Source organism: Nipponia nippon, unplaced genomic scaffold (assembly GCF_047370975.1).
Source record: "Nipponia nippon isolate SJK-2023a ecotype South Korea unplaced genomic scaffold, ASM4737097v1 scaffold_1, whole genome shotgun sequence".
Taxonomy (NCBI): Eukaryota; Metazoa; Chordata; class Aves; order Pelecaniformes; family Threskiornithidae; genus Nipponia; species Nipponia nippon.
The window spans coordinates 139729835-139851730 of record NW_028262290.1 but is presented as its reverse complement, the minus strand read 5'-3'; the positions used below and the strand labels follow the sequence as shown (position 1 = coordinate 139851730).

The 121896-nt window shown below is 39.6% G+C and overlaps 1 protein-coding gene across 4 annotated transcripts; it reads right to left on the bottom strand.

Annotated features, from left to right (window-relative positions):
• Nucleotides 1-1072: 1072 nt before the first annotated feature.
• SLC25A13 (solute carrier family 25 member 13) lies at nt 1073-103372 on the bottom strand. Of its 4 annotated transcripts, XM_087757987.1 has the most exons (20): nt 103334-103356; nt 100977-100991; nt 97165-97179; nt 79185-79238; nt 74997-75139; nt 68300-68415; nt 52680-52819; nt 45922-46068; nt 44215-44353; nt 43289-43382; nt 43028-43112; nt 40788-40872; nt 40170-40328; nt 33188-33240; nt 32074-32154; nt 19259-19399; nt 7260-7398; nt 3330-3488; nt 3159-3249; nt 1073-2290 (listed from the first exon to the last, which is right to left on the bottom strand). In XM_087757987.1, the coding sequence occupies exons 1-20, from the start codon at nt 103343-103345 to the stop codon at nt 2101-2103; spliced, it is 2058 nt and encodes a 685-aa protein (XP_087614113.1). In that variant the 5' UTR covers nt 103346-103356; the 3' UTR covers nt 1073-2100. The 4 variants fall into 4 exon arrangements, with proteins under 4 accessions (XP_087614113.1, XP_087614194.1, XP_087614259.1 ...); XM_087758068.1 differs by lacking the exon at nt 97165-97179 and having other exon boundaries at nt 103334-103372; XM_087758133.1 differs by lacking the exons at nt 97165-97179; nt 100977-100991 and having other exon boundaries at nt 103334-103369.
• Nucleotides 103373-121896: the final 18524 nt, after the last annotated feature.

Genomic DNA, 121896 nt, shown 5'->3' with positions numbered 1-121896 from the left:
GCAGCTGCTGGCCGAGCCCAGGCACGTGGCCAGGCGCCTCCTCTCCCGGACCAGGAGGAGACACCTTCCTCAGCTGCTCACTTTCCACAGAAACCCTTGACAAGGTACGCCAGGCAAAAGTGAGGGATGAAGTGTAAAATCGGCTGCTAAATAGCCTAAAATCTCAAGTGTCAAGCACAGGCAGCTCCCAGTGAGAAAGCTGAACTTTTATGACAAGCCTTAACCAAAAATCCTGACAGTTAATTTTCGAGTAGTACAACGGGCGGCTTTTTTTTCCCATTTCTGAAAGGAAAGAGCTGTCATTTGGGGAGACTCAGATACACAGGGTTGAGAGGTAGCAGCCGAAGGCTGTCAGAGCCCAGCACAGAGCCTCTGCACACTGGTTTAGCCAGACTCCAAGATGCAGCAGCAGGTAGGGGTCATCTTCTCCCCTCGCTTTCACGTGCATCAGTACTGCAGATGCTACTCCTGCCACGGCTCCATTCCACTGGTAACTTCAAAATGCAAATTAGTCCAAGAGAATAATTTTCATGATGACCCAAACACAAATACAATAATAGAGTGATTTCCATTTCAGTATTTCCACAAGTTATAGTACAATATGATACTGCATACCTAACTCATTCTTCTGTAAAGATATTGCGTCTATGCGTTCCCTCAGTTTACAGTCAACGTTGAAGGCACCCACCCCCCACCCCAAGAAGAGGAGCAAGACCAAATTCTTCCTGGTCTTAAGAGGTATCACTGAAGACACCCAACAGTACCTCCAGCTGACTAGGTAGTCAGACTGTCCATAACACATTAACCTCCCCCCAAAAGTAAAGGTCAAAATACCAAAGCTTACTCCAATCCTGCTTTTTGACTGAGGAAAAATTTCTTTTTTTTGGTGACACCTACACCAACAGATGTCTTTTCTATACAGGGGCATTCGGGTAATTTGTTCTCAAGCTGCAGGTGTTTTTATAGCCTACATGTCCAAATATTAACTTTATCTTAACCTAACTTTATAACTGAAGTTGAACAAGGCATTTGATGTACTACGCTATTTCCGTAACAGAATACCATGTGTGCATCTGTTTGAAAGGTTTATTTCTATCTTCATAAATACATAATTTTCTAAACACTGTGCAAGGCACCAAAAAATTAAGTAAAATCTTTTCTTTTAGAGTATTTTAATCTCTTTTGACTCAATGAAGTAAATAAGAATCTGAAACCACCTATTTGCCAATTACAAGCCAGCAGTTAAGGCAGGTACCATTGATACAGTGCATGAATTTTCTATTGCAGTTATTTAAACAAGCAACGTTTTACTATAGAAGTGCATATACAAACTGAATTCCAAACACCAGCAACCCAAGATAGGCACCTAGTTATGAAATTTCCTTGTATGTGTAGTAGAATGCCAAAAGTTCTGCCATAAAGTGCAAAGACTACGGACAATAACACTTTCTTTTGAGCATTTTGATACCAGTAACATAATACAACGGCTAAACATTTATAAATGTGGTTTCCATTACAAAAACATGTTCCACATAAAAGCTTCATAATACAATCCAGAAACAGAACTTGTGCGTGTACATATTTAAAAAGTTGAAGCTGTACTGGCATACTTAGGTACCGGGTATATATTTGCTGACCTCTACAGCCACGCACCGAGTTTATAACCAATTTACACGTACAGTCAAAATCATTCCGCTTTGAGCACCGTGATATCCACTGAGTTTTTCCATTTGAGTGACGATGTGCGACATCCGCCCTGGTAATCTGCAACCGAGCATTGCCTGTAAGATGATCTGGTTCACAGCTCTCACCCAGCCCTCCCCAATAAACAGAACCTAAAATTAGTGTCTTCCCAACACAAGCACGTGTCAGATGTGGACAAATACATTCATGGTCCCAAACTTAAAACAACTGGTAGGAATTTCACAGTGATCTGGTTAAGGAAGCACAAAGACAAATGATTACATTTAAGATGAAAATTGCCTTAAAACTCAAATGAAGCTAAACTGTTATATGATGAGAAGCTAAAGGAACAAAGTATTAACCAATTAGAAAAGTGGCTCTTTCCCAACTAATAACAAAAAACCTACAGCAATAAACTTAGGGTCCTACTGCTGCAGCAGCCTTTGAGGTAGGTGGCGATGGCTTAAACCGAGGTAGGTAAAGTCCAAACTTGTTTTCAATCCCTGCAAAAGTGGCAACTGCCAATTTATAACCACCAACATGGTCGGGGTTAGGAGCAGGGAGCGTGATCCTAGATTTAGGAACTGGCTCTGATCCAGCTGGTTTTCTGCGAAATAATAAAAACAATAAATTAATTTCCATAGAGCAAAACCAGCATTCACAAAAATCTCCTCCATAAAGTAAGCGGAATGAGACATCTGAGTGTACCTCCCAGTAACTCAATTAAATGCTACAATGTAATGAGAAATACCTTGCTTTAAAACCTTCCAGAACAGTTAGGAGCCTTCATGTTGATTGATTAGGGTCAAATCCAGATAAAACTTGCAGTGCATTAATCAGAACTGCAGTGTGGGGGAGCAGGGGTTTGTAAGTCTCTGCTACAGCGCACAACCAATCCAGGAACCTAGCAGAGTTTAAGTAATGTTTGTGGTGGCTTTCAAACCACTGTCCCCAAAGCTTCATAAATGGTCTGCAGCTGCTCCTGGGATCACATTAAACAGCAATATGCACATCCATCTGCATCGTCAACAAAGACAGGAGGCAGAGCTGAAGCTCCAACAAATAGGTTTTGGACTTGGTGACACCTATAGACTTTTTTGGATGTCAAATGCCCTGCCTAACCAGGGGCACAGCTCCTCCACCAAACTAATGAGGACTAATGCAGAGCGTATCCTGACCCGCAGGCGTCACGTTTTCCCTGCAGTTATATCCCCAGCCCATTACTGAGCCTCTCACTGTCTCTGTTTACACTAACACAGTTCCCCAGCCTGAAACGGTGCTATAAAATGTGGTAATGTCTTGCTGTGAAACAGGTACTGGAATATCATCCTAACCTCCACCAGTGTAGTGTGGCTTAAACAATATTTACAAAGCCTTTGCAACGTGTCCTCCTGGCACGTCGAGGAGAACCGAGACCCACACAGAACCAAGGGCAGCTTCAGGGTCCCAGGCAGATTCAGACACCACATACTTACACTCCCCCGAAGTCCACGTAAAACCATCTCTGCAGCAGCTCGTAAGTCACTAGAGTTACACCAAACTGAGGAGAAGATCGAAATACACGAGCTTGAAAGAAAAGAAAAGAGTTCCTAAGTGACAAAACCCACAACTGGCAATCACTTAGTAATCAAAGCTCTTTTACACACCTCCTGCTCCTTTCCACAGAGCCTTCGGACCTTCCTCTCGAAGGATCTTCACAAAGCAGTCTACAACGCCGCTGTAGGTGGTCTGTCCTGCCCGGGCTGCCACCTGTAGCCTTGTTTTGATCACATCCGCAGGGGTGACCAGAGAGGCCGCAGGCATACCTACACAACACAAAAATCATCAGGTGGGGACCACCGACTTGTCACATATGCTACACACTGCGTTTACCCAGGGGTAACCGTGCCTTTCGTCCTTACATCAGGAGAATTCAGCCACGTCTGATTTAAGCAGAAGCTGGGAAGGAGAACAAGCAACAAGAGGCAGCCGTTGTGGACGTGGCTTCACTCAGAGCAAGCTTCTCCTAGAGGAACAACCATATCACATGCTTCCTGCTGAGCCGGGAGGCACGGACTGGGTTTTGCAGTGCTAACCAGAAACTTGCATAGTTAATAAGCACAAAGTTTTTGGAGGTGAGGTCGATCTTTCCCTTTCCTTTTCACGCCTCTCTGTGGTTCCTGGCATTCTGGTTGCACACTGTGCTAGAATAGCCTGTACGCGCGCGCACACACCCGCCCTCAGGCAGCAATGTCACCGAGAACCAGATAATGCTGTGCACGCTCAGCAAGGCTTGAGAGCTAAGGTTTAAAAAAAGGGTCATTCTTCTCATTAGGAATGGCAGACTGCTCAGCTGCAAAGCCACAGCTGACATCCTCAGCAGAACACTTGGAGGAAGATTTAAATTTACCCTGGCAGATAATCAACTGAAAGCAAAAAATACCAAATTACCAACGGGTGGTATTTCTAAAATCATTCCTATCCAAACTGGGGCTGCCCATGTTTAGAATTGAGAAAAAAAAAAAAAAAAAAAAAGCCAAAAAAAAAAAAAGCACCGAGACTGTACCCAGAAGACACTGTCTCTTATGGTTTTATTACTTTTCCATTCTGCATCTGTTCCAAACCAACTCGGTCAGATGTAGATGCATAAATCTCCTTTGCTTTTTTTTTTTAGGCTTAATAATTCTGTAACAACTTTTGTCCAAACCAGCATGGTCTGGCTTCAAGCACCAGAGCACCCTTCCTGCAGACTGCTCGGAGAGATGTAAGCGTGTGCCTATCACCAAAATAAGAACCCCTCCTCCTCTCCTGGACCCCCCAAAATAACGCACAAGCTGAACTTGCACAGTGGTCAGTCTGGCAGGCAAGTGCTAAAACCCAGTGAAGGTTTCTCAACTCTAGAAATGTTGAAATTCCTCTTTGCTTAGCCTTACCCACACCAGGATATTGGTTGAGTCTTCAATTTAAAGCCGGACTTTTGTCCTTCAAAAGCCAACCAGTGTTTTCAAGGAAAACCAAAGGACATACTTAGAAACAATTCTGCTTACTACACGTTGACTTCCATCTCCTTATTCCTCATTCTTTATTCCTGAGGATATTTTGTAGTTAAAGACGTTTTTAATCTTCTTTTTAGGAGCTATGTGTACAGGACAAAAGACTTCACAGACAAATAAAAATTTACAGGTCGCTGCCGTGAGGAGCTTACAATTGAAATGAGACAAATAGCACAGCAGGAGATGACAATAAAAGAGAGGAGTGAGGGGAGGAGAAGGAAATTCATGGAGGCAATAAGCAGATGGAGCAAATTAAGGAGAGATCCTGTAGCTGACATTAGAATCATCTCAGAAAACGCCATGGCACAACAGGTTGAGACATCTGGTGAACAGTGAAAACCAGAAGCAGATCAAGCTAGATGACATGCATGTTGCATGTGACCCTAACAGCGATGAAAAGGAAGAAAATATACCCAGCACAAACAACACCCACTGGCAAAGGACACGGGTGCACATCTGAGCATGGCCAGCTTGAACGTCCCAGCAGCATGGGGCTGTGGAAATGTGGTGTTTCCCACAGTCGGACAGAGCTCAGGCACACCTCTGAACTCCGGTGACCAGGTGAGATCCCTGGCCAGAGCAGAGACATCGGCCCAGAGACCGAGCCAGCGTTTCAGAGGTGTGGGGGGGTTTGTTTTGTCTTTCCCTTGACTTTCTCATGGCAGAACAGGGAACACATACGGCCCCACCATGCTTTACTTGTACGCAATAAAAGAAATTCCTTAGTTTTGTAAACAGTACGATGACTGTTGTATGTTTAACGCTGTAATTTGCTCATGAGAGTTATCCTAGGATGGGATTCACAGGAAGCACTGGATAAAATTCACATCATAGCTAGTTTGGTAAGCCATATCAGCAACAATAAAGACTGCTTCTGTGCCTGAACTTCAAAGGGACGGTTATCTCAGTCTGCAATCACCTGACAATGGCTAGAAAGAGAAAAATAGGAAAATCTAAGAAATGACTTGGCTTAAAAATGTCAGCTTATGGTTCAAGCCTGTAAATATGATCTAAAGTTCAAAAATTGTTTTGTTTCATTAAAATGGGTGAGAAAAAAGCTGGCTGTACACTCCTGTTGGGGGACCTGGAGGCTGGCTCTGGTTTGGGGTGGGGGAGGGGAGAGGACAAGGGGTTTTTAAGCACCAGTCATTTGAACACAGCTGGTCTTCCTAGCGCCAGGTCGATTCCTCTGGGCTATGAGCTACTGAATACAGAGCAAACCCAAAGAACTCAAGCTATACGCTTCAACAAGACAGACTAACTGATCTGCACCATCAGGCTTTGGCTACATCCTAAGCCCAGATCCCTGGCTCTTCAAGAGACACAGCCCCGTATATAATCCTGACCAAGAACAGTTTCCCCAGGAAGAAGAGGGCTTAAAATCAAATGAGAAAACATAGCTAAGCCACCAACCACCTATCTGTACTGGATTCATCCCACTCCATCATTTTTTCTCACCTGGCAGGTTGCAGCAGCCTCTCAGGGGCCACGCTAGAGGAAGACCTTGGCTGCAGCTCAGGGAGACCAAGGAGCCCCCAATGAACATGATGGAAATACCTGTTGATGGGAGCCCTCCTGCTTGCTACACATTCCCCCACAGGTCTTGCTGCACAAATTTTCAAGCTCATTTGTTTCCTGAAGGGAAAACCATGGACATAGCAGGAGCAGGATTCTCCAGCTGCCCTCTCCAGGAGGCAGCTACCAAATGGTGGTCCCCTTTGGGTGTAGAAGTTGGGTGCCGTGCCAGGGACCAGCTACGCAGCAGAGACAAAGGCAAGCTGACGCTACAAAGCGTGTCTCTGTCTTTTCCCTTAGGCTCTGGCGCACTCAAGTTAAATGCATCTGTGACAAGTTAAGCATGATTTGACTCTCCTATCCAGTATATAGCAGACTAAAACAAGCAAGCACTCAAGATCACACTCAGCATCTCTGTCATATCTGGATACGCTAGGAATCAGCAACCTATGGAACAACAGAAACGTTTTCAAGGTTTTCTATTTTGTTTAATATAAAAAAAATAATGGTAATATCCTCACAAAGCCAAGTAACTGCATGGGATACTGTGGGTAGCCAGTAATTGTCATCATTTCGTCACAGGCTATGTCACTGTGTTTGGAGAGCTGTACTGCCAGCATGACTTTTGGACTCCACATACCAAAATTCAAGACTCCTTTGATCATAAAGAATTTCACAAATGCCATGATTTTATTTATAAACCATTTCAACAAAACTTTACTAGTTAGTCAGCCAGCCACGAACAGAAACGGCACAGTAACTTCACAAATAAAGACGATATACGATGACAAAACATCAGCACTTACATCTTTCCCTTTGTTTTTCCTCCTGAACATTGTGATTATACCAGGAACTTACAGTATCTTTATTTTTAACATCAACTCACTCTACAGCATGGTAGCTTTCTGTTATTTGGGCACAAGGTTGCAAAATGCATATAGCTCTTCCGAGCTTTTCAAAGTTCTCACTGCCATAGCTATTGCACTGCAGGTGCAATATAGTGGCATGCAAAGAAATCTCGGCACTTACCAGCTATTGATCCAGCCAAGAGCAGATTTCCAGGGCTAACCCTCCCATCTTCATTTGCAAATGAAGCTTTCAAATGAGCATAACAGGGGAAGTAAATGGCAGAGAAGGGGATGTCACGCAAAAAACACGCCTTAGCACCCTGTGTTGAAAAAGAGAACAAGTTTTGAGAATGAGCAAATTTAACATGATGAACTATGAACACCAGAGAAGAGAGCAACATCGGATTTTTTTGGTTTGTTGCAAAGGGCTTATAGAAAAAGCAATTCCTTCTCTCAAAATTTTGAGAGACCCATGTATTTCACACTGCCGAGGAGCGTCTGTGTGTTGTTTCTTGGTTCAGTAATTTCTGTCATTGTATTTATCTTGTCTACTTGTTCTCCCTCCCTCCCTAGTATTCTAGTTATTTGCTGGTAATAGAGAAAATGTCATGTGTTGGAGTAAACTCTGGTAACACCTTTGCAGAATTTTAAATAGTTGACATTGTAGCCATGCACCTGTAGTGGGAGTTTAGGATGTGTCTGAAGAAGATTGAGCCACAGGACAGGTTTGTCCCCTCTCATTCCCACTTACAATAAATACTCAGGGAAAACAGTGCCCAGTCCACGCATCTATGCAGACATTGCAATTGATAATGCAACATAAATCGAGGGAAAGAGGGGAAGAAAGAGAGTAGGGCCATAACACTAACTCTTTTGCAGAACAATAACAGGATGTATTACTTGTGATTTTTAAAGTACAGGTGATCTGGGACACAGTTTTTCAAGTAAGTTTCAGCTCTTACTGTTAAATTTGCCTTGCTATCAATTTTGTAAGTGGTACAAGCAGCCAATGAAGTTACCAGCAATATAGCTGGCTTCAAATCTATGAGGGTGGCAAACAGGCAAGGAAAGTTTTGGGGTAGCAGCAAGCAATCAACTGTTTTTCAAGCAGGGGGAAAAGCAAAACAACCACTAGAGGAGGCAACCAAAATCAAATACAAAGAACCATAGAATCACAGAATCATTTAGGTCCATGTTCCAACAGCAAAAGGGATTTGCAATCTGCCTTTCCTCAATACGGACATCCAGAGGACACCAGAGCCTGAACACACCAGGACTGAGACGGGCAGGAAGGCACAAACAGGAGGTGGCTTTAGAAAATGGGTAAAATCTTCCGAGCTTGAGAAAGAAATGGTTTGTGGATGAGCCTAAGCCTCTTCTCTTTGAAGCGAGGGTGGAGTTGTGCTGAAACTGCTTGAGGTTCATCCACGAGCCCTCCCGGGGTGCCCTTGTTACTGTACTTCTCTTGTGCGCAGGTCTACCAGGGCACGGCTCGGTGCCAGACATTTCACAGGGGACATGCTAATATCCACAGAATTTAATTAAATGTAATGATATGCCTGGACACATCTGTAATCTTAGCTTGTACTATAATAGCAGTTAAAATATAGTACTTATCCAAGTCGGATGCTGGTTATCAAGCAAAGACGCAAGAGCTGCAAGGTGTCAGAAAAACTGAAAGTTGCCTTTCAGCGAGGCAAGGCAGGGGCGGGCGAGCAGGATCTGTGATGGGAAAACTGGGTCCTGCGAGCCAGTTCACAGGAGATGCTAATAAGTGCAGTCAGCAGTCACAGAATGCCTCTGAGAAAATAAAGATTTATCTAAAAACAGCCATTAGATCTTCTAGTCAGACATTCTGTCTGTCACAGACAGAGTTAGTTGAGCAGGGTGAGCACAACACGCTCTGCTCCAACCCCAGGTGCTTTCCGCCACACCTCCTCAGCTCATTTCTTGATGTTTTCAGACAGAGAACCAACCGCTTCCCCTGACAGTCCATTCGGAGGTTAATGACTCCTGCTGTTAAGACCCTTTGCCTTGTTGCTCAGCTGGACTTGTCCGATTTATGGTGCCGGTCACTGGTTCTTGTTATGCCTTTCTAGATACACTATGGCATTTTCCAATGCCATAAAGGAACTCAAAGCGCTGCGGTTGCAGCCCCTCCGCTGTTCACCCGCGCTGAATGGGGTTATCAGCCACAGAACAAAGCGATGCTGGGCTGGATTCTCCTCTCAAAATTACCTGCAAAGCCCATACGCTTTACCTTGAGGGCACAGAGAAGGTGAAGCTTTTGTATTCACCAGAGAGACAAGAATTCTGGCCTCTCCTGCGCAACAGAAGCCCGTTTTACAGCGTACCTTTAATCTTCACATAAAAAGGAAAGACTAGGGTTTTACCAAGTTCTGTATGAAAAAACAACTTTTTAACGATCAAATGTCTGCACTGTATTTACCTCACAGAAAAATTATGAAACTCACTAATGAAACATTCACAGACCAACATGGTTTCTTCAAAGATTTATTTTTAGAGCATGCTTTTCCTCAGAGCAAATCTCCTCACTGCCTTTGCCCTCAGGGCACATTACTTTTATTTTCTTTGCAATGTTGTAATTAAACATTGCACACATTTTTTCCTCTGCATTTTTTTCATACTCTGAAATATCTCAACATAGTTAAAATAACTTACAGAAATCAATCATCTCCAAACGCGAGCAACTCTTAACCCAAGTTGCTAATATTCCTCCCCCTTCATTAAAAGGCTCTTTTTCATGAAGCAGAAACGGCATATTGTTAATATCACTAATAATGTTCTAATGTATCACTAATCCTTATGCTCAGGAACATAGAGAGGGAGGGATGTCCACCAACTTAGTTGGCTCAGTGTAAACAAAACCTGGATCAAAACTTGGATCCACTTTAATAATAACCCAGCTTGGCTCTGGTCCAGCATCGCAACAGTCTAAAGTTTCCCCCCATCGTTCCGTTTAAAGTCTGGGAAAGCATGTTTAAAAGCAGGCCTCATTTAACTTCAAGTTAATCATCCGCAACCAGTCTAGGCCAATTAGGAAGGCTTAGGGAGATTGGCCACAGTATCTTGAAAAGCAAAAGAAACATTTATTTTACTTCTCGCACCTTTTTGATGTGGACAACGTGCTGAAAGCCAAAAGGAGTTTTAATCAATCCCCAGAAAGCTGTAAGGATCATCCGCCCGAGTTTATTCTGGCAGCCAAGGTGCAGACCTGCCAGGCATGAAATTGTTGGGAGATCCTACACACCATGACATGCGCCTCCCTCACGCAACAGCCAGTTGGCTCCCATCTTCAATCTCTTTAATAACCTTAAAGCTCTTAATCTCGGATAGTATCTCACTGAATAAACCAAGAGAGGAAAAAAAACCCCAGATTGTCAAAGATTCTGATAAATAAGTCCAAGTCAGTGCTGGGGCAGGTTCTTTAGCATGCTAATTCCTGCTTATACCAGCTCTACCTGCAAATAAGGCTCTAAACAAACTATTTCTACTACAAGGGGAGGGTAATTATACTGACAAAGGCACCTCTGTGTCGGGTTGGGCAGAAGGAGCCGGCAGGTCTGGGAGACGCAGGCTTAACCTAGTCTCCTGCAGTGAATGCACATTGTCTAGTGCAGGGGGAAAAATGCCAGACTGGGGGGACCTAGCAGCATTCAAGACAACAGTGGTGCACCTTGTCTGAGAGGGTTATTTAATGCTTCTGGCACCTGTACTTACAGCCACCCCCTCTTTTTCTCCTTTACAGGTTTAGAATTTATTTGGCATGTATAATTGTTATTTTGATCCTATAGCTACAAACAATAGGCAGCATGTCATTTCTTGATCATTTTGCATTTTTCTTGGGTTTTACTACAGACTTAACCCTTTGGAATCGGAGCCCTAACAGCACCTAACAGGTTTGGTAACAGTCAGTCAAATGTTACTGGCATTTGCTTTCAAGGGCTGTAATTTTTTTCTACTGTAAAATGACATTGCCTTAAAACCTGCTATAGGTTTTTATTCACATATATTTATATAAACCAAAATATGAAACTGATTTAGCACATCAAGTTAGAGGAATAAAACACTGATTTCAAATGGAATTCAATTGTGCCAGCAATTCAAATTCAGTTTGCAGACAAAAATTATAGCACTTCTTAGTTGGAAGGGCTTTTTTGGGGCTTATTTTAAAAAAAATTCTCTGAAGAGCAGGTTCTCACATATGAGAACACAGTCACAAATAGGTATGGTGGGTGCAAATGAATGTAACTCAAAACTTTTACTACGGTTTTGTATGGTTATCATCCTGCTGTAAACCCACAACTTCAAGAGGTGAAATACCTCAGCTGTTATCAAAGTGACCAGGTGGGAGCTTGGTACACATCCTGTCACCTGAGACTACACTTTCCAGGTCAACACACCAGAAGCTCATTTATGAAGTCAAAAAAAAAACCAAAACACAAGAGGAGACTTTTGGAAGCCTTTCTGACTAGTTTTGGAAATGCAAACTGTGTTGGTGACATCAGCCAAAGCACAAATCTGAGCTAAATACCTTCTAGTAATTGCAATCATAATCATTACCACAACCAACGTATCCTTTCCTCAAAGAATCATTTATTACCTTATTATTTACCGTCATCTTGGGATCACAGAATAACTTTGTTGTGCAAAATTATGCAGTAGCACTGTCTGTTATGCTGTAAAGCACTATTCAGAATGATTATTTAAAAAAAGAATAATATTTTATTCAACATTTTATGGCAGATATTATATGGATACGAGTTTCTATGATGTACAAAATAAGTAGGTGTACTTACAATGTGTATTTACACGAGCACTTTAAAGATGTCTTTTGAAACCAACAGAATATAAATTCAACTGACTTTAACGGGACTTTATGCATATTACTGTGTAAGACAGGCAGAAGATAGAAAATATATTAGCTAATCATGTACGATTAAGTCAATATTCAACTGTGACCAGAAATTAAATAAAATCTATTAAAAATATTGAAAACCAGAAATGTATCCTTTCCCATTTCTGCCAACACAAATGACATTTTGCATTAGGTTTAATGATCTTTTCCCTGACTGGGATATGTTGTCTCTATATTTTTAAGAATAGCTGTCATCTACAGAACATCTGTAGCTAAAGAAGAATTTACTAGTCATAAGCTTCCATGCCCTGGTGCTTTCACAGCAACAATTACTGGCAGAAAGAAGACAAACAGAGGAAGCAAATTCCTTCTGCAAAAGTGCTGTTATGTGCCTCCCCAAAGGAGCAGCTGGGTTTTGAGAAGTACAATGTTTTAAAATACTTATTTATACAAGCAGTTCAGAATTTGAGACAAAGGCAGAAAAAAATATTTGCTTTCTAGCTTTAAAGAACTACGGGGGTTCAACCCAGCAGTTAGCCTAACGAGCTGTATGCATCAAATCTTTTTATTGCTGGAATTAACATGCATTTTATTTCTAAGCTGCATATCATTACAGAATTGCTAGTATCTGAACACCTGCTGAAGGTGCAGCGAGTCTGGGAGGAAGCTTTGACTTTAAATTCTTGTACTTATTACGAAGGACAATTAATTGAAGTGAAAAAACCCCTCTGTTTTTCCAGACCTATTTGTCTTTAGTTCTTTGGTGGGGAAAGAAGAGAAGGAGAGGAGATCGAAATTATCTGACCTGGACCTCTATGCACCGTGATAGCAATTTTCCCCCAGATAAAAACTTAGATTTACAAAGGTACACCAAGATAAAACTGATCTTCAAGGATACTTTCCTCAAAGCACTAGGATGGTCCATTCCACTGTGCAGAAGGTTGAGCAACCATGTCAGAAGGCCAGCATGAATGAACAGGGAACTCATGATTAAGCTCAAATGCAGAAAGTAAAAGGGAAGCAGAGGTGGGTACAGGCCACCCAGGAGAAATACAGTACCACTGGCTGGGCATGCAGCAATTGAGTCAGAAAAGCCAAGGGTCAGCTGGAGTTGGATCTAGTAAGGGGTGTGAAGGGGGAGTAAAAAGGGCTTCTGTAAGCACATCAGCAGCCCAAGGACAACTAAATAAACTGTGAGGCTGTTGCTCAATGGCAGCAGGTACCCAGTGACAAAATACATGGAAAAGGCAGAGAAATTACTTGTGCCTTGCTTTTTACTAGTAAAATCTACCCTCAGGTCCCTCAGCTCCACGAGCTTACCAGAAAAGCCTGCAGGCGCACAGCATTACCTACAGACAGAGCACTTAAGCCATCTGCACATACACAATCCGTGAGACCAGAAGAGATACCTCCGATGGTGCTGAGATTGCTGGCTGATGTCATTGTGAGGCTGTTATTACCTTCAAAAGGTCAAGTCAGTCAAGGGGATTCTGATGACTGGAAAAAGACAAACATCACACCCATCTTGAAGAAAAGCAAGAAGGAAGATCTGGGAAACTACAAGCTGTTTGGGTACACCTCTGTCCCTGGGAGGTTTATGGAGCAAATGCTCCTGGAAGCCATTTTCAAGCATATGAAGGGCAAGAGAGAGATTGGGAACAACCAATATGGATTAATCAAGTCATGGCTGACCAACCTGTTTGCCAGACCTGTGGGTGAGGGGACAGCAATGGATGTTGTACACCTTGACTATGAGCAAGGCTTTTGAGATGGTCTGCCATAGTATCTTCATAGCTAAACTGGTGGAACATGTGCTGTGCTTTCAGTAGATTAGTGGATGATACTGAATCAAGGGAGTAGCTAGTGTGCTATAGGGCAAGGCTGCTATTCAGAGAGACCTTCACAGGATGGAGAAATAGGCTGACAAGAACATCATGACGTTCAAATCAGCAAATGCAAAGTCCCGCATCTGGATTGGAATAGCCCTATGCAGCAATACAGGCGGAGGCTGAGTGGCCAGAAAGCAGCTTTGGAGAAAAAGTCTGGAGGGTACTGGTGGCCAAGCTGAGTATGGGTCAGCAATGCCTCTTTGCAGTGAAGACAGGCAGCACACCCTGGGCTGTAGTAGCAAGGGTGCAAGGGAAGTGATTATTCCCCTCCATTCAGCACTGGTGAGACCACATCTGGAGTCCTGTGTCCAGTTCTGGTCTCTCCAGTACAAGAAAGATGTTGCCACACTGGAGTGAGTCCAGTGCAGGGCCACCAAGTCAGTTGGGTAGCCCATGGTGTATAAGGAAAGGCCAAGGGTCCTCAATGTGCTCAACTCAGAGGAGCAGGCTAGGGGGAGACCTTATTGCTCTCTTCAGCTACTTAAAGGGAGGGTGCAGGGAAGACAACTCTTCTTGGAGGTGCACCGTGGAAGGATTAGAGGCAATGGACAGAAGCTGGAACATGGCCAATTCCAATTAGGCATTAGAAAAAGGGTGAGGGTTTTTTGGTTTTGTTTGTTTGTTTTAAACCATGAAGGTGGTCAAATACTGGGTCGGGTTGCCCAGATGACCTCCAGACTGGCTTTCACCACAAATTATTCTGATTCTAATAGCAAGTCTGCAAGTAGAGTGGAGCACAGGGCAGGGATCTCGGCAGAGTACTACTGTGAATTGTTTTGTGTCACTAGCACAGTAGAGCACCACGTTAACATGCCAATGAATGACCCAAAGGAATATTAATCTCACTAATACAGAGGGGCATCAAAACTATGCAACCCAGCTTCTCGGTGATCCTCAAATGGCTGTTCATTTGGACTAGAATGCTGGGATAATTATGATCATAATCAATACAAGATTCACTCAGCTGGATGCAAAAAGGGTTTACATAGCATTTCCTTTGTTAATTGGATGACACGAGACATAAGATTTATTTGTCTGTGCCTTGGTTTTCTCTGTTAATGCAAGACAGAAACACTGAAATTACCTATATCAGGGGTGTGTGGGCATTTTATCTTAAAATCCACAGAAAGTGCTTCATAGGTAGAAACTAATATAAAACACGAGAATTCAAACAACAAGCAGTAGATCTTGCTAAGGCATGCAGGAATTTGCCTCGTGAAGCTAAGACCAACATATGTAATTCTTCGCATCTTCTGGCTGCAGTTGTAATGAATGAAACTAACATTCTTCCTCGCTGACTACTATATGGGACTCTTACAGATTTTCACCTGAATTTCAGCATAAAAGATTCATAGGAACTAAGGAGAGCATGCCGGATTGATCTCTGATGGTAAGAACAGCTTTCAAGATGATTTATTTCTGAACTGGGAAAAGAGAATTTTCACTGCAGTCCTTGCAACGTGGTAAACGAAAGAGCACCGAAGCGGAGCGAGAGAAACTGAAAAGCCAGTGTGCAGCAGACTGGATGACCAGTCCCGATTTAAGAGGTTTGTAACTTATCAACACAGAAGTAAACTCACATTGACGAGCAATGGAAACACTTCAGCTCTACTATGAGCTTGCAGACTGACTGGTAATGTTCTCATTCATCACAGAAAAACAACCGCTTAAAAATATCTGTGCTCCTATTTTGAAAAAATGTCATTATGCTAATGTTCATTTCAAGTTAACATCACGTCTTCTGGGTTCCATCTTCCTGTTAAATACGTGATATCCCTCCATTTATTCTATCTCTCTAACAAACCTATTTTCTCCACTGCTGACAGTACAGACGAATTATTGATCTTTGGTCTCCGTGGATTTCACCAGCCAACTGTTAGGTTGAGGGAATCCCTTTTCTTCCCATCTCAAAGCAAGACCTTTAAGGAAATTCAGTAAGCAACAGAGGATCCTGTCCCTCTGTACAGCTTCTCGTACTATCCTGCCCTACTTGGCCTCATCTAGACAGTGGCCACCTTCACCTTTTCCAGGGACACAGCACTACAGGCACTTGATATCCATGAATCCAGACATCCGAAGTGATTATTTGGGCGGTCAACGGTGGAAACTGCTGTAGAAAACTGCAGTCAGCCCTTCTCAGAGCAGGTTTACAAGAATTTCTAACAAGTCAAGTAGAAAAGGAGAAACATTATGGTCTTTAACGGAGTAGCTAATTTTTGTTGGGTTTGCTTTCTTTTGGCCACAAAAGAAAAAGAAAAGAAACTAACAGAAAATAAATTCAGGCCATATCAAACAGAAAAAAAATGAAACCAAAAAGTGTTGTTGTCAACTATGAAATGAAATATTACATTTAAATTTTGGATTGTTAAACATTTTTTTTAAAGAGAACTTAGGAAAAAAACCAAAGACATCCATTTATTTCAAATGAAAATTCCTGGAATGAAAAGTCCAGAATTTTGCTTTTAATGCTTCCAAAAGAAAGTTAATCAGTTGGTCCTAAATCATGGCTAAGATAGACCAGTGTTTAAACAGCTGGAATACTTACATGAAGGCCTATTAAGCCTATAAACAAATTCCAAGATTCACATATAAAACTGTTGTCTAAAACAATTATCTATTTTTGTTCTTCTGCAGCAGGATGTACAGAGTCCTACTTAGATCTACTAAAATAAGTACATTCAGGGTTGGGATACTAGCCTTGTGTCTTGAGACACAAAAGACAAAGCTAAAACAAAGACTTAAGATGCAAATGAAAGAGTTGTTTATGTTAGAGTGAACAACATGAAAAGTACTGAGGTAGACACAAAATCCTCATTCCTCTTTTATAGTTTTAAAGCTAATTTGACTCGTTAGGAGTACAAGCATTCCAAATGTACCAAGATATTTCAGTTGTCATTAGCAGAACATTTATTATTTGATGTTCACTTGCTCATTATACTCACTAAATTAATTTATTAGAAGCACCACCAGAGAAGGTAGCACCTACCAACTCTAGTCTCGTCTGAAGTTCATTTTAGACCACTGATGTCCCTGGGTAGCATTTACTGGGGCTGGCGACCTTGATGCAATGAGTTATTAATCCCTGACTGGCCTCACCAGCACTGCCAGCTTCAGCACAAGCATTCAGGAGAGGGTTGCTTTTGCTTCTAACACTACTGTTCCACAAGCACCTCAAGACAGTATAAAACTCCTCTGATGCAGACTGATGGGTTCCCCATGCCGTGAAGCTGTTCCTCCCTTCACCTGGGTACAATCATCCTGAGGAGCTACGGAGTGAGCTGGTCTGGGTTCAAAATAAACTAAGCCAGAAGGAGGAGAAGGCTTTCCCGTTCCAGATCATTATGTGGCTGCACCAACACTCTTGCTGGCATACGGGAGAAGAGGCAGAGAGGGTTACCATTTTTTTTTTTTGGCCACAGTGCCAAAGTGTTTGGTGGACAACAGCACAAACCTGCCCAATGACAGAGCTAGCCGTGAATAAGGGTGCACTTGGACACAAGCCTTCTGACATGGCCTGTGCTCTGTTGGGTGGATGACTGTGATCACCAGGTTAAATTCTCTAGTTTTGTCAAATCGTTCAAGTTTTTGTAGGCAATGAATCCAAACTGGACATACAAAAGGATGTGAACACAAAGAGCGGAGTGGAGGGGTGGAGAGAGACAGAAACAGAGACAACAGAAGAGTAAAAACAAAACAAAACCCTTCTGTGGCTTTTTTGTGGAGGTAAATGGACTTAAGGAATGAACCAAGGAAACTGTGTGGCTTGTGATTAAATAACTGCCTGTTTCAATGCAACATAATGCTGTAACCAGCTCCTGTTCAGGTGTATTCCTTACAAATGTTCACCGATATCTACTCTAGAAAACAGAAATAATTCATAATATGATCCAAGACATTAATGCCATTTAAAAATGGAAAAATGTAGCAAATGCTGCTCAGCCACCAAGAGCAGGTATTCAGGAAAAAAAAAAATCTTAAAAATGCTAACTTTAGGAAACTAGTTCATCACTCTTTCTCGGCTTATGTTTTATTTTTACTAGTCCAAGTAAAAGTCAGTAGCTGCCCTCCATTCCCACACAGCCTCAGGGATGCAGACTGTTTACCATATCCATGTTTTCAGTTGTAAATGTTGACCTGATCAACACCATAATGCCATTTACTAGGAGTTTACACAATAGAATCAGCTTCAGTAAAACACCTAAAAAATTAGCAAGTCAATTTAAAGAGAAAAACAACTCCCCGTTAAATCCTATTCAGACCTGCAACTTCTCTCCAGGCCAAAACATACATACATCTACTCGCAGGCAGGCTTCCTCTTTGTAATGTTAACAGAACAATTTAAAAGGATTGGATGCTTAAAAATGGAGATGGAATTTAAATATTGTGGAGGAGGGGGATGGAGCTCACTTGGTGGTTTTTGAAGCATCTTCAATTTACAGTGGCACTCCTGTAAATAAGAAACAGCAGAATACTGCCTGCTGCACTGGAAATACTGGGACAAATGGGTAGTGTGAAAGCTTTTTCCCAAGAAGTAGGCTGCAGAATGTGAAGAAACACCACACCATGCTCTACAGTGTATGGCATTCATTACAGTTTTTGTTTCAATACTGTGCGTAATGGCTATCTCAAAGTACTCCAAGACCTTTCATACTCCCCCATATCTAGTCTCTTTCATCTAAAAGTAGAAGGCAGTATGTTAATCCTTTAAATTATTTGCAGCATACATCCTATTAGATTCAACAGAAGATGTTTCTAATCCTGCTGCAGTCTAACATCAAACCTAACTTTATTTCTACATATTTACGTATCTATGTGAGGACAGTAATGTAGAAAGCAGAACTGTAGAGTTTGTAGTATTCGCTCATAAAAGCAGCTTTTTCTGATATTATTTGTGGCAATGTTCTTCTAAACTAGCAAGGGGAAGCTTGCTTTAGTAGTTTATTTTTATGCTGGGCTCCCACCGTCTGTATTTCTTCACTATTATTATGCTGCAATTAATTCCCATCACCAGATTAACAATGACATCTGGGAAAGCTGCTGAATCAAACACAGAAGAGCAAAAGCACAGCTCTAAAACTGTAAGCTCTATATCATGAAGCAGATGAAAATACGTTTATTTTTACACCAGGCAGAATATCAGAAATCACAAACTAATCCTCAATGAACAATACTTACACTGGCTGAAGTGAGAAAAAAAAGTCCACAAGAACCACATGCTCAAAAACACGAGACAGTTTCTTCCCTTAGTTAGAAATGAAAAATGAAGATATAGTATTACATAATAAGGAAGAATCTTTTTTTAAAGTTCAATTACATCCACCTATGAAAGATTCTGAGAACAATGAAATGATGTTTCAATTTGAAATATTCGTAATTGGCTTTTAATGCATGTGTATCTAAAAAAAAGCATACCTTGTAGAGACCAAAGAAGCCTAAGTCCCGTAATACAGTGAGGGCACTAACTCGTGGACCAGTAGTAATTTCTCCAGCCACCTGTAATCGAATCTTGACAATTTCCAGTGGATTGGTAAAGATCACTTGAGAACCTCCAGCCTGAAATTAAAAGTGGAAGGCAGTACATTAACCCGTTACATTATTTGCAGTGTACGTCCTGTTACATTCAAGAGAAGACATTTTTAATCCTGCTGCAGTCGGTTAAGGTATTAGACAAGAATTTTAGTATTAGTTAACAAAGTGCAGCTCACACGGTAAGAAACCTACCCCGCCACGAGATGAGTGGTCAGGGAGAACAGAGAGGAAGCAGGTCAGCCGCCGCAGGACACTGCAGTACAGCAGACACGCTAGCTCAATTCTTGCTGCAAGGATACACTCACCAACACCATTTATGCAATACTGACAAGCCAAGAACATTATAAAGCAAGTAATGAAGTGAAAGGGAGAATTAGTAACTAAGTAAAGAAACTGCGATGTGCATGCCAGTACTTAGAAAGTGAAAACACACTGTTGAAGAGTAAAAGTCTGGCAGAAGCTTTTTCAATTTTGGCATGAGTTCATAAAACAAAGAACACATGGATTCCAAAGACCAGAACTGCGCATATCTTCTGCGTTTTTAAAACCCCACTGAACTACCAGTTTCAGTGCCATTAAATGCTGTTTGATTTGAGAGTCTGAGCTCCACATTGTTATTTGTGCACCAGATAATAAAGAAGGTCTACAGACCAAAGGATTCCATTAATCAAGAACTGCTAAATGTTTTTAACATGTCCGTCTCCATTTGTTGGGAAGGCATCACTCAACTGATTTCGAAAATTAGTTTTAAAACACATCAGTGGCAAGCACTTTAAATTCCCTGCTAGTTCTAGTGAAGTCCATCTCATTCACAATACGCACTGCAGGGCATAACCTTTCTGCTACACTGACGGATCCCCAGTTAAAAATTTGAAACAAGAAAAAAAATGTAACATGAAGGTTAACTAAGTGTATTCAGAAAATACTCATTCAGACTCCATCTGGCCCAAATTCAACAGAGTGTCAGTCTAAATTCTGTTAATTTCTTAATTATGTGGCCCAACAGCTATGCCCTTCTCTAGGTTCTGAAATCACACAACTATGGAAAGGGCAACCCTCACCCTCCCCACAACAAAACAAGAACTATTTTTTTTCTAGAAGGTAATGACTAAAATGAAATAAGCTGCATTTAAAAGCACTTGCATCTAGCCATGTCTAGTATGTAAACGCTATATGCACATCTTTTTTAAATCATCCAAATATTAAAAGAATTAATCATAACTGAGATTAACTATCATTCAAAATAAAAAATATGCACAGTAATATGGTTTAAATAATGTGCTGAAGAAATGGCAAATCGCACGAACAACTATTCTTGTCTACCACTTAGACTGAGCATACACAGTGTGGTTACAAATTAAAGTCTTTACATAACCCCCAAAATATCCCAAATGTTTCCTATTTTGACCAGAAAAAGCATGCTCTTGTGTAACTCAACTGGTTTTGACTTTCAAATTGGCATAATTTAATTTAACTGCTTTTACCAAACCAGAATCCTGGTACAGATAAAACTGCTATTCTTGTTGCCATCAGAAATTAGACTGATAAATTATTTGGCACATATGCTGACTTCAGTTTTGCACTTAAACTGAAACATATTAAGTAAGTAAGCATTCAAAACAAAAAATTGAGACAGTTTCTTTTACTTGTCTACTGATCTTGCAAAGTTTCAAATTAAAAAAAAAATCCTAGAAATGTCTTTACGGTGAATTACAAATTCCTATGTAATAAACATTTTGGTCTATGTATTACAAATATTAAGCATTCCCACATGCCATCAGACATATTTTTTTCTTAAAAGGATAAAATCCCAATTGCAGGTGATAATGTTCATTTGCAAGTTTGCTATACCACAGCCATCATCTAAAACACACTACTTAAAAACTCATACCAACTGATCTATGTTAGCATAAATAAACTACTTTCTCTCAGTATGATATTCTTGCAGTTCATTGTGCCAAGACTCCACGGGAAGTGTTCCTTTAACTTTCACTATGGGAAAATCATATTAAAATTTAAAGATGACAACAAAATTAGGTTTAATTTTTTTTATTATTATTATTATTATTATTATTATTATTATTATTATTATTAATGCACCAAAACACTGAGCAATTTAAAATTCTATAAAAATATTTATAAGTGAATGCCATATTTAAAGAAAGGAAAGAGAAACATATATCTGATTTTAAAGGAGAATAAAGGCAAATGATTTCTGAATTCAAATAAACGGGAAGTACTTCAGGTGCTAGCACATATAAATGTTTATGTTTGCATGTTCAGCCTGGCTGCATCAACACTTGCAGCGTTAGATGCTTGTGGCTCTGGGTAAATCACACAAGACTTCCTCTGCTTCAGCTTGCTGTTTGAAAAATGGGGATGCTATTATTTACCCGCCTCATACAATCAAGCTCACTGCATTCAAATTTTTAAAACACTGAGACCTGCATGCATCAGGCATTACTAAAAAGAGTATCGGTTTTGCTGCCCACAAAGGAGGTCTGAAGAAAGACATTGGAAATTTCCAGTGAAGTCTTTCCACAAAACTGTCTAGGTACTGGCCCAGAATTCCCTGAACAACCTTTGTCATCCTCTAAATTTGATCAAATATATACTCCAAAAATCAAATGGTGAATAACTGAAAGCGATGAGCCAGACAATACCAGCCAGAGGGTCTCGGTAGGAGGGTTTCTACCACCTGCCTGCTTTGCGATGCAGAGGAAGGCTGGTTTATCAACCAGTGCAGAGTCAGTTCTTGCAGTAACAAGTACAGTCGCCTGGCAGGGAGCTTTTATCACCCTGTTATTTAACCATCTACGCTGGTAACTGCAGCTCCTTACTTTCAAAATGAGGGGGAAACAAAGGCTACTATACTCTCTAATGAAATGATTTCTTGCTTGTCTACTACTGGTAACTTCTATTGTGTTATTCATCATCATAGTATGCAAGTGTCTCATAAATATTAATGGTATTTCCTCCCAGTGCTCCTGTGAGGAAAGTACAATGACTCTAGTTTTACAAGAAAGGGATTTGAGGTAAAGAGGTTAATTGCACGCCCAGTGTGTGCGTCCCCTGAGCTCAAACACATACAACTTCTAAGAGTCTCCAGATATCCTGATCTCCAAAACAGTAGCTTGAATCACAATATGTACCAGTACTTAAAGGGGAGCTACAAAGAAGATGGAGACTCCCTTTTTACAAGGAGTCACATGGTGAGGACAAGGGGTAACGGATACAAGTTACTCCCAGGGAGATTCCGATTGGACACGAGAGGTAAATTTTTCACAATGACAACACTCAACCATTGGAATAATCTCCCCAGGGAAGTGGTTGACTCCGCTACGCTGAACACGTTTAGGACTCAGCTGGACATGGTGCTGGGCCATCTCGTCTAGATTGTGCTAGAAAGGTTGGACCAGATGATCCTCGAGGTCCCTTCCAACCTGGTATTCTATGATTCTGTGAATAGCATGGCTTCTGTCTTCTTCCTAAGTTTTTGCATAGTGAATGCAATGAAAGAAATCTCATTAATCTATTTTTTTCCAGTCTCTTCAAGATGCTGGTATAAACTGTTATGGAAAAAACAGACAAACCATCATCAGTACATCGTATCACCCTGCTCATTCATTCTGTTTGGCCAAAAATTGACGAACATTGCCTTCTTGTTTGCTAACTTCTGCAGCATATCTCATTTTAAAATTTTAAAATATGCTTCCAAAGGTCAGAATTTGAAAACTATTTTTCAGCCAGAATAAACACAGTTTAAGCTCAGGTTGCTCAAGCTTAATGATTTCTCCAGTAAGTGTCACAAAAATCAACTTTTATCAACTGTTTAATATAGATAGTTCCCAGTAACACCAGTTTTTCTATACTGAAGTTACAAACTTGAACACACTCAACTCTGAACTCCTTATCACCTCTTCCAATCATTTTTAAAGAAAAAAAAATAGTCTGACTGTAAAAGCAAATCCATTACTTTTCAGTTATTATTATACAATTAAAATAAAATCTGCAATTTTGAGTTATTTATAGGAGTAGATACCTAGAGGTACTGCTTAGATAATTACCTGTAAGGGCCCACGAAGGGCCCATATTATTCTGAAAGAATTTAACACTTGACCTAATCACAAGCACTTACGGTCTTGTTTGATGCAAAGCAAGAAAATAAAAGGGAAATACCTCCATCATGCAAGAACTCCTCATATACACATAGCTAGAAATCTGCATGCCTATAAAATGTTCAGTGTGCTTTAACACACGAACAGCTAGCTATGCATCCACGCACATGTGAATTTTTAAAAACAAGCTGGTTTTTTTCATTTTTATAGTACTTCAACTCTGCACTTGGTATGATATCACCCAACAAACACCTCTCGATAGCAGTACAGTCTTGTACAGTAATACAGTACTGTCTATCACATGCCTCCTTCTACTTTCCTACTTTACTGAATGGAAGGGAGAAGTAGAAATAGTTGAGGTATTTTTTTTTTGTCCATGGGGAAATAAAACCTGCTCTGTAGCGAAAAAAATTAGTTTAATAACAACCGCTTAACAACACTTCAGTTTAAGAAGTCAGGACGTTTTCTACTTCTTCACGTGTTCAGATTAGCTTGCAATAAACTTTACTGGAAAATAAACAGATTTTCACCCCTGTCATTACACTAAGACAAGAAATTCCTGTTCTTTTTAATGTAACTGCATTTTGTGCCCTTATGAGATTAGATAAGAAGTAAGCATACCAGACCCAACTCTCCTAGAGCATTCACATCTCCATTTGAAAGCTTTGGTGTAGGTTCTGAAGAGAATACAGCTTGCAATTCAGGAAGAAAATTCTGTGTTTTCCATCCCAGAAGAAAGTACGAGATTCTTTTCCTTTCATTGCTACTGACCATTAACTGTTCTTCTGCCTCTAATTAACCTTATTACCTACTTCAAATCATAGCCTTTTCCCTGTTCTCAGCTATGAGCATTTAGAGTCAGCATAGATCATTCTTTTGCATCACACACAACTGGTCACATATCACCTTTTAAGGTTTCAAGGATGAAGAAGAGATTACTACTGCTATTAGAGTGTTAATATTTCCCAACAACATCACCAAGGGATAGCAATTATGGCAATTAATGGCAACCATTAAAATACATAAGCAGCATATTATATAATTAGCCAAAATCAACCTCTGCAAAAGAAATCTTCTACAATGTCTTGGTTACTCATTCAATTTACAAAAAGACAAGCAGGTGCAAGTTCCAAAATTTTTAGTCTATTTTAATTAAACTAATTTTTAGTTTATCACATTCAGTCATACTGAATATTGTACACTGTCCCAGGCCCTTACTCCTTGCCAATTTCAGATGCAGCTTGTTTTCCTGTGCATTTGCTAGCATCCATTAATCCTAATTACAGTCAAGGTTCCTAAAGTGCTGAGCATTGTAGAGACACAAAATAAAGATTGTGCCCCATCATAAAAAAAAATCTAAATTAAAAATGCACTCAAGGGATGCAAGAACGGAAGAATTACCATCCTCATTGTATAATAAAGGGCAACTAAGGCATAGAACTATTAAATGATTTACCACAAAATCACATACTAACTCTACGACAGAACAAGGCTTAGAAGCCAGATCTACGGAGTGCCACTGCAGCGCTTCAAACTACCTCTAAAAGTCTTGGTGTTTGTATGGCAAAAGATCCCAAGAGCATCAGATGAATTGTGTTGAGTTGCTGAAGAGGTGATTTCACTATGGACTTGCTTGTTACCAGAAGGGCTACCAAGCAACAGACATCTGTCCAAATTGACTGTTTTTCTTATAGATTTCAAAGGTGACAACCTTAATTATGTGGCGCTGCATGTCAAGGGCAAAGCATACTGGGTTCTCAAAAGCTTGGTTCTGTGTTACGTTTTTTCCCGATAAAGCCATGCTTCAAAAATCCAGACAAGCCATCTCATGCTATTTTGTGTCTTCTCGTCTGTGGTCCTATCTGCACAGGATCCTGATAACGCTCTTTAGCAACAGAAGTTCATATAGTAAATACCTTTTGTTCAGATCACAAGGAGATTTCCTGAGCCCTCAATCATCTGCTTTTCACTACCCCGACCAGGCTGGCACAGAAACAGCTTTCACGCTGCTCAGGCAGAACTGTGTTTTTCTCCAGCTAATCTTTCTTCTCTTACGAGGACAGACTTCTCTTGGTCTGGCTAAGGTTTTGCTTTGGGCAGCTCAAACAGCAAACACTGCTAGAATCACAGAGTCTTGTTAATGTCCAAATGTACATAAAATGTAAAGCAAGCTCCTTCAAACGCTCATGTAAAAGTGCTCATAAATAGAATTGCAATTAGTCTGAACAGAAGTACATTCCTACTACTGCTTCAGACAGATTTCCAAGAGTCGGATACAAGTTGTGACGATTTCCCTACAATAGCTTATTAATGACCTGGCTAAACAGAAACAAACAGAGGTATGGTTTGTTTATAAGCACTGACCAAGTCCGCAGTAGGAAAAAAAATAAAATTGTGGATTTGATATTTTCCACGTTATAGGTAATTCAGTTCTCAGAAGCCTAGCCAAAAAATCAAAGTGGAGCCTACTTGATTGGCATTATAAAAGCAATTAAGTTAGAGACCTGTCAAAGATGTTAACATTTGGCTCGGTCTGCTCTACTTGTCTATTTTGACTACTTGTTGAATCATTTAATGATTTACAGACCTTTCAAGTCTTAAGGCATGGTAGCTGTATTAAAACTGTGACCCATTATTTCTTGGTCACATCATAAATTACTGTGACATCATAAATATCTTCCTTTTTCTCACAGAAAGCTAGATTTTAATTCCTGATTTGAGTTTGAGGCTTTGGTTTTGGGTTGGGTTTTTTTTTTTTAACCTGCACTGGTAAACACTAAAATATTTTACTGCCTGTAAAAGAAGTAGTAATAGGAGAAAGGGATGTGTAATAAAATATAATTGTCAAAAAAATTACATGTTTTAAGCCGTAGTGTATGGTCATATAAAATTCTGCAGTCATTATTTCTAATACAATAGTAAAAAATTAATACATTTAAAATGGGAAGAATATTAAGTATGTTTGTGGGGAAAAAAACAGGCTTTTTAATAGTTCAGAATTGTTCTATTCTGCAATCAAAAAAACATATCAACCTAAACCTATCCATCCCTCCTTGTTTGACAGTTTGAAAAAAATTCCCCTCTCTTTTTTTTTTTGGGTGAGGGGAGAAGGGATGAAAAGGAAAAGGAGAGGGGAAGCAAGAGGGGAAAGCACTTCTAATTTGTTATCGGAAATATATTTGGAAAAATATTAAAATTAAATTAAATAATCCAAAAGGAAAATTCAAAATAGAGTGAAATCATGTTCTGCATAACTCCTCACTGCTTTCAGGAAAGGCCAGTTTAAACAGGTATGACTGCAAACTATTTTTTAAAACATCAAAACCTGCAAGGAAATGTGGGGTGAGGTCAAAGAAAAGCAGGAACTCTATACCAGGAACTTCCCCACCCTTTGGTACAACCTCTTGGAAGGGCTATCGTGTTACTGGATGTTGCCTTCCCAAACTACATGATAAGGCTTAAATCTAAGATAAGCTGAAAATTAATCAGAGACAATTAAAACAGAGCAGTGTTGAAACACAATGGATTTGCAAATGTGAAGTTAAATTTAAGTCCAGATCTAGCTGGCGTTTTTTGTATCAAAAGTTTACAATTAGTTTAAATTATTTTCTGTATGCTGAAAATAACTACAATTACAGTGGTTCAGAGGAGAAAACTACACTTTAAAAATACCTAATTAATTATAGTATATTCTGTTACATTATATTACTTATATTAAATAGACTTTAAATCTAATTAATTTATTTAACAACATAAATTTTATGTAAAAAGAAAATAACTTTAAATTTAACCAAGAAAAAAAAAATGTATTAGGAGCTTCTGAACCTTTCCTTAAACAAGAAATGTGAATGTTGGGCTTTTACACATGCAGGTAGAACTCCCCTTGAAAGTAATGGAAGTTACATGCCCTGACTACATGGAGAATGTACCTCTGAGAATAAATCTGTTAGGAGTTCGAGAGATCTATGCCATTTGCTTTCAAAGCTAATATGAGCAATCATCAAGATCATCATCATTACTTAACTATCTCAATAAACTATACCAAAACTTTTCTGTGTGATAGCAGTTGTTCTTTTTTTTTCAGATACACATGCAGAGATTTTTTTTTCCCCGGCACACAAAATGCTCAGTTTCATTTTACCCTTACTCATAGCTCAGCCTTCCTTGCCAAACAGGATAGAATTTTATCAGATTTAGGTTTCCGAATAATGAAAGCAAGAATGACACCTTCAGTCTCCTTTAGCCTATAACTTAGAAATGTCTGAATTTTTGCAAGCAAGATATCTAAGAAGTGTGGGAATTGCAGTCCATCCACCCTCTGCCTCTACTGCAATGCAACAGAGAAAATGCAGCTCAGATGTGGACTTATCTTTATTACTCTCTGAAACATAAAATACATGTTGTAAGTAGCTTAATAAAACTATTTTCATTGGATCGGTTATTTGGCACAATTAATCTGGAATTTCACATCAGATTCCTTTATAAAAATTAATTCTGGACAGGATTTTGAACTTTCTAGATGAACTCCATCTTAACCGTACCTAATTTTTATGTTCCAAGCAGAGTTGAGGTTGTCCAAGCAGGTCCAATATGTTTTAACTTTATTATGATTACTATAAAGTCTCTAGAAATATGCCTAAAATTGTCTTGACAACTTAAATAAAAGCAGATCTGTACGGGGTCTGTAATTGTACTGTGCTACATGATTTAAACCGGCTAATAGTGAGCACACACTGAGCAGCTGGGAAGGAAAAGACTGTGTGTGCTCGGAAAGAGGAGGGAGAGCAGAAGGAAAGGTTAATAAAGCAAAATGTTTTTCCCTTTTCTTGCTGAACATTAAGGCTCCGATTTACCTACATAATTGTATTACTATATGCAGACAAAGCAACATACATTATATAGCTATTTCTTTTTAGTCATGATACAATACTACTTCTGTTTTTCTCAATATTTTGTGTGTATTTTATGATCAGTCTTTATTTTGCATCTTTGCATCTCTTTCCTGGTTACTTCCAGACACACAATGTAAATTTTTCAATTAAACGTGGAACTGCTTTATTTAAGGAACTAAGCAAAACGACTGTCTCACCTACAAGCTTAGTGTTAAAGGCAACACCTCAAAACCCCAAAAATAATATTTCTGCCACTTTTACGAATAGAGTTTTCAATTGGTTAATATAACTCAAAAATAAGAATAATGACTACTGCTGTATCAAAAAAATCAGGTTACTTTTAACAGAAGCTTTTCAGTGAATTATTTAAAAGAAGTAAGCAGCTAAACTCGGTATGACTAGTGATGATTTTTTATTTAAAATATAAAATAAACTGAAAGACCATGAAAAAAAGCTTTCAGAAATGTCAAGACTATTACCAGTGTAAAAAAAAAAAAGATTTCAGGTTGTACTTACAGCTTACCCAAGACCATTCTTTTTTGAAAGAATCCCTGAAGGTAACTCACAGCATTAGAAGAAATCAAACCTAGCATATTTGTCCACTTTTTCATTCAAGGAGGTTAAGTCAGATTCGTGGTTTAGATGCTCAGCAGATCCTAGCTCTACTGTATCATTACACTATGTCTTGGAACTGAAGCTTTTTACTAGTCTAATAATGATAAGGGCTATATAGGATTTGCATGAGTGATGAGAGTGCTAAATGCACAGCAGAGACCAGAGTTCATGGGGGGTGTCAGGCATTGTGCAAATCTGGAAGTTACATATATTTTTATGGGTAACAAATACCGTAGTCACTAGGAAAACTTCTTACAAACAAAGGAGATGGAAATTTTGAGTAAGTAATTTACATAACAACCCTCTTCAAGATTATGTATAAAAATATAAAGGTTATACTTTTAATTATATTCTTGGGGGTCTCAAAAAAAAAAATCTCAACCAACCTATCACTTTCATCTTCACAGAATAAAAAGCTATGAAACAGGCTGTTAACTGAACTAAGTGCCCACGAGGTCATGAAGTAAGAGATCTTTCTATTTTCTTCTTTTCTTCTTTTTTTTTTTTTTTTTCAGGAGAGAAAACAGTTTACAAAACAGAAAAAGACTTGTTCAATGAAACAATCAGCTTTAGTTACAAGTGCAAAAGTCAGCCATGTGTACTAATTCTCAGTAATTATGATGCAAAGCAAACTCCTTGGGGACTTAAAAGTCAACGCCTGGCAATGGTTGGGCAAACAGCGGAGTGGAGCTACTCAGGTGATACTGACCCCTTCAAAGCCCTTTGTGTTACTGACCAACCCAAACCATCCAAGTATCTGCTCGGTCCTCCCTTTCTTAGGTATTACTGCTATATTGTACTCACCAGGCTGGTATTTATAACATTAAAATCTAGCATGCATCCCAGCACAAAGCCCTTGCATAAGCAATGAATATACTCCAAGGAAACAGAAGCACAGAAGGAAAATTTAACATCTGTGTTTGTAACACAATCACTGCTGAGAATTAGATGCAGAGAGCAGAAAGGTGATAGGGCAGGTGTCTTTTATAAAATTCATCTTAGTTGGCTGCCCCTTTTTAGACTCTAACACATCATGCACTCCTGTCTTCTTGCCTCCCACATAAGTGATTACTACGCTGTGAAATGAGGTAAAAATCCAAGACTGAAAATTTTGAAAAGCATTCAACACTGTCCTTACTGTTTCCACAGTGAAATCGCAGGTTTCGCATTGGCTTAAACAGGGACAAAAAGTTAGGCCAATACAACGCTGAAAGCTATAGGAAAAAGCCTGTCTTTGGCATCTCATATTTTATGTGTATATTTCCATGAGAGAAAAATTCACCCCGAAAAACTAGGCACCACTTGTAATGAGAGTCCCTGTTGCTGATCTGAATTGGGTTTAAAATTACAAAAAAAAAAAAAAAACCCAAAGACCACCTGCAGAAAAGACAAGTTCTAACCTATCTACCTGGCACTAGACTATGCCCTTAAGTGAGCACTCCAGTTAAAAGAAAACTCAGGGCATTCTGCCACCGCACGTCTACTGCTACAACTTTATGCAGCATCTCATTGTTAATATATATTTCAAATAGCAACTAGGACAAGCCAACATTTAAAGCGCATTTAAAATACGTCTCAAGCCACCTATCTCTTAAAGCAGATCCTTAGTTTACAATGAACTACTGGCAAAAAGCTTGCTGCAGCATTCTCATGAATGACAAGTCTCTGTAAAGAGTGCTTTTTGTACTGCATTAAAAAATTCACAGCAGTCTGTAAAAATAAAAACTCTAGATCAAATGACATTTTAAATGAAAATTTTGCTGAATTCTCTATGGCTGCTATGTTCATAAGACATTTTATTAGTGTAAGGGGCAAATACTTTTTACTCTGTAAGCACTTTATTGCATTTTTCCTTCATTTACAGCATGCTTTTTATTTAGGGCTTTAGAGACCCACATTCTTCTCTCCCCCCCTTCTTTTTTTCTCCCCTGAATGCTCCTAAAGTTACAGAACAAGGGGATCCTACCTGGCAGTCTACAACAGGTCAGTGATCAAACATAAGGAGCAGTGAGACAGCAGCCAAATCCTGCCCCATCTCCTGAGAATTACAGAAAGCCAGGGCTTCTCAGCCTGCAACGCAACCGAGCCACTGCACCCTGAGGCTCCGATAATCGTAGTACGCTCTCTGCAAGCACATACAGCACTAATCTCCGCACCTACTGAGGTTAAGACACAAGCATTTGTTTTTAAGTTGCTGCTCAACGTAGTTTTCGAGACAGGTAGAAGCTGCTTGAAAATGTGATCTCATCTGTCTTATGACAACAGAAACAAAGATAGATTGAAAATATACCAACATTGCTTTGCCCCAGTGATCAAAGCCAGTTTAAATAAAGAGTGTTCTTTATCTGTAAAGTGCACTGGCCTTTGAACAACTATTCATTTTACCTAAAGTATTTACATTTGCTTGAACAAAATCAATGCACCAGATAAAGCAAGCTGTAATACAAACAGACAGAACTAGACCAAACCGTGAAGTATTATCATTTATCCGGTAATATGCCAGTTGTTCATTAAGATACTACTTTGTGCAAGCAAAATACTCTTAAAAACTTAGTGGGTTTTAAATACAGCCTACATTCAGGAATGCATTATGTACTGAGTTAACGTTACACAGCCTACGTCTGCTATGAACTCAAAGAAGCATGAGTAGTTTTTGCCATTTCAAAAAGCCAGTATCACTGCAAAAAGTGAAAATTAGTGGGCGCAATAACACATCAGGAAAGAAGTGACGTGGCAGAGTGGGTGCCACAAAGTAGTAACTAATTATTAACTTCTGGAAAGGTTAGCATGAATCCTCTTTAGGCCATAAGCTACAGCCAACATGAATAAAGACACATTCTTTATTAAGGAAACAAACTCTAAGCTGTGAGAATTATACAGCGCAGTTAAAAGGCACGATGCACAGAAACATTTACCCTTTCATCAAGAACGGCTGGCCTATCTAGGAAAGAATTGAGATGCTCTAGTAGAGTCTGCTCTTGAGCTGGATCTGTGGTTAAACAGAAGCCTTAGTCCACATAGTTACACACTGCACTTTCATAAATCTCATATGAAGGAAATTAAAGATACTTACACAGCCACCAGCAAGAATTTCTGCAGCCAGTGGGACAGAGCCATCTTTAGTCATAAACTTATCTCTCACAAAATCATTAACCTTAAAAAACAAACAGTTATGAAAGCTGATAAATTAAAAGGTTGGAGAAAACACTCATCAGCTGTAAATTCTGTGCAACTGAAAATGCAAATACATCCATGCAGCTACCAAGCTAACAGATATCAAACAAATCTTAGATTTCATATGAAATATTGTAAAGCTGACTGTTTTTCTAACAAAGATTTACAGCATAATTCAATTATTTATTAAAAAAGATAACGATCACTAATTAAATAAAATAATTATCTGAAAATTAATGATAAAATCATTTAAGATTTTAGAAATGCTCGCTATGTTTACAAATTTAAATATAATTTCAAATTAATATCAGAATGTTCAATAGTAAGTTTTAAACACAATAGTAATTCAATTACAGGATTAAGTACCTTTCTTTTTTTAAAATGCGTATTACTAGCTTTGGCGAATACTAGCTTATTGGTGAATAACCAATACATTAAGATTGGGTTATAATAAGATATTCTTCAGTGCTTTAAACTCATTCAAGAAATAACAAAATTACAGAAGTAAAATATTTATGAAAAAAAATGCATGTAAACAAGTTCTTTTCTTACCAACACTTCACTACGTGCTCATATTATCTCCTGTTGCACTAGAGTTAAACATACAGGAACCATGTGGAGATACAAAAACAAAAGCCCTCCAAGTCCAATAAATAATTATTCGTTTTTGCTAAGAAGTGAAACCAAAGGCCTGCACTACTTACAAACAAGCAGATGAGCTGAACAAGTTGCACAAACTTGTTGTATTTTGGAGCGAGTCCAAAAATAAGTTTTCAGTAAGATTCTTAAAATGTTATCTACATGTGACTTGTACGCCACTCGTAATGTTCACAGGTCAGAAAGAAACAGTTGCTTTGTGCTTTTTGTAATTAAGTTCGTATCAAGCAAAGATGATGGAATACATGCTACCATGTTGCTCACACATTAAGGATAAAAATCCTTAACGCGCTAATTGTAATTGGATGGACTTTACAATGTGGAGAAATGTGAAAACAATCCATTTGCAAACTTACAGTAAGTTTTATGGCCTTCTCTGGTGCTACTCCTAATAGCTGCGGTAACAGACCTGTAACATGGAAATAGAGAATTCAGTGCATCGAGTAACTTGGTATTAACTAAACAAATCAACAAATATATGTAGAGATCACCACCTAGAAACGGGCAATTTTTACAGCAATTTTATGTTATTATACTTAATGAGAGTACTTAAACATTCCATTTTGAGAACAAACTTTGTGCTACCACTTCAAGTGCTACCACTGCCTATACGTATTTGTTTCTTTAGCTTTTTTAAATCCATGATATTACCTCACTTTACACTTAAACACTAATACAGAATTGCCAACTATGTTTCAGTACTCTGTCCTAAACTAACATTTATTTTCTGCATTTTCACACAAAAATTAAGACTTTCTAATTAATTTTGTGAGATACACGTTGCATCCACTTCAAAAATCACAAGCGCAGTACCTTGTTCTGGCAAAAACAATGGCATTAGATGGCAGGACCCAAGGGGATAGGAATCAAAATAATGCAAAACATTCAAACATGTATGACTGCATTCTTGAGCTCTTTGCCCAGCTAACTCACCAGTTCTTTAAACAAAGGAAGTTATGCTGCTTTTTTCCCAGGTATGGAATTTCCTATTTTATTTTGTTAGAAGTGATGCGCTACAGAACTGGAAGTGGGAATCTCTGACTGCTGGCTTCACTTGCTTGAAGTGAATCGTTGATATTTTGTAAACTTTTGGACGACACAACCTAAAAATACGCAAAGCTTACCAACTAAGCCTGGGGCTAGAGTGGTGCTGCAAGCATTCATCAGCATAACAAAATTAGGACACTATTCAGAAATGTAAGAAAATCACCCCAGCTAGAGTTCCTGGTGCAGACCCCCTTTGTTTTAGTAGCTCAAGAAGCACCTTTGGGTACTTTCTACAAAGCCTGACGTTTTCACCTCTCCATGGTTTTATTTTTGGGGAAAAAGATAACAATTAAGGTTTCACCTCTAAGAGCTAACATGCTGAAAAGCATTTTCCCAAAGAGCTAAACATCAGAATAACGAAGTGAAAAATGTACGTAATGTATTCTTTCGTCCTGCTACCATCCATCAGCTTTACTGGTTACTACTGATGCTCTTAATAAACAAATAATGTTGGAGAACAGCACCATTTGGCTTGTGGTAGCAGGAGGGCCAGCCATATTTATATACTAATGCCTTTAAAATTTTGCACTTTGCATTTTTGTTTTTCAAGTGTCAAAAAGAGTAATTAATTGTGTATACAGCTGAGGTACATATACACCTAGCATTTACCCAAGACAACTATGTTGAATTATGATCATATGGCTGAATATGCAAACAAAAGAATACAGTAGCACTAAGTTCATATACAGTTGCTCAAAAAAAAGACATTCTGCAGAGTAAGTTAAATTTCAAAATTTGAATTTCTTAAACATTTTTAGTTGCACAGGTGACTTGAATCCAGAATTCAATGAAAAAACACTACGACAGTCAGAATTGTGTAATTAAATATTACATTTTCTGCAGCACTATGAAGAAAACGCAAGGCTATACAATGAATAGGATTTTTTCAGTTTTAGCCTTATACAGACAAAATTGTCTTTGTAACTGCCATGATATTTACAATTTGCTATAGGACATGCGTGGCTTTGTACAGACATTATGGCTAATGAATTTGTATCTTCAAAGATTAAAAAAACATTCCATTTACTTTAGAAGCACACTATCTGATCCTAAGCCTAATCCAGTAGAATTAGAGCAGGTCTGTAAGTAGATATGCAATTCCAAAAGAACCTGGAGATCATTAATTTTAAAATCCCATATACATGTATTACTACACCTAAGCTATATATAACACGACTTTGAAGTTGTATCATATCAAATAAAATACAGAAAAAGTCATTCTAAAATATCAAGATATAAAATTATAAGAATAGTCCAGTTGGAGATCTGTATGAACCTCCAGCGTTGGAAGCAACATAAGCAGGACAAATCAAATTCATTTTCACTAGACTGATCTGAAGATGGCCTTTTAAACATTTTTCATTTTTCAGCTCCTAAGACTTTGCATTTGTAAAGGCACTTGTAAAATCACAGCAAAAACATGTTTATCTTGGCACAAGTTATTTTTTTCCCATCTGGTCCATTCCTTTCGCACTCAAATTTGAATGAGACTGTTACAACTCAAAACTTTCCGTAAAACGTCAATGTAGAAGAGAAAGATCAGGTAGAAGTTACAAAAAAAAACCCCAAAAACCAAAAAACCCAAAACCAAAAAACCCAGCTGAACAATCAAACCCCCAGAGTATTCTTCTCTTTTTCTCTACTTCACACACGATTTTATAGTATAAAAGTGTTTTGTAAGTTTAATTACAGATAATGCTGTGCATGTCTACTGCAAGATAGCATACAGTATTCTAAAAAAGGCAGCATTAATTTTAATACTACATTTTATAGCCTCGCCAGATACCACCTAGGCCTACTGTCTCCAGGAACTTAGGAAGGTAGGGGGACTCTTCGTTTGCTCTCATACCTATGTAAAAAAGCTATCTGTAAGTGGTACCCGTGCATTCTATACATTATGACTATCAAAACTAAATTATCTTTTCTTTATCCTTCTGATGGGAGCCCTGAAACATTGTTGAAAGATTTCTGAACGTGACAAATATGGTAAGTTTTGGAAGAAAGAAAGCACATCAAGGGACACATATGAAAACGTCATTTTTCTGTTGGGGTTATCCTGACATGCTGGGAATTTTTCAGTGTTACTATGCATTAGCAGATCAGCAACAGGACACATGCACAGATGTAGGACAGGCTTAGAAATGTCTGACTGTCTTAAAAACGTATGCCTCATAACATCAGAGAATAACATTTTGCACATAGGCAGCCTGCTAGTATAGTATACAGCAAATGCTATTCAATCCATTTTTATATATCCAAGGCTCTTTAGTAGCAATTACCACATACCACTTCATATTTCACACACTATCGTTGTAGGACTGTATGGGAAGGTGAAGGTATATGTGAGAGAGAGAGCACTGAGAGCTGCATTCAGAGTCTGCAACATCATACAAGTTACTTTCTGAAAGCAGTCTAAATACATTGTGAATATACATGCAATGGCTCATCCAGCCCAGCTGCGGTGATGGCATTGAGTAAAAAAATCTTATTTGGCCAAAGTATTTTTTCAGACCTCTAACAGTGAAACTTCAGTTTCACACTGTGTAACAGACGTGCTTTTCCCTTCATATTAGAAAAGCTCACTGATTGAAGGAGTTGTTGCTCAGTCTAGGTAAAATATTTGAAAGCATTTGGACATCTGATAGAAAGGCAGTAACGGAATCCTGCCAAATTTTTCTATTACTCGATTCACACAATAAATTGGACAATTAACCACCAGTTGCCATTCAAGCACAGCTCCCTCAGACTGTAAATGGGGTATTTCTGAAGATTTTGTGCTCTGATAGAACTCTGGGGTAGGAATAGGCTTGTACTTCCATTCTACAAAAATGGTACATTACTGCATACTTCTGGAGGAAAGTTTCTGTCATGGTCTTGTTGTACCATTAGCACGGGAGTCCACCAGTAATAATGAATTTGGATGATTAAAATCTAAGATTAGAAGGCATCTGGAGTCACTGCAGTGCTAGAAGCACCATCGGAAGAAATAAAACTAACAAGTTCCTTAACAATTCATGATCACAGATAACAGAGTCTTCCACAGCACTTCCTGTCTTTTTATCATCTAGGAGAAGTGGCATTAACAGCATGGCTACTGAATGTTTTCACGAGCTACATTTTATCTCTGGTACTTAAATTTCCCATAGAATTTCTATCAAGTATAGCTGAAATAATCTCTATTACATGTACTGTTTAAGACTGCGAAGCATTCCGTGACTCATTAGGTGGACTTCTGATTAAAATGATATTAAGAAATGTAGGTGACCTCATCAGCTGGAAGAGATGTTGACAAATCACAGCTTCCAAAATGTTCTTGTATTTGCATATATATATGCATATAAATACCTGTGAGTTTCTAAATATGTATTTCAGGTATAAATGTAGACACAACAGTAAATTATAGGCATATGAGATGAGTATTCTTTTCAGCTATGCTGAGAAAGAGACAGATGAAAAATTTATCTCAGATGTACAGTCTTAAAAGAGTTAATCTAACAATACGGCATTCAAATAATGGACATTATAAAGATTCTACAGCGGTTTATATAATGTTTGGGTTGTTTTATAAATCAAAGTATCTTCTCAGTGGAAACACTGATTATCCTTAGAACCAAATTCACGTTAAACAAAATTCAGTGCTCTCTTTATATCCACAAGATGGTGTAATTTATCCTTATATGAGGTGGTGGTTTAGAACATGGTGGTTTTGCCCTTTTCAAGTTTGGAATAAAATAATGATACAAAAAAGAAAAATCAGTTCACTTCACTGGATGGAAATATGTGCCTTGCATTAAAAATATCATCTGAAATGGCTGAGTTCAGAGTAGGGTTTGTAACTCCTGCTTACTTTCTTGCAGTGCGGCGTGACGAAGAGACCACTGCTCCAAATGTTTCTACTACAGTTTTTTTAAAAGGTTTTGCATCACCATCCAGCTAAGCAGAACTCTACCAATGACTACTCCCTCCTCCAGTGGGGAAAAAAAACCATGTTTACTCAACTCTGAACCCACCTCAGTGTAAGAAAGAATACTGGTTACCAATGAGCAGCAAAAAGTAATGTACTCTGTAGTCTGTTTTACCTAGTGTAGTATTTAAGACTAGAACGAGATGATTCTTGCTATAACTTTACTGCATTAAATTGGGTGAATATACTAATCTGTAAAATGTTCCTTTCAAATTTTCTTGTCCTCTCAAGCTTAACCGGAAAGCTTCATTCTACACTCAGTTGCTCGACTTTCTCCAACATGTTCTCCTTAGAAACCAAGCAACAGTCCAAATTTACAGAACTGCACAGAGGAAGCTCCACATTTTTAAGGAGTTTTCTCTATTTGACTCTTTAAAAAGATAAGTTAAATCAGGGTGCCCTTTAAGTAGAGAATCTGTAGAAACACAGGCCTCAATTTGCCTCTGAAATGATGGTGTTCTTTGCCATCACACAATGTCTACTGTATAATCCAGAAATGAGATTATTGCCCTGGGTTTAGAAGTCCAGCTCCACCAAACTGTCTGAGATTTCACTATTTAGTACTCCTTGGAAGACTGAAGAGTAGTAAAGGGGATGGGGAACAGAAAGACAAGTTATACTGATGAATGTTCCTAATGTTCCCCAAATTTGGCAATGAAAAAATCACTCCAAAAACACAACAAGCAAATGGAGAACACACATTCAGAATACACATTTATGACATTTCTGAGGTTTGTTTTTCCAGGTGAAAAAAATCACTGTGCTTCAGAGTTTCAATGAGACAGAAGCAGATAATAGTGAAATTCTGCACATTTATTCTTTCAGGATCCTGGAAGAAGCAGACATACATTTGCAGGCAATACATTTTGTTCTTTAGCCAATAACTGGGACTTTTTATGATTCTGATTGCTATAAATCCTCACAAAATAGAAGCCATGTCAATACTCTTTATTAAATTACTAGGCTTACTCAAAAAATTGCCTCAAACTCAGTCAATAATAACAGAGCCTTCCCATCTCCAATTGTGCTGAAATAATTACGAAGTCTGTATTTTGTGGAGGAGCTACTTAGCCAACCTCCAGTAACTCAGGTCATATGTTAAAGAGTGCACATGTATCACACCACTTACTTTTAATGTTGTTTCACGTGTTGTCTTATAAACTGGGTTTTTTTCAGGTGCATATAGCTTTGCCAGATCATAACAATATTTTACTGAAATCCTCCATTCTTCATTCCTGACTCAACTGCTTCGAGCAATTAATTTCTGTCATTACAACATTCTTATTTTCAAAAGTTAAAAAATGTTTCCCAGCAAGCTGGCTAAAAAGGAAGTAAGTAACACAAGTTTCAAATCCGTCCCAATGAAAATGGCAGAGGGGGAATAAGAGATGTCAATAATTGGGGTACCAGAAACATAATTTGCTTTATCTCTGTGACAGAGGAGAACCGCAGTCTCATGCAGTTCATGATTCTTTATGACTACTTCTGCATTACCTGAACTTATGACTACTTCTGCATTACCTGAATTTATACCATTGATGCTATAATTGGGACAAGGATAAAATAAAAAAAAAAGCCACCATCTAACTGCAGGCACTTACCTAAGATACCCAAAGTGATGACGATTTACATCCTGAACAGAGTAAATGAGGTTTTGGAGCTTTCTCCATTGACTATAAAGGGAGCTTGGAACAGCTAACTTGATAACGCGGGTGTATTGGTTATGTATATAAAGCTAAGTGGGTTGAAACCCAGCTAATCTCTCTGGCTGACTCAACAGTGACAAGCTAAGAAGAGGTATACATAAAACTTGATAAAGATGACTATTCCCAATGATTAGTGAAGCACATGCAACTGGTTCAGAGAAACCTTTTTTTCACAAAAGATATCACAAAAGGAGATCTGGTTAATAACAAGGTACCATATTTTCTCTATGTTTTTACGTTTTTAAATAGAAAGAAAACAGATAAGAAAGAACACTGAAACAAAACCCCAAAAACAGATGATCTAACTTCTACCAAACAGGACAAAATATTCTTGGTACTAAGGACTGCTAAGGAAATGAAAACTTGATTAACAGTATACTTTTGCTGTAGGAAACTGCTGTTGTTGCCCTACTGCAGATGAGGAAGGAAAGGACAGAAAAGTTCTACAAAAATACTCACATTACAATGAGGTTTTAATTATCAAGAAGTTTGCAAACTCTTCACCTATGCAGAATAGAAGCAAAAGCACAAGCGAGGCAAAACTGAAGTCTTAACAAAATAGGCTTAAAAATCCAGAGTTCCACTGAACTCTTATTAGTATATACCACCTTTTAAACTTACCTCTATAAAGCCCAAAGAAACCTTCGTAACGCAGCACTTTCTTGAAGCAATCAAAGCTATTTTTATACATAAGTTCTCCCACAAAAGAGCCTGTAGAGCGCTGGTTTTGCATTCGAGTTTTTACCAAATCAATTGGGTAGACTGCAGTGGCTCCAACAGCTGCAAATAAAAATCAAGCTATAAGAAAACATGATTTTGCATTTGCAGTGTTTGACTGCAACTGTCATCTTCCACATTTATATCTCAAATATCAGTTCTATCTTTTTCCTCCACAACATATTCTGGATACATTAAACTACTTCCCACAGTTTTAACCAAAAGCACTTCCTGGCCCTACCTCATTATTAATCTGATTCTTCTGAAACTGGTTTGGTGACAAATCAGATAGCAACACCACCTGCAAACTCCAATGGCTCGTAAATTCCAAACCTCTCATAGACCAGATAACCTCTTCCCCTTCCACCTTACAGTCATCCCATCCCTTAGACACGGCTTCAAGGGAAAGACTGAGAAGCCTTCCACACTTAAATGAACGGCAGAAGGGGAAGAAGGGCAGAAGAAAAGAAGAAAAAACCTAAACAGTGAAGATGAATATTCTTTTGCTCAGCCACGACTAACCTCCAGCAACTGAACCAAGGGCAAACCTGTACGCTGATTCTGCAATCTGGATGAGAACAGGTCGAGACACATCGCCTGGAGCTTTCTGTCAAGGCAGGATTTAAAACAAAAGACAAGAAAAATAATCAGAACATTGTAGTTCATGAGAGAACATCTCATGATCAGACAGATATAAGTATAAAGACACCTGGAGAAAATCCCACAATACACTGAGGATTTTCTAAGTGCCATATAATGTAGCCTCTTCAGATTGGAACAGCAAAGAAAAGAAAGACTGATTCTACAACAAAATTAGACAACTCCAAAATCAATGATCCAAATGTGCATATGAGGGCACACATATTGCACCTTAAGTAATGAATTTTCTACAGCTAAAAGCAACTCCAGTTTGGAATTTCTTTCTACTGTCGCCAAAACCAGGTATACCTATTACTTCTCGGGCTATCAAAACAAGTATGCAAGCACTGTTCATACATATTAGCTAAAGGAAAAGAAAGTTTCATAAAGCACCCCCGCAATTTCATTTTGCTCACAGTCTATGAGTGCTAAATTCCACCCAATGAAAAATAAATTTCAGAAGTGCTCCAGATTTAAAATTGCTATCTAATGAAAGAAAAGAATTAGGAAAACAGAAGTTCTGCAAGGGCGTTACGTCTTCCATACTTACTAACACTTTTTGTAATACTTTTTTTTAGGATACTACAGGTAAAAGGACAAAATAAAAATACGGATACATTTTTTTCCTGAAAATGTGTTTATGTTTTAGCTGATATTCCAATGTAGCTGGAGTTGGAGAGAAAATAAATTGAAGGTATCAATGCAGCTGAAAAATCTTTTCAGTCTCAGCATCAAGCAGCTGACATTAAAAAGGAATTGGATGGAAAAATGAAAAGGTAGAACACGTATGCAGAAGAAATGGTCAGATTTAAGCAGGTTCATATGTCCTAGCCTCTTAAAATGGCATAAATCATACAAGCAAAGATAGTGGCCCCAAAGCAAAAATTGAAGAAGCTGCTACTCTCGCCATCGCATTTTTGGCTACATTTTACTGCCACCTATTGTAACTTATGTTACTTGATATTCAGTCCAATGCAAATGCTTTTAACTCCTTTAGGAGTCTTCTAGGAATAGATGGTGAGCTTTTGGGAGCCAACTCATTTGAACTCATCCCAGCATAGTCAACATTTAGTCACTGCTCAAACAAACAGAAAACCGCCACCCTAGATACTGTCTGTACCCCCCAGTGGTGGGGGTGTCCACATGTAGGGGAAGGAGAAGAAGAAGAAAGAGAAGCAAAGGAGACGCATGTGTACACACACACACAGGCCTGGCTTATGGCCTGGTAGTCCTAAAAATGTAGCCTGCATCAACTCATTGTGGTCAAACTGGCGTCTCCGCACAGACCCAGAGCAGGAAAAAAAAAAAACCAACAAAAAACCCCGTAGTCTCACAAGACACAAAGTTAAGACTGCCTTAAAATAGAGACAGAGAAAGAGAGAAACAGAAACAGAGGGTTAGTTTTTAATCTATCTGTACAGAAACTTGTGTCAATAAAAATATAAGATATGCTAAAATAATATGAAAGCTAAAAAATCAACAGGTTTGACATTTAAAGAACACTCCTATTTCTTTTTGCCTCAAACACAACAAAAGTTCATTTTCTGTTATACCACTGAAAGTCAATATCCTTTAGTTTTTGGAAATGCAGAGAATATTAATGCTTTTACTGAAACTGTGATGGTAGACTAAACGTAATCTCTCCTATTTTGATATTCAGCAGAGCATAAGGCAAAGCAGAGAATACTCTGAAGCTGGTAACATGCATGTGTGTTCAGAACAAGGGCTGCCATTTAGTAGGCTAGATTTACCATCCATATTCGAAGCAGGAAGTCTTCTTTCCTCATTAAAAAGAACAGAGCGCAACAGAATCACAAAACATAAACACCTTAATTAGGTATACACCTAATATTTACTGAATGGTTGGATGACACTCATATACATTTTATCTTTCCAAAGTAAATTACATTTAACCTGTCAAAATGCAGCCCAAGAGAAAGGGGCACAGAGAAGAGATGGAGAGGACGTGACACAGGTTAAAAATTCTAACAAGAAGGTATTCCTCACAGATATGACAGAACATAAGAGAAAAGCAACTTAGCTAGCAACACAGAAGGAGGCTGGCTATCTGTTTACCTGGCACTGGAAACAGATAATAGTATCATGCTGGCTTCTGTTCTTACCTGCCTCTGAGCCTCAGCCAGGTTGTAGGGCAATGTCCCTTCCTCCAGAGGAGCAATTCTTTCAATATCAGCTAACGTCATGCGCCTGAGGAAATTAATTCAGCTCAGCGTTTGCTTAGAGATGGGTTTTCAGATCACAAGAAGTTACCTGCACGTGACCACTACACTCCACTCACCTGTTCCCCAACACCACCTCCCACTCCTTCCAAGAAGGAGAGAGGAGAAAAGGCAAGAGAGGAGGACAGGTAATTCTCCACTTACCCCCGTGGTTCATATAGATCTGCTAACTGAAACAAGATGTCAACTTCCATGGGTGTAACCTGACCAAATTTCTGAGCTGCCAGAACAAACTCCTCTGCAACAGAACAAAAGTACAGAAAAGAAGAACTGATCAAACCAGAACAAATACTCCAGAGCACCCCAGAGTTGCTTTATATTTTAGTATTAAGTAGAAGACTCTGGTGGGGGAGGGAGAAGGGGAATAAAAGTGACCCACCACAAAAGTGTTCCTGCCACTATATAAATGGATGTTTTAAATGGTCTATCGTTCATGCACATAAGTACAACTCTTGGGTCTTAAAGCTTAGTGCTATCAGCAGGATTTAGGATATTTGACATACGGTATCAATCAGTTGCGGGTCAGAGGGAAAAAAAGTGAAATAAAAAGCAAACAGAAAAAAAACCCAGGAGTCAAAAGATGTGGAACTTTTCATGCATAGTCCCAGTAGGCCACATTAATGAAACTCTGGCGTTGCACAGGGAATTCTCTATAAAAGTGGTTAGATACAGCAGATAACATCTTGTTCCAAGCTTGTAGATCAGCTTACTGTGCCGCCAATACAAGTTTATGGAATTCTTCAACTACCCTTGAAGGTCACTTTAATAGGCTGCCAATTTGGCAGGAGTCCTAGGAAGTTTTTTAAACTTTTAAATATCTTTACATACTTTCCTCACCCTGCCCCCACTGCCGGTTTACTAGGACCTTTTTCTGATTGAAACAAAATGAAAAACCTGGAGGGTGGACTCCAACAGGAGTGTACAAAACTGAGTGGCGTACCAAGGAATGCTAACGAGGCAGGCTTTTTCCCCCTCCCATTGATTTAAAAGCATACAGATGAGGTCTTTCCTTCCACCCGTCCCAACCAAATGCCCAAGGAAACTTCCAGACTGCAAACATTTCTACCAACCCTTAGTGACTTCCACATCTTTTCTATTTCCAGCCAGAGTACTGTAGATCTTTCTAATGAGCTCCATGTTGTTAAGGAGAGAATTAAATCCATTAAAATAGGAAAAGCTGACCTGATGGGAAGTGGTACCTCCAGCAGCCTAGAGTAGAGACGTAAAAGAAGAACAGAGAAAAGAGACTGTTACAAGGCTAAGAAAAATCTTGAAATAAAGGTTTTCAAACAATGTTATTTTACAAGAGAAACAGTAGCACAGGGTTGCTTTTCTAAAAAAACTGCAAAATAAAGAAACCTATGAAAGATTCTTATGTTACTGAAACTAATCATGACCAGAATGTAAAACTCTCCCCACCCTACAAACCTAAACAAATACATATGCAGGATTATAACAACATAACCAGTAGTAATTTACAAAGTTCAAGTTTCAGTACTGCTTCAGTTGGAAATGTTTCATAAGTTGGCTTATTTCTAGTAACGAGGAAATCTACTTCTACATGTAAAGTATATTACTACACAGAAAATTTCAAGAAAATCAAAACATATTCTGAAAAAGGTCAACTGAAACATTTAAATTCACAGGCATTTCAAGTCATGGAAAACCAGCAGTAAGCTCTCAGGCTTATATCAGGCAGTCAAACAAAATGGGAACAGTAAGGTTCAAACAGTTATTCATTCTCAAATGAGAACTGAGCCTAAATCTTTATTTCAAAGTGGTGTTGGGGTCTGCACACAGAAAAATTATTGGATCAATTCTCTATTTAAAGTATAACATTGGTGATCAAGTAAATTTCTGAAAACAATGCATAAGCTTGCCAAAATTTAACTGACCTTGAAGGAGAATCAAAAATCTTATCTATGTTTTATGAGATAATATATGACCCAGGAAAGCTGATAACAAGGCTGGGGAGAGAACTGAGGAAGAAAGTATCAGATCTCATTGTCAGGCCCTAAGTCTTCTGGCTATGCTTTTTGCTGTATGCTTCTTCCAATATTCTGTCCAGAGTTTGCAGTTCTCATCACTTCACACATCTCCCTGGAATTCTCCCTTGAAAGTCAAAGCAGAACAGATTTCTTTAAACCTCGATATGGCCAGACTTCAGATTACTTGGAAAGTGCTACTGCAAATTCCCAAGATTAGAAACTGTGGTCAAAACCAAACGTACACTTTTTTTTTCTTCAGTGAAATTGCAGAATTGTAATATTTAATTTGGTTTATGCATGTCAAGCTGAAAAAAGTGTATACTCAAGTGTAACGATTATCAGTTAATAGACAGTGAATGTTCTCGGGTGATGTTCCAGTTCATACACTGTTCCAGGCACTGGGAAATTACACTCAGGAGCTTAGAATTGACACTACAAAGCAAGTCCTTTGAAGATGACTTCCTAAGTGGGATGCAATGGCATTTTGACATATTTGACACAGGCTGCTAAGATGGAATGACTGGAAATAGTCAGGGAAACTCTACATTTGTAGGCCATTACTAAGGTCCATCTACCTGCTTTGTCTTTTGTCTCAGGAGATCAGGAACATTGAGGATACATATTCTGCAATAAGGGTTGACTTTCATATGTGTACATAGTAACTGCTGAACTTAAAAGCACGCATCCATAAGCTGAACTACATGCCACTTATAGTGGCAAGGTACATAAAAAAGGAATCCCACATCTATGTTCCACATCTTTCCCAGTTGGGATACAAGAACTACTCACAGCTACTAGACATTCTTCTACAAATGGTGTCAGCATGTGTGGCCGGATAGTGACCATAATGTCCCTGAAGTCCATAGCTGTGACTCTTCCGGCCTGAGCATTGTCTCTCTGCACAAAAGCTTGTTTTGCATGTTCTAACTGTATCTCCTGAAAACATATGGAAAAAAAAAAAAGTTAGATTCAAAATCATTACCTTAATAGTTAGATTTTATATAATGCAGCCCTACAGGATATCTCATACTTAACAAAACACCATTACATGTAATCTAATTTTAATTGGATATTGTATGTGTAACTTTCAGCCTTTTCTATTGGTGGCATATATGGTCTCATCATTGAGCTCAATACCTAGGACAATCATCATGATTTCTCTGCTGTCTGGACATTAGGTCATGAAATTCATTTAACTGAGAAACAGAGAGCACGTATCAACATACCAGTGCAGGTAATCTCCCACTCATGAACCTTAAAGTGTTCCATGATGTGTATTGTCCACTTTATTGCATGTGTCACAGCAGGTCAAAATACTTTCTGTAGAAGCATTTGGTACTCCTTGAACGGGACAATGCAATCATCAGATTTCCACGTAGACACCCACTAATCTTGAAAGTATTCCCTCAAAAAGCATCCTCATTTAAAACAAAGTTATTTGTCTACAAAAGACACCAGCAGTTTAATTTAGAACTCTTTGTATCGTGACTGACTAAAAATCAGTTCTCAATATTTCAGCAGTAGTAACAGGCAGAGATCAATCACAAGCATTATCTGATGCAACCGCCTGATAACCTCATTATGTGATTCAAATGTACCCGTGAGAGAAGAGGGGAGAAAAAAAGGCATTTAATCTCTCAAAATCATATCTTTTCCTACTGTGACCTTCACCCTTTCTTCATAAATTAGTTAGACTACTTTCATATTTTTTTATTTTCCATTCAAAAGGAACAATCCTGCACAGATAGTAACTTGATAATACATATGAACTTTTTGTTCAGTTGTACAGGTTTGTCAAAACCAGAAATAGGTTTGATTTTGGTGATGTAGACAGACTTCCCAATCTATATTTCTTTGCTGAATGGAGGAAAACAAATCATTGCCATGTCCTCCCTTTAAATTTCAAAGCTTAGAAAACCTTCTTCACTGGAAATACAGCGCTTAGTCTGAATACATATTCATAATCAGTTATTCAGAAAATGGAATCAGAGCAAAAGTATGTCAGCAATACTAAGCAAGTAGTCTTGCAGTGAACCATGACTATTCTATGCTTTCCATTATATTTGCAAATATATGCCTTAAAAGTCATACTACGACAAGACTCAGGCTAGTCAAGAATCACCAGCATGATGAACATGGTCTCCTGTAAGCTGATATTTATCTCACAGCAGCATTCAAGGGAATAGAGAGTGAAGGGCAAAAGGCAAGTTCAGCCAGCATAAGACCAGACCTGCCAGAGGCCTGCAGCTGCCATCCTCCTTCTGCTCATGCCACGGCCACCGACGCACGCTGCCACTCAAACCATGCTTGTCTTTTCATTTCAGCCTCCTGACCTACCCAATTTTAGTCCTAATTTCTAATTAAAACACTGTACCCTGACCTGAAAGGTATGATGAAAACCTCCTAATATATCAGGCAGGAAGAGGAAAGGGGGGCGGGGAAGGACTGATGAGTGTTTCAACATTGCATTTCACTCATGGAATTATTCAGAAATTTCTTCTTTTCATGAGAAACGCTTGTGGGGGTTATAATTTGCAGTGTTACAATTTCAGTTCTGTCACGTTTCCTTTACATTACAGCCCCCTATGTGGAGGTGTTACAATTCAGCAATAACATTCACTCTGGCTGGATGCAGCCATGTAAGCTCTTGCTTCACTCCAATTGTGACTTTAATTTCAACAGAAATTTGGAAGCAAACAATTTTGGGAGGTTTACGGTGGGAGGAGCACAAGAACACAAAAAACCTTCGTCAGCTTGAGGCAGGCAGCTACTCGGGAGGCAGAGCGCTCTGAAGAGGAGTTAGGTATAATAACTCTTGTATCCCTAAATACTCACCACCTGGCAGGTGGAAACGTATGAACAAATGAGCAAAAATGTTTTTCATTAAGTGGCAGCATCACCAAAGAAAAAATAAATTGAATTTAGCAGAAGGATTACATGGGCAACTGTGAATGTTGCTTTCTTCTCTTCTCTCAATTTGTTCTAACCACTGAAACTGCTGGCAGTGTTGTGCTAGCAGAATCCAGCACTAAAATGCAGTAAAAAACCTGGACACCACTTGCAGAAGTCCAGTCTGCTACCATCTGCGTACACCCACCAGTGAGTTTGGAGGTATGCATACCATTGGTGGGACCTTGGCTGACAGCGATGTCTCAGCCGCAGAAGCAAAGCGGGGCTCACGTTCCAGAGAGATACGTTAAGTGCATGTTTCTTGTCATCACCCAGCTAATTGCAAAAAGGCTGTACAGCTGAAGTACAAGCCAAAACACCCCATCCTCTCCTTGCTAACATGATTCCTTTCAATCTTCTTGGTACGTGTGGAAGCCACTAGAGAAAAAATTATCCCACTTGGTTAAACACATGGTCAAGGACCATGCTGCCATTTGCCCGTACTCTCATCAGCTAGGAAAGAGCCGCTTAGCTGTAGACAGGCAGCAAGACAAAACTCTGAATAGGATGATGTCAGTCTTCTGGAGCTCCCTATGCGCACCTCCTCCTTAGCTTAGAAACGAAATGGTTTAAGCATACTGCAAATAGATACAGAAGACTCATCCCACCTTCTCAGAAAGGTAGGGTCTTTTTAGGCTACAGTTATTTTGAGATGTGCTATGCATTTTCCAGTTGCACCGAGCAGAAAAAAGCACAGGGACCTTCAGCCATGTGGCATTCCCAAACCAGGACCATGGCAGCGACACAGCATACAAGAACATGCAGACCATTACATGGTAACACACTTAATCTTAAAACTAAATTTCACCTATAAAGTCTGTCACAAAAAAACCCCAGACAGATGTCACTTCTCTAATCACTGTACATTGCATAACAATGTAATAAACTCCTTAAAGTGTTTAACTCAAAAGAAAGGCTATCTATTCCCTCAGTCTCCAAGCCTGAAAGTTGAGACATCTCACAGCATGACTAACTGCATTTCAAAATGAGGCTCAGTAGCTACCAGCAATTTATCAGGGAAATTGTTATGAGATGTTCGTAACATTGCCTAGGCTGTGTATACGCAGCCAATATAAAAAATACTCCCTTAAAAATAAACTGAAAAACAATAGACCAAAGTTGTAGTGTACAGAGATGCTATCTGACTTGCAATAATTTTTATTGTTTCACCTATTTCAGGCCAACATTATTTACCTAGGCAGGTTAAGGTTTAAAGAAATACAATCCCCACTGCTTTGCAATACAAATTACACATCCTAAAGAACCTTCTCTGACTAGACTTCCTGTAAACTTAGATATACTTAGAAAACAAGCTTCTCCCTTGGTGCTGGAAGTCCAGAATACTCCCAGGTAGCATAAGACTTTGTGAAAAATTAATTTGCACATCATGGCAGGCATGCTGACACCAGAATTTTCATGAAATTATTTCCTATCTAGAGATTTTACCTCAGCTTTCACTTACAGCTCATTAAAAGGTTCTTTACTTTCCACTTAGATAGAAATTTATGTTTGGGTTCCATCCCAATGGATTCATCAGATACAGGACAAGCCTTTCCACTGGTGTAGATCCCAGGGTTCAATTATAAAGAGTACTACTTCATCAACTAATATGCTGGGCACAAATAAATTCCCAGACAACGTGGAAATGGATTTACCAGGCCCACATACAAGCATATGTTAAAATTCATCCTGCGGAATAGATTTTACACGCTGACAAAGGGGCCAATGTTGCTCTTTTTGAAGGAGACTTGCCACTTAAGTGATGATGGAACTTGGCCATAACCAAACAGATACAGATGTGACGGATATATAGTGGAGATATATGAGCTAATTTTAAGCTATCAAAATGAGAAGCAGGGTAGTACAACACACCTTGAGCTCTGGGTTGATGCAAATAGATTGTTAACTGTATGAGAGCCAAGCAGTTTGGATGCTATACTTTTGGGCATCTCTGTTACTGTAGACAAAAAAAAGTACTGGCAGGATATAAATATTCAGAATCCCATATAAACTCTTCTTATTTAAAGCCAGAAGAGATTCATCTTGTGCATGGATAACATATACTAACATTATTTTCCATGTACCTTCAGCTTTGCCAGATGAGATGATTAGCCCAAATGCTGCAACAGATAATGAATATGTAACAACTTTATGTGGCATAATAGGACCCAACGTGAATGAATTTGAATCTAGCTGAATTATTTCATTAAAAGTTGCAAATTGCATTGTACTTACAAAGCAGTACCTGAAACGCCTTACAGAACCATCTGGTCCATGTTAAGTGCAATGTAAAGAGCACTGACACATCAGGAATGCAGAAAGGTAATTTGGTATCCACTGTGGTCTCCTGCTGTCTAAGGTCCAAGGTCTAGACATCAAACCAAGGAGACTGACTCATGCACAGGCACGAATGTCAGAAGGAAAGACTGAGTACCAAAGGTTACAGAGCTTAAAGAAAGATTTCTATGCCTGTGAACATTAACTCTCCAATTTGTGTTGAGAGTCATTTCTGTGCTCAAACTTCAGTATCTATAATACAATGCTGCAAGGCAAGAATCAGCAAGGAAACCTCTGGGTTTCAAAGACTTACGGTTCTAGAAAGTGGGTAAATAGATGTACTGAATTACTGTGGCTGACTGAGCATCCTAACAGACTGTACTGATAGCGGACAACTTCAGCAGAGTCTTAGGACAATTAATTTATTTGAAAGTCCTTGCCAACGCTGAGAGCATCTTTATTGGCAGCCTTAGAACTTTTCCTGAATGCATCTCTCCTCTCTAGAGGACACCCAGCATCATCATCCTTATTCTCCATGTTTGTGTTCTTCCTCCCTCTTTCTGTCCTGTATGGATGATCACCAAAAGAGATGCCTGGCTAATAAGGACCACAGACATGTTCCAACACAACCTTTTACTCTGCACTGCACCTAGCTAAGATTCACTTTTGCAGTAGAGACAGTTAAAAAAAAAACACAAGCAAACAAGGCAGGGCAAGACACACCAAAACCAAATACACTTCTCCCCAGAATATGATCACATCCAAGAAAAGTCCTTTTAGACAAGGAAAGACGAACACCCCTCCACAGGATGAGAAAGCCTAGTAGTTAGGACTCATCTCCAAAGTTAGAAAACTCCTGCCTCAGCTCTTGCTTTTCCTAATTCAAAGAAAAAACATGAAAGAACCCAAAGACACAAAGAAAGAACTCAAATCTTCCAAATACCCAGCGATGAGGTTATGGGCTCTTTTAGGCCTGTGGCTCTAACCTCCCTCACCACTCCCTGCCTCCCTCCTCTTTTTGGCAAAAAAGTGTCCCTTTTTTCATTCTGGGTTTTTCTTCAGGTTTTCCTCAGATCTCTAAACAAACAGATGCATGAGGCAAACAGGACTGGTACTCTGTTAAGACTGTGATTTTAATCCACCAAAATCAGGATACATGAACACCAGAACACGTGGCCAGAGACATTTTTTTCCTAATCAAGTAACACATTTGCATTTTTATCTCAAAGAAGTTCTAGTTCACTGTTCTGTCACAAAACTGGTCTATGTTTTAGCTACTTAGGAGTTACAATAGTCAATAGAAAACCTAAGGGAATACGATTTAATCATGTGATACCTGACGTCCTCTTCATACGAAGTTAATTACGCTCTGTTCTACAAAGTCAATTTGAAACATTTGTCTCAATAGCATTATCTTAATTATTCCTCATCAAAATGATACCACCTCCTACTGTGAACTAACATACTTGTGTAAACAAGAAAAAAGAAACCTTGCAGTCTTGAAGCAGGTTCCCATTTTGAAACTCTCTAGTGTAAATACTAATACAGGCATTAAGTATTCAGAAGGAATACAAATAAGAAACTCACGTGTTTTACCACTTCAAGGATCACTTTTCCTACTGAAGACTATTTTTAACAGTACTGCTGAAATACAGATAATCTGTTTATTTTTTTATTAGCACAATATTTTGTTTTCTGTAACAAAGTACCCTAACGTGTAAATAGCCAAGAATTCCTTGCAAAAGAAAGATTGTATTTTATTCTCTATATACCACGTCTCCCTGAGATACTCTAAATTCAAAAACGGTCAAAAGTAAAGAACTGTGTGGAAAGGGCTTGCAGCAAAACATCATCTTTATTGGATGCCAGCACTGAATTAAACACAAATTTGGTAAACATGCTGTTTACAGACAGTACTTTTTCTTAATACTACTCTGGTGACTGGGTCCAAAATGTTCAGTACTGTTATTTAGCATTCTTTGACTCATGTGATTTAAATATACAGGAGATTTTCAGACTTTGAGGTCTAGGTTTTTGATTTCATGTCTCCGTCTACACAATAGTGTAGAAAAGATCACCTTCTGCACACAGGTGCCAAAAACAAAACAAAAGAAAAAAAATAGCTAGCCTGAATCAGGAATTTTACCACAAGCATATCCTCTTTGTCAACACACTATTAAAGTCCAGCACTCTGACTGTAAAAGCCTACAGTCGCTCCATCTTGCAACTTCCTACCAGCATGGTATTTGGCAGGTTTGCAAATACTTTGATTCTTGCATTCTTCTTATTACTTTTGACAAACCGTATTGTATTAGACCCACCAGTAAAAACTGGGTGAACTCCGCATATGTTAGGTGTCTTTTTCTATCCTTTCCAAAATGCAGCTGTACGAACTCTGAATTCCAGTTAAACGGAATGTGCTGATGAATTGTGGTCTGGCCAAAAACTTGCTTAGCATCCTCTGGGAAGAAAAGAAAAATGTTAATTTAATAATAAAATAAAATAACAATAGATACAAGCATATATTTATACAAGTAAAACAAATATGATATTTTCTAACAGGAAAGCAATACTGTTCATATAAATTAAAAACATATTGTAAAGCAAACCTGATCTTTTTCTTGCCCAAAATCATAACAAATGAAAAGTTTTGAACATCCTCACAAATACAATCTCTGAATAATCTCTTTATTTGTGAAGTTTTATACTCACAGCATTTGATTAGAAGAGACTCAACTAGATATTTCAAGTTTCAAAGTCAAGCAAGAAAAGCTTAAAATTAAAAGAAAATTTATAAAAAGATGACTAAACCTGACCAATTTTCAGCATAATCTTTTCAAACTGCTAACAACGAAAGTTTTGTGCCACTATAATTCAGGCTTTTGTATTATTCCCAGAGTTCTCCACATTCAAACAAATCAACTACAAAAATATCAGTATTTCAAGACCCACTTTTCTGCAGTTACCTTACAGGAGCAGTGACATGCAGGGCAGGGGATGGGGGGGACATGGCAGGCAGGAATAAAAACTTATCACCACCTCCAGCACTAAGCAAACTTTAACCCTAGACCTCTGCCACAAGGAGGGGGACAGTGCGACAAGTTTGTTTAATCACACCTAAATGCAAGCTTCATAGTTTAATTCAGTTCAGTACTTGTAACTGGGCAATGGTTTATTACAGGTTTAGCAGACTTTTTGGTAATACATGGCATTTTTGGTGAAGAAACAACTATTTGAAATACAGCAAGTTGTACAATCAGTAATAAGGACCATACATTGCTGCAACTGGACTGTACAAATTTTAACTAATGGAAACAGCAACAAGATCTGAGGAAGTACTTGTCTCACGTGACAGTGCCCACTTCAGCGTGATAGTCTGTCTCAGCCAAAAATATAGGGCAAAGATATCTTCTGAAGACAAGCTCAAGGCCAGAGGTTCCCAGCTGCTATATACCTTCCTAATTGCCATATGACTCCTCCAGCAACTCCAGCCAAGAGCCAGTTCTTGTCTCCTGCTAGTTCCTGCAGGCATGGAGAGCTGGTTCCCAGGAGCCACTCCCTACCCACCAGGCAGGGCCAGGAGCTGGTCTCCTGCTCCCTTCACGCTTTGTGGAAGAAAGACCAGGAGCCCAAACCCAGAGCTCCTGTCTGTCTCTACAAGCAGCAGAGCTGGAAGCCAGTTCCCAAGCATGGCTGGTGCCTGGGGGCGAGGAAATCAGCACAGCTTTGTGCCTGCCTGTGTGCAGAACAAGCTGGGAGCCACCTCGCTGGAGCCAGCCTCTGCCTACCAGGCAGGCCTGGGAGCCGCCTTCCAGCTCACTCCAGTGCCACAAGCAAAGGTGGGAGCCGACTCCTTGGAGCCATGAGGTCCCGTCTCTTGCACAGGTTGAGTTCTGGTTTCTGGTTCAGCCCATGCCAGGAAAATCCCAGGAAGTCAGTGGTGAAAGAACAAGTTGGATTTAACCTACAAACAGAAAGACTGCCCCCAGTTAACCTCAAATTCTTAAAATTCAGAACTTCAAGCCCTAATGTCCTATGAGAATTTTATCCAAGCAACATCAGACAGTGCCCCCAGGACAGCATTGTTCATTCACGTCTTCAAGCTCCATCACAGCCAGCTTGGATCTTGTCTGCCAGCATTCTCCAGGAGCAAAATTCTGCTCTCAGGGCAACAGGAGGGAAAGCCAATCAGTTCAGGGTGAGTCCTGTCCCTCTACTGAATGTCTTTTATTTAGGATGCTTCCTACTGACACAGCTCGAGGCACCTTGCCACATGTCATTGGAGATCACCTCTGTAAAGTTCCTGCTTTCTGCCAGACTTCCTTCCCCACCCGTCAAAGAAGGGAACCAGCATGAAGAAGACAGACTGTGTTGTCCGCAAACAAGAGGAAATGAAGGCTGTCTCCGCCTGGTAGCGACCACTCTGCTCTTCCAGAGGAATGAAGGTATTCCCAGAACAGCTCCAGTACCTGCCTCTTGCACAGAAATCAGATGCTCATCTGCTTCCTCTTTCTGTCCTATTCCATCTCCTGAATTTCCCCAGAGCAAGACACTGCTACTGTTTGGATGAGATTAGGAACAAGTCACTGTTTACCAAAAGCTATGTTTGGCTGGATTCCAGATTTGCCTTTGTCAGAGAAAAAAGGTGCTTTCTTACCTTGCATCAAGTAAGAGATAGGAAAATCTTAGCTAGTATAAAAGCAGTCTCAAATTCCTTTTAATGGGGCCAGGTTCCTCAACAATCTTTACTTCAACTTGTTAACATATGAAAGTTACAGAGTGTCCTCTGATTATGCCACTGTAATTTTAGTTTAATTAGTTATCATACATTAGCTATCTTGAAGGAATAATGCATTTTGCTGCCCCAACTCTGTGCCATGTAAACCCTCCTTAGTTGTGGCCCAAAAGAAAAATTCCAGCTCAAGAAAATCAAACATCACGAAGTGAAAAGAATGGTAATTTCAGACTAAATACAGTGTTTAATTATTGGCATTACAAATGGGAAAGGAACTCAGAGCAATGGAACTTAAAACATCATCAAGCCAGCTAGGAATACAGTAAGGTATATATCCAGGGCATTTGCATTCCCTTGTCTATTTTAGAGATTAAAGGCTACATGCATGCCTCAGAAGTTCATATAAGCACAAATATCCTTCCGAACAGTCCAAGCAGGAGATGTATACTTAAATTTTGCTATGACTTGGAAAACTACCACATTAGTGTAGGTATTTAGTACAATAGCAAGAGAACTCCCTACACTACTTGATCTTTTCAAAATCATACTGTATATTGATGTCAATACATCTCAGCAACTAATATCAGGTGCTTTTCTGACAGGGTGCACGTTGGATTATACTGCACAGGGAGCTGACTGGAAGATTGCCTACTGTGCTTCTACTGATTCCTTGATGGCATGAGACATGGTATCCTGTTTGCTACTGCCTTTCTACACGTACCTTGCACTTCCTTTTTGCAACTGCTTATGGTTCGCAAACTCCTATATACACTCAGCGGACAGCGTTTTCCTCGCTAGTCTCATCACCCATTCTACAACAATGTCACAGACTCAAGTCTTGTCTGTGGTCAGATTGCCCGATTCAGATGTTAAAGACCGTTTGTGCTCCTTAAGTGTTTTAGCCTGTGATTTAACCATAAAAATGTATCCAACTACATAATAGAACTCACTCCAAGTTATTGTTCAGTTCTAACAGTATCATCTCCTAATCATCTAGAGTCCAGTATTAAAATAAAAAATGGACAATTTTAAAATGTAGTTTCGCCTTAAACCTGCAGCTGAAGTTCCATGGCTATCCACAAGTTGCTGAACTAAACACAGTAAAGAGCAGCAATGTCCTTCAGTAGCCAGGAGTTATTTTGTTTGTATAGACTTTTTTTTAAAGGAACCTGTTTCAGAGAGTCACAGAATAATTTGTGATGGAAAGGACATCTGGATGTCATCTGGTACAACCCCCTGTCAAAACAGGTCCAACCAGTTCAGGTTGCTCAGGTCCATGTCCAGTTGAGGTTTCAGTATCTCTAATAATGGAGATTCCACAACCTCTCTGGGCAACTGTGGTTTGATCGTAAAACAATATTTAATCAAAATATTTGGTAAACTGAAGCTTTTAAATGCACATTAAAACAGTTTGTTCTAGTTTTGAAAAGACAAAATGTCAATGCTCCACTGTCTGGAGCTGTAAGAGCACAAAATCTAAAGCTAGCAGAAACCATTTCTGTGTTTGCATTGTTTGAACCAGAGCTGTTGGAAAGCAAAACAAACCACAGGTTGAAGGAGAAGATTTTAAATATTCATTTTTAGAAATCCATGCTGTCAATTTGTTTCAATCTTTAAAAAAAACTAAACTTTGAAATTCAATTTTAAAATAAATTGCAAAGTTCTATAATAAATAATTGTTTTTCCCCGTGCTGCCTCTAAGTAAAGAATAGATACCTTGTCATTAGTTTCTGGTCACTATACAAAAAAGATGTTCTATTTTCTCTCCAAGTGAACTGCCTGCTGGTTTACAGTGGGGGTTTTTTGTCCTTTGGATCCTAGGGACTTTCTTCTCTCCAGTGTACTGGTGTCTATGCTTAAATGCTTACTGTACAGACAAGTATACTGCATTCACATTTCCATGCTGTGATTAAGAATTATAACCAGAAATAAAGAATGCTTTGGAATAACCACAGACCCTCATGACACAACGAAGGCCACTGGATTCCCCAAGTGAAAATTATCTATTTCATAATTTGAAATTTTAAATGGAGCAAACTGAAAGTCATTCCCCCACTATATTTTGCATTTAAGAAAAGAACTCAGAAATTCTCAGCTCCTTCTACGCATTAATCAAGTTTATTGGGAAAATTAGTTGCCCATGCCACCTAGTCACCTGACAGAACAAGCTACTAAAATCTTTACAGGCTACAGCACATAAATAGCTGATGTATTAAATCCGAAATTCTTTCAAACTTATTTGCACAAGTACCTAAGTGTTTCATGCAGTGTCATCGTTCAGTCCAATGCAGTTAATGCTATCTCAATGCATAGCTAGAAAAAATGCCATGATCATCTAAAAAAACCCACTCCCCTTACAAAATAGCTGCAACATTTCTGCAGAAAAGCTGTCACAATTGGCTTTATTTTATATGTTATATGCTATATATATTTTATATATGATGAATGTTATACCTTTACGCACTTAAGCAAATTTGTGCATGGCCTAGAAAATCTGCACCAAAACCTTGGGTCTTGATAAAAAATGAGATTTAGCCTGACAATAATGGTAATAGCAACTTTTGTAAAGAACACAGGCTACCTTCTGCAAATAGGAAAACAAAAGACAAATTTGAAAAGACATGAATTATCATAAGTTAACAAGAGTTCCACATGCACCAATAACCTTTTCAAACCCTTCTGCCAGTAACTGCTTCTATATTCATCATACTTAAGGCCTTGAAGAAGAACATAAAAGCATTATAGCTACAACTTGGATTAAACGAAGCAAAATTAATGCAGAGTGTGGAATAGATATTTTAATATAAAGAGATAAGCTTTTTTAAACCTGAATATGCAAATCCCTGTCATTCTGCTCAGACAAAAGGTGATACCTTTACAAAATCATGTTTTGTTAATGGTTAAGCACTTCCGTTCATGCATTTGCAAACAGTTTCCTTTAAATGGCTGTAATAAAAAAGTGCATTTTTTTCAAAGTCATGTAAAATAAATCCTACACAGAAGAAAAGGAAAAGAAGGAAGTCCAGCTGGTCAAATTAAACTATTAATAAGAGTAGCTGTTTCAGGATTGTGACTAGGAAACCCCAGCACCTTGCCGACTGCCAAGCAAGACCTGACTTAAAGCTCAGTGGAGATGAAAAAAGAATGGTTTCCACAAGCTTTGCAATGGGTCCTCACTGACCATTTGAAACAACTCTACATTTTTCCATAATCTTCATGACCCTGAGTGCAGCACCAGGTTCTGCAACCTCTTCCCCATGCCCCACCCATGAACCTGTGGATCAGGGTCTGTGCAAAGTCCGGAAAAAACAGCTGGGAGAAACATCATCTCAGGTCCTTGGTCCTCCTTGCCTGAGCCACCCCGCAGGGATGCCTGTGCCTGCCCATGCACTTTGGTGACCCCGACCTCCTGACTTGGCTTTGCAGCCTGACCTCGGACCTGCCTCGTCCCTGCGGGCTTGTCTGGCCTTTGCTGGACTCTCAGCTGAGCCTGGTTGCTATCACCAGACCTGCTCTGCTGTCCTTGCTCAGGCTGCGTGGAACTGCAGCCCTTGCTGGGTGGTCACTGCCCATGCCCTGGCCTCTTGGCACCCTCGTTCAGCTGCAGGCTCACCTGCCCGGCAAAGCCACCGGCCCTTGATGCTCCTGGCCACAGAAGAAGTACAATAAACTTGTGCAAAAGTACATGTATACAGAGGCATGCATATATGTATGTCAAAAATACTGAAGTAATAATATTTTGTATTATCTTGTTTTACTGGAATTGTTGGGGTTTATCTAAGGTCTGGGCTGGCTTTTTTTTGTCTGTGTTTTTGTTTTGTTGTTTTTTTATTTACTTTTGTGAACTTCAAATACACAGCTAGTTAATTTCCATCCTTCTATGGTCTGGCACTAGGACTGTTCTACAATGATGACTTTTTATTGTGGAAAACATATGTCCACATCACAACTGCTCAGCTAAGGTGTGGAACGATGGGTAGTCCAAATACTTGGCTGGGTTGCCCATTTATCCCCATTCACCCAGAAGAGGTACAACACTTTGGAAGTACAAGTGCTACAATCACCTTCGTGATCTCCCAGCTGCTTTGTCGAGGAAATGGATTGAAATAGTTTTATAGGGGCTGTGCTGTAAATTAAATAATACATTGGAATAGTTTGATTACTAAGGATTGCAAAGGAAAGGTACTTATCCCTTCAACTTCCCTCAACAAAGCAATAAGAACAGGAAGGACTGTCACAGCCAACTTCCTCCACAGGTTAGAAGCCCTGAAATAATACCTTAATGCTGTATTTTCACTGCCTCTTAATTCCTTGCAAAACATGGACAACCTATTCTGCAATTCTGAATTAAAAAAAAAAAAAAAAAATTAGGTTCTTTCCTTCTTAAAATATTACTAGGAAGGTATCTGGTAGAACACACAAACTGAAGATGGCACAGTAGAAATGGAGCACATAATTTGAACATAATGGGATTATTACACAACTCAGGAAGGGGGGGAGTTGATCTGAAAAAAGATAGCAGCTCAGGTCAGTGCAATTTATCTGCACTCTGTCATGCGGTAGTGCTACTGTTTTAAAACAGATTCATTCAAAAAACTGCAAACCCCTCCATTAGTGCACCCAATCCATTTAGACTAAGATCAGTTTCACATGCACCTGAAAAATATGGCTGCACATATACACTTGCATATAAACACCTAAAACAACCTGAATTGACTTATTTTGATAATTTTGTGTGTGTGCACACATGTGTAAGTGGTAGCTTATTTTTTTATAGGACTAGTTACTCCAAATTCAGAGAAAATCCCCAAAGACAAAATTAAACTCAAATAATAAAAATGGTAATTTTAACCAATTTAGCTATGTTGAGCTAGTCCAGCTGTGGACTAGTGCTGAATTGTAACGGACAAGTAGGGGTTTCTGCTGCTTAACATAAGCCAGTGTTGCTTGTGTGTAACCAAAGCTGTCCTATCAAATTCAAGGCCCCCGTTTCCATGCGGGTAACTGAAATCATCATCTGGACTCATTTCTGTTATCCCTGTCATGGAGATGTTAAAAACGCAGGACTTTCAGAATGCAGGCTGACTCAACACCTTTCTTTATACTGGCAGGGGCTGACTTTGCTGTAGTTGTCCAGGAATACATATTTACTTCAGAATTCACATGATTGTTGCCTACAGCAGTTTAATATACCAACCCAAGTGATAAAAGAAAACTCCTGGCTCCAAGACATTAACCTAAACTTTACACGTTACTCTCCAATACAGACTTGAGAGCTCTATTTCTTTAACAGCTATTTTGCTTAGATAGATGGTATAAAAAAAAAAATCACTTTCTTGCAAAGCATTAACATACATTTTCCCCCACTTAAATACTTCACTTTCAAATGCACCACAAAATGTACTCCCACAACAGTACCGTATTAGTATAAAACTATTTTAGTTCAATTAAAATGTCTAACTATCTACCCCCAAACCTACCTAAACTGTAATTTTCACTTTGAGCACTTCCAACATGTTCTCAGTTTTGTTTTCTTTTATCAGCTTATCAAATCAGGTCCTGCATTCCAAATGTTGGAAAAAAATAGTCATTAACTGCTAGGTAACAGCAGATTTTCCAATTTAGAAAACTAAATGACACACACTGCAAAAGTATGTGTATTTTGCTATCTGAAATTTCATATTAAAATTTGTAATAACAAAACACTTTCCTAGCTCTTAGGGCCTGCTGAAGTTTTCACCTTCTAATCTGTAATTCCAGGACAATTTGAAAAGGGGATGGGAAAAAAATGAAAATAAAAATCAAGCTTAAAGTGGTATACTGCTGCTGCCACAGTTTTAAATATATTCTGGTGTGGAAGCTTCTGGTTCATCCCCAAATGCTGCCTAGTAATCATGTTGGGCTTTTTTTTTTTTTTCCTAAGAGAATATGCAGCTGTATGAAAGATGGCTAACCCTCAGCTTACTGTTAACCAAAGAGTGATCTTGTATAGTTGAAATTTACTCTCAAATTGGCTTTTTCCCACCTTTTCTACCCCTATTTTTTTCTTTTTAAGTAGCATGAAGTAGCAGCAGAAAGCACAACATTTTAGCCATCTGAGCATGTAGTATTCTATTATCCTACCAACTGGAAGTGCTCTCTGTTACCTCTGTCTGTTAAAATTGGAGCCCTTATAGTCAATCGTGCAAATCTACAGTTAGCCTTTCATAAAAAGTGGATTTTTGACCCACTGAACTGGAACAGCTTCTGAGTAGTTCTTCTGATCTCTGACAAGATACCATACAACACATGCATGCCAATCTGATACTGGTGTGCATCTACATTCAGTTGTTCAGAAAACACTGCTCATAAGTCATTAAAAAAGTTTCAAAAATCAGAGCGTTTCTTTTTGTAGTACAAACCAATCATTTAAAGAAGTGCAATAAAGCTCCACATATATCAAAAATAGATGCCTTCACAATGGTTTTCCACCTCCAGGTAACATACTAACATCTGGAACACATCAATGGAAAGCAAAAGGTTATGATATTTGTTGGGATGCCCGCATAAGATGAATTGGTTGACTCGGCACATCTCCAGGCAGAAAAGAGACTGTACTGCGACAGCCCCAAGGGAGTGCCAGCACCCTTAGGGGCAGCCACAGCAGCGCAGAGAAGCAGGATGCTGGAGTCTCCCACTAAACATGACTCCTTCTGTCCAGATGTGAACCACATATGTGTTGTGGTTGGAAGAAGCAACAAAGTCTGTATAGCACCTGTTGGACACAGAGGTGAGATTAAGACCAGGATTGCTAACCAAATGTCTTTCAGATGTTGTAAGTAGACTTTAAAGACGACAAGAACCAAAAAATGCCCCAAAAGCCCCCAGCAAACCACAAAGTCCAGCATGAATCCTAACAAAAAGTTCAGCATGCATTCCCTTTCAAGACAGAGGCACTAGCTACTGAACAAAATCCATTTGGGGGGGATTTTGTTTTGTTTTGTTTTGTTTTTTTATTTCCAACTTCACTGCCCTATCTAAACTTTTCAACAAGGACAGAGCAGCCTTACAGGTTAATTTTACATTAATGAAAACATTACCATGAGAACATCCTTGTGCCTTCATGATTTTTCCCAATCAAAAGATCTATGATAAGCTTCAAGTTTCACCCCTCTGCTGAAAACGTTCTCACTTTTAAAACCTCTTACCTTCCCCCTGCTCCGATTGTTTGTGCTCTTGTCACTTCTAAAAACTATGACCTCACTTCCTCATGATATATCCATACACTGTCTAGTTCAGCTTGGCCCTTACTTTTGACTGAGATATCTGAGCACATCTGTTACCTCTGCTAAACATTGCAAATGTCCCAAAAAGCAGGCTCTTTCCAAGAGTACCATCACTTTCAGCAGTTAAGACTCTGGATCCAAGTTTGTCTGCTTCTTCTGTCCTACTTGGGGAAATAACATGAATTTATACACAGAAAAGGTTTTCAACCTTTTTCAAAGATTCAATCCCTTAAAAATATTTCTACTTAAGCTGCGCATATCCATAATTTCCGTTTACTGGCAACACCCTTACATTTCTTTATTACCTTTCCTGGCCTCCTTAGAAGTGAGGAACAAACTGCCAGAGCCCAAAGACCACAGGTTTGGAAAGCACTAGGCCCTGCAAGGGCATAAAAACTAAATTTACCCCTTTTGCCCTGAAGAAGAATAATAAAAAAATCAGATCACTTCCACCAAGGTAAACAGCATAACCTGGCTAACTAAAATAAAATACTACTTTTATTTTCTCCATATAAGATAGTCGAGGGTTGATGCACATGACATCCGTGGAGAGGCTGATGGTATGGGGTTTTCTCAGACTGGAGAAGGGTGGGCTAAATGAGGACCTCATTTAGGTCTACAGCTACCCAACTGGAGGGTGAAGGTAAGATGGAGATGCACAGTGGAAGGACAAGAGGCAATGGATACAAGCTGGAACATGGGCAATCCCAACTAGGCATCAGGAAATAATTTTTCACTATAACAGTGGTCAAACACTGGAAGATGCTTGCTCACAGAGGCTGCAGAGTCTCCAGTCTCAGAGATATTTAAAACCTTGATTGGATGATGCCCCCAGAGCAACGTGGTCCTGATGGCCCTGCAAGGGTTTAACCAGATGGCTGCCACAGTCCCTTCCAACCTAAACTGTTTGATGATTCTATGATCATTCCTTGGGTTTTGGTAATGAACAAGAGAGATGCTCAGCCTTCAGCATGATGTTTGTCAGTAGGCAACTTTGATTTAAAAAAAAAAAAAAAAAAAAAGACAAAACAAAAGACAAACCAAAACACCAAATTTCAGTTCTGGATGACTTGGAAAACTCACATTGTATTTTCTAGACCAAATGAAACACAACTGTGTAAAAGGATGGATCTTCTCCTAATATTTAAAATGACAGATTTACTTTGTGACTAAACAGTCTTTGTTTTACTTAAGATGCCTTCATGAAAGTCTGACTAGTTACATAACATTTTAGTTCAAAGAAAAAACAAAACAAGAAAAACTTGCCAAGTTGACATATGTCTAGAAATGAAATTCTCTGAAAATAGTATCAAGACGATTTCAAAAATTGTTTCAAAGAAAATAAATATACTAACAAGCCTACCTTACAACCTCTTTTAATTAAAACTGGCCATTACTTGTGCAAAATCCAGTAGAAACAACAAAAAATATCAGAGACTAAACAAATTTTGCATTTGTAATGTTGCCGTTGGGATCATCATATCTAGGCAACTGTCATTTATAAACCAACAAATGTTTCACTCTGTAGGTGTAAGCTAACACATCACTAGCTACAAATGGTTTCTAACCAATTTGAAGAAGCAATGGAAATTTCACTGAGAAATACTGAATATTGCAATTTATCAAGTGATCAAAGCTTACAGCCTCAGCAATTGATTTTGATAGTTCAGATTTAGCTTTTCCTTGCTTTACATGGTATCGAGTGTACCAGGCTGGGCATCACTAAGCTAGGTGTTGTGCAAGAAAAAAAAAAGAATTACAGATCCCATAAGAAGAGCCAAGTCATACCAAGCAATTACAGGGCAAAGCATAAAATAAATAATCCTCTGTAACAAAAGCAAGAGCTAGCTCACACAGTAGGTCTGAACCTACTCCTTTAGTCAGGAAAGCAATTGTGAGACTCCTGTAATAATTCTTTGCATATTGAAAAAGCATCAGAGCGTTATCACAAGAGGAAAAACTCTGAAGCTCATCACAATAGCTGTATAACTATTTAAACCTCTGTTAAGTGCTATGTGCTTTTAGAAAGTTTACAAACAAGCATTCAGGCAATTCAAGTATCAGATAAGCAAACAGAAGTGCTTAGTAAGATGTATCCTTAATTAATGTGCTTATCTAAGAACTGTACTGATATAATTAATAACAGAAGCAGAGACCCACAATAGCTGATGTCTGCATGTAAATAAAGTTTTGTTTTGAGACAAAAGCAGAATACATTGCTCGATTCTGCAGCTGTTATGCTAAACAAGCAACAATTTCGGGTTTGCTTTCCCCATTCCCTTCGCATTTTTTCTGGGCTTGGGGGGTTTTGTTTTGCTTTTTCATTTTTTTTTAAATTAAAGGACTGACTTGTTTTACAGCGTACTCATATTTCTCAAAGCAGCACAGCGTAGCATCCATTTTGAAACAGCTTCAGGTTGAATTACAGGACCTTTAAAAAAAATAAAAAACACAAACCCAGAAAAACACACACTATACCGCAGCTACATTTCATTAAGTACGAGAGCAAGAACTTCTGTCTGGTGGAAATTCTATTTTAAAACAGATCAGAATTAAAATCTTCAAAGCCAGGTTCAACGCCAGTTGGCAGCACAGACTCGGGCAATCACATCTCTTTTTGTGCCTTTCCTTTCCCTGTGATCAAAACCAACATGGACAACACTTATTTTGCCCTTCACTAGGGCTGCGAGAACCAGTAGAAGAAAAGGAAAGTTCCAGTCCCTGGATCTCACCGCTGCGTTATTCACAGCTCAGAACTGTTAGCTCCCATCATTTCATTTATCCATCCGAAATTAGAGATGGAGGTTAAGACGACTTAGTTTTTAAACACTGACATTTTTACCCAACCCTCTCGCCTTTTTTTAAATGCCATCTAGTAAAGAATTTCAAAGGGCTCTGCTTCTTTAATGAGGCATTAAAATACAGTCATACGACAAAAAAAAGCAACTCTACTAAGTCTCTTAAACCCCTGGACTTACATTATCAGCTTTTATGTGCCTGTCAACACTCAACAGTAAGAAGCAATGGTTTGCTCTTTGCCTCGAATTTAAAAGCCAGCTAAACTTCCTCCCACTTTCCTGCTGAGAGCTTTAACTCCTTGCAAACTGTCAAAGCTTTGACACTTCAGCAGCAGATAAATCTACCACATGATGCAACGGCCAGGTGTAGTCTCAGTCAGCCACTGGCCGCTAATTTACTAGTGGCCATTTCATTCACCTCAAAAAGCAATAAACTAGGAATACTTCCCCCCCTCCCAGACACACACTGCTTGCGGATCAGCCCTTTTAAATAGATGCTAGCTCTGTCAAAGAACCAGGTACAGTTAACTTGTAACTTGAAAGAAATGAAACATTTAAAATTGTAGAGATGTCAACATATGGCTAAAATGCAAAGGCATTTCCAACCCAGAAGTTAAAGTAAGAGTGCAGCATTTTTCAAGAAAAGTAAGTGTAAAGTATTAAATACTGGAACTTCTTTACCCAGAGCATTTCTCTAAATATCCACAGCCTGGATGTGGCACTCAGTGTAAAAGCTCATTGAAGCAAAGCCCATTATTAATTTGTTTTACAAAGGTGCCAAGCTAAGTGCACCTGTAGAAGAATAAGATTTGGATGATTTGCTTAGTAGAAAATGTGAAGTTCACAGCTGGGAAGCCCTATATTCTGTTCGGTATAAGCTAAAATATTTATACCATTACCTCAGTATACAGAAAAACGACTGCACAGATAAGCCATGCTGTTTCTTTACAACAATAAAATGAGATACAGACTTATAATGGGATCCTTGAGATACTATACTTAACAGCAGTATAGTGAAAAATGATCCTTTCCCTTTTCTTCTGCTCCTTTCACACTGTAATTCCACAGTATACAAAACCCCTATTTAAGTCTCCTAACCTTGATAAGGACTTGATCCCACTCTCATTCAAGTCAATGGAAAAAGATCTCATAATTAACCTCAAAGACGCATGACTGAGGCACTGAGTGGCAAAGTTACAGGACAGCATTGTAATAATTTATTCGTGAAAATACTAGGGTGGGTTTTTTTCATAATAGGAGAAAAAAAAGCTTTTTTCTTAGGACAGAAAATAGAAAGTAGCTTTGTCTAAAGGTCAACCGTCTCTGCTGAGAATGCACAACACTGAGACAGCGCTCACATCCTCCCCACTCCAGGCGTTTGCTGGGGTGGTAGCCACAAGGTACTATACAGAAGTTACAAATGCATTTATGCTTTCAAAGAGGGAGAGGAAGGAATTAAAAAAAGCTATCTGAGGTTCTGCCAATGTTGGCATGTCTCCTCTTTCAAATACCTTAAATACAGCCTGGCATAGAAGTTTCTCTCATCACTAGAAGGACTTCAATGGACTTCAAATGCCCAACAAATCCCTTGACTCACTGTGTCAAACCCCAAGGGAAGCATTTGCCAGCAGGACAAATACAAACAAGAATGGAAAGAGTTAAAAAGTTAAGTCGGACTGATTCAGCATTCAGATCAAACGACTACAGTTCTTCCTAGATTATTAACGAGCGCTCCAAGCAACCGGGGGCTCTGACGCAGACAAGAACCTGCACATCACAGGCATTCCAGCAACCCTGGTTTGTCTGTGCTGGAACAAAACCTCTGCAAAATATGCGTGCCCTCCTGATTTTAAAGCATGCTGTCTCTCGTTGCTTCTCTGTCCACACACATGCACAAGACTGTTAGGCACAAAATACTTCATTCATCAAGGTTATGATCTGCAGAACTTTTTCCTGAAATTGTTTCCAATCCTTTAGCATCTGTAGTAATTTTTAAAAAGCTGTTCTAACAAGTAATATTGCACACAAAAAGCACATCTTTCACAGCCTCAACAGACAAGCATAATAATGAAAAATGAAAACGGACACAAGAAGAGACAGCCAGTCTTCTCTCACCAGCCACAACTTCAAATACAGATTTTTGGAGGTGGTAGAAGGAATACAATGATGCTTCAAGCAATGGTAACAGGATCTTGTCAGTTCAAATGGAAAGGGAAGGGCTGTTTTAACTGAGTATAAAACATGTGTGGGGAATACCAGCAAAAGACATGTGAACCATACATTTCGGAAAGAGTCAATGTCACCCAACTTTCCTTTTACTTAAAACTCTTTAACAACCACTTAATAAAACTTGAAACATAAAGATAACCGCGTCCAAATGTAGCAGATTAGAAATAGCAATTTTAAACCAGTATAGGTACTTAGGGAAAAAAAATCTCCCATACTTTTTGAAGTGCAAGCTCAATGTCTGAAGTTATTCAAAACTAATTTCTGAATCCCTCTTCCAGACAGAATGGCCCTTATCATTAGGCAGGTGGCAGACAGTCCTGCAGATATCAAAAGCTCTCTCTACGGTATCTAGAAATAAACAGTCCCCATAATCCAGTTTTAAACTGGCCCAAATATTTCTCATGTTGTCAGTGCAAACCAATGCACCTCCAATGCACAGCTGAATTTTCGGGGGGGGCAGGCAGTAATAATGGATTTATTACTGTAAAACCTCACAGACGAAAGTTTTAAGCCTTAAAAGGAAGGCAGCTTGAAATATAGCCAATTTAAACAAAAAACAATTCAGGGTAATTTCAGACTCAGCATTCACCCAAGTCTTCTGGCAACTTTCTTGCGGTTTTACAATCATTTCCTATAGTCACCTTTCACTGCTGTTCTGAAGACCTGCACAAGCATGTTGGGGAAGAGAAAAAGAGAAGTGACCAGTTCTCCAGAGAAAACCATGAAGATGACCATGACGTTGACTTCATATTGTGCACATGTAAATGATTAAAAAAACTCAGCCAGAAAGTTGCTTGGCACTAGAGTAGTTCCACTACCAATCACTGTGTTTCCTATGGTAACAGAAAGTGAAATAGAGTTTAGTGTAAGTAAGGATTTTTAAATTAAGAGTGTACGTTTAAGCACAGTCTTACCAAAAGTAACTTCTCCTTTGCCAGTCTTGTCAAACAGCTGAAAGGCTACTATGAACAATGCATCCGGAGCACACAGGACTGATTCAAACGCCACAAACTCTTGAAAGGATATCAGCCTAAGGGATGAAGGAAAAAGAAGAGCTATGAAACCACTTGCTTGCAGAAAAATGAAATACAATATAACGTAGATTACACAAAAGAAATAAGATCACAACCAAAATGTGTACAAGATTTTATCAATAGGGATTAAAGTTTATCCTAAAATGCCCTATCACCAATGCTGTCAGGAGGCCTTTACATTGTTAGATGGAAATGACTTTGTTGAGCAAGGAACTATTCCTCTCAGCAAGTCACAACAAAACATAAAATAAGCAAAGTGCTCAGCATGGCTACTCACCTCAGCTTTAATATCTAACTTAACTGCCCTCTGGGGGAGCCTACCTCCCTCTGCTGGCAAGACAGAGAGCCAATAAAGATAACCTCCCTCAAGACTCAGTACTTAAGGCTTCTGTAAAGCAAATCCATTCAAGACCTACATGCTGCCACTCACTTCAGAAGGAACCGATCAGAATGTGTTATCTGTTTGCTAGCAACTTATTAGTCATCCATCACAGCCCTCCAGTCCTGCGTGTTGAGTCACAAATCTCAAGCAGTAGTCTGCACGTTCTTCCTCAGCCCAAGAGCAGTTTATTCAAATTCTTTATTACAGCCAGGTTCCCAATGCACTAGCACATTAGCAGAGCAAAGATAAAAGCAGAGGTGCCCTTCCCTAAGTTAGTTAATGAGCAGAAATACATAATTAGACAACTTGGCATTGTTTCCAGCGGTAGATTTGATACAGTAAAGACCTTGAGCAGTTCTAATTTCTCTGGGTCACACCCAAGAGTTCAAATGGAGATCAAACTCCTATTCTTAAAGAAGCAAAGGCCAACCATTCTTCTGTTTTGCTACTTCTTTAATGCCTAGGTTGTACAGTTTAAAATCATCTTCAAATGTGTGGCTGCAGGGCCTGCTGGCAGTCTGGGAGGTTTAAGATTGCCCTCTCTCGAGGCTGCTTTATGGCAGCATCGCAAGCGTGTAGCTTTAATGGGTTCACATGGCAGTAGCTGGGGAACAAAGATTTATTTCTGAGAAGCACAAAATTCAGCGTAACAAATGTCAAGAAACACACACAAAACCAAATTATTTCTTTTTTTCTCTTAGAAACTAACTGTATCCTTAGGACTTCTACTCAAAATGACACTGCAGCCAGTTCAATGAAAACTTCCACTCAGTATGCAGTAACAGTGAAGAGCAAAGTGTTTGAACAGGTTGGAAAAGACATTAATTCCATCAAGTTACAATGACCCATGACTATACAGCAGTTTCCAGTCACCCTGTCTTAAAGGAATTAATTTCAAGTCAGACAGAAGTGTGCTTGCTGCATGTCAGCAGCCAAACATCCACAGGGTAACAGAAGCTGATTTCCGTGAAGAACGTGAAAATACAAGATGAACAAAAGAGGACATTAAAAAAAAGCATGGCACAGAAAAGGCCAATAAGCTGTTCTGCTTTACCTCCCTCAATATATATATGCACTAAATAAAAGAAAGCATATGTAGAGTCAGAAATAGTCTAACAAATAATTAGCTCTGGGAACTTGCCACCATAGGTTATTATGTAGTGTGAGAAATAAATAAAAAGAAACCTCCTCAGGTATTCTTAATATTAAAATCACAACTGACGATGCCAGTAAACATATAAGCATGCCTTAAGCTTTACTGGCAAAGAAGCCAAAGACTTACTACATATGCACATGTTAGCACATGGGCAGGCCATTGAGTCATTTATTTTAAGCTCCTTGGGAGCTCTCAGTACTCCCCACTGTTAGATACTTCCATCTCTCCTAAGCCAAAAGAAATTTTTAAAAATGCAACATTTCTTTCAATTTTAAACCAGTATTTCACAACCAACTTAGTTTTGCATTTATGCATATTTATTGTTACTATGTGACTTACAGGTTATAAAAGCTCATTATTATCCCTTATTATTGGTTACATACCTGACAACTTCTACAACAGCAACCAGATACAAAGGACTGAATTTTTCTGTCCCAAAGATTATAAAGCCCCCACAAAGAAAGAACAAAATAGACAGCAGGAGACAAGACTCTAGAATAGGATTGTTTAGAATTAAAAATGTAAAATATCTACCAACACCATTTTGATAAAGCCGCTTTTTGTGGGAAACAACATCCAGCATATGTCCTTACCAACAGATCCCAGCACAGCGATGAGAGCACAGAAAAGAAATACAGCACCTATCCCAGCAGAATCCTAGCACCACGCTAATAACATTCTATAATAACATATTCTATGTTATTAGGTCTGGATTTGATTAAAACTTCACATATTAACACTGCTACAAGATTTTATACTGGTAGAAGCATTCTTTGTCAGTACTTGCAAGTAATAAATCCCCCTAATAAGTCAGAGATAGATGTTTAAAATAACCCCATATCCATTTTTAAAAACAATTATTCATAGTACTAGGAAGATTAAAAGTGTACAAATTGTGTGGTTCTAGCCAGACTATTAAAGAAGAGGCATTAATATCTGCTGTGCCAGCTGAATTCAAATTAACCCAATTTTTACATGTTAATTAAACCAGCTATTTTCTTCTTATTGTATTTTTGCTCCCTAAGTAGACTAGCCTGCTAGTGATTCCCAACAGATCTATTCTAACAACAATGACGTATTCATTTACTTCTATTATGACCATACAATACAGTAACTGAGCAGTAATTTTTCACAGTCAATTACACGTGTGATTCTTAATGCTTAAAGATGCTGAAATAATGTGTACTACATAGCCATATGCTCACTTCTCTATACTGCACAAGGGTAGTTGCCTGGGTAACACATTTTCCCTCTGGTTTAGCATCACCCTTTTGGGTTTAGCATAACCCTTCACTGAATATCATTAGGTGTCATTAAACAGTACATATTAACATGGACTTCAATATACTACTTAAGAGTTATTTTATCTAACTAAACAAGTGCTCATTTATGTTACAAAAGCAGAGAAAAACCTAATGATTTTAACAGTGCTAAGAGAGGAAGCTGAAATGTTTACAAAATTTTACTTCAGTCTTGAAGATATCCTACCCAACTGGTCAAAGTCTTCCTTCACCTTCACATCCTCGTTAACAGTGCCAACACTGCACAATTTATTCAGGAAGACTGAAAACCTGATATTCAAAAACATCCACACACAAGAGCTACAGTCCAAACACAACAACTGGGTATGGTGCAGCGAGACCACTATTTACTACTCTCTCCCTTCTTCCACACTTCTTCTTTTGGTGCTCACACCCATGGTATCTGGGCACCACATAGACATGATGCATTCCCACCAGAGAAAGTCCGCATGTAGCCATGCAAAGAAAAAAAGCTATTACCCACTGTAATAATACATACAAATGCAATGATGAAGAGGTTTCTTCAGAAATCAATGCATATGTTTTTACTGTATCAGCAATTTAAACTTGATAACATAATGGGACACAAATTGAAGCCACATCTATTATTTTACGCTGCAACCTAGTTAAACTAAGTATAGTGTAAATTGGTGCATTAGAGGATAAATTTATATCAAATAATAATGGAAAATGCTGGCATTTCCAAGTGTTATTTTTGAACAGTTTGTCCTTTCTAAAAATAAAGCATACACTATTTTTCAGTAAAGTGTTAGTTACTACAGTCCAAACAGAGATGTGCAGTAAATACTTATTTTGCTAGACAGATGTTTAAAAGTACAACAAAAGACTGAAAAACAATATGTACCAGTAGGCAGGATGGAAAATGCTTGGCCTGTTGCTGATAGGCCTTGAGAAAGCCACTGTATTTTGGCGGAGTTTCTGATCCAGCTGAAGCCAAAGGAAGCATTTTTTTCCAACTAAAATTAGGAATGACAAGCTTAAGGCTAGGAACCAGTCAAGTCTCTTTAGACCGTTTCATAAAAACTACAGCCATGCGACATAACACTTTTAAAAAATCTGTGCTATTACTGATCGACTGCTTTGAAAGGCCCTCTGGCCATCAGCAAGAAAAGCATTTCATTTTCGTAAAGGAAACCTTAAAAAGATGCCTCCATAAGAGGACGGAAGGAAAGCCTACCTCCAAATAACCCTATGCCCTGACTTAAGACAGAGGCAAAACTTGCTCCCATGGCAACAGATTCACTGAACACCAGAGGCGTCTGCCTTAAGAGGTCTCGTACCTTTGTCACACCACCAGCAACTCCTGTAGGTACCCTCAAATCCTTAATCTCTGGCAATGCAGAAATTGTGCTAGAGTTACACGAGAGATTTTGTCCACAGCAGCCAGAGTGAGATTGTACGTAAGAGCTACTGTTCTTTACACTTCATACTCAGGACTTCTTCAGTTCTGGTGTAAGCAACTCTTTGCCCATCTATTTGTTCTGCTCATGAATGAGAAGCTCTTGTGCTGTCTGCTTTTCACCCGTGTGACTTACCCATTCTAATATTTCTCATTGATTACACTTAGTACCTATACCTAGCTTCTCACCAAAATCAGGAGGAGTTTAAAAACATTTTTAAAAGTGCTAGGAACAACCCTGGTGATTCCGGGCTCCAACCCTCTTGGTGAAGAGTGGTCACACCAGTCGCGAAGAACAAATGCTTCTTCAGAGCAAAACTGAGATCCGAGATAGTGGATAAATGCTTCTAGAAATATCCTAGCAGTATTTTCAGAACCACACTACTTTAAACCACTAACACTACAACAAAATTAACTTGTCATTGCTCTTGCAAGCTACCTTCTATTTTATACTAGAAATAAAGCTGAATTATTGAACAGACTCTCGTGACCTTAACAAGTGTAAGTCTCTAAACACTGACCAGCCTATTAAAAATGAACACTAACAAAAGTGGTTTCGTACTTCATTTTAAAACCAGGAGCTCTGAACTGCCAAGTTGGAAAGAATTCAATAGGAGAAGACCAGTAGGTCTTATTGCCATGCCTTGGAGATTTCATTCCAGGAACCAAAAAGCAAGTGACCCTTGCTTCAGATGATCACTCTGCTAATTACTTTATACACCACTAGAACAAGGTACAAATGCCTGGCCACATGGCAAAAAATGCTACAATGCCAGGTTAGAGAGAGGAATGCTACTCACTTTCTGAACTTTCCCCATTCTTTCACATATTAGTATAGCAGCTAAACAAGACAGCCTAAATACCAGAAGAGACTCCCCAAAGACATTAGGAACATGCAGTCCCCTGTCATTGCACAGTCTGGACTGCAGTAACAGTCCTTACCCATGGCAGAAAGCAGCAATTAGAAACCTCAATACTACACCGCAAAACTCCTGCAAGATCATGCCAAGTAATGAAATCCCAACTTGTCAACAAGTTCACATAGGCTACAGTTTTACATTTTGCTCTTCCTGACACCGGCTTCTGCTTGTCAGGGAGATCCAAATCACAAGGTACGGATTATACTCTCAATCTTCTTATTACAAAATGGATTTGAAGCCGTGCAATTTGGAAAATGCCAGTTTTGCAGGCATCGAACCAAGGGAAGAAATCTGAGAAATGTTTAATGTTTTCAGTCAAACGCTATCTGAAGCCACCGCTTTTTTGCTGCCATCATGCCAATGTTACCAATACAACCTTTTACAGAATTCTTTTATCAGGGTAACAATCATCACATTAACTTGTCTGCAAGGTTTAAGGTGTCCAGCTGCCAGATACATGAGGCTGGCTGAGCAGAAAAGAGAGCACAGGAACTATTGCAAATGTTCTCAGTTATGCATGCATCTGTTCCCTAGGAAGCCTGCATTCTCTAGTCATGCTTTATTTATCTCACATTTTACTCTCTGCAACCACTGATATGAGTCATGCCTGAAGTTTTCTGGTTTCTAAAAATGCCACAACTACAGACTTTAAGTCCACAGCTAATTATTCTAAAGTTTCTCTAAAGATACTTTAAAGGCAGGGTTCAAAAAATGCATTCATATGGGTGAAGAGACAGCTTGCCTGGGCAAGTACCAAAAGCAAAAGCTAGGATTTCATTAAAGAAGGGGGGAGGAAGATGGAGGGGTAGCTAATCTTGCCTATTGGCAAAGTCAGCCTTTCAAATGCAAACCATGTGCAACCAACTTCACTGCTGTCTTCCCAAGATTGCAAAGTGGCTCCCTAAATACCTTAGTTGCTACTCCTCCCTCTCATGTGAAAAAAAACAGTGGCAAAAACCTTTAACAGCACTAGAGCAAAACAAAGCAGGGGCACTTTTTTCTACGATCTCTTCCTACACCATCTAAAGTTATTTTGGATTGCTATTTGAATGTGTTTGTGACAAATACATAAAGTAAACAGAGACAGAAAGACTCATGGAAGGAAAGGAAAGAGGGAGTTAGGGGAGCCAGCCAAAAAACATAAAAGGTTCAATGAATTAAAAATACGTAGTACACAGAAGGCGGTTTGCTCAGCTAAATGGTACATGCAGCCCAAAACATTGTTTCTACAGTATCCACTTAAAAGATACTGTATTCCTTTATGTATCTGCAGGCAAAAAAAAAGGCAAAACCCAAAAACAAACCCCACTGCCCTTCGGGGATCAGATTGTTTTGGAAGAATGGTTTTGTATTTTTTAAATGAAAAACATAAAAAGAAAAACACAAAAAACCACTTACCCATCTTTCGTCTGATCCACCACACCTGCAAGGAGCTGTACAGTGCTTGCATTAGGCAAACCATCTCCAATTATCTTCAGGTACCGTGTGACAAAGTCATTTGGAGACATGAAGAATTCGCCATTCTTCTCCACACTTGCATACTGTTAAATGAATACAATATTTAGTGCCTCAAATACATCCTTCTCCAGGTATTTATTACCACCACCCGTAGTTTCCAATCAGGAGCAGGCTTACGTTACAGCAGATGAGACAGTTCTGCTCTGGAGAACCTACAGCCGACACCCAAACAGGAGAGAGTAAGTGGCGAGTTATTCAAGCAGCTGAAGGCTTGGCTCCCCAGGCAGAAGAGTGGCAGATATACAGTTATTTGGTTATCATGTCAACAATTTCTCCATGGTGGTCTAGAAAGAGTTAATACTCCAGTACCGAATGTTTTTTTGAAGCTGAACAAGCAGCACACATGCAAACATGCATGTGGCACCTCCGGCCCACTGAAACTATAACAGCAACGGGATACTCCAGCATATTTTGTTTATCTGAAATGACTCCTTTGGGATGAGAAGGTAGGTTTACACCTGTGAAACGACTTTACAGTGCTAGTGGAGTAGATGATCCCACAGGAGTGTCCACCTGGGGGTGCTGTTCTGGAGGAACTCCACTGCATCACCTTCAGCCACGGCTGGTCTATAAGTAAAGGAGAACCTACAGGTACTCCTCCTTGGTTGAACTGCTGAAAGGAGGCCAAAGAATAAGCATTTGCAGAAAAATATAAGAGAAAGCAAGAATTCGGACGCTTCAGCATACTGCAGAAACAAGAAAATGGGTCCGAGACCTTACCAAACACCACTGGCGTACATTACTCCAGCTCTATACCGTAGTTACTGGCTTACTACTCCAGAAACAGCACTTGACAGACCCAAGCATATTTGCTCCCAAGGGAAGCCTCCAGTAACATGTTACATGTCAAGGAAAAGGAATATTAAAATATTTTGAAGGTAATACATAAATAAAATTGCCTTTGTTACCACCCTTACCCCGATTCCTCAGTCATCCCTCAAAGTTTAAAGCCCTCAATTTCTGTAGAAGGATAAACTTGAAATCAACCCTAAAAATGTTTTCAAAGAAAGAAAAAGGATAAGGACAATAATTAAGAGGAAAAGAAATCCCAGGCAACATTTGCAGAACCATGTGTTCACTTTAAGGGAAACAGGTCTGTCTCAGGATAACAAATGTGCACTGAGAACAGGAAAGCAACTGTTAATTTCTTATTCTTTTTTAAGGTAAGGTAGGATGATAAGCCATTGTTGCAGCTCCCCACAGAGCATTATCCACACTAAAGTAATAAATAAATTAGATGCCTGTTGCTATTTTGTAGCGTATTTCAAAGACACATGTTTTGTTTTACATTGCTATGGCTCTGCTAAGGGAAGGAAACTGCCAGTTTTCATTTCACAGAGCCACACTGGTGCCTGCAGAGTACCGTTATACCTGCTGAAGGCATATAACTCTCAGAGGGATGCCAAAGTGTAACAGTAAGTAGATTATTTTATTCTAGTGCTACATAAATACAGTCTTCAGGTACAGCAATATCTTCAAGAAGCAAGGCTTCAGAGAAGCAAGCCCAAACAAAACATAACTTGCTTTGGCATCTATATATTGGTTAGCATTTAAGGATTCATGTTTCAATAGACACTGTTCGTAATGCAAGCTTTCCAGTTGATACACTGCAAGGAATTTTCAATTGTATACTTTTATAAGAACTAGCAGATCAATTGATTTCAATGTAATCATTTGCAGGGAGACAGAATCTTTCAGAATCCCAGCCTCAAAAACTTTTAACACAGCTGCTATTGAGAAACAAATCAAATAAGTCAGACAGCCTATGCTTCTATATTTCATTTTTTTCTTCCATGCTAACCCCCTGCTAGGGCACTCAATAACAGAAAACAGCACAAGGTTTCAGTGTCCCCCTGTTTCTTGTCACTGTGATTTACTCAACTGTATTTGAAATCCAATCACGTACTCTATACTACATATAGAAAATGACCTTGGAAAATGTCAGCTTGATCACTTTGACTAAAATCTAATCTCTTAGGGGTTATGGTAGAAGACTCAGAAAAAGTAGAGTTACTCTTGGAAATTATCATAACAAAAAGAGAAAAACATCAATTCTATTGGTTTTGGAGGAGAGACATTAAAAAACGGTTCTTTACAATTGTATTTTTCCTCACTTTGGCAATTATACCCACAGAGAATTTGATATTATACAATAGTACTTAATAGCTTTTTGGTAACTTATTTCCATACATTTTAGATAGTCAAGTATTAACCAGTTCAACCCCATTTTAAATAAGATTTGCAAATATTTTACTGGGGGGTTGATGTATTAAAAATGCTAAAAGTTGACTGTAATCAACTGTATTTAAACTGATAGCTTCATATTTATTTCTACACAGTGGCCACCATTCCTACCTGGGAATCATATTTTTTAATTCTTAATTGAAATAGAAAGAATGGCTGTCAAGTTATTTTATAAGTGAAGATCCCACAATCTGCAGAAGCAACTGTATTGGCCTCACCACATAAAATCGTCTGAAGCAGCTTAATTAACACTCTGGTCATCGCTTATCTGTAGAGCACAAAACAACATACCACATTCACTCATCCTTTTTTCTTCTCAGTAGAAAGTGGCATGACAATCTCTGTACTACACTGAACAAAATGTTCAGCTCATATTTCATTACTCTGCTTATTGAGACCCCTTCTTTAAGTGGAAGGGGAAGCAGGAAAGGATGAAAAAAGAGCTGGAGGTGGTATTTAGTGTGCTCAACTATGACTCATGCAATCCACCAAAACTGAAAGCTGAGGGAGCTACAATCTTCAGAAACGCAAGACAGGTGAATACCCACAGGCAGGTAGGAAAAAACTTTCACACCATTCTCGGCAAACCAGCCAACCCCCTCACCACAAGTGAGTGCTGCCTCACATTGCGGAAGAGGCCAGGCTTCTCTCTACCATGTTTATTCCCTTCCTCAATGTTACCATCTTCTTGGGTCAACAGTCTGCTATTCCCTGTATGCCTTTTCTGCTGCCTTGCTCCTGCTCTTCAAGCATTTGCCTCTGAAAATCCCATTATCCCATTCTTTTTCAAGAGTCCTTTTGCTCTCCTGACAAGACAGAAGTTCCAGGACTTAATAAGTTAAATCCTGGCTTTCTCAACTGAAAATCTGATTTCAGAGCTATAAATACTGACAGTATATGATAAAACTATAAATACTGGCAATATACATAGTGACACCTACACACATTGTTAATAATAGCTCACAAGGGACAATGGAAAACATGCTAAGAAGTGCATGGAGAGTGGGGCATGATGCTGGAGAGAGGGAAGGTGGAGGGAGGAACTTGGAAAGGTACGAGCTCTCTTAGGCACTCAACTCCTTCATAAAAATAATGCAGATAGAACAGCTCCTTGCAGCACTGCAGCACCTACCGCACATATATTCTCCAGACCCACCAATTTCTGTACTCGTTTTTCATACCAGACTGCCAAACTAATACAGACACTGTACTAATAAATATTAGGAAGGTTAGGAATAATTATTTAAATTTAGGAAATGGGTCAAAGAAAGCCATATTCCAGCAAAACACTAAAGCACACTTCTCTCAAGTATACAAGCACACAAGTCATTTTGTTGCTTGCATACTTCTACATCAGGCAAACACAGAAGGAATTTTAGTGAAAAAATAAATACGGCCACCACTTCACAAAGTGAGCTTCCTGACACTTCTACAAATTAGAGAAGAAGAGATAACCCTGAAGGAAGGAAGGAAGCAAGGATGGGAGAAGAAAGTTTACCAAATGGTCTAACAGCAAGGTGTCTACACGAACATTTTACCATGTGTAGGAACAATATTGAAACTCCCACCCCATTCTTCGAACAATGCATTTTTTTTCTAAGATAGTAATACTTCTTCTGAGTCAATACAATAATCACTCAGGAATGTATCTGACTTCTCGGTGAGCATTGTTCAATTCTGATAATGGTATTTAAGTCTAACATGGTAATAATACAGTGAATGATTAATGGTTGGAAAAACTATCAAGAGTTGTATGCTGCAATAAAGGAGCAAAAGATATGAAAAATTTAAGCAGAAAGAGTAAAATATTTACTTTGTACATACCTTCAAAAATATTGTTTTCAACTCAGCTGGATCAGCTCTCTTGGTTAGAGCCACCTACAAGTAAATACAATTACATTAATATGCATAATTTACACAAAAGATGTCAAGGTGTCATTTAAAAGGAAGAATTCAAACAACAGAACAAGTGATGAAAATAAATGTTCACCTCAGATAAATTAGGTACTGCTTTAGCTGGCCATGCTTATTTTACTCATTTCACATTTACACTAAGTTGTTCATCATTTTTGTTGTAACTGCTTCCCTTATGTAACCCTGCAATTCTTAAACAAGCACACATTAACTAGTCATAAAGATATTCAAGTATCAAATCTTTTCAACATACCTCTCTGCTGGGATCCAGCATTATACCATCTTTACCATATAGATTTTTATACTTCCAGCATCTTTCATCTAAGGATTTCTGAGTACCATATGCAGCCCCCAACTGATAGATGGCAAGAATAAAATACTCAGACTTACAAACTTGTCCAAGAAAGCAAGTCCCTAAAAGACTGAATTCCAATGTAATTATTTGATTTACTGGTACTTCTACCTCCTACTTCCAAATTTTAAACTATTTAAACTTACAGAGTAGACCTTTTTTTTGATGAGGTAAATTCAGAAAGCACACTATCCAGATTTTTCTGCAGATCAGACAACTAGCCAGTCCCAACTAAAATCTAAATTACATTTATCACCACAAACTCAAAGTAATTAGATTTTTTTTTTCCCAGGACACTGAATTAAAAAATATTCTGTATCCACTACGGAGTAAGCCCAACAGTATTTTCCTTGTCAACATACCATGCCATCCATTTGCTGCTTTTGGCAGTAAGAGGATTCATCCCCTCAGTCTGTGCCTGCTATAGAGTTTCCCTTTCTTTCTTCAGGATGCTTTGATAAAATCTTGTTTGCCAACATAATAACCATCATCCGATAAGTCAATTCAGCACATCCATCTACTTCTAATAAAAAAAATTACTTTGCAAGCAAACATGAATTTTAAAAAAACTTGTGAAAAATCTCTGTAATGGGGAATAAACATCCAAAGGGCAATACGTAAAATCTTATCCTCACCTAAGAATTAAATATCAAAAACGCTATCAATAAAACATGACAAACCTACTTTCTTGACTGTCCAGAGCAATGGTAGACTGTAAAGGCGAATGTGACTGCAAGCGCATTTCTAGTAGCACACTAGACTACTGCAAAACATGGTAGTAGTTTGTGTAAGTCTGTACAACAGCTTTGTTTCCTCACATGTACATTTAATTAAGAATCTTTAGTTTTTCCTCACCCTAAATGGGTCATTTCAAAACTTTAAAAAAAAAAAAAAAAAGACAAAAAAAAACCACACAAAAAAACCCCAGAGTATTTTAAGGAAAGTGTATGAATAAGGTTTCTTATAAAATTTTAGAAGTTGTTTTAAAAGGGAAAAAACACACCTGAAGTTATGCTAGGACTCTACGGACAGAGTCCACAGCTGGAGTCCCAATTCTGTGTTTGTACAGAAATCTGTGTGGAGGCAGTTGCAAAAAATCAAAGTGTAATTGTGAAGCTGGGAATCTAAAAATGTGTATTTTCTAAAGTACAAGCTGTCCTAAATGTAATCACTGTGTAGTAAGCAGAGATTTACTTTAACCCAATTTGTAAAAATCTGGTACTCTAGAGCAATTGGGAACTTTGTGGAAAGAAAAAAACCCCAACATTTCTACACTGCTGCAATGCAGAATCTTGCCACAATACATGCAAACGAAAGAGACGTCAAACATCTGTATCCATTAAAAACATAATCGGTATCACACTTAATCTGCCTTAAAGTTTAAATTTTATACTCTCCCAGAAATCTAAGCGTAAAAAAAAACAGGGATGAAAAGAACAAAGGAAAAGGGTACACGCCGATGGCTTAACTTCCACCCATTTTCCTTTGGTTTCATTGACGTTAAACATGTTGGGAAACTTTGGAGACAAAATGTCCTCACAACCCAGCTGCTATTTTTCAGCCCCCTTTTGATGATGGGGGGATTTGGTTGGTTTTTTTTACAACAAGTTTCTTTCAAACCATATACTTAAAGACAGTCTGAAGCTGGCCAGGTCACTGACTGCACAGCAGCACTGCAGACCGGCAGCCCAAGCAGAAGCTGCAGACCAGGGCTTCCCTCTATTTCCCGCAGTCTACTTCCACACTCTTCCATTTCCCAGGAAACAGGAGAGGAAAGGGATGGTTAGCACCGTGTAATAGGTTTGTTCATGTGTCACCCACCAATCTCCATTTTGAAAGGTCTATTTGATCCCAAGCAAGGAAAAGAGCCTCTACTACATTACGTTACAGCTTCAGGAGGCCCAGTGCTAATGCAGCCATACCAGTGCTAAGAGGAGAAGTATTTAACTCAGCCTTTCATCCATCCCCAGCTGTGGGCAAAGCTGAAGCTGCACACACAGACACAAGAACTGATCCTGATGACAGGCGTTACTAGCAGATTCCCCTTCTGAAAAAGGTCAAAATATCACTTTCAATACCATTCTGAAAATTGTTCCCAGTTATGTTAGCAGTTGAAGGTGGGCTAAGTAACCTGATGCCATGCAAGCCAACAGGTAGCATGCCTGATGAAAAGCATGCCACAGACACAAGCTGCTTCTCCTTGTCAACTCAGGTGATATTTACTGACTTTCATATAACTGGGCTTAGGTGATGTGTGACTGGAAAGACTTCTCCATTTCACTTTCATAAAGACAAAAGCAGCCTGAGAGAAAACCATGCACGAGCTGGTAGGCATGACATCTCTCTAATTGTGTTAGGAGGCATTTGATAAAGCAGATGTGAGGGAAATGTTTGTTACTGCTCTTTACAAAGAGATGCTTTGTAACAGATACTAACACTTTAAAAAAAACAGTAACTTTTATTAAGTAAGGTTCAGTGAAGAAAGCTCTCCAACAAACAACAGTTATTTTTAAAAAAACAGGAGACAACAGAGTCTCCAGAAACTGAAGTGCAGGATTATAACAAAGTCCAGACATGCTACAGAAAAGACTGGGATAACATACAGAAAATGTCAGCCGGGATTCTCATTCCTAAAGTAGATACTTGAAAGTTTTAGCCAACATAACTATGTGTATATGTGCATTAGACTGTATATGAAGAACCAACGAGCACCATACATCTAAGGCAATATAAGGATTGAATTTAAAAACGCCTAATCCCTCCCATTAGCAATGACATTCAGCAAAGGGAGATAGAGGGTTCACAGAGAAAGGGAAAGCTCTCTAAGTGAGGGACAGTAACACACGGGTTGATTTGCACACTGGAGCTGTTTGTATCCTTAGACTCCCTTGCACCTTGATCTTAATTTCAGCCCATTTTCTCCAGCGGAGCTCTTTTCTCCTTGTTGACTTATGCTCGATTTACACTGACATGCATTTTCAGTCTCACTTCCACCCAGATTCTTCCCAGAAAAATGTAACTGTACAACAACGCAAGAAAACAGAATCCACTGGGAATCAAAGATAACTATATTGCATTACTAATCAACTATTAATATATTTGTCATACACAAGGCAGAAGGAACAAGCTGTCAGATGGTATGTGACATCAAAAGATATGAAAGGACTAATAAAAGTAGTGAGCATGCTCCACCCAGTAAAGAGCAACAACAACATGGGTGGGCAAGAGGGAAAAAGGGCAGTACAAAAATAAGAATTAATGCCAATAAAGCATTAACCTAATGGCAAATACGAAATGTCTGACCTGCTCACCTTTATGGTAAAGATCACTTTAGTAGCCACTGTTGGATAGAGTAGAAAGGTGATGGGGATCCAGGAACGCTTGGGTATTGCTACAATATTCCAGAAAGTCTACTGGGACAACAGCAAGTCCTAACCAAAGATAAAGAGATAAACATCTCTAATACTGTTTCTTCCTCATGGTTTAACCTGAACACAGCTCAAGTGTTAAGGAGAAAGTTGATGGAGGCGAAGATGTCCCCCTCGACCTCATTATCTTTAAAAACTCCTGACACCAAGCAAGACACTGGCGAGCAGCCCTTCTCCAAGCAGCAAACCAGAGCTGTGGCAGGGCTGCCTTGCTGCTGGGCACTGGTGAGCTCTGTCCATTTAATGCTAGAAAATACCATCTATGTGCACATACAGAGAGAAGACGTTTGATCAAAGGCCTAACAACTGATCACAAGCTCTAGTAGCTTCATGTTGAAATTAAGATTATTTTTTAAAAGTTTTTCCATTCTTAAGCACAACTAAAGAACGCAATGTATTTGGCACCACTAAAAGACCTCAAATCGAGATTGAAACCTCATGTCTTCTAGAGGTATTCTTCAGTTTCATCACAAGTTATTGAGTCCACCTGTAAGACTCAAACACATGTGGCCCAGTTTATGCAAGAGGTCAGATTAGATCATCATAATGTTTCCTTCTGGCTAAAAGTATACATATACATTCAAAACCTACTACTCCAAAGGAGATCAAGCCAGGGTTTGACCTTACATTCTTGTTTAAATGAGTGACTGCAATATCAGAAACCAGTGAAAGTGCAGTTACTGGCCAAGTTTGAATTCAGACCAGAAATCTATTAATACTGTATGAGTATTATGCTAAAACAACACTCCAGTCTGTATTTTAATACAACTAACTTGCTTACATTGATGAGAATCACCTTCCTCCATATTTACACTAATGCTACCACAAACACACACGATCATTATTCTAACCTAGCAATTTGCCTTGGTCACTCTCTGTCATCACTCACAGCATTGTAAGTTACAAGTGCTCTGCATCAACACCTGTCCAGGGCGCTGTCTCGTTTCAGCTGCCCCAATAAACACTTTTTGTTAGCCCAACATGCTTCAGCATATTCTCACCTCAGCAAAAGCACAGTCGTTCCTTTTGCACAACAGAATCCAAGTGAAAGAACTGGACTGTGATCTGAAATGGAAAGCAATCTACGCAGAACTCAGCATCACGGGGAAGTCTGCAAGCAAGATGTGCGCCAGCTCACCAAGCAGGGAACCAGACAACTGCAAGGAGAGCTGGCACAGCATGCAGACCACAAAGACCTTCTTGCCAGACCTCCCTAACAGTAAGCTAAGTATTTATCCTAGGAAAATATAATCAGATGGCATTCGGCATACCTACCTAAAGGCTTAGGGTAAGAAGCACTGTAAGAGAAGATGATAACTACTAAGCAGGTACTTCTACCACATTCAGTCTTATCAGTCAGAACACAGTCAGCCTTGAGACAAACACATTTATTTTCTACAAACAGTTCTCATCCTCAGAGTTGAACAGTACCAATTACATTTTGCAAAAATGTAACCCTACACTAAGTAGCAGTTACTGCATTCCTTTGTCTAATAACACCTAGCTAAGCTAAGAAAAAGAAATGTTATTAACACTAATCAACAAAGTCTCTCGGATCCTGCAAGCTGATTCAGTATGCAGAGCTACAGAATAAACACTACTGAAACTAGACAGTTGTGCTGAGTCTACCCCACACAACGGTGAAGCAGAACAAAATTTGCTAGCTAACAGAGACAGCAAATCTCAAGCTAAACTATTTGCATCCATCTTCACTCTGTCACAATTATACATCTCCGGGCAATTCCCAGTCCAGCTTCTGCACCATGATAAGTGGAAGCCTCACTTCCCCCAAGTGCATCAAAGCTAACAGACCTACTTTATTGGGCAATTACCTGCTAGCTTTGATCCTACTTTCAAAGTCCCAAAGCAAATGCAGCTGGCTTTTTCATAAGGCGGTTCTCACACAAGGAGATTCCCAATAAACCATAGTATTTTTGCATGCAAACTGACTGGGGCCAACACACAGTTATCAATTACCTACACCCAGGAAAACGCTTATCCAAGTTTGTCCAATGCTTCTGACCAGGTACAGAAACAAAGGTGGGAATAGTATACATCTTAAGGAAAACTGCTACAAGAATTTCCAAGAATAGCTAATTAATGCTATGTAAAAAGACATCTAGACTGTGTACTACAATTTTCCTACTTCAAGACCTGGAAACCAGAAGGACTGTAAAACTAGCCCAATACTAAGGTAAAAATAGCTAGGCATTGTCACTGCTCAGCAAAATTGTTTAACAAAAGGAAAAAGCATCATACTGTGACCAATACTACTATCCACTCCAAACTTTAAGCATGTATCAGAAGATACGGTTAGGAACAAACTGGACTATTAGTTTGTAGTCAGCCTCTGCACTAGGACAAAGATGCAATTGCTGTCATTCCTACAACAAAATATGATTCACTACGCTACAGCGAGAAACTGAATCCGAAAACCAACTCTTTGTGAAAAACAGAAACTTCTCTTTCACTTTTCATGTTGCTATCAGAAAAAACTCAGTTCTCCAATCACTTTCTCTACCTAGCTATCACAAAGTGCTACACTACTCTCCATCAGTCCATCTTCTTTCTCAAAGTAATATTCCCTACTGTCTCATAGCTCCTCTACAACACGTTTTTACTCAGATGTTCTTCAGGACTGTGATCCAAAGATACACAAGAAAGCTACTTTGCTATGGCCATTATGTAATATTAACATATCCCAATGCATCTCAGCAAACTAAACCTCACCACTCACTTGAAGAAATGCAATAACTATACGTAAGATATATTAGGGGTTCTTCAATAAACAAGTTTATTTCCAGATGAGCTACTAATGAGAATGGTCAAATGACATTTCCATCAACTCATGGGTATTTTTCAAGAATATCCCCCTCCCGCTCACCATAGATGGATGGGATGATAGATACTAACACTCTTACTTTGCTCTCCCTTTTGCTTCCTTACACCTTTTGGAAATGGAGGCATACCTCAGCATTACAAATGTCAACCTGCTAAAACATATTTGGTGGCTACCTCAGCCCAGTTTATAGACTTTCCCTTTTGATTCTCTCGGGGCTTGTTCTGTTACAGCAGTGCTATTGTACAACCAGTGCACTGACCATAAGCTCAAGACATCAACTGCCTCACGTTCATCTTCCAAAAGTGGTCATCCCAGTGTTAACAATTCATCTTCTAGAGCTAAACTTCAGGCTCATATCTGGCAGGAAAATAGTCATCTCACCCAAAGAAGCAAAGGATAGGAAAACTCTCCAGTGTAACAGCAAGATCAAAAGTAGTTCCTGGAGGAAGCAGAAGATTGGATACTTGCTATCACTGAAAAATTTTCAGAGAGAAGTGGCAGACTATTAGAGTAGCATGAATTTTATCTGGCACCCAATGTTATTAGCGTAAAATAGGTATTTGGACCAGAATTAAGCAATGGGTAAGCCACAATTAAGACAGAAGGCCATTTAACACCATGTTTTTCACAAGGTGGCACCTTCGGGAAGCATCATCTCACAGCTATGCAGAGCACCAGTGAGCTCTGGGAGAGCCATTGCTGAATGCAACATACAAACTACTAATGAGCCTCTCCAAGGTCCCCATGCTCATGGTGCTCAAGGTTCCCAACAGCTCACAGCTCAACAGAGACAACTACTCCTGGTTTCACCTGGATCCTGGCTCCAGCCCCCAACACCCAAATGCTCACTCTGCCCCTGGCATGGCACAAAGCAGCTTTTACAGCCTAAATGATCATGTGCTTCTACCAGAGGAGTCACAAACAAAAGATACAAAACAATAGATATGATGCTGCACCACCAGGGAAAATCTTGAGAGTCCTGCACCGCGCCTGATACTACGCAGTGCACACAGTCACCTAGAAAGAAGTGTCCCACACTTTACCTGACACCTTCATAAATTACAGAACCAAGACAGCAAACAATGGCAGGAATAGACACCCTGAACAGTGTTACAAAAGGTTTCTCCATGATTTTCTCTCCCAGATGTCAATGCAATGGAAGTTATACTGTGACCCAAGGTCCCAGTGAGCGAGCAGGATCGTTTGCAGCAATAAACAAAAACCTGCTGCCCTTTGAAGAAAGCAAACCTGGAGCAGTGCCATACAGGGGTATCATAACGGAATGATTTGGTCTTAGGTAACTACTAATTCCGTGATAAGGAAAAAAAAATTATACGGATGTGCAATCAGTGCCTATAAACTTGTGGAAAGGTCTGTCTGAAGTTGTTGCTAGAGTAACTGTTGTTATTTGTGACTGCATGCTTGTGAAGGAGCAAGTGAAAGAAATGCGCTGGAGAAAAGTTCCTATACGTTACATGTCTTGACTAATAATTGCGTGACAGGAATTATGTAGGAATAACTGACAGGTAAATGTATTTTGTTTCGGTGTTGTGTTTTCTTCTTTGAACACAGAAGTTCACTTTTCAAGATCCTATTTATAATCAAATCCATCTATTCAACTCTATTCAGAATGCTACACCTCAGCAGCTCAGAGAACTGGGAAGGGTGTGGGAGTGGGCATGAATCCCTATGTGTGCATGGATCCAATTCTACAACCTTAAAAAGAACAAGACAACTGCACAATGGAAACAGCATCACACACAAGAAGCAAACTTATTAAAGGCTATAAATGATGGAATTCAAAAGAAAATCTTAAGTCCTGCGGTCAGGAACCTTTCCTTATAGCTAACAAAATTAACAGCAGCGTTCCAACACATGCTTGGGCAAATAACGACACTGCGCTACTTGAAACAATAAGAAAAAAAAAAAGCATAGGTTCTTTTTTTCGTTTCTTTTTTGACTGTACAGCACTCAGCACAGTGGAGTACTGGGTTATGGGGAGCATGGCCATGCTCTGCGACAGCTGAAAGAGTCACAGTGACTATCCACCCTTCTCAGTTAAACATGCTCGTCATCCTCTGACTATGGAAAATCTGGACCTTCAAATAACAAAATATCTCTCTCTCCCTTAAAGATTTTTACCTGTCATCTCAAAACGCATATGCCAAAATACGAGTTTGCAAACATGCTCTCTTTTACCTGCAAGCAACGGTATCACTGTTTGTCCGACTCCCATCATATTCAGTTTTAAATTATTAGATCGCCTCCCTGAAGACAGGGCAATTACAAAGTGAAGGCAGTTTAACGTTTTCTTTTACAATTCTTACCTTCAGTATTAACAATAAACAAATGCTTGGTGCTTAAATATTAGCAGATTGCACAGTTGCCACAGGCCACTGTGGGCACATGACCTTCATTCTTGCTGAGGACCTGAACAGAAAGTTGAAGCTATCAAAGAGGGTACTTGGAAATAATTTGCAGTTTCATGTCGGAATATCAAATAATCCAATGAAGACCTAAATTGTTTATGTAAGGCTGTGACCGTAATACTAAAGGTTTATCTGCCAGTGACTTGCCGCAACTCAGTCAAAATTGTCAGAGAGTTCATAACTGTCCATAATTTGCAAAAGTTGTGAGATACCTGGCAACAATAATTAAAAACGTCTCATCTCCTTAAGAAACTGCAGAAACTTTTCCAGCATTTTAATATATTTTAATTAGAAACTATTCTGATTTTAGCTTGAATGATTTTGGCTTCTTATGTGTGAGCCTATTTTATTACATATATTTGCACAAAGCAATAACTGTTTCATTAAAACATTAAATTTACTTCTGCTGCATAGCCTTTGGAATATTTTTATGAGACCATTTGGTTGCAGTGGAAATGATGATGATGTCAAACTGAGCATTCTGATTTAAAGATAGGAATTTTAAAAAAAAATCCTAAAATTACTTGCAGGCAGGCAGGTTTAGCAGAGCGAAAACCAGAATTAAATCATTTTTGTTTGCCAAGAAAAGGATTTCCATTTTCTTTGGGGGCATTGCAGTTAAACTAAAATCTAAAAATGCCAGATTAACCAAACACAGAGCAGAGTTTAAGATACTAGAGAAATTCTAGCACTATTCTTTCAATGTCTCATTAACCAGGAGTTCTTCCATTTCATTCCTTGGACACTTGGGTTGATGTCAGCATCCTGACATCATCAAACAAATTCAGAGCAGTACGTCTGCCGTCTCACAGTATGCTACTGGTATCAGATGACAACATAGTTCCCTTTTTGTCATCAACTGTCAAAAATGTAGTAAAATTCCAAAAAATTATTTCTGACCAGTTGATCAAGCCCTTTGAAACACAAAAGATTAATGCTTTGCCTCATGAAAACGCTGGGTGATCAATCAGTGGTTACTCTTCACAGCTTTCTCAACCTGTGCCAGCCCAGTAAGTCTTCAGTCAACAGAAAAGCCAAGAGACCTCACACTACTTTTCATTATATATCCCTTTGTTCAATCAAACTGTTGGGCACACACCACACAAAGTACCCCCAGGCCTTCAAAGCCACAAAAGAATTGTAGACACATATTCTGTATAAAACTTTCTAAAAACACTGAAGGAAAATAGTGTATTTGACAGTCTTTTTGTGCGTACTTTGCTAAGCTCCTTCCATGATTTTCAAAAGTTCAGTGCCCTCTTTCCCTCCTTCCCTCCCCACCTATCCACAAGAAAAAAGGAAAAAGCTGGTTTACTATCCTTAACTTGTCAATGGCACACAGAATAAGGAACTATTAAGTGCTATTTTAATTTTACAGTATTTGGGTTGAATGTTTACACACTTGAGAATTAAGTATTCTGGTTTGGGCTATTCTTATAACTGAGATACTGAATCTACTGGTTACATGTAATGGAACATCAAAAGCAAATTGCAAGAAGTTTATAGTCACTATCATTTTCTTTACTGTGAGAAGAAAGGCCCAATACTTTTGTAGTACAACATTCACAATGCAGAAAAGACTGAACCCACTGTTACACACCAGTCATCCTTGAAAGAAAAGATGCAGCCCAAGTAACCGATTTGGGCATGTGAACAGAGTAAAAGCAATTGTAGAAAGTTTGTTGTTGCCATGTTTTTCTTCCTTTTGAACAGCATCAACATGGGATTAATTCATGATCTTTACAAAGTAGTTTCCAGTTAGACTGACACACAATGGCAAGCAGCGTTAGACAGGTGAAGTGACAGGAAGGAGGAAGGCTGACTTGATGTCAGTGACAAAAACTATTTTAATGGAAATGTGAAATTATTCAAAAATTTCTTCCCCTAAACACGTGAAGATTTCTCTAGTCAGATTCAGACTGCACAATGGGCTGAGAGCAGGAATCAGCCAGACACAGTATTTTTACATGCCGCGTTTTTTCTAATGGTTTTTCATACTCAGTGCCTCACTTAAAGGTTTCTTCTGCCAAAGATCTGTTAAATCAGTGATGTTCCATCAAACAGTAGTTGTCAAACATGATAAAGACCTACAATAATAAAATACGTGACCAAGAGGTTTTAGTAACTGAGGATCCGGGGAAGAGTGGAAGTAGGTCATATTTCCAAGGCACAGAAAGATGACAATAACAAACAGCCTGCTGTTTGTTCAGTAATACTAATTTTCAGACCTCTTTTCTTCTATCCTAAAATCAGACCTATGTATCAGGTCATGCGAGGGACGGATGCGACAGGAAAGTCACGTAACAAAGGATAGATGATAATGCTTGACTGCTACTGCAGAACACACCTTTCAATTAAGTCCTCTAAGTAGGGAGTCTCCCACCCTGCTACCGATAGAGGACAACATCCTAGTCTGTCTCCCACACCATAACATCACACACCAGACCAGAGACTCGACTAAGAAGCTGTAGTGGGCACCTGGTGTGAAAGAACTGCAGAAAAAACACAAGGCAACACAACAAACACGCAAAAAGTAGGAAGAAGCATTAAGACAGGAGATTTCATTTCTCGGTGTAGGAAACCATGTGTGTGCACGTTTGAACACAGACCTCCAAACCAGAGTTGCGTGCGCAGACATAGAATCTTTGTGCCATGATCCTGCTGACGGCCTTTTATGTTTTGGAGATGTTACCTGCATTTTGATTAACACCTATCAGTCTCTGATGAAAGATGTAGTCACATGCTGCTCAAGCTACTCCAACACTGAATAATTTGCTCTAATTTATTCCTTAAAAAACTATTCCAATTTACTGCTTTACTTAGATCAAGTGGGCACATTTGCTAACTACCCAGAATTAAATATCCATTGACTGAGGCAAAAACCAAAAGCCCTGAATAAGTGATAGTTCTATTGGCTGAGAGAGTTCAGGGGAGTTGGGATAAGAACCAGCAACTTAAATAAGAAAACAATTAGAGTTTCTTTCTCCTACTGGCTGGATGATTGGCATTTGGCTCGGGACCATCCTTGTGAAAGCATCCTCCCCTGTTGACTAAGTGCACTTATAGGCAGTATGCAAACACTATCAGGAAGAAGGCAGAAAAATACATGCCCTTCTATGACTCCATATTCTGAAATCTACAGACATTTTTTCCAGTACACAACATCAGAAAGAAAAACAAAGAACAGACAGTGCTAGTTGTTGTTCTCTCCTCATCTCCTTGCAAAGCCAGCACTAAAAAAAGACTCCAACCTGCCAAGGAACCTTCTTTGAACCTTCCATTTCCTGATACATTTAAACTTATCCTCTCAGATAGAAATGAAGCTCAGCTCCAGGAAAGAACATTTTTAAATCTTCAGTGAATAAACATCAGGTAGCATTCACCTACAGAAATTGAAATATGGGAAAAGATAAATACAAAATTGTGCATGAAACTGGAAAGATCTGTGGTCGATGGCATTTTATACAACAATCTGAATTCCAGTAAATCAATTTCAATACGAAGGAAGTACCAACAAGATTACAGTGTCACAAACGGAGAGAAAGAAAGAATAATCTCTGTTGGGGAAATAACAAATGGAATTCAAATACAGCACATCACTGTTCTCATCCTTTTCCTAAAGTTTTCAGTTTAAGAAAAACTTGTTCAACTATATCAGAAATATTCAGAATTTGATCCCCTACGCTTCCCTCCCTGTGCAGTTCCACAACTGCTCAGAAATATTATGTTTTAAATTTGCTCCACGGCTGTTTAGCTCAACAGCAAAGGTTTTAATACTCCAGAACACTCATTACGTAAAGGCATCTGAAGGAGGAGGAGGGGGAAAAAGTCAGCTTCTATCTATTTGTAAGGTTGGCTAATAACTATGGTCATCTAGCTACACAACACCTTTGTCCATATTCTAGCTTTGGAATTAAGGTTGCTCTTTGCAATTCTTCAATTGCCCTAATCATCAAGGACATAAAAAACACAGGTGTAAAAAGCACGTGTATTACTCTTCTGATAGGTCCCCATAATTGCAAAAATAGCCTTTAAAAGCCTTGAAATTCTTATACTGATAAGAATTTTTTTAAAAACTAGACTTTACGAGTTTGAGGGTATATTATCGTCATATGGGATTGATTTACGGCAGGACCTGAAGATTGGAAAAAAATTAAAGAGTACATGCTAATACTCTTCAAGTAAAACTATTTTCTTAATACTTCTGTTTTGAACAGAAGACATAATCAAGTTCCATCTCTATAATTTGTGGCTAATCTCAATATAACCTAACGATAGCTCTACAGGTAACGACAACTCTAGGATTATCATTGCCGTCTTACCAAAACTTACACCTTAGCAGGTCAATCTAATTCTGTATTCTGGCAGCTTTTAGAAAATAAGATATGCTGGTCAAAAAGCATTTAATGTGCTTTAAAAAGGTCAGTTTCTAAAAGACTCTTCTTCAATTTACAACATATGATTAACCATTTGCCTCCCTGATCAGTCTGTTTTGCTGTCAGACATTCCTGTCCCAGATACCTGGGAGAGTTGCTGGAGCAGTACGTTCTTTATCTGCTTTCCATGAAGCACTGCACTTCACATAAAAAGGTGATCCTACATCTCTGAATAAAGACATGTCTGTGTGTTTCTCTCCACATTACAGCAAATTTAATTAATCTAGCACTATGCGATAAGATGCAGTGTCAACATCTTTTTTCACTATTTGCACCTCTTTTTAATCAAAGAGAAGCACTAATAATTCAAAAAGCACTAATATGGCTAGTAAGTCTTTACCTGTCCTAAGGACAGTTTGTGGAGCACGAATTAACAGTTTCAAGCGCCGCTGTCTGTCCTTTCATCGCAATCGCAGCCACCTAAAATATTAACAGTAAGAATGCCAAAAATGTGGAAAGACTAAGGAGACAAGACAGGCTCATATGAAAATCTGCAACATCTACTGATAGCAAGAGGTGATTTGGACACGAGTTGACTGAGAGCTTGGGTGAGAACCAAAATTGTTTCACCTTCTCAGCTTCCAAGCAGACACTGTGGTGTAACTATGCCCTATCTAAAACCAGATGAAGCTCTACCTGATGGAAAGCCCCAGATCCTCCAAAAAGCCTACATGTAAATTCAGTAAACTCAAGCAATGGTGCTTGAGAAGGAACACAAACTGTCAGGCATAAGAAAGGCTGCTGCAGGGACAAAAACACTCTCTATCCCATAGACAGCAGATGTGGAGAGTAAAGAAAATGTGTCACTTAGGAATGGAAATGTATTTTAGAATAACTAAAGCAATCGCAAGTTGCAGTGGTACTATTTATTACAAAAAACTCAGATTGGGTCAGTTTTCCAAACATGCTATCTGGGTTAAAAAAAAACCACAACGACGACTCCCATTAAAGGTCCCACGTGCCTGTTCCCAGAGGGATATAAACCTCCCTTCAGCTCTGGTCCAAAGCCTTTGAGATGGGGTCTCCTGCTGAAGAGATGAGCAAAGCACCAGCATTATTTACACTGACATGGGCTGGCTGGTAGGGAGCAAGACTGAGGTGATGTGGAGGTCACAGTCATAAAGGCAACAGTAACCTAAAACACACATACATGAAACCTGTTTGTAACTACGTTTTTCATTTTGGCCTTCATACATTTTAATATGGATAATTCATAAAATGCCACAGTGCTTAACAATTCATATGTGTATCAATAATAAAAAACCTGTAAGGATTACTGCATCGCATGCAAGGTTCCCTCATCTTCACCACTAAGGTCACTCCCCTTTACTCTCCCACATTTCCAAAGGGAGAAAAAAGCCTCAGAGAGTTAGGATTTCACCAGCTGCCCGACTTCTACAGGCTAAGACCGCAGTCATCTTCTGTGCGTGGTGCTGAGCTAGAATCAGCACTGTTAGAAAAATGTGTAGGGGCCAGCTAGGCTAATCAAGGCAAATACAACCATAAACTTGCCTAAAACAGGAGACAGTTATTCCTTCTACAGCAGTCAGTTCACATTTGAATACATAAATAAGCCAATCAGAGACATATCTTTTAAAAAACAAAAAAAAACCCCACAACACCGAACCATTTGCAAGGGCAGTCTGATTTTTTATTTCTGCTTCCATGGAAAATTCACATCAAAGTTTTCCTTTTAAAAATGCTCCTATCAGTCCAGTTACTGGGCTGTATAGAGAAAACTGGACAAAAGACTTTCAAAAAGTTTAGTATAAATATTTAAGAGAAAAATGGTAACAAAGTTTCCTTGGTGTTGCAGTTCCATTTTTTACTTTCCCTTTCTGAACATTTAAACTGACTGTTGCCCAATGGCATTTAATAACTAGTGGGTACATCAGTTGACCAATTAGTTCTATGACAATCTCAAAATTTTGCCTATGCAAAACTTAGGGTTACATCCCCATGCCTACGTTCTTGCACCATGCCTCTTACATAAAAAGCCCTAGCACCTGTACGGTTATCCCATCGTGAGTCAAGCATGAAGGGTTGTCATCGAATGAACCGCTTGATCCACAGAAAACACCACAGACCTACTTTTGGTAAAAAATAATTCCTTCTCATTTCTCTGCTAGGCAGTGCAAAATGCAAAAATGTCTATATATGCAAGGCAGTAGACAGTCCAACGTTGTAATACAAGACAATCCTTCACAGGTTTACAGCTTAAGGTATTTCTATGCTCAGTGTTACATTAGAGCATGCCATCCACATAACTCTCTATGCTGCTTTGCTATGAACCATGTTAGGGAACTGCTCTCACTTCGAACAAACAAAACCAATTTATATTAAAAAAAAAAAAAGCTGGGCTAATTTTGCTAAGTCAGTTACTCACTTTAATTCACTCCGGCACCATTACATTACCCTAGTATTGCTATTGAACATTTATCAAGTTGAATCACAGCTTCAGGGTTACCACTGAATTAAAAGCACAGAAACCTGGTGGTTCAGGAAACAGGCAGGTACCTCTTCACACCAACCCGACCAACAGAACGGCTATGTGAGTTCAGCCCTGGCATCAGAGCACAGAGACAATCAGTCCAGTATCAGGAAGGCAAAAAAGGCAAACAACAAGTCCCAGAGGCCTGATCTAGCCTAGTCTAAGACTCCAAAAAAGAATTAATAACCTCCTAAAACTACAGAAGTAGTGATGATAGTAAGAAGATTTAAAAATTATTTTTAAAAGGCTTGGCTGGGCATAAGTCTGCCAATCTCAGTGCTGTCCCTACAAATAAAACGTGTGTTTGTGTGTTTGCAAACTCCACTTTGCTCGGCCTCTGAGGGTCAGATCCATTAGCACGCTCCACTACCTCAGTCACAGCATGATGCAAAAAACAATCCATCTACGAGCAAAACGGCACATGCGATTTAAGTTTTTTAGCATTCCAGAAGTTCCACCAAGGTGCACATCCAGAACTGCCACAGCCCTGGCTGAGCACGTGCAGACATTTCAGATACACTGACCAGGCCTCCCCACTCCAGCCCAGCAGCCATGCATGCAACACATCTAATGTGTGTTGGCAGAGCTGTATTAAGCATCAAGCACGGCAAGCCTCCGAAACCGTGGCAGGTGGAGGTATCGTTCATGCAAAATGCACAAACTCCATTGGCAACAGAGAATCCAAATCTTCCCACTCCCAGCTGGGTGCCCTAATTGCTAGCAACTGCATTGGGTTCTGGCCCACTCCCCTGTCCCCTCAGCGTCCCTGCCTGAAATAGAGATGTAAGCTTTGCTGTTTGAAGATCCTCCCCAGAGATCCCTATTTTTTTATTTCCCACTGGCTGACTTAGACGCTCCCTAGCCAGCATGCTGGCTGTTGCGATACCTGTTCCTGGGCACCTCAGGTAGGTTTCCTAATTTTACTTCCGAAGCCAAGTGGATAAAATTTAGGCATGGAGATCTTGATCTAGAGAACACCAAAAGCCGTCTTAGCCTAAATTCCAGGCTCTAGTTTTCACATGGCCAAGAGTAAGCCAGCGAGTAAGGCAGATCTCCAAGGAGACCCCCTGAGCTTGCTGGTGAGTATAGAAACAGCTCTTGCAGGCTGCCTAGGCATGCAAGACATCAGAAGCATACGAATCCAGCAGCTGAGGTTAAGCACCTCACAAGTATCCAATAAGAGGAATTTGATCAGGCTTGCAACAAGCTCTGTTTCTTCTGTTTCTTCTCTAAATGTACACAGCTTGGTGCACATCCATGCACTTCTCCACTCTCTCTCAGATGTTTCTTTTTTTACATCTTTAGAGAAAAAGAAAAATACTGACAACCCACTCCTTATGAGCAATTTCATCCTTTAACACACTGGGTTTTGTGCAGGCCAAGTAACATTTTTGGTAAAGAATATAATTGCAATTGCACATTTCTAAGGTATTGTAAATAGCATGAAATTGTTTTAAAATGTTATGAAAAATGCATTTGCAGTGTTCCTTTAAGTGTTTTAACAAAGCTTCAGTTGAAATTGCTTTATTCCAAAGCAATCGAAGATAGAGTATTTTTATAAGGACCTCTTTATTTCCCTGCAAATGACTGAGATACAAATACTTTCCAGAAAGAGAATGCACCTGAAAATATGCAACCTTATGTTGTACTAGCCATAGTTACCTAGCACCATAAAACGTCAGCTGCTCCGTTTCTGAAGATTGTGTCATAGCACGATTAGCAGAGTCACAGTAGTGCCCAGAGGCCTTATGCAAGTTTAGGTTTGGCGCCGTACAAACATCCAGGCTCTATTCAGTACACTCAAGCCATTCTATAGCCAAAGCAGCAGCAACTCCACAGATCAAAAGCAAAAATGAAGCTAAAATTAGGCAGCACATTCATGCCATCTTCCAGGAAATACGGTATCACATACCTCCTTGTCATACTCCTTGGACAACATAGATAAATAAAATAGATATAGGCCTAAACAAGCTGATCAGAAGATACATAGTTATCATTCAGGGCTGTAAGTTTGTCTACATTACAGGACCGGGAGGAGTGCCTTTCACGTATTGTTTGAAGCACACTTGGAAGAGCTTCTCTAACCTCCTGGGACACAAAGCTGCATAGAAAGAGGAATTCATTTCCCGATGTGATAAGATCCAGGTAAGTTAAAATACTTTTCAGCAGACATCACAACAGATGAGACGCACGTGAGGATGTACGTGGAACTGTTGGGTCCAGTCACGCTCTCCCAGAGCCATACATGAAGCGAGGTCACCCTGCAATTCCTCTTACAGGGACACCATAGTGGAAAAGAGCAAGTTTCAAAAACTGTTAAAACCACTGGCAGCTGCAACATGTGATCCCATCAGTACCTCTCTAACATATTAAAGACATAAATTAACCTCTTTCACCACCTTCTCTCTTCCCCACCTTGCTCTGATAAAGGAGGGAGGGGGGGAAATAGTAGTACAAAGAAACAGATAAACTCAACTAAGACAAAAAAAACAGCGTAATAAAAGCTCCTTTTCAGGGTAACTCGGCGTTCGCTGCAGAAGAGAGCTGTATGGAGTTTTTCCACAAGAGAATTGCTCTGTGAGTGGCTTCCCTGGGATTATTCTTGCCAGTCGGCCCCACAACTCACTGTGCACCTTGTGGGATTAGGACTCAAGCAGTCCCCTAAAGGTAAAGGTCATGAGCAAAGAGTTGTGCAGTGAAGGAAACCAAATTAAACTAAACACATAAATAACGGCAGGGAGGAGGGGGAAGGGGAGTAAACGATTTGCTTTCTTCTCTGTTTCAGTTGCAGTCATCATGCATGCTACTTTGTACTTAGAAAAGGTTTGAAGTTATCAACACATACAAATTCAGTGTCCCTTTATCAGGAAAATTCTGGTGTCTTAAGAAGTCAAGATGCAGTAATAAGTCATAAGCAGCATAAATGCATGTTTTTTCTGAGGGGGAAAGTGGAAAGAAGAGTCTCATGATACATAAGGTATTTAAGAATTTACACACTTATGCGCAGTTCCAAAATGTAACTACACATCAGCAAGCACCGCTGGACCTGTGCCAACTAGCAACAGGACTTTTCCATGTGGATTTTACATGGTGCTATCACATCCAAAAAAATTACCATAGTGCCATTAAGTGTCATGACGCTATGAAGTCTACAGTACACAAACTCAGTGACACTTCAGGGAAACAAAGATTCCCCTCTCCTTACTCACCAGCCACTTTTCCCCCCACAATTTTGATCTCACTGAGTGGCTGGAGCCTGTCCGTAAGGGACTCCACTCCTTTCACGGACACAGTAGCCCATCATGATGCTAGGATCCCTCACCTATTCCTTTCTGAGGGCCCATCGAATCCACATGCAATGCAATGCAATTCTTCTCTACCATTTTGCTGGAGGAAGGGAAGAATGGCATCAACAAGGACAAGAAGAGTGAATTCCGTTGTTCCCAGGCACATCCCACCCTACTGCTAGCACAAGGGAGAGGAGCATGGGAGAAGGGGCTGAACGAAGAGGCACAATGGAGCTGCACAAAGGAACACGCTGGGTATGCACGACAGCAAAATAACTGACATGGCATGGCTGCACCAGCATCTAATAGTTCCAGCATTGTTTGGAATCGCGTTCATTTAGAATGGCTTTGCCATGGTGTCTGTATTTCAGCCGTTGCTTATCCAAACTTCATTAATTCACATCACCCAGTGCAGGCATTGGATCATTTCTGCACACAAAAAGACCCATAGAGCCACAGCCAACAGCATCAATCCTTCACAGAACTCCACTTAATTTAGTCAAGGTGATGCATCTTGCAAGACTGGGGTGTTCAGTGGGAAATGTCTGACTATATTAACATCAAGACATACAGGCAGCCTGTGATGGGGACTAACTATTTTTGATATGAGAAGGTTTAGGATTTTAAAGGTAAATATGGCAGTAACTGGAAAAAACATGTAACTCCACTGATACAGCTTCCATAGTAAACAGTTCCAGAAAAACACAAGCAGAAAGAGAACAAAAAAATTGTTAAATATACCAAAACTGCATAACAAATTTTCTTTACCTTGCATTAGAAACATCCCAAATATTGTCATGTAAGTGAAGTCAGCAACAAATCTCTTTGTGTTACCTTATTGATATATTTCTGACAGTCAAGCACTTGTTCTTCAAAGGACTTATGCATGCACTTCAAATTAAGCATGCAAGTAGTCCCACCAGGTACTGATGTAAGGTTCATGCCTTCACTTGAACAGTCATTTTACAACTAGCTTTTTTAGAATGTGATATTTGTGTTCGTTTTGTTCATAAGACAATGATTTTAAATAATATATACATTCTAGGTAATGGAAGCAACCAGTATGTGCTCAATGGATAAAAGTTCACGCATGCACCAAGAAACAACCACATTAGAAAAAGAGAAATATAACACAGTATCTAAAAATCATCTCCTATATCAATACTGTGCAGTTCAATACAAGTATCAAAATGTATTCACATGCTATCCATAGCAGAGATGAAGTTTAATGGGGTACAAGCGATTCCATGCTAAGCCCACAGTTTTTACACAGTTTCTAAGCTTTAATTTATCCACTGAAATTATTCAAGTTTGGCATTTTCTTTAATGCAATTTTTAACTGTTTTGAGTGTAGCTTAGTGGTTATGAAATACAAAGTTTAAAAATATTACATATACCAGCTCCCGTTATAAATATCAGTTTCTGACCTTATGTTGAACAGACAAAGTAGCACAGTGCCAAAGGCAAAATCAGCTATGGAAAGAGGTCTCATTGAGAAGTACCTTAGAACTTCCCACTGGAAATAAGTTTATATTTGACCAAGCAGTAGGACTTTAAAAAGACAGCAAGTCACACTTGGCACATGCATGATACAACAGCTATGCCCAGAACTGTGTAGCAGCATCTGGACCAAGGGTAGCTTACATTCACTCAACACAGGCACAGTTAATTTTGCTGTAAAATACACACTGGGTGAATGGCAAGGGGCATTAGCTAGACTATGTAACTTCTCTTGAGAAGGCTCTGGCTAAAGGGTAGAAAAAACATTGTGATTGCATTGTTAAACACTCAAAATGAAGAAATAAAGCATGACACACTCTATAAAATGTCATTATTGCTCTGTACATGCGTTACCATAAAGACTTTCCACATAGCTTGTTTTCTGTGCAATTCAGAAAAAGAAGCAAGTACCTATGATGGTAATTTAATTACCAGTGGGGTAAAAATCTACTGGAACATCTCACCCGCAGTTTTTACTGGCAATTTGTGCAAATATAATTTACAGTTCAGTTTTCACGAAACACTTTCAGAAAATGTTTTCAAAGATTCAGAAAAGACACTGATGTGCAATATACATTGTATAAAACATGGTATAAATTGTAAGACACTGAGTAACGTACAATGAAGAAAATTAAACGGCACTGTAATGGACATGAAAGATTCCATGCACAAAAGCTTTGCCCATTTCTTGATACCTGAGTGCTTAACTATGCAGCCTTAACAGTATCCCGTTTGGGTTTTCCTTTCGACAGACTGAATTCCTAGAGTCTGCTTAAAATGTCAACAATTGAAATCTTGCAAGCACAGAACAATTACATTCAATCCCAAAGACTCATATGCCTAAAAGGGTGTAATTAAAAAATTAAAGGAAGCGGTCATGCAGGATACTGGCAAGGAAAAGGTACTGAAGGAATTTTAGAAAAATCATTTGACTCACCAGTCCATTGTTTGGCTGAGGTGAAAAAGGCAAACATTACTGAGATGCATCAGTGAGGCAGTTAGAACACAAATCAAGGCCCGTGCCTGCAAGCACATGTGAATAACTTCAGGCCCAGAAGCTCTTTACGTGGCAAAGTTATTCATATGTGTGCTTGCAGAACCAGAGCTCAGATGTTACCGTTAAGAGTACAAAACACTCACATTTTGCCACTGACTTCAATAAAAATAGAAATTCGTCTGTGTTTAACAGCAACTATTTCACCTTGAGAAGATAAAAACCCGTCAAGTCTCACAAGGTAACTTAATAATTAATCCATTCTAGCTGCTCCCAGCTCTATTTTTTTTTTTTAAAACATAAGTCTCAAAGCACACTCAAGCCTGCAGAAGCCATGCGAGGGCTGTAAACCCTGCAGTACAAAGTGCTGTATCTCTGTCTTGCAATGCACCAAGGATGCTTATGACACTAGTGACAAGCCATTACTCTTTATATCAGGTATCTCTCTGCCAAGCTTGACGTAATCAGAAACATACTACATTCAATTCAGTTTCTCCTCAAGTGTTGAGTCTTTTCAACATATGCTTGTAAAGATTTTGGTGATCTGAACTGTGTAATAAGCCAAGGCAAAAGAAAAAGGACCCCATGCAAATGTGTAGCATGGAGCACACATGTATACCAGATGAGACAAACACTAACTACATATGCAACATTTTTTAAGTGTATGTGAGTACTACGGATTGAAATGCATTGCAGATTAAGAACTGCTGCTTGGAGAGGAAAGGTAAGTAGATGGTTCATAAATTCAGTGAATGGAAGACTTTGAAGTCTTTTAACACCAAGAATTTGGTAAGATAAAACTGATGTGCTCTGTGTATGGACCAGTGGGCAATGAAAAAAGAAAAGCTAGACAGGACCGCTAAGATTTATAAATAATAAACATAAGATTTGGGGATGACTGTTTCATCTGCCCCAGCAGAGGAATCGTATGTTGCCCAATCCATTAAAACAATATGAATTTCAGATAACCTAAGTTCTCAGTGAGCAAAGGTGTTGACAGGAGCAGCTCTGTCATGGACTCACTGAAATAAAGGAGCGTACAACTCCGGCCAGACTGAGCACATGTGCTGCTTTGCGTTGTTTGGGTAAGCTTTGTTTTCTGATGCCTTCTCGACACAAGTTCCATCACTGACTTCCAAAAAAGCAGGATGTGGCCCAATTTTTTTAAAGTCTCAATATTCAAAAAAGAAACTTAATGAAAGCCTAGCAGTAAGTTTCGAAACATCAACACTACATATGAATTTATCTGCGATTAGAAGTGGAATACCTATTTTTATATGGCCTCAACCCAGCTAATGGCTAATTTTTTTTTCTGGGATGGAAGTATGTTATTGAGCAATTAATAAAAGTATTTCAATTCATTTATCCTTCTGAAACAGCAGAAAAGCCTAACTAACAGGTATCAATCTGACAGGAGAGTAGAGAGGCATGAAAGCAGTTGGAAATTATAATCAAAAGTGAAAACAGAAGGTAAGAACAGGTATATGGAGAAAACGGGAGAAAAAGCAAAAAGGGACTTTCACGCTAAGGCCTGCAAGTGGGGCAGGGCCAACACCAGCGCCCGCTCTGGGCACGGCGAGCCGACAAGGTGCTGACCTGCCAGCTGCTGCCCCAAGGACCCACTGCCTTCTCTCGCCCAAAAACAAGTGTATATGTAACACGTATGGATGTGTATTTTTATGCATCTACGATCTGTGTGCGTATGGCGGGGTGCTCACCGAGGCACGGCTGGGCCTAACGGCGCTCGGCGGAGCCGCGGCCGGGCCGGGGCGGGGGCGGCCGGCGGGGCGGCTGGCGGGCCGCGGCGGCGGGCCGGCCGCACCGCTGAGGGCCGCACCGAGCCGCGGCGGCGCCGGCACGGCGGGACCAGGCACCTCCCGCCTCCCCGGCAGCGGGAGGCGGCCGCGCAGTGTCAGGCAGATGGTGCATCACAAGCAGAGAGCAGGCCGGCTCTCCGGGGCGGGCAGGTGGGGATCCCCGCCGCGCCGCCTCTGTACCCGCCGGCACCGAACCCCGCCGGCCGGGGGGGCCGCCCCCGCCGCGGCGGCCCCGCAGCCCACCCCCCCTCCTCCCCCGGGGCCGGCGGCGAGGGGCCGCGGAGCCGCGACAATGAGGAGGAGGAGGCGCCTCCCGCCGAGTTTCGCCAAGGACAGGCCCGAGGTCAAACCCGGCAGCCGCCGCCTCCCGCCGCGGCCCCTTCCCCGCCGCCAACGGCCGCGCTGGCGCGCAACGAGAGCCCGCCGCCCGCGCCGCCGCCGCCGCCCGCGCCGCCTCCCCGCCCGCCGCCGGCGATGCCTTACCTTGGCAGCCATGCTGTGCCCGGCGCGGCCACCCCCTTCCCGTCCCTTCCCTTCCTCCCCTCCCCTCCCTTCCGACCGCGGCAGGCAGCTTCCCCGCCTGCGCACCAGCCCGCCAGCGCCGGCCGTCACCGCTCTCCCAGGCACGGACGGGGCGCTCGGCGCCGCCAGCCCATTGGCTGCACCCCGGCCGGCCCGGCTGCAGCCCGCGTGATCGCCCGGCACGGCCCGGCCCGGCCCGGCCTGGCCCGGGGCTGCGGGCCCGCGCTCTGCGCTCGGCCGGGCCAGGCGGCGGGAGATGCCGCCTCAGGGGCCGGCGGGCCCCGGCGTTTCGGGGCGGGCACCGCCTCGCCCGTGAGCGGTCCGTTTTACCTCGGGCTTTCTCCTCAGTGTGCGGCTGATGGCCTAGCAGCCTCCCGCTCGTCTCAGAGGGACCCCGGGCTCCGAGGGGCCCTGCAGCCCCTCCGGCCGCGGGGAGAGTCCCGAGTCACCGCGGCACCGATTAGTGACCCGTGCTGTTAACCCGAGGAAATGCCTGCACCGCGTTCGCAGGGCGCCGGGCAAGCAGCGGAAAGGGGCCAGACACCTTCACCGCAGCCATGCTGGTGTTGCACCTCACAGCAAGCCCTGCTCTCCTGCCCAGAGCTGTTTCCTTCCCCGCGAGCCGGACTGCTGTTTGAGGGATGTTTCATCCAGTTACTGTATCCCAAAGGCTTCATTCCGGGATGGCCCGAGAACGAGCTGTGCTTTCAACCAAATTTTGTTGGTGCCGTTTTAGTCCCTAAGTCAGTGTGAACGTGACATGGAAGCAGCCGCACTAGAGTCCACGGCTGTACCCAGGATGACCACAAGTATGGCACACTCGGCCTCACAGACAGTTTGCCGACTGTCTACAGACAGCCTGTCTGGGCATGTTTGGCAGCGTACCATTTGGCATGCAGACCCGCGGCTGCGACCAGGGCAATCGCCAGCCCTGCCGATGCCCGCTCTGGCTGGCCTTGGGGCTTCCGGCTCCTGGGGGGATTTTGGGCTGGCCTGAGGTTGTTAGTGCAGACAGGGAACTCGTCACGTGCGTGTAGCTAAAGGTTGCTTATAAGAGTAGCTGGGGGGTGAGGTTTTGCATTTATAAATGGGTATCAAGTTAGTCGTAGCTTTGAGGTGCATCTTCCAGCACTTTCCCTAAAGTGAGTTTTGTAAAGGTACTAAAAAGGCAGAGGATCTCAAAGTCAGATTTATTACAATATAAACCAGAACAATTAACTAATTAATTGTCTAATTGTCTTAGATGGGGACAGTAGAGAAATTAAAAGGATTCATAAATGCATCTGCCCTTTCCCACCCTATATCTTTACAGGATGTCTCTTTTTATGTTTGTTTTTCAGTCCAATTAATTAGTGACTTTCTGGTTTTCAGCAAATTATACACAGTCTCCTCTGTGTCCATCGGAAGTTTCTTCCATCACCTCTGAGGCCTGGCAGCACATTTACCTCCTTCACTTCTCAGCAGCCTTCCAATCTCTGCCTCTTGTAAAACCCTCCCACTGGCTGGATTCTCTTTCTTTCCTACCTGCCCCGCATCCATGTGCCCGCTGCATGTGCTCAGCTGCTCCGTGAGACAGCACAGCCTTTCTCTTCTTCCTGCATCTCCCTGACCTAGAAAACAGCAGTTAGAGCAAAGCAGACTTGGCGCCTTCCTCCAGCTGCACCTTTTCAAATGAACACAAAAAGCAGATTAGGTAGTGTCTATCTGCAAACAACTAGATGAGTAAATACTCTTACCTTGTCATAAATGAATAGATAACAGCAGTCCATTTATAAACAACGAAAATCAATCTCAGATTATTTTAATAATACCAGTAAGAAGAGAAAAATTACAGAGAGAAAATAGCATAACAATTGTCTTAGAATACAAATAAAACATTCTGTGAATATACAGAAGCCAGGATATTTAGATGTGAAACTGAAAGTCTGTCCTATTGAGCTTTATTTTTGTGAAAACATGCTTCAAAGGGATTTTTTTTCCATATTAAGACTGCTAAGAAAATTACTATAGTTCTCATGTTATACTGTCACATGGTCTTGAGTCAATTGCCAAGGCAAAACACAAGCAAAAAACCTGCCTATGTTTCAAGTAGACTAGTGGTGAAATTCAGAGAAGTCAATATAAAAGGATGACCCTGCAAAGCCTCATTCAGCTGCTCCCTAAATGTGACAGCACCTGAGCTTTTCTAGTACTTAGAATCATAGAATCATAGAATGCTTTGGGTTGGAAGGAACCTTTAAAGGTCATCTAGTCCAACCCCCCTGCAATGAGCAGGAACATCTTCAACTAGATCAGGTTGCTCAGAGCCCCATCCAGCCTGACCTTGAATGTTTCCAGGAATGGGGCATCTACCACCTCTGGGCAGCCTGTTCCAGTGTTTCGCCACCTTCATCATAAAAAATTTCTTCCTTATATCTGGTCTGAATCTACCCACCAGGTTGGACGGGGCTCTGAGCATCCTGATCTAGTTGAAGAAGTCCCTGCTTATTGCAGGGGGAGTGGACTAGATGACCTTTAAAGGCCCCTTCCTATATCTAGTCTGTATCTACTTCATTTCCCAGCCTTCAAGAGATGCCAGGTGTCTCAGGTCCTGAGCATGCCTTCAGCAGTGCCTTTGTCCCTGCTTACATGAAAAACAGAGTGCAATCAGCGTAAAGGATTTGGCCTGGCAGGTCTCTGACTGTGTCCGACGTGCACATACAAGCCCAATCTCCTTATCTTCATAGAAAAGGCAGGGAAGGATAATGTTCACTTTTAAAACGGCATGCGATATGACCGTAGTAGATTACAGCACTCTCTTTGGCTACATAAGCAACTTGTTTTCAAAGTCTGCTGTTGACTGAGGTTAGATTCAGGCCCATGTGTCATACTCCTTTCAGTATGTTTTAACCACAAAGCCATAGACTGCTCTGGGGAATAGAGGAGGAACATTTTTCATTCTTTCTAGTGAAGCTGTGTCATTGTGCAGAGGAGAATCCAAAATCAGCTGGACTGGACAGAAGCGTCACTCTTCTGTATGGTAAAATTGTGAGTCAGTTTTCATTGCAAAACATAGAAGCATTTCTTGGAGAAGTTAGGAGATTGTGTCTCCTCAACCAATGGCTGTTTCTGTGTCTTACACATAACACTCTCAAAACAGAGCACACAATCATTCCAGGGCTCCCCTCTGCAATGAGAAACGACCTAGAGTTAGCTCCTTCTTGTGCCCTCTTCTGATACAGGGCATCTTGAGTTTGTTTGTACATATGGGGACGGGTTTTGCAGGAAGAACTGTAGCTTGTTTCCAAAATAAGCCACAACCTAGTATCTGGACACTGTCCTTGAGGTGAAAAATTAGGTTTTGATTGTTTTCATGTAGATGAGGGAATGAGAGCTGATTCACTACTTGATGTTTTAACTATTAGGGTATTGTATAGCAGGGCAACCGTATCTCGATAGGCACATGTGATCTTTGCTGAGCTTATTAAAGATTACCCTGGGGAGACTAACAGCCTGGGGCTCATGATTTTTTAGACTTGATAAAGGACTGGTAAAGGATCACCATTTTCCTATTGACTAGTGTAAGGCAGAGCTCAGTGTGCTAGCTATTTTGGATCTTATTCTGACATTCATTACTCTATCATTTCTGTTACCATGTTCTGGATTTTGCACTGTCAGACAGATGCCTAAAATACTGTATGTAGCTTAAAGGCAAGAAAATATCTTCTTGGATCTGGAAAGACCTGAGTGCAACTGGAGAGATCTGGAAAGGGCTGGATCTGGAAAGATGAGATCTGGAAAGATCTGGGTGCACTGAGTACCTTGGTGAAAGGCTAAGGTAAAGCAAAGACTGACCCAAGGCCCTCAAGACCTATGATACTATCCAAATTACTGAGCTGTTTTCCTCAGTATACCTTCTGTCTGCCCCACAACGTAGTAATTGTCTTCCAGGAGGCTTCTTTTCTGTTGTATTATACATACAGCAGCATGGATAGCGTGCTGTATGTTAACTTACCATAAAATTTGCACCAAGTATGTCTTCCTATAGTAAACAAGTGGCCTCATTCCTAGTGGGAAAGAGCTGAATGTTCAAAAGAAATGAGCACAAGGTTCTCCTGAGCAGATTTTGTGTAAATAGTTCTTAAAACTCTTTATTGACTCCTCTCCCTCAGTGAAGCCTCAAGGAATTGCATGAAGCAGTGTCCCCTTCCTTAGGTCAAGGGTTTGGTTGGGTTTTTTTGTTGTTTCTGTGTTTGTGTGTTTTGGGGTTTTTTTAATAAAGGATGTCTGGCTGATGTGAGTTATCGCATCGGTTTTAGTGAATCTTAGCCAAGAATTTGTGCTCACACAGTAGGCCTAAGCCTGAGAATTTCTCTAATAAAATAAAGTATGACTCAGTTTGAATGAATCATTCACAATTCTTCTTTCTCTGTTTGGAGAATATTCACAGCAGATCATGATTTCCTCAAATATATTTGCTGTTTTTCTGGTTATTTTATAACATTATCTGATGATTGTCGGTGTTTCCTTTTTTGCTGTTGTTTTTTTAACACATCACACATATTTGTAATTTAAACCCTGTTGTTTATCTGTGATTGCTGAGGAGGTCAGCCAAACATGATCTTGTTTCCTAAAATTCATCGTCTATCAGTGTTTCTGCCAGTGAAGAACCAAACTGGTCATTTAAATAGTTCAAGGAAAAGTGAGCATAAAAGCAGCACATAGAAATATGAATTCATTTAAAAATCCATACAAATGGTAGTATATTTTCATGGCTTTCCCATCTCAAAATACGACACTATCCTCCACTGTGTGTATTACGTCTACCAGGAGAGAGTGGAATTCACAAAGTTGGAAGGAGACAGCTGTGATTCTGTCTTACGGCTGATAATGGCATTTACACAGACATTACTGTTAAAATGGAACACTTGAAAATGTTTTACCAGGGCTATGTTTTAGAAATGCATCTGAAATAACTCGGGAAACATTGATGCTGATGATGAATAGAGGGTTAATTCTTCTGTTGGTGTAAATCAGCATAGCTGGTAGATTTGTGCTGATTTACTTTGGTAAAGCCCAGAAAATAGAGGGGATATATGACAAACAAAAGATGCTATATTTATTTCATAAGTGAAAAATACTTCATAACTCAGGCACACCATTGGCATGAATAAGTTATGAAAAATCTTCACAGCCAAAAGAACATAATCATCCTTCATGTATAACAGATTTGTTTATTCTGTAAAGATTCATTTCAGTTGATTAATTATCAGTATCTGCTGATGGTGGAGGTAACAAGCCATCTCTGATGAGAGAATCATTTTAGGACATGCTCAGAATATTTTATCACCTAGCACAAGTTGTGTATGCTTAGAATATTTATCATAACGTGTACCAATAGTATCGCATTTTTAAAGCTAAGTACTGAATGTAAATTATATTGCAGATATAGGACTTATCTATATTTTTCTTGGTTTTTTTTTTTTAATAAGGGGGATATAAAAAAATAAATTGAAACACAATAACAGTTGTGTTTGCATGTCAAGTGCTGAACTGTGCTGCTGCATTAAATCATTGTTATTCTGAACCAGTAAAAAATTTGCATAAGTGCAAATGCCAGCTCCTAACAATACCATCAGAATTGTTTCTGCTTACACCAAAGCCAATCTGTACCAGCCACATTGCACGCTCACCGGCCGTTATTCACAGATGGAAGTTAACAAGATGGAGGTTTATCAAGGGGTAAATTACCTTCTTTTTCTTGCAATTCTATTTATTAAGTAAACAAAATTGCAACACCAAGTTAAAATGCCAAAAGAGGGATTAGATCTTCTCAATTCTGAAGCATTTATGAAGAGGAAAAAATTATAATAAATTTGTCAATCACTGCAAAATAAAGAGCAAAAGTAGATCAGATTCTCAACACAGTATATTAATTTGCTGCTTATAAAGTTAACCTAGTCACCAAAATACCTAGAATGTAAAGCATTATCCATAACAAGATAGATTGAAATCTGTTAGCAAAACCATTTGCCAAAATGTTGGTCATATTTGAATAGCCACACTACTGTAACCAGACTTTACTCACAGAAGAGACTGGGCATCATTTAATGGAACATGTGTCTGTCTATGAAGCGTATCTATGAATGTCTGCACACACTGAACATACATTGTGTGCAAGAAGACAGCTGGATTTTAATTAGCCAAGTCTTTGCAGAAAGTAGTCGAACCTCTGCAAAGTTTTGTACAAAGCACTGACTTTCTCTTAGCTTCAACTAAGAAGCTAAGAGAAAATCGTGTTTGAAAATATAAACATTTGGTCATCTTGAAACTCAGTGTTTTCTTTCATTTTCCAGCCAAAACCCATGGTTTTTTATTTTCCATGGAGATACAACATTTATTAATTATTAGTACACAGTTCCAGAGGACCACTATGAGCTAGTCTTTTTCCACAGCTCCGGAAAGATGATCTAGCTCAAAAAAACTCATTAAAGCCAGCTGGAGCTTTTCCATTAGTTTCAGCCCTTTGCTTAGTCTCTAAGAATATCAACCACCTAGGTATTTACGGCTCTCCGTTATCAGCGTATCCCAGCTTTTGGTATTTGTTTTCTTAAAGCGAGCTGGATAAAGACAAAAGTTCAAAAGGTTTTTAATGACTTACAAGACTGGAAGCGTTGATAACAAGGGTGTTTGCCTAGGAAAGATGATAACTTCTAATTACTTGGAGCACTTTTTTTTAATTTGATTACCAAGAACAGCAGATCACATTGCTTTTGTATGTATCTGGTCAAAAGTCAGCTGTTAGCCAGTTTCAACCTTGCCTGAGAGAAAAGTAGCGGTCTCAGCGGTATTACATTCCTTCAGATTTGGTAAAAAACAGCAGCCTGATAAAGAATAAAGATGTCTTATTGCTCCTAGTGAAGAATAGACTACATTGTAAGTTCATCTCTTAATAGACTCCAAAGAATCCATATCCAGAGAGGAAAGCCTAACCATGGGGGAAGATGTCAGCCCAGCTACTGATTTCTTTGAACTCCAGAAGAATTCACAGGAAATCAGACTTTCTGGGTTGCTCTGCTCACATAGCTGCTTGCTTGGTGGATTGATTCTCTCCTCTTCTTTCGTTTTGTTTGTTGTTATTTTCCGTTTGGTTGGAACAAGGCTTGGAGAGATTGGAAGAAACCATCTGGATGTATGGTTTCATACTTCAGAAACAGGCATGATATTTCAGGATGAGTTGTATGATCGGCGGTGACTCAGTACAAATGTGTCGTGCAACTTTTGTGTTCAGTGTCTCAGAGCTTTCCCAGCCAGATGTCCACACTCTACATATCAAAAGGAGATTTTAGGGGCTTTCGTGTGAGTTCCTGAAAGTTGAACTGCAACAGATGTTTTGATTGTTTAGCCCACTATTTCTGCGGGTAACAAAGTTTAAACAAATACAGAAAATCCATTGCTATGCTTACTGAAATCAATAAGAAAATTCCCATCTGAGAATATGATTTATCCTCTGTTAGATTTTGTGGGTGAATAGTGATGTATGAGGCAGAAAAGAATCCAACTCTTTTCTCCTTCTCCACTGCTACTACTACAGTAACAGGGCTAATCAGATGTGAGTCAGCAAAGTATCCTTTTCCAGGGAGAGAGAGAGGAAAACTCGCAAAAGGGAAACAATTTTTCATCTCTGTCGTGGTGAAGAGAACAACTTCGTCATGTACTGCTTTGCTTGTTTATATTAATACAGAGTGACTTAAAGTGCACATCACTGAAACGTTCATTGCCTGGTGAGGGAATCCATTAGCTTAGCCTTCTGTAGGAGCATCAGAGAAGTAGTCATAAAATGCACTCAAGTCCTGTGTATTTTCCTCTTCTAGTATTTCCCTGTCAGTGCAGAGTATGTACAATCACCATGAGACTCATTACTAGATTCATCCAGATAACGCAAATAGGTAGGGTATATTGACTGAGAGAATACGTGCAACTTTTGCTACTGAGATTTGAAAGCAAAACCCTTCTTGAATCCTCAGCCACAACTCAGATGCCAAGATGATAACCAGCACTGAAGAGCTACAGGTCGGTTGTTCTCCTATAAGGGACTGGCATTTTCTTTGAGAGTGGATCCACTCACTTTCATTTTACCTCTTTGAGACTAGGCTCGATGAGTTCCATAGAGAAGCTGAACCTGAAGAATGTTTAGAACTTCATAACCGTATCGCTGTCTACTTCATAGTATGGCTGTTGGGGTAATTGTATCTTTACGAGACTCCTGAAGGAGCCTGCTAGTATTGTTATATTGTTCAGAAACTCATATAGAATAGCATTTAGCAGCTGGAACTCTTATAGAGAATGAGACACATCTGTCAGACTTCTTGGCTCTGGGCGGTTGCAAAATGCAATGCTTATCTCCCACCCTGTCAGGCTTGTGTTGGTTCCCAAAGAGTTCCAAGGTATCTAGTGGAGAATGTGGTCTTGGTTTATTTGCCCTTAAAAACTAAGCAAACTAACAGCCTTCTCTCTATTCCCTTGTTGTACTTGATATCAAGGAGGAGACCCATATCCTGCAAAGGTTGGGCATAAGCAGAAATGACCTTCAGCTCCAGAACATGCTCTCCTTTTTATTCTGAAAGGCCTGAGTTTGCTGACCTGCAGTGCCTGTTGCAGAGCTTTTTGGACAAGAACCGAGGAGGTGAGTTCTGATCAATTTTTGTGGTGTTGTTTATCTCACTTTGCATTGGCACATTTTAAGCGAAGCTTAACTAATCAGATCATTTGAGAGTCTTATTAGTCCAAGCCAGAGCATTATCTCTGGAGGAAAGAAAATATTCCATGAGTGATTGTGTAGAAACAAGCTGAGCCTGGGCATTTAAGATACCACTCTATATTTCAGGGGGAACTTCAGATACTTAGGTCAAGTATCACAATAGCTTAGCTTTCAGTTTCCTTTCAGCCAGATCTTCTGTATACTTTCTGCTCAAATGAAAGATACTCACTTTGGTGCCACCAAGTTTGAAAAGTTTATGTAAATCATTAACATGAACCATTTATTCTGACCACAGCTACATGGTCTAAAGTTGATATTTGGAATCTGTTAATCATTACTCGTCAGCTACTTGCTGCATATCAGAAGGTGATTCCAAGTGCTCCCGCCAGCTTTTCAGAGGTCAGTACCTCTGGCTCTCTTTGCATAACTAGCCTGCATCCAGCTTCTGTTAGAGGGTCTGAAATGCCTGGTTGAGTCTTTTCCATAACCTGTTTAGTGCTACCTGAAGAGATATCCTAAATTCTCTGAGTCAGATCCATGAAAGGATGGTGAAACAGTTGGGAATGTGATCTCAAAGCTGTGTTTTTTCTTGGATAGAGTTCATATTGGCACTGGAGCCCCACAGAAGCTTCCCTGTATGGCTCCGTAAGCGCCCAAGGCGATGTCTCCACTTGGGTCCTTACTTGTCCCATTCCTGTTAAAGCTGAGCAGCTTAGTTCATAGCTCAGCCAAGGTTTTAAGGGCCAGGAAATGGCATTCCTTTGCCTCAGAGGCTTGATCCAGCAGGGACTTCAGACACTGAACAGATTCTTACACAGCGTGGCTTGCAGTGGGTGCATGAAAACCAGTGAAAGCCTCAGAAATACCTGAAGAAGGAAAAGGTGGTGCCTCCAGTTGCTTGGTGGCTACTGATTTTAATTATTCCTATCACATTTTGCTCTGTTGCAGAAGATAATTCAGGATCGTCGGACACATAAAAATATTCCAGTTCTTGAAGGGACTATAGCCCAGTGCTTGTATTTTTAGATGTTTTTTTTTTCCCCAGTCATACACAGGTCAGTATTGGCCTTTCATCTACTACCCTCCTGATAATGTATTGTCCTTGTCTCCCTCCTTTTCATATCTTGATCTCTTCCCCCACAGCTGTTCTATCTCCTTGGCTACTCCTCATGAAACTCCTTATCTGACCAGTTGCCTTTCTCTCCTTGGTCCTCATTTCATTCTTTCTGCTGCTGAGCAGCCTTCCCCACTCTGACTAGTTTCTAATCCTAGTATTTGCAGCCTCATCCCTCTTCAGTTGATCTGGTTTCCTTCTTAGCCCAGTGCTTGAAGCCCTTTGCCAACTCCTTTTACATTTTTTCAATGGCTCCTCTTCCTCAGCCTCCATTTTCTTACCTCAAACTCTGCTGCTGTTTCCCAACATATCAGCTCTGACTTGTTTCTCTTGTGCCCTCATTGAGCCATTTTCCCCTCTTTTGTGCACTGGAAGCAGAAAAGATATTCCCTAATTTTAGTTTGGCTTTTAAGTGCTGCATTAGCCAACAAGAGCAAGGAGTAGTCATTCCATGGAAATGCGGAGAGCCTACTTCCTTCATCTGCTGGCTCAATGTAGAGCAAATATTTGAAGAATTTAGGTGCCAACCCTGAGCAAACGATTACTGAGAATCTGGAGATTTCAAATTTTCCAAACTTTTCATCTTGTCCAAATTAAATCATTTTACTGACATGAGGTAATAAAAAGCACATCCCTAATTAATACAAGCATTAGCTGTCTATTAGTTTTCATCCATCTGTTCCAAAGTATGGTGGATGCCACAGCTATCTTTCTGAAAACTTTTCTAGCATTGAAAAAACAGTCTTTTCATCTTGTTCTTCAAAATGGCTGCATCAGTTTTGCTAAAACTTTCAAAAAATGTCACTATGAGCCAGCCAGCTACCATGGAATATTCTGGCCCGGAGTGATGGGCCAGAATGTAAGCAATCGAAAATAAGACCTTATAATGGAAAACACTGAAAAAACCTTTATATTTTATCTCCAATTGTATGATGAATAAATTATTTGTATAATCCCATTTTTTTCTTTATTGCATTCTTTTCTTTTTTGAGCCATAGAATGTAAGTAGGTACAATTAGAAACAGTATAACAGCAGAAAAATAAGTGTGATTGCTTGTTGTATCAAAATGCCAGATGAGACACTCTACTTGCTTTGAAGAAAAGGACAGGTTACAAAAAATAGCTTAGAGAAAAACCAATATTTTTTGTCAGAATTAAAATGCCTTGTATGTTCAGTCTTCTAGAAAGGTAAATGACTGCACAGAATGGGCTGTATAGACAGTCTTGACATCCCTTGAAACAATCATTGATCAGACACTGTAAAGCCTCAAACAGAGGTACGTTGGTCCTTAGAGAACGACAGAAAATTAGAACAGATTAAGAATATTTACTTTTTGGCAAGACAGAACCAAAGTTTCTGAAACAAAATGTTTTTTGACACAGTCATAGAAGTAATGGTGTAACAGTGGAAAGAATTCCAACTAGAAATGGGATTTGTACAAATCACTGATTTCTTTGTTGCCTTTTGCTTCAGTTGGTATCCCATTTTATTGCTGTAACTATTCTTTAATTTAGAACTAATTGTAGATGTAGGGCGCAAATGGATTACAAATTGATATTTGCAAATGCAAAAGAAATATCAATTCTCCACTACTGGGAAAAATAAAATTATTTAGTTGAATACAACTTTTGATGTAAAAATTCTGATCCCAGATTTAAAAACAAAATCTTATAGATTACAGATATTATTTTAACAGTCATGGTTCAGCAGTGTTCTGTAGAGATACACTGTTTCTTAATGTTTTTCTCAGGGAATTCATTCCTCATGATGAGCAGTACCTTAAAGCATAATTAGTTTCATGGGGGAGAGTGGTGCCACTCCTGAATTTAGAAGTTAGGGTTAATAAGGATCACAGACCTCACCTTTAGGTTTGCACAGTCCTTTTGCTGAATAAATCAAGGAAAATAGAGTGCATTGACAATATGCACCACTCATTTTTAGTGGGAACTGAAGTTTTCACGTGCTGCTGTGTATTCTTACAGTTCTCTGGAGTGGAAGTCACACGTATATGACTGTTTTCATCTGGTGCCTGGGGAAATTCTGAGTTCAGGCTGCAGTGGTCATGCTGGATTAGCCGGAAGATGAAGGAAAAGATTTTTAATAGATGCACAGAAAAAACCCTGGTTGAGGGCTACTGCTGTTGAAGAACTTATTTAGACAAGAATAAAGCAAAGGCTGAACTGAAAGATTTAATTGGTTAATTATAGATTAATTAATTATAAATTCTATAATGTTCTCTACTCCTCAAGAAACAAAACAAAACAGTGCTCTAATTTTAACCTGAAGTCTTTGTCATTAAGTGTAAATCCTCATTCTCATTAATGCAAAGCAAATACAAACAGTATTCTTCCATTACACAGATGTATTGGTAATTCTGAGAAATTCAGTTTATATCTTCAATATATCCCATTTTGTAAAGGACCACTTTGTAAGCTGAAGGACATTCCTGAAAACTTGTCTTTTTCTTCTGAATGTTTTTCTGCAGTCCTTTCTGCACCGCTGTGACATTTTTAAGCTGCAGGTCTCCAGTGTTGTTTTCCAAGGGAAGCTATTTCCACGGCCCGAGTGAGTGAACTGTGCAAAACAGGCCACAGTGCAGGAAAAGGAGAATGAGCGTCCGAAGGAAAACAACCACAACTATGAACAACAATTGCAATGAATGAACCGGGGGAGTCTGAGGTTTTGCGACTCTCTCAAACTAGCCTTTAGAAAGCAAAAGTAGATTCAGGTCACAAACATGTTTACTTGCTGGGACGGTTTTGTGATGTGTATTTTCCTTAAGGTCCCAGGCAGGCAATTTCTGCCAAGGAGTGTATGACAGCATAAGCAATGGCTTAGAATTCAGATTACAATTAAGAGTACCCACAGTAAGATTTTGTTAAGGAAACTAATCACGTTCTCCAGGAGCAGATCTAGTGGCCTTGATTCATGTGAGTTAAAATCCTTCTGAGGTCAACAGGATTATTTGCTGGAGTGGAGAAGACTGAAGAAAAATGAGCCATTGATCCAAACCCTGTATACCAGTCTACAGCTTTACGTAAAGCTGATTATTTGTCCTCACTGTATGTTCTGGCATTTATAGTAGTTGACCCCTGGCTATGAGAATGCAGTCACAGGAGTATCTTTTTCTTCACCCATGTCTCTCCTTCTTCACTCATGTCATAGCATAGTCATAACTGATTCAGGAACCAATTTACGAAGTGTCTCTTCAGCTGAATAACCATGAGTTCCAGCATCTCTCTGATGATTTGTTCGGAGCTTTGTGGAGACAGATCCGCATTCATATATAGGATCATGTCTGCTTGTCTAAAAGCCATCTGTGGTAAATCTTAGAGAGTGGAGATAAGAAGAGTATTTCATCCCCAGTATAGGACCGCCCTATTCAGTTTCTTAGTGGTTCATCTAGTCCAGCTGGAATAGATTCAGGTGATACAGATTTCAACATTTTCCTTGGAAACTGGTAAGAAATTCTGCTATTAGGAGAACTTGCATAATATTACACCTAAATTTTGTTTTGGTTATGGCTGCATTTCTTTTGCCTAGCTATGGCTAGCTGAAACTTGGCATCTGTAGGGATTTTGAGGTAGAACAACAAGGGGGAAGAGGACATGTGCACAGACGGAATGGTGAGGAAATTCCTTCCAAAGTTTATGAACTTGACTCCTTTGGGCCTACTGGAAAAAGGAGTGATGGTGAGCAGGAAGGATGTATTTTAAATGCTGGTCTCTCTACTTCCTCGCTCCATACAGGCTGGTGTATAACACGTTGTGAGATCGAAAGAAAAGCGGAAAATTGTTGCAAAAGGACACCTGTTCCTTTTAGCCCATTGCATCTCTATAGATTCCTTAGACTGCTTTCAGCATCCTACTATAAACATCAAAGTCCACCAGGGAGAAAACAGAAAGCAGGAGCAAACAACATGGTAAGTTATTAAGAATGAAAGCGGATAATAGTCCTTATAATATAACTGGAATGATACCAGAAATTGTGACGTTTCTGATACAGTCGCATTTGTGGATATCTAACTGTGGATATCATATTTGATTTCCATCATGTTAATATCAAAACACTGATCAAGGGAAAGCAAGCAAAAGTCAAGGTGTTACAGGACAGAAAAGAGAAGGGTCTGAGGGGACACTGAAAACAACCGAAGGTGTTTGCTTCACGAAGGAGATGGTAGTTATATTGTAAGAAAAGGATTGTTCCAGAAAAAAAAAATGAGCTTGGTAGTCTCTATTCTCTCAAAAATGCAAGAGCAGATTGACTTTCAAAGAAATTGAAAGGCAATAAATCTAAAACTGCAAAGAGATGCCCTTTTCCACTGAAGATAATTACATTTTAGAACACACCACTACAAAATGCTACTGCATTAAGGTACTCAGTAAAAGTCCAAAAGGATTATTATTTTTTGTTATGAATACTAAGGATCCCATCCTGTTACATTTACTAGAATAAACCTGTGTTGAGGCCACAATTTGTGCTTGAATTTTAGAAAATGCTGCTGGAGCCAAGAGAAGATAACTTCTCTCCCATGATTTTTTCTTTCTGGGCTTTTTTTTTTTAACTTACAACTGTGTTCTGTGGGTAATTTTTATTATGATTTGAAAGAATGACTACTTTTGAGTAATAAGAATGCTGTATTGCCTGAGATGGAAAGACTATTGCTGTGCATATATCCTGAAATAAGAAGTTCTCTTTTCATATTGCTTCATCATTTTTTCCCCTCTTTTGGATGCTTTGTTCATCAGATAGTTACCTCTTTAGATTTGGGTTTGATTACAAACACTTGCATTACTTCAAAAGAGCTTTTAACTTTATGATCTCTTTGGTTCTGCTTTTTCCTAAAGCCCATGAGTTTCTAGCATTTGAATACTCCAGTCTAGGTCTTCAGCTGTTCTTTGTCTTATCATTCATTCATTTTATATTAATAGCAGTGACTCTAGCAGAGATCAGGCCTCCACTGTGTTAGGTGTAATCTAATCAATCAGTAGGATTTTTTCTAATTATTTATTTATTTATATATAAGGCAAAATTATAAATTACAAATTTTTCCTTCTCTAAAAAATACTAGAGATCTGCTTGTCATTTTCTTCATCTTTGAATATCACTCTGAAATAACTTCTATGGAGTGTTTGTCCTTTTGGTCACAATTTTTGTTCCTTCCAGGTTGGATTTGAGCCATGCTGATGGGACAGGGGTGTTGTACTGCTAGCATCCGCATTGGAAAATATGATTATATTGCTTCTGACGCCTGAGTTAGCTTGTTCAGAAGAAACAGGGATCTCTTTACCTGGTAGTACATTATGCTGTGTGAGAATAACCTTTATACTGATATAAAAGGGACTCTGTTCTGTGGACTTATCAATAGGTAATTATTATTAACCATGTTCATTAACAAGGAACTGTTGTGATATGCCGATTTTAGGCACACACTGGCCCTTCTATCATCACATCACATGAGACACTTGTAGCCATGTGTCTGCGCAGCCCCGGTTTGGCTCATTGCTTCCCTGGCCTCAGGAAGCCTCAGCTTCTGCTTTTCTCTATTTACAGGGTGCACTCAATTTTCAAAGGTTCTCAGCTCTATGAAATGCCGGACTGGTTTCACAGCACAGTCCAGCTAGCCTTTCACACATGAGATCTTGAAAACCCGTCTCCAGCATGGCCAGAAAAACCCACATGCATCGTCCACTGAGATCTACGGAGGCCATTCAGGATCAGATCTCTATATAGGAGTGACAGAGCTTTTATGAACTTCAGAAGAAAGAATTAAGGTTTCCACAAAAGCCCAGAAGCCACTGTCACTGTAAACTAACAGAAAGTATATTATATTGCTGACATTTTTATGGACTTACTGTTTTGGATACGAGGATGAAAATGATGCAGTTCTTCCATTTTCCCTTTTCCTAGCCTTGCATTGGTTACAGTGTGGTAACCAGTAGACCAGAGCCTTTTCTGTGTAAAGTGGTGAACATTCAAAGACCTACCACATGAAGTCCCAGTCCTGCAATCAGACACGCAGGGAGAGCTTCCCATGTGTCCAGAGGCCCACTACAGCCAACAGAAACATCAAAGATCACTTTTGAAGGTATAAGCTCAGAAACTGAGACAGATTTATTTTTATATTTTCCTTTCATCAAAATGCACATGTATTTTATATTTCTTTTTTTCATTCATCTCTTTAATTGTTAGTATTGTTAATTATCTAAAATGTACAAAGCTTCTAAAATATGACATAAGAGAAGTGATATAAAAATGTATTTTAATTCCTAATATAGAGGATTATAATTATGTGTTTCTATGATTTTTTTTCCTTCCCTGATGTTTTCCAGAATGTGCTATAAAAATAAAAACTTACCACTGTCTCCTGGCATGTGGTAACATGGTACTGGCTTGCTTTATTTTTCTTTTCCGGCCAATTCAAAGTCACTATTTTGAAAAATCAAAGTCTTTTTATTTATCTTCCTCTGGATCACTTTGTCCGGAGTAAGTGTCCAATATCAACAAAGAAGAGACGTAGTAACTTAGCGTGTCCCTTTGTTCCCTCTGTGAAAAATGGCAGCGCTATACATCTTTGCTCCCACTGGCTGCATGACCGTCAGACATCAGCATACCAGCATTTTTGGAGTAACTTTCTCAAGCGCAGTTCGTATTTATACAGACTAATTTATGTGTAACAGAGGACTCTTATAGTCAAGGAAGTAGAGCTCCTGAATAAACCAGCGTCTCCTCTCCTACAGAAAGCTGGAAACAGGAGTTAGCAGAGGCCTTTTTTATCATTGGTAGCTTGTAGAAAACAACACAAAACTAAATCTAACTGCTTGTTTTTATTGACATCTTCCTGTTGGCAAGGTGTGGAAAATCATGTCATTTCAGAACTACGTCATTTCAGGCACTTAAAAAATGTACATTATGATAATAACGTCACAAAAGGAAGGAAAAATAATGCTATGACTAGTCAGTGAAAAATGAGATAGTATAAATGTCATACCTTGCAATATACATTACAATAAGCTGTTACATACCGTGTGACCCCTTAAAAGGCGAGACCTTCTTCTTCATCTTGAGCATCTGAGAGGTCTAGTCTTAATGACTGTTCCCATTACTGAGATACCCTTAGCCCAGGGATTTGGGTGGGATAGTTCACCGCAGTATGCATGCCCATTCTCAAAAATAGGTGCCTGCCCCAAAGAACTTCCAGTTTCAAAAGGTCTTGATTTGCTGTCATGGAGAGGGCTTGAAATTCAAACACTTGATTAAGTCATTAGCAATTATACATTAAGAGGTTTTGTAGTAATCGTAACATACAAATAAGCTTTCAGGCTTTAAGTATATGTTGGTTTTATTATACTGTAACTAATTTACCATTATCTTTCCTTGTGACAGATTGTTTTCTTCCCTGAGGAAAACAGCCATCACTAATATTTCCATGATCCCTGAGGAAAACAGCCATCACTAATATTTCCATGATGCTAATAATCTAAGGGCCAGTTATTGATACTGACATGACAACCTTTTTGAAAAAAGTACCATTCATGAATTCATGCCATTCATTTTCCTAGAATGAGTTAATTTTTTTTTACCATTAACATGTCGATTACTCGAGTCTCCATTGATTACCCAGTTCCTGTGGATACTGCTGTCTGTCATCACTGCTGAACACTGATTACTATTCAAGAGCCTGTCCTGCCGTAGAATATTTTTGTAAAACCAAACTGGTTTGCCTCAGATGCACAAGACCTAGGAATTTAAATGGCCAGCCCCAGTCTCCAAGAACTAAACAAACCACACAGTTGAGCTCAGATATGGAAAACCCTGCAAACCAAACAACCAACTCAGTATACGCAGCAAGTCAAAAAGTCTCCCAGATACAGAGCCAGGACAGCCAGCTGAGAGCGGCTATTGCTAAACAGGAGAGCATGCAGGAGGGAGCTACTTAAGCTAGGGAAAAGTAGGCAAAACTAAGATAAAACAGGGCTTAGCACAGCAGTGGCATAGTGTGAATGACTTGCTCTGCAAAATACTGCGCATTGTCAAGGTGCTTCTTTTGGCCTCAGAGCTCTTGGAGCAGGAATTGTGCAGAGAGTGTGCAAAGAGGTTGGTGTGAGGACAGCAAGAAGTCTCAGGTGTATGCGTCCTCCCAGGCATACACCAGCATGGTCAGGAAGAGCCCCGCTTCTCTTCGTTGTAGCACCAGCAGCTCACAGCACCAGTTAAGTTTAGCAGCTTCCTCAAGCACCTGAAGCTGAGCGGCAGGATCATCTCACAGCGGTCTGGTATTGGTGGTCACCTGGGGCAAGAAAGCCTGGGGAGCAAATGAAGAATAAGATGCCTAGAGTGCGTGAGTGACTGCAGAGGAAGCCAAAGGAGGAGGGTAGAGAGCTGGATTAAGTGCTGCCTGTTACCTTGAAAAGCCTTGGAAGGGAATGGTTGCAAAGATTGAAAATTAATGATGTGATTACTTTAACAAACGATGTTTTTGAGAAGAATAACAGGGTTACATTCCAAGCAGAAATATCTATGAGACTGAAACAATTTCCAAAGTAAAATGGTTCCCAAAGATCCCTCGTTAGGAGTTATTTTAAACTACTTTGGACAAGATGCATATAAACAGGGAAGAAATAATCTATAAAATAATGAGAAGAGTTTCTTACCTAGTAAAACAACTG

Bases quoted from the DNA above. Each gene is read 5' to 3' on its own strand.
- SLC25A13 (XM_087757987.1), bottom strand. The intron at 46,069-52,679 runs GTGGGTCTAATA...ATATGTTTTCAG, and splicing joins AGTTCACCCAGTTTTTACTG to GAGATACAGTTAGAACATGC. The intron at 43,113-43,288 runs GTAAGTGGAGAA...TAATTTCCTCAG, and splicing joins GATCTATATGAACCACGGGG to GCGCATGACGTTAGCTGATA.